The following is a 126,131-nucleotide window of genomic DNA, read 5'->3' as shown; positions in this document are numbered from 1 at the left end:
ATCAGCCAAGATCTCGTAAAAAAATTGTAGACCTCCACAAGTCTGGGTCATTCTGGGGAGCAATTTCCAAACACCTGAAGGTACCACGTTCATCTGTACAATAGTACGCAATTATAAACAGCATGGGACCACACAGCCGTCATACCACTCAGGAAGGAGATGCATTCTGTCTCCTAGAGATTAACATACTTTGGTGCGAAAAGTGCAAATCAATCCCAGAACAACAGGCAAAGGACCTTGTGAAGATGCTGGAGGAAACAGGTACAAAAGTACCTATATCCACAGTAAAACGAGTCCTATATCAACACAACCTGAAAGGCTTCTCAGCTAAGAAGAAGCCACTGCTCCAAAACCGCGATTAAAAAAACCCAGACTACGGTTTGACACTGCACATGGGGACAAAGATCGTACTTTTTGGAGAAATGTCCTCTGGTCTGATGAAACAAAAATAGAATCTGTTGGCCCTAATGACCTTCGTTATGTTTGGAGGAAAAAGGGGGAGGCTTGCAAGCCAAAAAACACCGTACCAACCGTGAAGCACGGGGGTGGCCGCATCATGTTGTGAGGGTGCTTTGCTGCAGGAGGGACTGGTGCACTTCACAAAATAGATGGCATCATGAGGAGGAAAATGATGTAGATATAATGAAGCAACATTTCAAGACCTCAGTCAGGAAGTTAAAGCTTGGTCGCTTATGGGTCTTCCAAATGGACAATGACCCCAAGCATACTTCCAAAGTTGTGGCAAAATGGCTTAAGGACAACAATGTCAAGGTATTAGAGTGGCCATCACAAAGCCTTGACCTCAATCCTATAGAAAATGTGTGGGAAGAACTGAAAAAGCATGTGCGAGCAAGGCCTACAAACCTGACTCAGTTACACCAGCTCTGTCAGGAGGAATGGGCCAAAATTCATCCAACTTATTGTGGGAAGCTTGTGGAAGGCAACCCAAAACGTTTGACCCAAGGTAGCATTTAAATGTAAATTGTTTAACAAGTACTAATTGAGTGCATGTAAACTTATGACCCGCTGGGAATGTGATGAAATAAATAAAAGCTTAAATAAATCATTCTCTCTACTATTATTCTGACATTTCACATTCTTACAATAAAGTGGTGATCCTAACTGACCTAAGACAGGGATATTTTTCTAGGATTGAATGTCAGGAATGGTAAAATATATATATATATATATATATATATATATATAAAAGAGTTTAAATGTCTTTGGCTAAGGTGTATGTACATTTCTGAATTCAACTGTACACCTGTTGTATTCAGCGCATTGGACATTTTATTTATTTATTTGATTTGATGTATGAATATGGTATGGTTCATGTTAGGAATCCATCAAACTCAATTCAATTGTGCAAAAGTGACAAGCACTGAATTTGATCCCAGGCTTCCTGCACATAACAAAACTGTGTAAACCTGAAAGTTAAAACGCAAACATAGCTCGCATTACCTCAGTTACCAAGGCATGTAGCAAAGTGTTAATAGTGGCAGGAGTACACACACTGTACATAGTAACAACAGCACTTCAGACACAAACAGTATCATGCAGAGACGTATCTCTTAGCTCACAATAACCTAGGCCTACATGTATGAGTTAACATTCAATGTTTTCAGCAGTCATACTCCACCACAATGTGTTTCAGATAACCAGTGGTTACCTGAAGAGTAGTCTCGGTCATGAAAATGTGTGACATTTGATGTCAGAGAGAGGGATGTAGGGTCTGAAGTACAAAGTGACCTGATGAATCTGCTCTGATCATGACTAGTCTGAAGCTTTGGGCATCTGGACTTCTCATCACGCTGCAGATACTACTACCAGGTAAAACACACACACACACACACACACACACACACACACACACACACACACACACACACACACACACACACACACACACACACACACACTCTCTCTCTCTCTCTCTCTCTACATACACTGAGTATACCTGACATTAGGAACACTTCCTAAGTTTGAGTAGCACCCCCCACCCCCTTTTGCCCTCAGAACAACCCCAATTCATCAGGGCATGTACACTACAGGATGTCGAAAGCGTTCCGCAGGGATGCTGGCCCATATTGGCTTCAGTGCTACACACAGTTGTGTCAAGTTGGCTTGATGTCCTCTGGGTGGTGGACCACTCTTGATACACACAGGAAACAATTGAGTGTGAAAAATCCAGCAGCATTGCAGTTCTTGACACAAACCGGTGCACCTGGCACCTACTACCATATACCGTTCAAAGGCATTTAAATCTTTTGTCTTGCCCATTCACTCTCTGAGTGGCACACATACACAATCCATGTCTCAATTGTCTCAAGGCTTAAAAATCATTCTTCAACCTGTCTCCTCCCCTTCGTCTACACTGATTGCTTCCTCCTGAATTCATCTGGTCAGTGTATATCATGGAAAGAGCAGGTGTTCCGAATGTTTTGTGTATACAGTGCAGTCCCAAATTATTGATAAAGATTAGCAATAATGACTGTATAAAATAAATAATTCACATACTGTATGCTTAAAAAAGTGGAAATAATACAATTTTATACTAATACAAATATATTAGAAATAGATAGGCAAATAGAAATAGATTTTTTTTAACAAGTAATACTTTTTTTCTCTCAAGAAGGCATGGGTGTGCTTGTCCAATGAAATCTATTTTCATGTCATCCAACAAATCTAAACACCTGGAGTTTGCTAAATGGCATTGGCATTTGAATTGGAACTGGTACTTTGGTCAAATGACATGAAAATAGAGCTCTTTGGCCTCAAAAAAACAGTGGTGGGTTTGGTATCGAAATGAGAATAAAAACTTTTGAGGCGGGGCGCCACCTGGCGTCCTATCTGGGCGCATACCTGGTTGACCGGGGTGCCGGTGTTGGAACTCAGCGATGAGGCCTGGGTCCAGGATATCCCTAGTGGGGACCCAGCACCTCTTCTCTGAGCCATAACCCTCCCAGTCAACCAGGTACTGGAATCCCCGGTGGACAAACATCTGAGCAGAGGGTTTGCCGACCTCCTCCTCTTGCTCCGGGAAGAGTGGGGGCTGATAACCCAGGGAACACTCGAAAGGCGAGAGCCTCGTGGCAGAGTAGGGGAGGGTGTATTCAACCCACACGAGTTGCTGGCTCCAGGTGGTGGGGTTGGCGGAGATGAGGCAGCAAAGAGTCGTCTCCAGATCTTGATTGGCTCACTCCGAATGGCCGTTATACTGATGGTCCAACCCATAGGACAGGCTGGCCAACAACCCGCCTTCCAGAACCTGGGCGAGAACTGAGGACCCAGGCGGAGACCATGTCCACCGGAAGTCCATGGATCCGGAAGACGTACTGCACCATGCTCTGGGCCGTCTTTTTGGCAGAGGGTAGCTTGGGGAGAGGAATGTAGTGGGCGGCTTTGGAAAACCGGTCCACTACTGTCAGGATGGTGGTGTTGCCATCAGATGGGAGAAGACCCGTTATGAAGTCTAGGGACCAGGGACCGTGAGGGACAGGCAGTGGTTGAAGGAGAACACCCGGAGCTTGCCGAGGAGTCTTGTTCTGCACACAGACCATGCAGTTGGCGACGAACGCCGTGATGTATAGCCCATGATGGCACCAGCAGTCCAGTCTATGAGGGGATTGTATCGCTGGAGCCAAAAGAATCCCAATACCACGGGAACCTTAGGAGACTGAATTAGCATAAATTGGATTGCCTCACTTTGGTTCCCTGACACTCGTAGGTTGATGGGAGTGGTATTGTGGGTAACCTGGCCTATAGAGCGCCCGTCCAGCGCTCTAACGTCCATGGGAATGGAGAGGGGCTGAGCGGGGATGAACAGATTCCGACTGGTTCCCCCACAGCAGGATGGCATGGAAAGGGATGCGAGTAAGGGGAGAGGAAAAGTTATCCGTATGACCCACCAGAGTACTCGCCCCTACTGGTGAGCCTGGTCTTTTAGTGGACAGGAGGACACGAATTGACCAGTAGTGCCACAATACAGACAACTCTTCGTGTGAAGCTGGTGTAGACGTTCGGCTGGGGACAGGCTAGCTCTGCCTAGTTGCATCGGCTCTGGAGGAGGTGACTCATCAGACTTCGGAGACACGCGGTGGAACTCGGGTAACCTCGAGTCCTCTCGGTAACTGAGACGTCGGGGATGCCTCGGAGGCGAGATGGAATCCTTTGGCAGGCGAGTGGAGTCGGACCTACTCTCCTTCCTATGTTCTCGTAGCCGCCCATCCATCCAGATGGTCAAGGTAATGAGTGAGTCAAGATCCGTCGGTAGTTCCCGGACTGCTAATTCATCCTTAACTTCCTCCGATAATCCGTGCAGGAATGTGTCAAACAGCGTTTCCGGGTTTCAGTCACTCTCAGCTGCCAACGCGTTTAAATTCACCGCATAGTCTGCTACACTGTGCAGCTGGATTTCCCGTTGTAGTCCGTAATAGTTTTCAATCCCTGTTACATCCGACGAGCATCAGAGCCGCTATAGTAGGATTCAATCTTAGTCCTGTATTGACGCTTTGCCTGTTTAATGATTTGTCTGAGGGCAACTATACAAGGGGTCAAGGCTGGCAAGGAAGACCGGGAAGCCACTCCCCAATTGTATTTTATTTTTTTTTGGGGGGGGGGGTGGCACATGGGGAGGTTGGTGGAGCTAGCTCACGGCAAGGAGTGTGGTACTGGTCAGGCACCGTGTTATGCGGTAAAGCGCACGGTGTCTCCAGTGCGCGTGCACAGCCCGGTGCGCTACATTCCAGCTCCCCGCATTGGACGGGCTAGAGTGGGCATCCAGCCAGGACGGATGGTGCCGGCTCAGCGAGCCCGGTCTCTTCGGCCCAGGATATCCCTAGGCCCAGGATATCCATTAATGAGAAGGGGATTTCCTGTGGTATCATTGTAAGAAATAATACACAAAAAAATAAAAAATACTGCATAGTTTCCGAAGAACGCAAAGCTAGGCAACCATCTCTGTCGGCGCCATGTTGCATTTGGCTGCCGGCCCAAAATAATAGAATATGTTTCCAGTTTGCATAAAGTTCAGTGAAGCTCCTTGATGGCCGTCTTGGTATCCGCTTGTGGGGGGATATACACGGCTGTGACGATAACCAAGGAGAGTTCTCTTGGGAGATAATACGGTCTATTTGATTGTGAGGAATTTTAGGTCAGGTGAACAAAAGGACTTGAGTTCCAGTATGTTGTTACAATTACACCATGAGTTGTTAATCATGAAACATACACCCCCGCCCTTCTTTTTACCGGAGAGATGTTTATTCCTGTCGGCGCAATTCACTGAAAATCCCGTTGGCTGTACTGACTCTGACAGCATGTCCCAAGCTAGCCATGTTTCCGTGAAACAGAGTATGTTCTAATCCCGGATATCACTTCGGAAAGCAACTCTTGCCCTGATTTTGTCAACTTTGTTAACTAGGGACTGGACATTTGCATGTAATATACTCAGAAGCAGTGGGGGAGTGTGTGCGCATCCGAAGCCTCACTAGAAGAAGTCTCCGGCACCCTCTCCTCCAGCAGCATTGTTTTGGGACATCCTCTGGAATTAGTTCAAATGCCTTGGGAGGTGCAGGCAAATGATCCGCTTTGGGAAAGTCGTATTCCTGGTCATAATGCTGGTTGTGCTGGTAAGTTAACGTCTCTCTGATTTCCAATAGTCCTTCCCGGCTGTATGTAACAACACATAACCTCTTACAGAGGCGGCAGGGTAGCCTAGTGGTTAGAGCGTTGGACTAGCCATTGGAATGTTGCAAGTTCAAACCCCTGAGCTGACATTGTACAAATCTGACATTCTGCCCCTGAACAGGCAGTTAACCCACTGTTCCTAGGCCGTCATTGAAAATAAGAATTTGTTCTTAACTGACATGCCTAGTAAAATAAATTACAGCTACCCACCTACTTTTTTCAATTTCCGCCTGAAGACACACCCAAATCTAACTGCCTGTAGCTCAGGCCCAGAACCAAGGATATTCATATTCTTGGATTCATTTGAAAGAAAACACTCTGAAGTTTGTGTAAATGTGAATTGAATGTAGGAGAATATAACACAATAGATCTGGTTTAGATAATACAATGAAAAAAACATACATTTTTTCATTTTATTGTTGTATCATCATCTTTAAAATGAACAAGACAAAACAAACATTCAGAGAGGATGATGGGGACAATTTCAGTGAAAAACACAAGAGGGCAACAGTACTTGTGCAAAGTTTCAGAATGATAACTTCCACAATGAGTGTGCTACATGACATTTATCATGAAGTCACCCAGGTGTCCCACACAAGTAGCCCAAATGTACCCAAGTGGCCAAATTGGTGAAGTGATACATTTTGAATGGAATAACTATATACAAAATACCAAAATGGTATTCTAACACACCCCCCCCCCCCAAAAAAAAATAGAGGAAAAACATGAAAAAATATATATACATTTACAAAATAACACTTTCAATATTTGGAAGACCCTCAGTCCTCTACACAATATTGTACTGCTGATGCCAGGTGCCATAGCAGTCTCTTTCTGCTGTAAAGCAGAGGGTCACCAAGCATGTGGTGCAGGTGATGGGGGGCTTCATTTTGCAAAGAACACAGCAACGCCTCCATGCTGTGCCCTTTTGGCCCTGAGGCACATCCATGCCTGCAGAAATAAATTTCTGCAGATGAACACTACTTGTGGCAGGAGCTAGATGAACCAGCTTCAGTGGGGGATGGACACCTTGGGACTGGGGGCTCCCATTCGGAGTCAGTGTCACTGTGAAAGAAAATGTTCAGTTAGAATAGTTTCACATATGAGCCCTGTATCAACAGGTATAATAAACAGATATATATAGAGTACAGGGAACATAAGGTTGAATATATTATTTTAGACCTGCTAGATCTACTGTCTCATTTATATTACGACAGACCAGCTAGATCTACTGTCTTTATTATATTACAACAGACCAGCTGTATCTACTGTCTCCATTTTCACTTTGGCCATTGTTGTGGGCCTGCCCTCCCCTCAACAGCCTCAAATAGGCTATTTCATGTGGGGGTGGGGTGGAGCGGCAGACACATGCATCTCGGTCATACACCCTCTAATCCACAATATGTATATATACACACTGTCACGCCCTGGTCTAAGTATTTTGTGTTTTTCTTCATGTATTGGGTCAGGCCAGGGTGTGGCATGGGGTTTTTGTTTTGTGGTGTGTTTTGTCTTGGGGTTCTGGTGTGTTTGTATTGGGATTGTAGCTAGGGGGGTTGTCTAGCAAAGTCTATGGCTGTCTGGAGTGGTTCTCAATCAGAGGCAGGTGTTTATCGTTGTCTCTGATTGGGAACCATATTTAGGCAGCCATATTCTTTGAGTTTGTCGTGGGTGATTGTCCTTAGTGTCCTATGTGTACGCTCTGTTAGTTTGCACCAGATAGGCTGTTTCGGTTTCGTTTATTGTTTTTTGTAAGTTCGTGTTTCTTTGTTGTATTAAACATAGATCGCAATCGACACGCTGCAGTTTGGTCCGACTCTCCTTCATCACTATATGAAAACCGTTACAGAATCACCCACCACCAACGGACCAAGCAGCGTGTCAACAGGCAGGAGCAGCAGGAGAGGCAACAGGTGCAGCAGGAGAGGAGGCAACAGGAGCAGCCCAAAGAGGAGTACAGTATGGACTATACTTCTTGGGAGGAGATAGACAGGTGGGCGGTCGACCCAGGGAGAGTGCCGGAGCCCGCCTGGGATTCGATGGAGCAGTGCGCGGAAGGTTATCAGAGAATGAGGTTGGCGAAGCAAGCACGGCGGCGCGGACGGAAGCCCGAGAGTCAGCCCCAAAATTTCTTGGGGGGCTCACAGGGAGTATGGCTATGCCAGGTAGGAGACCTGCACAAACTCCCTGTGATTACCGGGGGCTGGAGAGACCGGGCAGGCACCGTGTTATGCTGTGGAGCGCACGGTGTCTCCAGTGCGGGTGCACAGCCCGGTTCGGTATATTCCAGCTCCTCCTATCGGCCGGGCTAGAGTGGGCATCGAGCCAGGTAAGGTTGGGCAGGCTCGGTGCTCAAGAGCTCCAGTGCGCCTGCACGGTCCGGTCTATCCAGTACCACCTCCACACCCCAGCCCTCCGGTAGCAGCTCCCCGCACCAGGCTTCCTGTGCGTGTCCTCGGTCCAGTACCACCAGTACCAGCACCACGCATCAGGCCTACAGTACGCCTCGCTTCTCCAGCGCTGTCGGAGCCTTTCTCCTCTCCAGCACTGCCGGAGTCTCCCGCCTGTTCAGCGCAGCCAGAGCCTTCCTCCGACACAGCGCTGCAGGAGTCTCCCGCCTGTTCAGCGCAGCCAGAGCTGCCAGTCTGCATGAAGCAGCCAGTCTACATGAAGCAGCCCGAGCTGCCAGTCTGCATGAAGCAGCCAGTCTACATGGAGCAGCCAGAGCTGTCAGTCTGCATAGAGCAGCCAGTCTGCAAGGAGCTGCCAGTCTGCAAGGAGCTGTCAGTCTGTAAGGAGCTGTCAGTCTGTAAGGAGCTGCCAGTCTGCAAGGAGCTGCCAGTCAGCATGGAGCCGCCAGAGCGGTCAGTCTGTAAGAAGCCGCCAGAGCTGTCAGCCTATATGGAGCAGCTAGTGCCGCCAGTCTGCCCAGCGCCACCAGTGCCCCCAGTCTGCCCAGCGTCGCCAGTCTGCCCAGCGCCGTCAGTCTGCCCAGCGCCGTCAGTCTGCCCAGCATCGCCAGTCTGCCCAGCACCGCCAGTCGGCCCAGCACCGCCAGTCTCCCAGCGTCGCCAGTCTGCCCGGCGTCGCCAGTCTGCCCAGCGTCGCCAGTGCCCAGCGTCGCCAGTCTGCCCAGCGCCGCCAGGCTGCCCAGCGCCGCCAGGCTGCCCAGCGCCGCCAGATCTGCCAGTCAGCCAGACTCTTCCAGATCCGCCAGTCAGCCAGACCCTTCCAGATCTGCTAGTCAACCAGACTCTTCCAGATCTGCCAGTCAACCAGACTCTTCCAGATCTGCCAGTCAGCCAGATCTGCCAGTCGGCCAGGATCTGCCAGTCGGCCAGGATCTGCCAGATCCGCCAGTCAGCCAGGATCTGCCAGTCAGCCAGGATCTGCTGAAACCACCAGCCAGCCAGGATCTGGTAGATCTACCTACCTGCCTGGGCTTTCTCTCACTCCCGAGCTTTCTCTCACTCCCGAGCTTTCTCTCACTCCCGAGCTTTCTCTCACTCCCGAGCTTTCTCTCACTCCCGAGCTTTCTCTCACTCCCGAGCTTTCTCTCACTCCCGAGCTTTCTCTCAGTCCCGAGCTGTCCTTCAGTCCCGATCTGCTCCTCAGTCCAGTGGGTTTCTGGGTGAGGACTACTAGGCCATGGTCGGCGGCGAGGGTGGACTATCCAGGGACGCGAGGAGAGGGGACTAAGACATTGACTGAGTGGATTCCACGTCCCGCGCCGGAGCCGCCACCATGGACAGACGCCCACCCGGACCCTCCCTATTGTTTTGAGGTGCGTTCGGGAGTCCGCACCTTAGGGGGTTCTGTCACGCCCTGGTCTAAGTATTTTGTGTTTTTCTTCATGTATTGGGTCAGGCCAGGGTGTGGCATGGGGTTTTTGTATTGTGGTGTGTTTTGTCTTGGGGTTCTGGTGTGTTTTATTGGGATTGTAGCTAGGGGGTTGTCTAGCAAAGTCTATGGCTGTCTGGAGTGGTTCTCAATCAGAGGCAGGTGTTTATCGTTGTCTCTGATTGGGAACCATATTTAGGCAGCCATATTCTTTGAGTTTGTCGTGGGTGATTGTCCTTAGTGTCCTATGTGTACGCTCTGTTAGTTTGCACCAGATAGGCTGTTTCGGTTTCGTTTATTGTTTTTTGTAAACATCGACACGCTGCAGTTTGGTCCGACTCTCCTTCATCACTATATGAAAACCGTTACACACACACAAACAGGCTATGGGTCATAAACATATATGCAAACATACCCACAATATATAGCCAACGTGTACTTTACACATTTCATTACATTTTTATATATTGCTACTAAAATTTTAAAAAATCACAAATAATATTTTACATTATTAATTTCAAACAACGGCATTAGCATGAGAAGAACTTACCAGTCCAAAACGGTGTCCTCTCTGTTCAAAAAATATTCCTCCATTTGGGAATCGCTAAACGAGTCGTCCTCCAACAATCTCTGTCTCATTTTCCTGATCAATTTCTTCTAAAATTGTGTGTACATCTGTATATCTAGACTTAGATTTAGCTTTCCCTGACTTAGTCGCCATACTGATTGATATGTAAACAGCTGAAGATGCGCTTTACCAAAACAATGCTGTGCGTAACATCCGTGGCTCCTTCCGGAATGACCCTCTTTACAACGGAGTTTACTACATGGGTTGGTCTTCCAACACATAAACATTACATATTGCCGTTTACCTCAGCTCATTGGCTATCTAACCAGCTAGATTTCAAGACGATCAGTGGTCATTGGGTTAAAATACAGTCAATTAACGAAACAGCGGTCATATCATTGGTGCACAATGATGTCAATACTTGTTGTCTTCAAATCGATTTCTTTCAGTCAATACATCCCGCAAAATGACCCATCAGGTTTGGTTGTGTTACAAACAAACCAGTTGATTGCAATGAAACCAAACAGGACTGGAAAAGTCACGTTTAGTGTGTGTATTTACATCGAATGTGTCGACTAAAATGGAATGAGACGGAATTCACGACACAAGCTGTTCACAAAATGTTTCGTGTTAGGCTATAAAAATGGATTTTATCAAACAAAAGACCATTCATTGTGTAACAATGAGCATTGGGATTGCAAACAGAGGAAGATCGTCAAAGGTAGACAATTTATTATATTGCAATTTGTGATCTTGTTACGCCTGTGCTGTTTGAAATAGTTGTTTTTTATGGGACTTTGTTCTCAGATAATTGTATTGTAATTCTTTCGCAGTAAATCCTTTTAAAAATCTAACAACGCAGTTGGATTAGCAAGATTCTAGGCTTTCGACCCATGTGAGACACTTGTATTTTCATGAATGTTTAATATGACTATTTATGTAGCGATCACCGTATGTTGTCGAATTTAATCCCGCTAATGGGTTTGGTGCGCAGAGAGGATAAGGTTTTCTGGGCTAACAATGTAAGAAATAATACATAAAAAACAGTTTTATGTTACAGTTTCCTAAGGACTAGAAGCGAAGCTGCCATCTCTATCGGCGCCATCTTTTCCAAATAGCCTACAGTTCTTTGAAATACATTTTTATTTCATATTCTGTTACCTAAGACCTTCATAAACACAACCAAATTTTTATTTTTGTGATAGAATATATTAAATGTATTTATGGTGAGAATGTTGACATTCAAAAGACCATCATTGGCCTGAAGGTGACTGCCCTCCCGAAGCATCTTAAAAGTCGGTGCCAACGGTCAGTTAACAATTCGGCGGTGCATGTAGCAACACTTCAGGCTGAGGAGTAAGTTTCACACACACCATGAGCTCATGTGCTACATTAACAAGACAGAAAAATGGTCCAATTCACGCACTTACAGTGTTTTCATAAAGCATTCATACCACTTGACATATTCCGTATTTTGTTGTGATACTGCCTGAAATTCAAAATTTATTAAATCCATTTTTTTCTCATCCATCGACACACTATACCCAATTATGACAAAGTAAAAACATGTTTTTAGAAATGTTTACACATTTCTTGAAAATTAAATACAGAAACTAAATACAGAAATATCTAATTTACATAAGTATTCACACCCCACACACGCCTTTGGCAGCGATTACAGTTTTAAATCTTTCTGGATAAGGCTCTAAGATTGCACACCTGGATTGTACAACATTTGCCCATTATTCTTTTCAAAATTGTTCAAGCTCTGTCAAATTGGTTGTTGATCATTGCTAGACAACCATTTTCAAGGATTGCCATAGATTTTCAAGCAGATTTAAGTTAAAACTGTAACTTGGCCACTCAGGAACATTCACTGTCTTCTTGGTAATCAACTCCAGTGTAAATTTAGCCTGCTGAAAGGTGAATTAATCTCCTAGTGTCTGTTGGAAAGCAGATTTAACCAAGTTTTCCTCTATGAGTTTGCCTGTGCTCCATTCTGTTTATTTCTTATTTTGAAAAACTCCCCAGCCACTACTATGCTTGAAAATATGAAGAGTGGTACTCAGTAATGTGTTGTATTGGATTTGCCCCAAACATAACACTTTGTTTTCAGGACAAAGTGAATTGCTTTGATTAAAATGTTTTGCAGTATTACTTTAGTGCCTTGTTGCAAACAGAATACATTTTTTTGAATATTTTATTCTGAACAAACTTACTTCTTTTCACTCTGTCAATTCAGTTAGTATTGTGGAGTAACTGCAATGTTGTTGATCTATCCTCAGATTTCTCCTATCACAGCCTTTAAACTCTGTAACTGTTTCAAAGTCACAATTGGCCTCATGGTGAAATCCCTGAGTGGTTTCCTTCCTCTCCGGCAACTGAGTTAGGAAGGATGCCTTTATCTTTGTATTGATAGACCATCCAAAGTGTCTTTATCAATCTACCAATAGGTGTGCCCTGGTCTTTGTGGTTGAATACGTGTTTGAAATGTAATGCTCAATTGAGGGACTTTATAGATAATTGTATGTGTGGGGTACAGAGATGAGGTAGTCATTCAAACATCATGTTACACTATTATTGCACACAGTGAGTCCATGCAACTTATTATGTGAGTTTTTGAGCACATTATTACTTGAGAAGAGTCTGAAGCTTTCAGCATCGGTTACTGCCCATATATTGCCCACTGTTGGCCACAAAATACCAGTGTGATCAATGTCATTCTCATCTGTTGGCATTTTCTAACCAAAGGATGGCGCTGGATGCACAAGTTTTACAACCCAAAGAAGAATATTCACATTACAGTAAAGATGGTGAGTAAATGAAGATTGGTCACTCAGGTCATTAACCATTGAAAAAAAATGGTAAGTTCTGGTCTACTTAATTGGGTGTATCTCCAGTAGACACCAACGCAATAGCAGCTGGGTCTGGTCTACTTAGTTATTAATTGGCTTACATTGACCCCCCCTCCCCCCAAAAAACTATTGCGAGTGGGGTGTCTCGCTTCCTCTTCTATCTCTGATTACAGCTAGATATGTTAGGACCGCCCTCAATGAATGAGGAAGTTAGTTAGCTGCTAGCATTGTATGCTAATAGGGTTCAGATTTTTTGTTATTGTAATTAAAAGGTTTCAGAAGACATACATCACCTTCCATTAGTGCGAGGATACTTTACTTTAGGACGAAATTACTGTTTCAACGGGGAACCCGTTTTCCGAGTATGAAACAACCGAATTTACGAGTTAGCGCGTGGGTATGTTTACAAAACAGGTGAAGCTCCCCATCCGATAGTTCGCTAGGCGATCTAACTCGCTATATCAAGCCAATTAGCTATCCAAATAGCACAACTGGAAGTAAAATGTGTTGGATAATGCCATAGTGAATATATTTTACCAATCTAGATTTACAAATCTGGGTATAGTAAATTTGCTGAAGTTATAGCTAAAAAAGCTAAATTAGCTAAGTTAGCTTGCGAATGTTTTGGCGCAACCCTAAGGTTCCCCACTCGCAGAACTGTGATTACACTGGATATAAAGTATGTAAATGAGTCTATTATTATTAGACTATTATAAATAGCCTCTAAAAAAGACTACGAATAGAATGGGAAAGCACATGATATTCTTGTTATGACGCCATTGTGTGCACCTGTCGACGTCGTCACATTATACCTGTACACTAGCAATAACTAACGCTATAGTCAGTCTAGCTAAACAAATTAAGGGTTTGTCAACATGGCAAGTGCCTTAGCAGCTAAAATGGGACTCAACTCACTGAGAAGAAAACAAGCCAAGAACTTCAATGTCAGGATCACCACAATGGATGCAGACATGGAATTCAGTTGTGAGGTGTGTGCTCCCTTTCTGTATGTGTCAATGTGTAGCCTAGTTGCTACGAACATGAATAATGTCGTTGCTTGCGGGCTCCCAAGTGGAGCAGCGGTCTAAGGCACTGTGTCTCAGTGTTTGAGGCATCACTACAGACATCCTGGATCGAATCAAGGCTGTATCACAACCGGCTGTGATTGGGAGTCCTATTGGGCAGTGCACAATTGGCCCAGTGTCGTCTGGGTTTGGCCGGTGTAGGCCGTCATTGTAAATAAGAATTTGTTCCTAACTGACTTGCCTAGTAAAATAAAATTGTTTTCTTCTATTCACTCAACAGCATGACATCACCCTGAACTTCTTGGCTATCCCTCAGACTATGTCCCAATGGCACTATATTCCTTATGCAGTGCATTCTTTTTGATCAGATGGTCCTGATCAAAAGTAGCACACTACATAAGAAATAGGGTGCCATTTGGGACACACTAGAATCTACAGGTGTCAGTCAGTTTAATCTGTTTCAAACACAGCTGACACTCCTGTTTTACTTTGACCCTATAGGCTACAGCATTGTTTCTCAATTCTGGACAAGCACACCTGATTCAACTTGTAAACTAATAATCAAGCCCTCATTGAGTTGAATCAGGTGAGTTTGTCTTGGCTACAACAAAAATGTGTGCTGTTGTGGTTACTCAAGGACTGGAGTTGGGAAACACTGGGCTACAGTAACTACATCATTTGAAACTACCTGTGTAATAGCAATAACTTAGTAGGCTATGTAATTGAAAAACAATAACCATGTAATGCAAGAATCATTCACAGTGTAAAATCTGCAAGATATTTTCTTCATATTAGGCTCAAGAGGAAACAACAGTATGCAGATAGATAACCTCTGTGTTACTCTTTTTAAGATCACTTCAATACAATCCATTAACCAAAAGAGGGTAATGAAATGTAGATGTTGTTCTCGAATCCAACTAAAGAAGAAATTATAGGCTTTAGGATAATACCTATGCAGATGTACAGTATAGAATAGGCCTAGATTACTTTTAGTCCTTTGCCTTTCAGTCACTGTAGTGCAATTGACTAACATAACAGTCAACTTAACATTGCCTTGGGCCTTAGTCTATGTTAAGAATGCATCATAATAATAACTTGGAAAGGCCATCAGTACTTAACAAGTGAGGGAGCCTGAACGCTACCACTGTTGGAAATTGGTAATAACACAGACCTATAGAACATCAATTGCAGGTTTGCTTAGATTACTGTCTGTGCCTGGATGATAATTTTATAAATGATATGCTTGATAAATAGTAATTATTGAGTGTTTGCATTTTTGAAGTACATTATTAAATTGACCTTGACTGTACTTCAGTTGTCCTTAATTTCTTTCTCATATTGAGCTGATATCCTAGGCACTTTTCTCTCTTGCCCTGAATTGGCGTACTGTTAAAGTTCTATTGGTGCATTTTAAAGTTAAACAATCTGAGATTAAAGCATTTTTAATTGAGAATGAACGTGCATCTGATATGCCTCTTTGAGCTGAATGGTTATAGAAATACTTTTAGCGGCTCCCTGCTTATGAAAGATGGACTGTCTATGTCCAGCCTGAGCAAAGGCATTTGTCGCCTCTCATGACTCTCATCATGACTATTATGACTTATCTTACCCTCTGCTTTATTTCATACTGCCCTCGGCAGATGCTATTTGCTCTGTCAATCATTCACTCCACCCACATCATGAGACTATTCCCATATTTATCCTAATATCAATTCACGCTGCTATCCTGTTTTTCAGGTCAAATGGAAGGGGAAAGATCTTTTTGATCTGGTGTGCCGGGCTCTGGGACTGAGAGAGACGTGGTTCTTCGGGTTCCAGTATGATGTCAAAGACACTGTAGCCTGGATCAAGATGGACAAGAAGGTAAATCTCACCAACAGATGGACTTGCTGAAGTAGATTGATGTGCTGGTTGGTACTCAGTGTCCCTTACATTGTTTGTGAACACTGTGAGTTGAATCGAGATGTAGTCTTCTTCACCAGCCATACATCTTCTAGGGATGTCAGGAGCCTGGCAAGAAACTGTCTGACTAATTGAGTTGTCCATGTTGTTTTGGTCTCTGTTGCAGGTTTTGGACCACGATGTGTCCAAGGAGGAACCAATCACCCTTAATTTCCTGGCCAAGTTTTACCCTGAGAACGCAGAGGAGGAGTTGGTTCAGGACATCACTCAGCATCTCTTCTTCCTACAGGTGACTATGCATGGCACACTCATTCTTTCTCATCAACTCAATCCATATGTTTCACTGTAAAAACTCTAGGCTATTTTTTTAAATGGGAGTTAGCCACCAAGAAAGTAGCTCGTCAGTGTAATTTTCACTGATATTATCATTAATCATTTTGGAGATACATTATGAAAGCCTCTCATTTTCAAAACTTTTCATCTAGGATCTTTGAACAAGCATTTTTCCCTTTTGGACCGCCTCTTAAGAAAATCTGGTTTGGATTCTCAATTGACACCTATCAAGACACTGCTATAAAGTACTGTACTAATTAAGGAATAGGGTGCCATTTGGGACAGACACTTCTTCTTCCAAGTCCTGCATGTACACTTCAAATCCAACTGACATGCCTCTCAGAACATGCTGAACATGCTCATAGATTACAGATGGATTTATGTGTTGGCAATCTTTCCAGTTGCTTGCCTCACCTCGCTAGCAGCTTTTAAAGAATGTTTTAAATTGTTTTTCATCTCAGAAATACCTAGGGGAATTTTGGTCAGTTAACTTATAGAAAGCTCTCAAATGTTTCTGTGAGAATCATACAGTTATATTACAGATCTTGAAACACTATGCACATACATTTATCTCTTTAGGCACTTAGTACATCAATGTAATAATACTCCACTTGTGCGCTCATGTACTTACTTGACCAGTGATCCCATTGAAATGGGCAATATAATACACCTGCAGCTACATTACTGTTCTCTGAAGTTATATCACGCGTCTCTTCAGGCAGACTGCCAATAGAGGGCAAACTTTCACATCTACTTCCTTTGACTGCTATGGTTGGTGAGCACCAGAGCCAAAGCCCTCTCAGTCCAGAGCACTCTCAGTAATACACTTTCCCATTGTCCCTCTCTGATTGTATTCAGCCATGTGGAATCAATGTACTGCATTTTAACAGTGCCCTTTCTCCCCTGCCCTAATACTTTGAAGGGAATTCCTTCCCAGTACTGACACACTGGCACCCTATTCCCTATGTAATGCACTACTTTTGACCAGAGTACTATGGGCCCTGTCAAAAGTAGTGCACTACATAGGGAATCGGATGCCATTTGGGACATATCTCCAATTCCCTTATCCCTTCACGCGAGATGAGATTTGTTACAATGGTCTCCCTGCTATCCAATTCAACTAATCGCATTTATCAATTAGGTTTTAAAGGCCCAGTGCAGTCAAAAACATTGGTTTTCCTGTGTTTTATATATATTTCCACACTATGTGTTTGGAATAATAATGGTGAAAATGAGGATAATGCCCTGTTTGAAAAGTTTTGCCTGTTTTGGTGGGATGGAGCTTTGTTCGCCCCACTGAACCTTGGTGGAGTACATGGGAGAAATGAGAGATCGGATGGCAACCCTGTGGCCCCTGGTACGGGAACACATGCTGGAGGCCCAGGAGGCCCAAGAGACAGATGGGCACAGTGAAGGGACTTTCAGCCAGGAGACAAAGTGTTGGTGTTGGTCCCCACCTCAGAATATACGTTTTTGGCCCGATGAAGTCAACTATAGGGTCAGGACAGCCGGGACGTATGTATCTGACCCAGATTTACCATGTGAACCTGCTAAAGAAATGGAATGCACGTGATGTACTCTATTTCCCCGAAGAAGGCTTCCACAGAGACCGAGCCGGCAGAGGTGACAATGGAGGAGCAGCTGAGCCAAGTCCAGAAGCAGGAGTTGAGGGAGTTGGTCGGCCGAAACCAGGATGTGTTCTCCAGTGAACCAGGACACACCGATCTGGCACAGCATCATCACCGAACCCAGGAAAAATGTGAAGTTGAGACCCATACCGCATACCGGAAGCAAGGAGAGAGGCTGTCAGGACCAAGATAAAAACAATGTTGGAAGCTGATATAATCGAAGAGTCGAATAGTGAGTGGTGCAGCCCCATAGTGTTGGTGCCAAAACCAGACGGCACCATTCGATTCTGTAATGATTTTAGAAAAGTAAATAAAATTTCAAAGTTTGACGCCTACCCCATGCCCCGAATTGATGAATTGATCGAACGCCTAGGGACAGCCCTATTTATCAACACGCTCGACCTGACAAAGGATTATTGGGAAATGCCCTTAGCTCCCGAGGCACGGAAGAACACTCCTTTCGCCACCCCGGATGGACTGTTCCATTATAAGAAGCAGCCCTTTGGCCTGCATGGGGCCCCGGCCACCTTCCAGAGGTTGATGGACCGGGTTCTCTGATCCCATTGGAAGTACGTGGCGGCATACATCGATGATATTGTGGTCCATGGGAGTGAGTGGGAGATCCATCTAAACCAGGTGAGCGCGGTAGTGCAGGCCTTACGTAAGGCGGGGCTAACAACAAATCCAAAGAAATGTTGGCTCGGCCTGCAGGGGATGTGTCAAACCCCAGGTGAAGAAAGTGGAGGCGATTCAGGACTGGCCCCGCCCCCTCACCAAGAAGCAGGTACGCACGTTTGTGGGGTTGACTAGTTACTACCGGAGATTTATTCCCCACTTTGCCTCCGTAGCCAGCCTGACCGATCTGACTAGGAGCCATCTGCCCGCCCAAGTGAAGTGGACCGAGGAGACAGAAAGCCTTTCAGGACCTAAAGGGAGCACTATGTTCTGAAACCGTGCTGGTGACATCGGACTTTTCCAAACCACTGGTGGTTCAGACCGATGCATCCGAAACGGGTGGGTGTCATCCTATCACAGCTCCAAGAAGGTGAGGAACACCCAGTCATGTACATTAGCCAGAAGCTGTTGCCACGGGAACAAAGATATTCCACAGTGGAGAAAGAATGTCTAGCGATCAAGTAGGCGCTATTACTTATTGGGACGGCACTTCACCCTCGTAATGAACCATGCACCACTGGTTTGGATGTCACAGAATAAGGACAGTAACGCCCGGGTCACCCGCTGGTTCCTATCCTTACAGCCCTTTGCTTTCTCTGTCGTCCACAGATCAGGTGCAGCCCATGGAAATGCCGATGCCCTCTCCAGGAGGGATGCTCTAGGGAGCTGGACCGCCCCTCCCTCCTGGTCGGAGCTGGGGGGGGGAGGGGTGGCAGACGGCAGGGAGAGGTGAGGGGAGTGGTAATTGAGGGGAGATATCTTGCAGGTCGCTGGCTCCACCCCCGAGCCTTATATGGACTTTTTGCCCCAACGAGGTGAGGCTGTAGGTCGTTAAGCCAGGGAGTGCTTGGGGATAAAGGAGGAAGCAGCCTGCACAAAGGGGCAGAGTAGGAGAGAGCCAAGCGCGTTATGAATAGTGAGAGAACTATGTGTGATTACCTGTTGTGACCTGGACTGTTGGACCAACCCCCTTGTATACCGGACCGGATTGGCTGAGGACCCGAGTGTGAGGATTACCCCTGGAAAACGGAACGGACACCGAGAACGGCTTGTGGACTGTGAGGTGATTGGTGAATTCCCCAGTGTACCAATATCTCTAATAAACTCCCCATTTCCCTTATTTGTGCTGCTGGTGTTTTGTTATTGAACTTGGTGGCGTGGAACCCCACACCCTTGAGCGTGCTACAATATTTATAAAAGTCACCTTGTCCGAAACAGAACTTCACGCCAGGGTAAGCTAGACCTTATGTGTGTTTGTAAAAGCCCCTATGGGAAAAATAAAAGGTGGAAAACGATTGGAACCATTTTTCTGTTTGACCGCTAGGTTTTATGACACCTCCACTGTGGGGCTGTATTAGGTCAATATTACCAGAATGCTAATAAAATATATTTTTGACGATATTGAAAAACTATCCCGTGGCTTTTTCCAAATACCCCGGTATATATGGTATGAAGTGGTGTTGGAGGGCCAGTAGGAGGCCCCCCTCCTCTGGTCTAAAAAAATAACCCAATGCCCCAGGGCAGTGATTGGGGACACTGCCCTGTGTAGGGTGCCGTCTTTCGGATGGGACGTTAAATGGGTGTCCTGACTCTCTGAGGTCATTAAAGATCCCATGGCACTAATTGTAAGAGTAGGGGTGTTAACCCCGGTGTCCTGGCTAAATTCCCAATCTGGCCCTCAAACCATCACGGTCACCTAATAATCCCCAGTTTGCAATTGGCTCATTCATCCCCCTCCTCTCCCCTGTAACTATTCCCCAGGTCGTTGCTGCAAATGAGAACGTGTTCTCAGTCAACTTACCTGGTAAAATAATGAATAAATAAAATACCCCCCATGCCGATTTGAAAACAAATTCGACAGATCAATGTGATATTTGGAATTGAATGACAGCTTCTAAATTGCTTTCAACACCTCATGCACATTGAATAGCGGTGGGGCAATGTAGCGATAGCAGCCTATATGGAGAGTTGAGGGCGTAGCTTTCAGTTTGTTTGTTTTGGCCACCCGGTGAGAGTGAGTGTCATTCCAGTTAATGTGGTCTATTGTATTCCTTAATGTACAGGATAAACGCAGACCTTCTACATTATCTTGGAAATAATGGATGATGATTTCTAAGTTAATGTACAGAATCCTGCTTATACCACAGTTGCCAAAGAAAACAATATGAAAGCACACATTTACAGGTAGAAATACTTTTCCCCCCCGTTGATATTACATTTTTTCTAAGCAAATAAATACTTTCTCATCTTTTGGTTGCTGGAGATGCGACCCAGTCCTTCATTCGAATAGATTGATATTTACAGACCCACTCCTTCGTTATCTGCTTTTAATGTCCATTCTAGAATGGCCTTCTAGACAATTAGAAATGAGTATTCAATAATGCTGTGGTATAGTCAAACTTAAACTTGTTCACTGCCAGCATCTGTAGTGTTACAAGCTTACTATGTTAAAGTAGCCAATCCATGGTTATAATATTGTGGCTTCTACATGCGAAAGTCTTGTATAAAGAAAATATTTTGAAACATTATCTCAAGTTATTGAACCAATTAAATGTCTTGGATAACAGTGAAGTTATTCAATTGCTTTTAACACGATTGAATACTGTATATTTACATAAGTATTTCTAAATTAAAAAGTGAGTTGGGTTGTACAGTGCATTCGGAAAGTATTCAGACCCCTTGACTTTTTCCACATTTTATGTTACAGCCTTATTCTAAAATGGATTTAATGAAACATTTTCCTCATCAATCTACACACAATACCCCATAATGACAAAGTGAAAACAGGTTTTTAGAAATGTTTGCAAATGTATGAAAAATGTAAAACTGAAAGAACTTAATTACATAAGTATCCAGAACCTTTGCGATGAGACTCGAAATTAAGCTCAGGTGCATCCTGTTTCCATTGATCATCCTTGATTGAAGTCGCACCTGTGGTAAATTCAATTGATTGAACATGATTTGGAAAGGCACACACTCGTCTATATAAGGTCCCACAGTTGACAGTGGATGTCAGAGCAAAAACCAAGCCATGAGGTCAAAGAAATTGTCCCTAGAGCTCCTTAGACAGGATTGTGTCGCGGCACAGATCTGGGGAAGGCGATCAAAAACAATTCTGCATAATTGAAGGTCCCCAAGAACACATTGGCCTCCATCATTCTTAAATGGAAGAAGTTTGGAAACATGGAAGAACCTTCCAGAAGGACAACCATCTCCGCAGCACTCCACCAATCAGGCCTTTATGGTAGAAACCTGGTACGATCCCTACGGTGAAGTATGGTGGTGGCGGCATCATGCTGTGGGGAGATTTTTCAGCGGCATGGAATGGGAGACAATTGAGGAAAAGAGGAACAAAGCAAAGTACAGAGAGATCCAGGATGAAAACCTGCTCCAGAGCATTCAGGACCTCAGACTGGGGCGAAGGTTCACCTTCCAACAGGACAACAAACCTAAGCACACAGCCAAGACAACGCAGGAGTGGCTTCGGGACAAGTCTCTGAATATCCTTGAGTGGCCCATACAGAGCACGAACTTGAACCCGATCAAACATCTCTGGAGAGACTTGACAATAGCTGTGCAGCGACGCTCCCCATCCACCCTGACCGAGCTTGAGTGGATCTGCAGAGAATAATGGGAGAAACTCTCCAAATACAGGTGTGTCAAGCTTGTAGTGTCATACCCAAGAAGACACGAGGCTGTAATTGCTGCCAAAAGTGCATCAAAGTACTGAATTAAAGGGTCTGACTACTTATATAAATGTGATATTTCATAAAAGTGATTTATTTTTATGCATTTGCAAAAATGTCTTTAAAAAAAACTGTTTTTGCTTTATCATTATGGGGTATTGTGTGTGTGTGTGGTAGATTGAGGAAATGTAATGTTTTTCAAATTCAACTAATTTACTGGTAATTAGTTGAAGTAGTTTTTTTGGTTGATCCGAAGAGTAACTTTTTATACTCTAGGTCAGATTTTGTCACTCTTCTGTTTCCATTCAGGTGAAGAATAAGATCCTGGAAGAGGAGATCTACTGCCCTCCTGAAGCCTCGGTGCTGCTGGCCTCCTATGCCGTCCAGGCCAAGGTCTGTATCACTAACTCTGTTTTCTCCTCTTACAATCAATAAACCTGTCTGTCCACACATCCATCTGTCAATTCCATGCACTTGTCTGTTCCTCAGCTCCTCTCCTGTCAGATCATTTGAACTGGACATGGCAGAAACGGTAACATGCTCTCAATGTATCAGAAGTCCACGTTGATGGTCTTTTAGTTTATCTGCTTAACTTTCTTGACTTCACATACATGTGTTGTGTGACACAAATTCACATTTTAGAGTGACCTTGTATTGTCCCAGGCACAAGGTGCAATGTGTAATGATCATGCTGTTTAATCAGTTTCTTGATATGCCATGTAGGACAAGCTACCACTGAATGAAAAATACCTGGCTTTTGGCACAGGTATAGCTGACTAACGCTACCTATCAAAAAACAAACATTGTTCAGGGATGCAAACTAGTCACCTTTTATATTGAATCCGAAATAGTTGACCTACGTGATTTGTTTAGCTCCGATGAGAAGTTTTTTTGAGGGAGTTAAATCTCTACTGGCTGTAAGCGAACGAGTGACCACGGAGACGGGGGGTGAGAAGATGATGAAGCGTACTTCATGAGCTGTAACCGAAAAACTACTGCCGTGTTCTCGGGGTGATGAGAGGTGTTGGGTTTGCGCCAGACATGTCATTTTCCTTGATGGCCAATTTTTTTTGTCTCATCTGAGACAAATATGTTTGGGGAGTCTCCCACATGCCTTGTGGTGAACACCAAATGTGTTTGCTTATTTATTTCTTTAAGCAATGGCTTTTTTTCTTTTTTCCTCTTCTCATTTGCGCAAGAAGAAATGTGGAAATGTTTGGAAATGTTGAGGTGGTGGAACAAGTATTAGCACAGTTTAAGTATCTTGCTAGCTGGCTCGAATTCCCCGTTAGCTAGCCAGAGAAATGTTGAGCAACATTAGCCAACTTATCTGATCAAATAATTGAGTTTATGGTGTGAAAATGAGCTTGCTAATAAGTCAGACAGCTAACATTAGTAACCTAACAAATTCGCTGTAGTATTAACTGGTATACGACAACGAGGTAAAGACACTTTCAAGTTTGATATTTGCGCTTTCAAACCACTTGAGCCACAGATTCCAAATAAGTGTCATGATGTTGGAAAAATTGCACACAACATTGCACAGGTCTTATTTTCACGATGTGGACATTCATTCGCTTTCCAAAGCTAATAAACATGTGGGAAATGCATTTTCTATTCCTAGTTGAATTAGTTAGGGAGCGTAAACAAAGTACAAACTTTTTTCTACATTCGAATTTCAATAGCTCCTTGGTCATGTGACCTACTTAACTCAAACAATGTTCAGAATGTCCACTGACTACGCTCCTTGGTCATGTGACCTGACTTCAAACAAGGTTCAGGATGTACACTCGGCGAGCCTACACATTGCATATCCTTTAGTTTGTCCAATTTCATCTCATGTTTTTACATACATTTTGCAAAATTTACAATTTCAATAGCTCCTTGGTCATGAGACCTAATTACTTCAAACAAGGTTCAGAATGTACACGGACTATCCTTATATATTGCACACCCTTTAGTTTGTCCATTTTCGTCTCACTTGATTTTACATCTTTACATTTTTAAAAACTTCAATAGCTCCGTAGTCATGTGACTTACTGGACTCAAACAAACTTCAGAATGCCCACTGACTAGCCTTATTTATTGCACACCTGTTTGTGTACTGTAAAATCACAGAGTGTAATGTATATTTTTCATAGTTTTAAATTTCAATAGCTCCTTGGTCATGTCAATTACACACCTAAGAAGCATGCAGTGGATATACACCCATATTGCATAACCTCTAGTCATGTATCTTCTATATTTTTGTACAATTGTTAATATTAGTTTGACAATTAGGGGGTTTAGTCCAGTGTTAACACTTTAATATTTATCTATAATAATCAGTTCTAATGACTTATTTTCCCATTTTTTTAAAATAAATTTTGCCACAGTATTTAACAGCGGTACACAATAGGAGAGAGACATATCTCCTTTCATCGTTAATATCAACCATAAAAGAAAAGGGCAAAGTACGAGAGTCATGTTATTAATTGTCCAAAGGCGGGATGGAGAGTGAGCTAGTGAGGTAGGCTGCAGTGGGTTTGCTGGTCAATACATATACTGAACATGTAACCACAGTAATGGTGGCCAGAAAATCAATTAATAAAAATGGAATATTGACAAATTTAAACAAAAATTGTAGACCTTTAATCTTTTCCAACATGTCAACAGACACATTACTTCAAATAAGTACAAAACATTTCAGTGTTAACTTTCTCTTTATCCCTGGTTGATGTACATTTCAGAGCCTCTTCAGTGTGGATAGGGTATAGCATACATTTTCACAGCACTTCCAGTTTGTGTTCTTCACTCTGAACTCTTTTGTCTCCATTCCTAGGCACAGCACATGGAACCACCGTTGGCATGCAAAACATTCAATCTAAAACAAAACGTTATAAATAATATCAAATATCAATTCAGTATGACGAATTAGCCATCCACTGTGTTATATCATAAAATGCCTTACATGCCGTCACTGTTGTCAAAAGATTATAAACATGTTAAATTAAGTTACTAACCCAGTCAGTCCTTGGGCCACATCCAGGTTCTTTCAGTGGCACACAAGAAGCAGTTGTTGGCTTTGTTGAACTCTGAAATCATAGGCATGAACTGAACATATGGTTGTCCCACACAACTACATAAAAATAAAGAATTTACATTTACTTTGAATTAAATGTCATTACATACCAGACATTTTTAGTATATCCTCAGCCATTTCTTTTCGCAGTTGCTCCATGTGTTTTTGTGAAGGTTCTATACCAATTTGGGAGGGGATGTTGGGAAATCCTGTGCAACTTCCTTGGCCATCTACACCAAAAAATAAAATAAGAGTTTTGTCACGTAACCGCTAACCATTCATTATTGAAAATATAACTAATCAAACCTGCATTAAAGACCCCGTAGCTGATGGTGTGTGTTATTTCCCTTCCTTTCCACTTTATGTCCACCCAGTCGTCTTTTCCATGGCAGGATCTTCTCATTTTGAAAGTATTCTCTTTTTTTATGGAAACATAATGGAGTTCTGATTAGTTATAGACAAATGAATACACAGGCCAAAACACTATTCTGATTTCCTTATCACTATAATCTAGTAGTGGTAATTTCCTTTATGTCCCATTCTACACACAGCCTAAATTATAGGTACTGAACCATTTACAGGAGAATAATGAAAGTAGCATATAGGATCCAACCCTATTCAGCTATGATTTTACTACTCAGAATCCAGAATGGATATGACAATGGGGCCAGCACAGAACGTAATACACCCTTACTACAATCTACTTTCTGATCTTCTTGACTTATCTGGTAAACTGCTACTGTGTGTCAAGAAAAGAGCCCCAATTAGGGGTTAGTGTACTCCAGTAAAATAAGGTCTGGTTTAGATTAAAAACTACTGCCCTGCGTCCCTGTTCATAGGGGCATGAGAGCCTAGTCAGTGGTAGAATTGGCACTTTATTGGCCCAAACACCCACAGATCCACAAGGTTAAGCTTACTCTTGGACAGTAATTAGTCATTTTTTTGTTTGTTGCATTGACGCATTGTGTCTTCTAACTGTCCAAGAATAGGATCCAAAGTGGTGACATGACCAAGGAGCAATTGAAATTTGAATGTTTACAAAGAGAGATGAAAATGGACAAACTTAAGGGTGTGCAATGTGTAGGCCCACTGAGTGTACATTCTGAACCTTGTTTGAAGTCACTAGGTCACATGACCAAGGAGCTATTGAAATGTAAAAAATGTAAATAAATAATTTAAAATAGTGCGAGATGTAATTCGACAAAAAAAGTGTGTGCAATGTGTGTCTCTGCCATCGGGTTAGCTACAACCAGTTTTGAACGTTTTAGGAGTAATGGTTAAAGAGCTATTGAAATTTGAAAAATGTGATTTGTCACTATGTTGACGGTCCCTGACTGCTGTTGGTGGACGTAAGGAAAACTATAGGCGAATATTCGTTGAATATCCAACCTGAAACTGTCGTTACCTCGGTGTATACCTCGGTGTAGACTCCTTGCCGTTCCTCAAATTATAACGTGTTAGTTGCTAACTGGACCCTGGCAATCGGTGAAATGTTAATTAGCTAATGATCCAACCACTTTCTGTTAACTAAAGTTTTCCCTCTACAGTATGTGGTTCATTTTGAGGATGAGATAATTAGATGAAAATGAGGCGTTGCATGTTAAACAAGTTGATTCAGGGATCAAGTGTAGCTGCCAGGAGCTGGGCCTGGCTTAAGCTATATGCCACTATTGAGATGAAAGGAACATCACACACTTTCCCTCTTTCTCACTTTTGTTGGCACATTGTAGAACCTATGTCCACAGGCAGAAAGTGTACAGTGTAATAATGTGCAGTGTAGCCCAAAGATATTGTTTTTGTTGTGTTGAACTTGACAGTAATGTGTGTGAGGGGGATTATACTTTTTTTTACACAGTGAACGTTATGTTTGCACACATGTAGACTTGGGCACTTGACCAATGTCAACTATAGTGGCCACTATAATAGAGCAAAAATAGAATGCCTGTTTGTTTCATTTTATTTCTATTTTAAGATTTTTTTTCCCCCTCAAGTGCAATATTTATGTGTGGTCACAAGCGTTCTATTATAAAGGCTGTCATGGCTAATTGCAAATTAGTGTATTGTTTTTTTTCTCAAGACCTAAGTGTCATTTGCAGTAGGTCTAGGCAACGAAGAACATTGGATTGCTTTCTTTACATTTTTTTTTTTAGCTGTGAGTTAACATGAACCACTTTTTATTTTACACACAGAGACTGATCATGTAGATCATATTCTTTGTTGTCTAATTAGTTAAAACATGCATTTCTCCCTAGCAGGGATTTCTTTTTGCATGTTTCAGTGCAAAAAACAAAGTGTCACCTTTTTGGGCCCTCAGCATTTTGTATCCCTGAAATTGTTTAATATTATAATTATTTACAAATCGATACCTGGAGTCAAAATAATATTGCGATATGTAACTACATCGATTTCCCCCACCCCCCACGTGTTTTGTGTGGAATGAGATGTTCTCTATGAAGAAAATGAGGGCGAAGTGAGTGGGGGAAAGACAAGTGATTCTAACTGGCATGGTTTAACCTATAGGCAGGTTGCGTTAAGGGCAATCGTACAGACTTAGATTTAAGATCTGTAGTCTGATTTCAATGACAGCAGATACCACTGAACATCATAAGCAGTGGAAAGCGTAATTGACCTGCAAGAGATGGAGAGCGATTGAAGGAGGGTAGACTGAAAAAGGGTTTATAGGAAGCAGAAAGGTTTGTGTATTTGTTGGTGTGTATGTGCATGCACGTATGTGTGTAGGCTAAAGTATCATCCTGCTAGGCAGTGCAGGATAGACTCGTGTTTGGTATTCAGCGGGGCACCTCGCTCCAGAGACATGTTGACAGGGAGTTTCAAGCAACTGCTGCTTAAAAACAAAACGCAGGAAGTTGCCTGGCCAGGCATCCGCTCACTGGCTGTAGGTAGAGCAGGGGTAGCAGAAGAAGAATAGAGGGAGTGGGGTAGCGAGTGGAGAGAGTGTGACACACCAGGCAGCCTGCAATTTAACCCCACTGTGTGAATAGAATACAATACACAGAATTGGTCTGAGATACGATCGACCAGTTATTACTAGTCTGCTCTGGCAGGTGACATCGATGATTTGATAAATTGGCATATAAAAGGGATTCTTGTCAATTGAATGTCTTGTAATTCAAGGTTTAGAATTGAAATACAGTAACAACACACCCTCCTATACAACTACAACAACCAACAGTATCCAACACACTTCCACTTACTACTGTGTCCTTTTTCTGAATGATGATGAATTTGCCATTAACCATGATTCCCTAGTTACCAGGTAGAAACTCACATTCAGTTCCAACTGATGAAAGCTACATGGTCAGTAGCTGTTATTTAAATTGAACCTTTATTTAACTAGGCAAGTCGGTTAAGAACAAATTCTTATTTACAATGATGGCCTACCGGGGAACTGTTCAGGGGCAGAACGACAGATTTTTACCTTGTCAGCTCGGGGATTCTATCCAGAAACCTTTCGGTTACTGGCCCAACGCTCTAACCACTAGGCTACCTGCCGTTATCATCAGGTCCCATCAGTTTCTGGTCCATACACAAATTTTATACCCATTTCCTTTGGCCTTTTTGTACCAGTCCTGAAACTGTGTTCCTGACACACGCGCGCATACACATAAACAAACACTGCATTATAAAGGAACTACCACAGTTTTCTCTAGACCGGGGGTGGTAATTTTTGTGTCACCACTGAAGGTATTTGACATTCCTTCTCTCGTCCATTGTTATTCCTCTCTCATTTGTGAACCACATCTTAATGACATTATGTAATGTCACCATTTCCTGACGACCAGGAAGGGGTGTGTGTGTGTGCTGCAAGTAAATTAGTCTGTGTGTTGATGGAAGACCTGACCCTGTTCATTTTAACCGATTCATCTCTCATCTTACGACTGTGACTTTATCACATCATAAACTTCATAAAAGGATAGAGATATACTATCATATTATCTCTATTGGCTGTTATCCTGGCCTGACCATTTCCTTTTAACTGCTTTTGCTCTCTTGACTTTGCAGTATGGAGACTATGACCCCAATGTCCACAAACTAGGCTTTCTGGCTCAAGAGGAACTCTTACCAAAGAGGGTGAGTGACTGCCATTAGTCTTTTAGCTGCAGTACATAAGCACCATCGTAGTAACCTTGTAGTTTTAATTTCTGCCAGAAATGGTAAGGACATTATCAATGACGGTAATAACGTTACCGTCATTGGCGCAGTGGCTTAACCACTGGCGCAGTGGTTAAGGGCGCTGTACTGCAGCGCCAGCTGTGCCATCAGAGACTCTGGGTTCGCGCCCAGGCTCTGTCGTAACCGGCCGCGACCGGGAGGTCCGTGGGGCGACGCACAATTGGCCTAGCGTCGTCCGGGTTAGGGAGGGCTTGGCTGGTAGGGATGTCCTTGTCTCATCGCGTACCAGCGACTCCAGTGGCGGGCCGGGCGCAGTGTGCGCTAACCAAGGTTGCCAGGCGCACGGTGTTTCCTCCGACACATTGGTGCGGCTGGCTTCCGGGTTGGATGCGCGCTGTGTTAAGAAGCAGTGCGGCTTGGTTGGGTTGTGTATCGGAGGACGCATGACTTTCAACCTTCGTCTCTCCCGAGCCCGTACGGGAGTTGTAGCGATGAGACAAGATAGTAGCTACTAAAACAATTGGATACCACAAAATTGGGGAGAAAAAGGGGTAAACATTTTTTTTTTTTAAATAACGTTTTCCTTGGATTTCCTGGAACACATGTACAAAACACGTTTCTGTTATTGTACTGCATATATTTTGAATAAATGTTTGAGTGATTGTTGTGATTACCTATCCTCTGTTTTTTAGGTGATCAACCTTTACCAAATGACAGCAGAGATGTGGGAGGAGAGAATCACTTCTTGTTATGCTGAGCATAGAGGGAGGACAAGGTAAGGCTGCAATGTCATATACCTGTCTAGGAATAAAGGGTCTGTCTTCACTGATTCCCTATGACAGTTTCCAGTGCTTAGGAGTTTTTTCCTCCCTTGCTTAGAAAGGCAGACATGAAAATGCACTTGTGGATCTACCCTCTTGCTTGTATTTGCCAGCCACATCAAAAGAACATCAGATAAAAGTGAAACGAGTGTCAACGTTGTGTTTTTTGTCAAAGTATGCAAATGTTGTTTCTTGCTGGAGATGACCCAGAAGAAGAGTCAGGTCTGACAACCTAGAAGGAGAAAAAAGCTAATTAATTAACTTTCATCACGACATTACAATGTGACTGGCTGTTTGAAGTTGCAGCAGAATATGTTTATCTGCCTAAACCACATAGTGTGACTTCAAGTGCATTCAGGGAATTACTCTCTACGTTAGTGTGAAACCCCCTGCTGATGTTGAATCAGGTGTGCTTGTGCGGGGCTACAGTAAAAATGTGTACTGTTAGGGGTACTGGAGTTGGGAACCACTGCTCTATTACACATGATGATGCATGAGTTAGAAAGAGGTCTCTCTCTCATTGACACATGATGTTCTGATCTCGTCTTCTCTTCTCCTGACACAGGGAAGATGCTGAGATGGAGTACTTAAAAATAGCTCAGGACCTGGAGATGTACGGCATCAATTACTTTCCCATCAGGGTGAGCCTGAACATTTTCTGCTTGTTTCCAATCAAAGAGAGAGGTGTTTAAGCCCATACAATAAGCCCATAGAAACGTTAGAAGCGTTAAGCTCATGGAAAGTTATGATCAACATCATCCTGGATGATTCATCCATCAGTAAGCCAATAAAAAGCTATTATCCTCTAATGAAGAAATAAGATTAAAGTTGAATCCTATATTAATTTGTACTTCAGGAGGTTGTAGTATAACATATCTGGATCCTAAAATATAGTGGGATTGATTTATGCTTTATAAAAGTAATCTCAGCACCGAGAACCAAATCTAACAGTCTGTCATGAGTGACTAATATGAAAAGTGACCATGGTTTACTGCAGTATTACTACTTCATCATGATGTTCTTTAAAGGGATAATCCACCCCAAACAGTGTTAAATTACACTTTGGGGGAAAAAATGTGGGAATGTTTAATTTTGTCATAACAAGGTTGGTAGCAACATGTGGAAATCTGTTGTAGCTCAAGTCTACTACAAAACCCACAATGCAATGCTCTATTTGGGCTTGCTAGCTAGCTAGCTAGCAAATGTAGTTACACACAATAATACCAGTCAATATCAGTATATGAAGTACACTGAACAAAAATATAAATGTCATTAGTAAAAATAAGAGCCAGAAATTTTTAAATGTCTTACATTTTTTTGCACAAATTTGTTTACATCCCAGTTAGTGAGCATTTCTCCTTTGCCAAGATAATCCATCCACCTGACAGGTGTGGCATATCAAGAAGCTGATTCAACATGATCTTTACACAGGTGCACCTTGTGCTGGGGACAATAAAACACCACTCTGAAATGTGCATTTTGTCACACACACGTTGCCACAGATGTCTAAAGTTCTGAGGGAATGTGCAATTGGCATGCTGACTGCAGGAATATCCACCAGAGCCGTTGCCAGCGACTTAATGTGAATTTCTCTACCGTAAGCCACCTCCAATATCGTTTTTAGAGAATTACATCCAACCTGTCTCACAATCACAGATCACATGTAACCATACCAGCCCAGGACCTCCACCTCCGGTTCCTTCACCTGTCAGAATGTCTGAAAGCAGCCACTTGATTCAACTGTGGGTTTGCACAGGACACCTACAGCCTGATCAACTCTGTGAAGGAGATGCATGAGGCAAATGGTAGTCACACCAGATTCTGATTAGTTTTCTGATCCATGCCCCTACTTATTTTTTTAAGGTATGTGACCAACAGATCAATCAATCAAATGTATTTATAAAGTCCTTTTTACATCAGCCAATGTCAGAAAATGCTATACAGAAACCCAGCCTAAAATCCCAAACAGCGAGCAATGCAGATGTTGAAGCACGCATATGTGTTCCCATTCATGTGAAATCCATAGATTAGGGCCTCATGAATTTATTTAAATTTACTGATTTCCTTATATGAACTGTAACTCAGTAAAATCTTTGAAATTGTTGTATTTTCAATTTTTTTTCAGTGTAAAAACGTAACATGCAAACAATTTCAAAGATTTTACTGAAACACGGGACCAGCAGTTTACATGTTGCATTTATATTTTTGTTCAGTGTTGCAAGCTAGCTATAAAATCGCTTAAACAAACTGCACTATCAATTTAGGAGTCTATCAGAGTTCAACTTGCAGTTTGCTCTGACCAGAGCGATTGCAGTATGTTGCTATGGCGAGAGGGGCCCTTTCCCACGTTTCCCACAGACACACAGGGTGCATTGCTAGATGGTGCATTGCTAGATGGTGCATTGCTAGATGGTGCATTGCTAGATGGTGCATTGCTAGATGGTGCATTGCTAGATGGTGCATTGCTAGATGGTGCATTGCTAGATGGTACTTGAAGGAGAAACTAAGTTGAATAAATGCATACACTGTTTAGATTGAGCACATCTAAGCAATCTTTTGTATTTTACTCACTAATAGTACATAGGCTTTCATCAAATTGACAGGAGTATCATCATTTTTATTTCTGGGGGTCGATTATCCCATTTAATATGGAATCCATTTCTCTCTTGAAGTGAGATAATATAGCCCACAGCAGTGATCAATGTCTACTCTAAAAGACAACATGAGTAATTCATGTACGTTAAGATGAACGGTACCTTATATCTATCAGAGTACTGAATTAGAGCTGGGAAGATAAACTGAAAATGATCGACACTTATCGCAGGCATTTTGCTGATATTGTTCATTATGATGAGTAGCCTTTGAAATTAAATAAGTTTGCTAATATGGGTGATTGTTAATGGGACAATTTGATGTCTACAACCGTCAAACTAGAAGTAGAAGTAGTAGTTTATAATTAAAAAAAATGATTATCCTTTAAACTTATTAGGGTTTTCCCCGACAAAAAAAAAATCTTGGTCGACTAAAAGTCGTCAGCTTAAAGTTTACAGTTTGATGAAATAAGATAAATGCCTTGAGGGTGCCAGAGATCTAGATAACCAGAAGGAAAAAACCTTAACTTGACTTAACTATTCTCCTGAAGTTGCCGGTAATAGGCTACTCATGTGGAATGCCAATTTATGTGGAATGCCAATTTATCTTACCATTTCTACCGATCTGCGTGCCAATTGTGGTTTTCATATACACATTTTCATGAAACAGTTTAATTTAAAGTAACGTCTTTATATCTATCATTGTCATGTGGTTAATTCAAATTATATCTAAATAAACTATACAAACCTACAAAGTAAATTCTATTGCCTTTGCCCACTATGTAAAAATAGCCTACATATAAAGCCAACAAATAAGAACCATACAGGTTATTATTCAACATTAACAGGAGTGCTCCAAAGACAATGACTAAATTGAGAACTCATCAATCAAATGTATTTAAAGCCCTCTTTACATGAGCTGATGTCACAAAGTGCTGTACAGAAACCCAGCCTAAAACCCCAAACAATGCAGATGTTGAAGCACGGTGGCTAGGAAAAACTCCCTAGTAAGGCAGGAACCAGGCTCTGAGGGGTGGCCTCTTCTGGCTGTGCTGGGTGGAGATCAAATCAAATTATTTAACTAGGCAAGTCAGTTAAGAACAAATTCTTATTTCCAATAACAGCCTAGGAACAGTGCCTGCCTTGTTCAGGGGTAGAACGACAGATTTGTCAGCTCGGGGATTTGTTCTTGCAACCTTTTGGTTACAAGTCCAATGCTCTAACCACTAGGCTACCCTGCCGCCCCAATATACGATGAGTAATATAGGGTATGTAAACATTATATAAAGTGGCATTGTTTAAAGTGGCTAGTGATACATTTATTACATCAATTTTTCCATTATCAAAGTGGCTAGAGTTGAGTCAGTATGTTGGCAGCAGCCACTGAATGTTAGTGATGGCTGTTTAACAGTCTGATGGCCTTGAGATAGAAGCTGTTTTTCAGTCCCTCGGTCCCCGCTTTGATGCACCTGTACTGACCTCACCTTCTGGATGATAGCAGGGTGAACAGGCAGTGGCTCGGGTGGTTGTTGTCCTTCCTTGATCTTTTTGGCCTTCCTGTGACATTGGGTGCTGTAGGTGTCCTGGAGGGCAGGTAGTTTATCCCCGGTGATGCGTTGCGCAGACCTCACTACCCTCTGGAGAGCCTTATGGTTGTGGGCGGAGCAGTTGCCGTACCAGTCGGTGATATAGCCCGACAGGATGCTCTCAATTGTGCATCTGTAAAAGTTTGTGAGTGTTTTTGGTGACTGAATTTCTTCAGCCTTGAAGAGGCGATGCTGCGCCTTCTTCAACACGCTGTCTGTGTGCGTGGACCATTTCAGTTTGTCTGTGATGTGTACGCCGAGGAACTTAAAACTTTCCACCTTCTCCACTACTGTCCCGTCGATGTGGATAGGGGGCTGCTCTCTCTGCTGTTTCCTGAAGTCCACGATCATCTCCTTTGTTTTGTTGACATTGAGTGTGAGGTTATTTTCCTGACACCACACTCCGAGGGCCCTCACCTCCTCCTTGTAGGCCGTCTCGTCGTTGTTGGTAATCAAGCCTACCACTGTAGTGTCGTCTGCAAACTTGATGATTGAGTTGGAGGCGTGCATGGCCACGCAGTTGTGGGTGAACAGGGAGTACAGGAGAGGGCTGAGAACACACCCTTGTGGGGCCCGTGTTGAGGATGAACAGGGTGGAGATGTTGTTACCTACCCTCACCGCCTGGGGGCGGCCCGTCAGGAAGTCCAGGATCCAGTTGCACAGGGCGGGGTCGAGACCCAGGGTCTCGAGCTTAATGACGAGTTTGGAGGGTACTATGGTGTTAAATGCTGAGCTGTAATCGATGAACAGCATTCTTACATAGGTATTCCTCTTGTCCAGATGGGTTAGGGCAGTGTGATTGCGTAAGCAAATTGGAGTGGGTCTAGGGTGTCAGGTAGGGTGGAGGTGATATGGTCCTTGACTTGTCTCTCAAAGCACTTCATGATGATGGAAGTGAGTGCCACGGGGTGGTAGTCATTTAGCTCAGTTACCTTAGCTTTCTTGGGAACAGGAACAATGGTGGTCCTTTTGAAGCATGTGGGAACAGCAGACTGGGATAAGGATTGATTGAATATGTCCGTAAACACACCAGCCAGCTGGTCTGCGCATGCTCTGAGGATGCGGCTGGGGATGCCGTCTGGGCCTGCATCCTTGCGAGGGTTAACACGTTTAAATGTTTCACTCACGTTGGCTGCAGTGAAGCAGAGCCCGCAAGTTTTGGTAGCGGGCGGTGTCAGTGGCACTGTATTGTCCTCAAAGCGAGCAAAGATATTGTTTAGTCTGTCTGGGAGCAAGACATCGTGGTCCGCGACGGGGCTGGTTTTTCTTTTGTAGTCCGTGATTGACTGTAGACCCTGCCACATACCTCTCGTGTCTGAGCCGTTGAATTGCGACTCTACTTTGTCTCTATACTGACGCATAGCTTGTTTGATTGCCTTGTGGAGGGATTAGCTACACTGTTTATATTCGGTCATGTTTCCGGTCACCTTGCCCTGATTAAAAGCAGTGGTTGGTCCTTTCAGTTTTGCGTGAATGCTGCCATCAATCCACGGTTTCTGATTGGGGAAGGTTTTAATAGATGCTGTGGGTACAACATCACCGATGCACTTGCTAATATACTCGCTCACCGAATCAGCGTATTCAGCCATGTTGTTGTTCGACGCTATCCGGAAAATATCCCAGTCCACGTGATCGAAGTAATCTTGAAGCCTGGAATCCGATTGGTCAGACCAGCTTTGAACAGACCTGAGCGCGGGTGCTTCCTGTTTTAGTTTTTGTCTAAAGGCTGGGAGCAACAAAATGGAGTCGTGGTCAGCTTTTCCGAAAGGAGTGCGGGGGTGGGCCTTATATGCGTCGCGGAAGGTAGAATTACAATGATCCATGGTTTTGCCAGCCCGGGTAGAGCAATCGATATGCTGATAGAATTTAGGGAGCCTTGTTTTCAGATTGTCCTTGTTAAGATCCCAAGCTACAATACATGCAGCCTCAGGATATGTGGTTTCCAGTTTACACTGAGTCGAATTAAGTTCTTTCGGGGCCGTCTGTGTCTGCTTGGGGAGGAATATACACTACTGTGATTATGATCGAAGAGAATTCCCTTGGTAGATAATGAGGTCGGCATTTGATTGTGAGGAATAACAGTACATGGCCAAGATGTTCAAACGTTCATAGATGACCAGCATGGTTGGATAATAATAATCAGTGGTTGTAGAGGGTGCAACCTCAGGAGTAAATGTCAGTTGGCTTTTCATAGCCGATCATTCAGAGTTAGAGACAGCAGGTGCGGTAGAGAGAGAGAGTGTCGAAAACAGCAGGTCCGGGACAAGGTAGCATGTCCGGTGAACAGGTCAGGGTTTCATAGCCGCAGGCAGAACAGTTGAAACTGGAGGAGCAGCAGCACAACCAAGTGGACTGGGGACAACAAGGAGTCATCAGGCCAGGTAGTCCTGAGGCATGGTCCTAGGGCTCAGGTCCTCTGAGAAAAAGAGAGAGGGAGCATACTTAAATTCACACAGAACACCGGATAAGACAGGATAAATACTCCAGATATAACAGACTGACCCTAGCCCCCGACACAAATGATTGCAGCATAAATACTGGGGGCTGACCGGAGGGGTCGAGAAACTGTGGCCCCATCTGACAATACCCCCGGACAGGGCCAAACAGGCAGGATATATCCCACCCACTTTGCCAAAGCACAACCCCACACCACTAAAGGGATATCTTCAACCACCAACTTACTACACTACAAATCGGAAGGATAGGTTGGAGAACGTCCATGTAATGCTTCTTAGGTTAGCAGTAAAACCTCAGTGTAGAGGCTAGCACTGGAGTAATATGATCACATTTTTTGGTGCTAGTCAAGATTCTAGCAGCAGTGTTTAGCACCAACTCAAGTTTATTTAGTGCTTTATCCGGGTAGCCGGAAAGTAGAACATTGCAGTAGTCTAACCTAGAAGTGTCAAAAGCATGGATTATTTTTTCTGCATAATTTTTGGACAAAGTTCCTGATTTTTGCAATGTTACGTTAATGCGGAAAAGCTGTCCTTGAAACAGTCTTGATATGTTCATCAAAAGAGAGATTAGGGTCCAGAGTAACGCAGAGGTCCTTCAGTTTTATTTGAGACGAATGTACAAGCATCAAGATTGTCAGATCCAACAGAAGATCTCTTTGTTTCTTAGCATCTCTGTTTTGTCCGAGTTTAAAAGTAAAACATTTACCGCCATCCACTTTCTTATGTCTGAAACACAGGCTTCCAGGGAGGGGCAATTTTGGGGCTTCACCTTGTTTCATCGAAATGTACAGCTGTGTATTGTCCGCATGGCAGTGAAAGTTAACATTATGTTTCCGAATGACATCACCAAGAGGTAAAATATATAGTGAAAACACTAGTGGTCCTTAAACGGAACCTTGAGGAACACTTGACATTTACAGTTGATTTGTCAGAGGACATACCATCCAGAGACAAACATATCTTTCCGATCGATAAGATCTAAACCAGGCCAGAATTTGTCCGTGTAGACCAGTTTGGGTTTCCAATCTCTACATAAGAATGTGGTGATCGATGGTATCAAAAGCAGCAATAAGGTCTAGGAGCATGAGGACAGATGCAGAGACTTGGTCTGACGCCATTTAAAGGTAATTTACCACCTTCACGTGTGCAGTCTCACTGCTATGATGGGGTCTAAAACCAGACAGAAGCATTTCATATACATTGTTTGTTTTCAGGAAGGCAGTGAGTTGCCGTGCAACAGCTTTTTCAAAACCTTCAGAGGAATGGGAGATAGTTTTTTATATTTTCTGGGTTAAGGTTTGGCTTTTTCAAGAGACGCTTTATTACTGCCACTTTTAGTGAGTTTGGTACACATCCAGTGTATATGGAGCCATTTATTATGTTTGACATAGGAGGGCCAAGCACAGGAAGCAGCTCGTTCAGTAGTTTAGTTGGAATAGGGTCCAGTATGCAGCTTGAAGGTTTAGAGGCCATGATTATTTTCATCAATGTGTCAAGGGATATAGTACTAAAAAACTTGAGTGTCTCCCTTGATTCTAGGTCCTGGCAATGTTGTGCAGGCTCAGGACTACTGAGCTTTGGAGAAATACGAGGATATAAGAGGAGTCTGTAATTTGCTTTCTAATGATCATGATCTTTTCGTCAAAGAAGTTCACAAATTTATCACAGCTAAAGTGAAAGCCATACCTCTCTCCGGGAATGCTGCTTTTTTGCTAGCTTTGCGACAGTATCAAAAATACATTTAGGTTCTTATTCTCCTCAATTAAGTTGGAAAAATAGGATGATCGAGCAGCATAAATGGGATGAAATAAGCTTGTTTCTCAGTTTAGCATAGGTTGTGCACTCTGCAAACAATGTGTCCACTCTGACAATGATAACGGGAAGTCTGGAATAATATTGAATGCATTAACAGAAATGACTGTAACCATAGTAACAAACATTGTATATTAGGAATTAACGGTAAATGTACTACTGGGAAATGATATACATTAACAATCAAACGCAAATAACACAATGAAGTTATGAAACAATTTATGTGCACAAATTGGCGGGAGAGAGCGCATTCTGGAGTAAGAAGGGCATTGTGCATCTGAGTGCATGGTCAATCCGACGTCTGCATTGCCCATGCAGCATTTATGGTGATATGGCCTCAGCAGAAGTCAGGGCATTCGTACTTCTTGCACTTCGTTGAGCAGTGCAGAGCTGTTGTCAAGGAAGTGAGTTTGTGTTTCTACCGTCAACCAATCATGTCAATGTGGAGCTATACAGAGTTGTTACAAAATTTGGGAGTCTCGTGGCGATGCGGTACGGAGTTCGATTTGGCTTCTCGAGACTCTGCAATTGCGTCACATGGAGCCAAATTTTCGGATCAAGCATAAATCGGCTTTTAGTCTAGGCCTCCACAATGGATTAGTTCACTGAGATGGGCACAAATAAATACACACATATAGTGTGTTGAGCAGTAACACAATCTCGGTCGACTAACAGACTAACGATCAAACAATCGACCAGTCGACTAATTGGGGTCAACCCTAAACACATCATTCTATTTATCGTTATTGCATCAATTTATTGCAATCTGGATTTTTTTTCCATATTGCCCAGCTCTATAGTTAATTGAGTTGCCAGCAGTGGAGGCTCCTGAGGGGAGGACAGCTCATAATAATAGCTGGAACGGAGCGATTGGAATGGCATCATACACATGGTAACCCTGTGTTTGATGCATTTGATACCGTTCTACTCCAGTCATTACCACAAGCTTTTTCTCCCGAATTATGGTGCCACCAACCTCCTGTGGTTGCCAGGCTGTGCCACTGCCACTACTGCCTGTCGGATAGATAGACACGAGTGTAGAACAGTCAACAAAGAAAGTAGAGCAGTCAACAAAGAGCACTACTTTGTAACGCCACTGGTATTTATTAGCGTAAAGGAGAGTAATGAATTGTCTGTCAGAAAGACAAACACACTAGAGAAGTCTGGTAATCTCACAGCTACTGAGGGCTTTGTTTACTCTTCTCATTCACCACCCAAAACTTCCTGGAAAATACTGGAAAGTGTTACTAAGTCACTGATTTGGACTATCCTGGTTAAATAAATTACATGGAATTAAATGTTCTTTATTAGGGTCATTGTAAGTAATTTGTTCTTAACTGACTTGCCTAGTTAAATAAAAGGATACATAAAAATAGGGTGTGTGGGTAACTTTCTTTGTTTCATCCTCGCTTTCTTCATTCGTCACTCTGTTCTTTTATTTCCCCCAGAACAAGAAGGGAACAGATCTCCTGCTGGGAGTGGATGCCTTGGGTCTACATATCTACGATCCAGACAACAAGTTAACCCCCAAATGTTCCTTCCCCTGGAATGAGATTCGCAACATCTCCTACAGCGACAGAGAGGTACTGGATCGTTACTACTCCTACAGCCTCTGAAATTGGACGAGGATTGGGATCAGTTCCATTTCAATCCAGTCAACTCAGGAATTAAACAGCAATTCAAATTTAATGTAGTTTACTTTCTGAGTTGACTGAATTTAAATGGAATTGACCCCAACCCTGAATCGAACAAGTCTGTTTTTACAGTTTGTGGTTTGAGGTTTTAATGTGTCTTGTCGTCTTTCTGATTAAGTTTGCCATAAAGCCTCTGGACAAGAAAACAGACGTGTTCAAGTTCAACTCCTCCAAGTTGAAGGTTAACAAGTTGGTGAGTACAGTGATGACAACGAAACATGCTTTTTTGTTGTTGTTGACTGTATTATGTGAGAGCTAGATTCTTGCTTTTAAAGGCCCAGTGCTTGATTTTGAAACTTGTTTTCCTGTCTTTTCTACACTGAATGTACAAAACTCTTTCCATGACATAGCTTTCACCTGGATTCACCTGGTCAGTCTATCCCTTATTGATGTCACATGTTAAATACACTTTAATCAGTGTAGATGAAGGGGAGTATTTTTAAGCCTTGAGACATTTGGCAAGCCAAAATATTTAAGTGCCTTTGAACAGGGTATGGTAGTAGGTGTGAGGTGCACTGGTTCGTGTCAAGAACTGCAACGCTGCTGAGTTTCACGCTCAACAGTTTCCTGTGTGTATCAAGAATGATCCACCACCCAAAGGATATCCAGCCAACTTGATATCCAGCCAACTTCTGGGAGGCGTTTTAGTCAATATGGGCCAGCATCCCTGTTAAACGCTTATGACACCTTGTAGAGTCCATGCCCTGATGAATTGAGGCTGTTCTGAGGGCAAAAGGCAGGGTGCAACTCAATATTAGGAAGGTGTTCATAATGCTTTGTACACTCAGTTTATATTTCCACACTATAAGGGTTGGAATAATACTATGACATTCTGAAAATGTTGATACTGCCCTTTTAGTGTAAGAGCTGTTTGAAAAGACGGCCTGAAATATCAGCCTGTTTTGTTGGGATTTAGCTTTGGCCTGCCTGGTGACCTCAAATTAGTTAATAGACCAATACGAAAGAGTTCCCAACCTCTCTGCCAATAACAGACCGTTTTCAGTTTCCCCATCCCCACCCATGCCACTCTCTTGCTTGAGAAATGTATTTTTGCTAAGAAGCATTTAAAACATTTAAAAAAAATTTTTTTTATTCAAAACAATCACAGTAAGGTACTTTGTTGTTACCCAGAAATGATTTGATATTGAGATGAAAATGGCTGCATTGGACCTTGAAGTGTACTTAAACTCACCTAATTGTTCCTCTCTAGATCCTGCAGCTGTGCATGGGGAACCATGACCTGTTCTTGCGGAGGAGGAGGGTGGACTCTCTAGAGGTGCAACAGATGAAGGCCCAGGCCCGAGAGGAGAGGGCCAGGAAACGGGTATGAGCAATGGAGGCTGAGTCGTTGGAAGAGACATGGTGGTTTACCACCCCTACGGTCTCTGTGCTCCTCTTTCTGCCCTTACAGCTGCAGCTTTTGTCCCCCTTGTTCCTCATTACCTTTGTCCTCTGTCTCTTTGTGATCCTGACTATGTCCCTCTCGGTCAAACCTGTAACCTGCTCACGCCCCCGCCTCTCTCTGTCTGTGTCTAGGTGGAGAGGCAGCGGTTAGAGAGGGAGAAGCACCTGAGAGAGGTGGCAGAGAGAGCCAGGGACGATCTGGAAAGGAGACTGATACAGCTACAGGATGAAGCCCACATGGCCAATGACGCTCTGGTAAGAACAGTGGGGTGTTCCTTTTTTTAAACCTAGTGGGGTGTTCCTAGACCCAGACACATCTCATATATAAAATAGATGTTTTACTTGGAAAGGGGATGGTTTACCCAGGAATTTTGGGTCCTGATGCTTAAAGATTGTTAATCAAAATAATGTAGTTTTTGTAATCGTTCTGCTATGGCACAACATGTGGTTAATGATTTGTGTGTCTTACTCTTACCCTCCCTCTTACTGCTTTCAGATGAGACATCAGGCCCACGTAGCTGCTTTATGAATGTTTGTGAACTGCATATGAAATGCTTATGAAGGCCTTGTCTCTTTCCATCCCTCTATGTAGCTGCATAGTGGGGAGACAGCAGACCAGCTGAGGAGGAGGCTAAACCGCTTTACAAATGTTTATTAACTTCTATGAACATGTTATGTCTGTTTCTGTCCCCCTCTCTAGCTTCGTTCTGAGGAGACAGCAGATCTCCTGGCTGAGAAGGCCCAGATAGCTGAGGAGGAAGCGACGCTGCTGTCCCAGAAGGCTAGTGAGGCCGAGGCCGAAATGCAGCGTATCAAGGTGACAGCCATCCGCTCAGAGGAGGAGAGGAGAATGATGGAGCAGAAGATGCTGGAGGCGGAGATGATGGCCCTCAAGATGGCTGATGAGTCAGAGAGGAGGTGAGTCAAATGGATGGTCCCGTGTGCCTCAGTTGGTAGAGAATGGCCCTTGCAATGCCGGAGTTGTGGGTTCAATTCCCATGGGGGACCAGTATGAAAATGTATGCACTCACTACTCTGGATAAGAGCGTCTGCTAAATTACAAAATTGTAAAGTAAAATAAAATGTTTCTCAACTTCAATTTATTTTCTTTGGGTGAAAAATAGCACAACAAGATGTGCATTGGATGTAGAGAACAACCAATATGGGTTTTTAACCTCTAATGACACCCCATCCCGGATCCGGGAGCGTAATCATCGACTGACACTAATTAGCATAACGCAACGGACATAAATATTACTCGAAAATATTCCTATTCATGAAAATCACAAGTAAAATATATTGAGACACAGCTTAGCCTTTTGTTAATCACCCTGTCATCTCAGATTTTCAAAATATGCTTTACAGCCAAAGCAAGACAAGCATTTGTGTAAGTTTATCGATAGCATAGCATAGCATTATGTCCAGCTAGCAGCAGGTAACTTGGTCACGAAAATCAGAAAAGCAATCAAATTAAATTGTTTACCTTTGATGAGCTTCAGATGTTTTCACTCACGAGACTCCCAGTTAGATAGCCAATGTTCCTTTTTTCCAAAAATATTATTTTTGTAGGCGAAATAGCTCCGTTTGTTCTTCACATTTGGCTGAGAAATCGACCGGAAATTGCGGTCACGAAAACGCCGGAAAATATTACAAATTAGCTGCATAATATCTACAGAAACATGGCAAACGTTGTTTAATATCGATCCTCAAGGTGTTTTTCAAATATCTATTCGATAATATATCCACCTGGACAATTGGTTTTTCAGTAGGACCGATTGGAAAAATGGCTACCTCTGTATTTTACGCGAGAATCACTCTGAGAGCGATCAGGTGACCACTTACACAATGTGGCCGCTTACGGGTATTCTTCAACATAAATGCGTAAACTACGTCACAATGCTGTAGACACCTTGGGGAATATGTAGAAAAAGTCATCTGGTTGATAGCCCATTCACTGCTCAATAGGGATGCATTGGAACGCAGAGCTTTCAAAACAGGAGGCACTTCCGGATTGGATTTTTCTTTCGCCTGTAATATCAGTTCTGTTACAGTTTTGGAAACATTAGAGTGTTTTCTATCCTAAGCTGTCAATTATATGCATATTCTAGCATCTTGTCCTGACAGAATATCCCGTTTACTTTGGGTACGTTATTTTTCCAAAAATGAAAATACTGCCCCCTAGTCACAACAGGTTTTAAGGGCAGGTACTGATTTTTGGGGACAAGGGGGCCAAGGGCAGATATTTTATGATGATAATAAATATAATTAAATTTAAACATTTTGATGGTACATTTTTCCAGAGACAGACATGTATGCATTAACAAATCAATAATACAACCAATTTTGGTTGCATTAATAAATCAATAATACAACCCATTTTGACTTTTTTTTAAACAATGTAACAACATATTGGTAAATCTCATGATAAACTGGGTAAATCAAGGTGGCATAGGCCTACTCACAATACAGGTGAATTCATATTCAATAGGACTGTGTGCATGCAGTGAGTTATTGATGTCGTTTTGGCTTATTTCAGTCTATGGGGCTACAGATGACAAATTACAAATAATCGGTGTTCCTTTTAATTTGGGACCATGTTAGGCCTACTGATCAACACTTTAGAGGAAAACTAAGTCACTTCTGTGAAAGAGAAAAGACACCACTTGTTAATCTTGTAGCCAGGCATTTTGGCTCAGCAAGGGAAAGTTGTGGATATTCAGCTTTGAAATTAGTATATTTAGCATTATTAGCTTTCAGTTTTAGGGTAGTGAACTGATGTTAGCGTCATAACAATCAAAGTTAGCTTTATGAATGCTGAATTTTGTTAACCTAGCTAGTTAGCAAGCAAGCTACCGGTATGTTGCTTTGTGAAGTGCTGCAGCCTGTATGGACATTGTTTTGCCTAACAGCAGTGTTGTGTTCGAGATCACCTAAAGACTGATTCAAGACCAGAGCAAATCGGGTCCGTGACCAGAAAAATGCGTCCAATTCAAGAGTGCGCTTGCGATTTAGTAAAATCACCATAAGAGTTCAAAATGTATAGTATTTCTGTGTTCGTATTTCAGAAATTTTTTGTAATGGTTGTTTTTGTATTTTTTGTATTTTTTGTATTACAATTGGGAGCTACTGGCTTATTATGTCAGAGTTTATGGACTGCTTGTCCTTTATCATAAAGTTGTGTGTGACTGCTATCTTTCCATCGCCCATATGTAGTAGTGCCTAGAGAAGTGGGTATACTCAAATTAACAAAGTTCTCAAACGGCCCGCCCAGCGAAGGATTTCAGTGTTTTTCCTTTTTTTTGAAAACCCCTATAGATTTTTCAGATTTTCATTCAAAACAAAACCAATGAGAAAAAAAGTGGGTATATTTGGTTTATACCTGCGTATAGCCTCAACTACACCACTGGCCCTTTGCGTTTTATAAAAAGCACTCCTACATGAGTGCGCTGGTATTAGTTGCTGTCTTCAGAATCGAGAACATGAAGGCCTGTAGGTTCGCCACTGCGCTAACGTGTATAATAGATATAAAGGCTGTTAAGGTAATGTTTCAAGAAAGGAGAGTATATATTTGGCCTGGTAAGTGGTTTTATGCGCTGATTAAATGGAAGCTGATTGAGATTTTTACTCACTGTCCGAGACGGAGTCAAGATCGAGTACAAATGTATCCGACACAGACAAGACCGAGACACTCAATATGTTGTATCGAGACTGGACTCGAGTACAACACTGCCTAACAGTAAATTAATTAATACTTTCTACATTCTATGGGGCATTATTAAAGTGTGCTACATTTATATTCATCATGTGTGGGTAGCTGGGCAAGCAGCCCAGAGGTTCCTCGAGGACAGGCTAACTAGCAATGAGTTGCTCCGGAGGAGCTCTGCAGGAGTTTCACACGAGGCAAGTGCGCTGGCACTATAAAGGGGAGATCAGCTGCGCCAATACTCAACGGCCATAGGCTAATACGGCCATAAATATCGTCCCGACCGATTATTGGTCATCTAATTGGATCCCAAAAAAATGAAAAGAAAAACAAAGTTGAACACATGCTTTCAATGTGGTGCTCAATGGTAAAACAGTTTAAAGTTTAGCCAGACTTTTGTTGTGAAGTTAGATTAAGTTTAAATTTGAGTGTTTTGTTGTGATACGAGCAGGGCTTTCACTCTCATGGGTGCAAGGCATAGCTAGGGCCCCCCTCCTGTATAAAATCTTATTCAGTATGGGCAATCACTACCTGATTTACAGAGTATTGCTTTTTTTGTTGTAATACCGCACCCTCTATTCTTGTGACCATTTTTTTTAGAGTGATATGACATGTTTTTTGGGGGCCCTTTGCATTGGCTGCCATAGGTGAGGCGCACCCATTTAAGTTCCACCCCTGGACACATGCACGCTATTGGTGCGTGGGCCAGATGTTTGTTCACCCACACCCTCCCACAATTGCTAATAACCCATCCAATGGGACTACTGTATGTGATGAAGTTGTTTAAAAAAAAATATTAAAAAAAAAATGTGTTGCCTAATTTAGATATGTTCCTGCTTATCATTTTGGTAGACTGTTAGTTGTAACTTGTCTATAATTAGATAAATGCAGCTTCTCTTCTGTCATAGTCTACAAAACATTAACACCTGCTCTTTCCATGAGACTGACCAGGTGAAAGCTATGGTCTCTTATTGATTTCACTTGTTAAATCCACTTCAAACAGTGTAGATGGATTTTTAAGCTTTGAGACAATTGAGAAATGGATTGTGTGCTATTCAGAGTGTGAGTGGGCAAGACAAAAGATTTAAGTGACTTTGAACGGGCTATGGTTGTAGGTGCCAGGCGCAGCGGTTTGTGTGAAGAACCGCAACGCTGACGGGTATTCACACAACAGCTTCCCATGTGTATCAAGAATGGTCCACCACCCAAAGAACATCTAGCCAACGTGTGGGAAGCATTGGAGTCAACATGGGCCAGCATTCCTATGGAATGCTTTTGAGACCTTGTAGAGTCCATACCCTGACAAATTGAGGCTATTCTTAGGGAATAAGGGGAGTGCAACTCAATATTAAGAATGCATTCTTAATGTTTTGTACACTCAGTGTATGTTGCTTTAGAAGACTAAATAAACCGTTGCTCACCGGAAGGTAATAAATGATCAAATGTCAACTAGATTGAAGCATACATCGATAAAGTTCTGTCAGCTCTCCTTTCGCGGCGCAAAGACATTTAGGGACCGGGGAGAAAATGCAATATCCCAACAACAAAAAATATGGTAAAGATTTTCTGTGCAAAATGTCCAAATGGCATCAGTTGGACCGGTTATGAGTAAATGGAAAGCTGTGAAAACAACGTAACACGTTTCTGATTAGATTTCAGTTCAGTTTGGATGCATATTTGTGGCTCTCGAGTGGCGCAATGGTCTAAGGCACTGCATCTGTGCTAGAGGCGTCATTACAGACCCTGGTTCAATTCTAGGCTGTATCACAACCAGCCGTGATTGGGAGTCCCATAGGGCGGCGCACAATTTTTATTTTATTTCACCTTTATTTAACCAGGTAGGCAAGTTGAGAACAAGTTCTCATTTACAATTGCAACCTGGCCAAGATAAAGCAAAGCAGTTTGACACCTACAACAACACAGAGTTACACATGGAGTAAAACAAACATACAGTCAATAATACAGTAGAAACAAGTCTATGTACGATGTGAGCAAATGAGGTGAGATAAGGTAGGTAAAGGCAAAAAAAGGCCATGGTGGCAAAGTAAATACAATATAGCAAGTAAAACACTGGAATGGTAGATTTGCAGTGGAAGAATGTGCAAAGTAGAAATAAAAATAATGGGGTGCAAAGGAGCTAAATAAATAAAATAAAATAAATACAGTAGGGAAAGAGTTAGTTGTTTGGGCTAAATGATAGATGGGCTGTGTACAGGTGCAGTAATCTGTGAGCTGCTCTGACAGCTGGTGCTTAAACTAGTGAGGGAGATAAGTGTTTCCAGTTTCAGAGATTTTTGTAGTTTGTTCCAGCCATTGGCAGCAGAGAACTGGAAGGAGAGGCGGCCAAAGAAAGAATTGGTTTTGGGGGTGACCAGAGAGATATACCCGCTGGAGCGAGTGCTACTGGTGGGTGATGCTATGGTGACCAGCGAGCTGAGATAAGGGGGGACTTTACCTAGCAGGGTCTTGTAGATGACATGGAGCCATTGGGTTTGGCGACGAGTATGATTCGAGGGCCAGCCAACGAGAGCGTACAAGTCGCAATGGTGGGTAGTATATGTGGCTTTGGTGGCAAAATGGATGGCACTGTGATAGACTGCATCCAATTGGTTGAGTAGGGTATTGGAGGCTATTTTGTAAATGACATCACCGAAGTCGAGGATTGGTAGGATGGTCAGTTTTACAAGGGTATGTTTGGCAGTATGAGTGAAGGATGCTTTGTTGCGAAATAGGAAGCCAATTCTAGATTTAACTTTGGATTGGAGATGTTTGATGTGGGTCTGGAAGGAGAGTTTAGTCTAACCAGACACCTAGGTAGTTGTCCACGTATTCTAAGTCAGAGCCATCCAGAGTAGTGATGTTGGACAGGCGGGCACGTGCAGGCAGCGATCGGTTGAAGAGCATGCATTTAGTTTTGACTTGTATTTAAGAGCAATTGGAGGCCACGGAAGGAGAGTTGTATGGTATTGAAGCTTGCCTGGAGGGTTGTTAACACAGTGTCCAAAGAAGGGCCAGAAGTATACAGAATGGTGTCGTCTGCTTAGAGGTGGATCAGAGACTCACCGGCAGCAAGAGCGACATCATTGATGTATACAGAGAAGAGAGTCGGTCCAAGAATTGAACCCTGTGGCACCCCCATAGAGACTGCCAGAGGTCCGGATAACAGACCCTCCGATTTGACATACTGAACTCTATCAGAGAAGTAGTTGGTGAACAAGGCAAGGCAATCATTTGAGAAACCAAGGCTGTCGAGTCTTTTGATGAGGATGTGGTGATTGACAGAGTCGAAAGCCTCGGCCAGATCAATGAATACGGCTGCACAGTAATGTTTCTTATTGATGGCGGTTAAGATATCATTTAGGACCTTGAGCGTGGCTGAGGTGCACCCATGACCAGCTCTGAAACCAGATTGCATAGCAGAGAGGGTATGGTGAGATTATGTTTGTTGACTTGGCTTTCGAAGACCTTAGAAAGGCAGGGTAGAATAGATATAGGTCTGTAGCAGTTTGGGTCAAGAGTGTGTCCCCCTTTGAAGAGGGGGATGACCGCAGCTGCTTTCCAATCTTTTGGAATCGCAGACGACATGAAAGAGAGGTTGAACAGGCTAGTAATAGGGGTGGCAACAATTTCGGCAGATCATTTTAGAAAGAAAGGGTCCAGATTGTCTAGCCCGGCTGATTTGTAGGGGTCCAGATTTTGCAGCTCTTTCAGAACATCAGCTGAACGGATTTGGGAGAAGGAGAAATGGGGAAGGCTTGGGCGAGTTGCTGTGGGGGGTGCAGTGCTGTTGACCGGGGTAGGGGTAGCCAGGTGGAAAGCATGTCCAGCCGTAGAAAAATGCTTGTTGAAATTCTCAATTATAGTGGATTTATCAGTGGTGACAGTGTTTCCTATCTTCAGTGCAGTGGGCAGCTGGGAGGAGGTGTTCTTATTCTCCATGGACTTCACAGTGTCCCAGAACTTTTTTGAGTTAGTGTTGCAGGAAGCTAGCCTTTGCTTGAAAAAGCTAGCCTTGACTTTTCTAACTGCCTGTGTATATTGTTTTCTAGCTTACCTGAAAAGCTGCATATCACGGGGGCTGTTCGATGCTAATGCAGAATGCCATAGGATGTTTTTGTGTTGGTTAAGGGCAGTCAGGTCTGGGGTGAACCAAGTGCTATATCTGTTCCTGGTTCTACATTTCTTGAATGGGGCATGCTTATTTAAGATGGTTAGGAAGGCATTTAAAAAATAAAAATAACCAGGCATCCTCTACTGACGGGATGAGATCAATATCCTTCCAGGATACCCAGGCCAGGTCGATTAGAAGGGCCTGCTCGCTGAAGTGTTTCAGAGAGCGTTTGACAGTGATGAGTGGAGGTCGTTTGACCGCTGACCCATTACGGATGCAGGCAATGAGGTGGTGATCGCTGAGATCTTGGTTGAAGACAGCAGAGGTGTATTTAGAGGGCAAGTTGGTTAGGATGATATATATGAGGGTGCCCGTGTTTACGGCTTTGGGGAGGTACCTGGTAGGTTCATTGATAATTTGTGTGAGATTGAGGGCATCAAGCTTAGATTGTAGGATGGCTGGGGTGTTAAGCATGTTCTAGTTTAGGTCGCCTAGCAGCACGAGCTCTGAAGATAGATGGGGGGCAATCAGTTCACATATGGTGTCCAGAGCACAGCTGGGGGCAGAGGGTGGTCTATAGCAGGCGGCAACAGTGAGAGACTTGTTTTTAGAGAGGTGGATTTTTAAAAGTAGAAGTTCAAATTGTTTGGGTACAGACCTGGATAGTAGGACAGAACTCTGCAGGCTCTTTGCAGTAGATTGCAACACCGCCCCCTTTGGCAGTTCTATCTTATCTGAAAATGTTGTAGTTAGGGATGAACATTTCAGAATTTTTGGTGGTCTTCCTAAGCCAGGATTCAGACACGGCTAGAACATCCGGGTTGGCAGAGTGTGCTAAAGCAGTGAATAAAACACACTTAGGGAGGAGGCTTCTAATGTTAACATGCATGAAACCAAGGCTATTACGGTTACAGAAGTCATCAAAAGAGAGCGCCTGGGGAATAGGAGTGGAGCTAGGCACTGCAGGGCCTGTATTCACATCTACATCACCAGAGGAAAAGAGGAGGAGTAGTATAAGGGTACGGCTAAAAGCAATGAGAATTGGTCGTCTAGAACGTCTGGAACAGAGAGTAAAAGGAGGCTTCTGTTTCAATTGGCCCAGCGTCGTCCGGGTTAGGTTTTGGCCGGGGTAGGCCGTCATTGTAAATAAGAATTTGTTCTTAACTGACTTGCCTGTTTAAATAAAGGTTTAAAAAAATATCTACAGATATTTTGTGCTTTAACGATGGAACCTCTTCAGACGGTACTTAACTCCGCATTCTCGCAAAATGCCGAAATAATAAATCATATTTCTCCGCTCCTGTTCCTGAATCAATTCACATTGTGTATAATTTTACTGCAAGAAATGCTTAATTCTGCAGGAGTTAATATTAAGACTGTGACAGAAAAGTCTGTCACTGGCCGCAGGCAGCGTTTGGTACACTAACACACACACTCATCGCCCCCTCCCTGCTCAGTTATCAGCTACGTTAGCAATGTGGGTCGACACAGCGAAGTTAACTTCTATCTTAGTACATACATTACACACTTTATTCTTACCTCCAGTAACAGTTTGTTATAGTATAAACAATATACAGACAAGCGTTCATGTTTTATTTAAGCAATGTTCATTGTACTTATCAATGTTATGATGAGCACGCTGTTTGTTTCTGTTCCTCTCTCTCCGTCTCTGTAGCTTCCGGGTATGCTGAGATAAGGATCAGAGCTATGGCAATCAGGTTGGCTTTGTAGTGCCTGTCCCGAATGGCTCGTTTATGGGAATGGGCGTGTTGGAAGACACCGTGTCAGTAGTGATGGGATTTTGTAAATGTGTTATATTGTATCATGATAAACAGATTTCAAAGGTGCAATGTATATAGTTCATGATATGTTTAGCTGAGTGAAAAAAATGTAGGCTTGGATGTTGGTAATTGCTTAATTAATTAAAGTGTTTGGTATGTTCTGATGGGAGGAGTTTCCCCTACAAAAGTAGCCTCAGTTTAAAGGGAGGGCCATTTTGATTGAGCTGTTGTTGGGTCAGCATTGTTTTTAAGCTGTCCCATATTGTATATCTTCGGTGGCAGTTCTGTTTTTCTCTTATGGAATCTCTATGTAAAGAAACACCCTTGCGGCTCTGCAATCGTTTTAATTTGATAGCAGTTCTATTTTTCAGTTTAGCCTTCTGGCCTACTCTACACGACAAAGACGGAGTTTATCGACCTACAGTTGGTTTCCAGATTTCAGTTTCCATTTAACCCGTCTGAACAGTATGCTACTGTTCCCTTGACGTGTAATAGGTGTCACGCCTACTCCTGCTCCCTCCTGGGCTTGATGTCGCCAGTCTACTAGTCCTGGCAACTAGTCCTGGCAACCCACATTGCATACCTGGCAATCATTGCTCACACCTACTCCCCATCGTTAAGCACACCTGGGCTTCATCACCACCCTGATTACTCTCCATTCATATAGCCCTCACCAACCTCAGTCATCAGGCAGTATTATTTCTGTTTTCATGTAACTCTCTATGTTCGTTATTATTAAACTCACCATCTGCTTCCTTACTCCCTGCGTCGTCATTACAAATAGGCCTATTTTGAAGTCCCCGTCTTGTGACTGTCAAATGTGTATTGCGTCTCACAAATTACACAACACTGCTATCATCCTCCTTTTCCACTTCACCAAATTTTCCCGAACTTTTCTCTCTCCATTCTCTTTATTTTTAACTCTCCATTTCGCAGCTTTTCTCTCATTAAATTAAACTCTGACGTTGTCCTTTTTTGTCTCAGTGGATCGACTTAAACTTTCTGCCTGTTCTCAAAAGTGATTGGCGTGTAGGCTATTTGGTGCAGGTAAAGTTAGGCCCTGAAGCATAGACTTAAGCACTAATGCCAGATAGCCTTAAAATAATGAAAGAACCTCAATGTAGCCTATAGATATAAATTGCACAAGAATGATTTATGGATTTAAAAATAAAAAAAAAGATTATCTTTATTCAACCCACCCGCCCTTCACCCACACAGTATTTCATGACCCTAAACCCATCCGTCCCATGGGTACTGTGGGGAATGATTACTTGCATTACTCTCATAAATACAGAGTAAAGAGAATGTGTGTAATGAAGAAATGGTAATTGCATGGTAAAAAAAGTGTACATGCAATGCCTCTATATAAATCGTCGATTTATTTCAGTCTCTTGCTGACCCCCCTCTCCCTCCCTGCCTCCTTTCAGGGCAATGGAGGCTGACCAGCTGAAGCAGGACTTGCAGGAAGCCAGGGACTCTGAAAGGAGGGCCAAACACAAGCTGCTAGAGATCACCAGCAAGTCTACCTACTCGGTAAAAGCCTGGATACACACAGGCACACATGTTTGTGCGCTCGCTCGCGCGCACACACACACACACACACACACACACACACACACACACATTCACAAAAATGTGATTGCATAAGGGCAGGCAACACACATATCCTCCTACACAAGAACAGCTCTTACACTCAGAAATCCATCCACGGAAGGATGCAACCCACACACACCCGCTTACACAACAGCCAACATACACTTACAAACCCGCCTTCACATCAACCCAGCTACACAAGTCTACTCTCTCCCACACACACACATATATATACATGTATATGTATGTATATACATGTATATACAGTGGGGCAAAAAAGTATTTAGTCAGACACTAATTGTGCAAGTTCTCCCACTTAAAAAGATGAGATATGATGAAAATTACAGGCCTAGGTACACTTCAACTATGACAGACAAAATTAAAAGAAAAAAAATCCAGAAAATCACATTGTAGGATTTTTTATGAATTTATTTGCAAATTATGGTGGAAAATAAGTATTGATTAAATACTTTTTTGCCCCACTGTATATTATACACACACATGTATGCATTAGAATAAGACGGACATGTACAATATCCTTGACACATGCTCCAGCTTTTATCTTCATGTTAGCCTACATGTAAAAGCATAAAACAATTGTTGTGTATTGATATTCTAGTTTGTCCCTTTAGGGCACCTGTAACGCTCCCCTGCTTACGTACTTAGGAATGTGTGGAATGTTTTGTCCTATGAAATGCATTAAACAATGCCCACTATAGGTTCTACTGTTCTACTGTGACCTTCTACTGTGAGCTATATAAGTAATACAGTGTGCTATACAACAAAACTGGCGACAAGGAAGAAATGTTCTCACATTTGCATTCATTATTTTTGGCAAAAAGTCAGTTTAATTAGTTTTCTTGCTGTAGAAAGATGCAAAGACAATGTGGAGCTAGCCAGTCGAGTGACGCTAGCTAGCTTCCGATGTCACAGCAACGAGAACCTCGAGAGGGAGAAAGTGGAGTTACTGTGAGTGGAAAAAAAGGGGTCTGGGAGTAAGGGAACCTCTAAAAAGGGTGAAAAAAAATAATAAACTAAAATGTCAGCACTGGTTGGATATATTGGAATATTTAATGTATCTGTGGAACAATGGAGTTCTTACAAAGTTTTGAGTACTTTGTGTTGGCAAATGGAATTAAAGCAGAAGTAATTGTGCCAACATTTGACTATTATGGGAGGAAAAACATTAAATCTACTGCGCAGCCAGCCTACTTGCGCCTAAAAAACCTGGTGATAAATCATATGATGAAATTGTGTCTACCTTAAAAGGACATTACTCTCCCAAACCACTGATCATTGCAGAGAGATTCAGGTTTCATAAGAGAAATCAAGAGGAAGGGGAGTCAATCTCAGTTTGTGGCTATATTGAAACAGTTATCTGAACACTGTGAATTTGGGCACTGAGTGACACTACGTGATAGGTTAGTGTGTTACATGCGCAGCGAAGCAATTCAGAATAAAGCTAATTCCGTGGCTGACGTGAGTAAAATATTTAAACGCGTTAACCCTCGCAAGGCTGCTGGCCCAGACGGCATCCTTAGCCGCCCCCAGGTGAGAAAGGTAAGAATCAACACCTTCGCTGACCCTCAACACTGGGGCCCCACAAGGGTGCATTCTCAGCCCTCTCCTGTACTCCCTGTTCACCCACGACTGCGTGGCCACGCACACCTCAACTCAATCATCAAATTTTCAGACGACACAACAGTAATGGGCTTGATTACCAACAACAACAAGACAGCCTACAGGGAGATGGTGAGGGAACTCGGGGTGTGGTGTTAGGAAAACAACCTCAACAAAACAAAAATGATCATGGACTTCAGCAAAGGGAGCGCCCCCTATTCACATCGCAGGGACAGCAGTGAACAAGGTTGAACGTTTTAAGTTCCTCGGCGTACACGTCACAGACATACTGAAATGGTCCACCCACACAGACAGCGTGGTGAAGAAACCGCAGCTGTGTGATGAAGAAGGCACAACAGCGCTTCTTCAACCTCAGGAGGCTGAAGAAATTTAGTTTGTCACCCAAAACACTGACAGAACTTTTACAGATGCACTATCGAGAGCATCCTGTCGGGCTGGTACGGCAACTGCACCACCCTCAACCGCAAGGCTCTCCAGAAGGTGGTGCGGCCTTCACAATGCATCACCAGGGGCAAACTACCTGCCCTCCATGACACCTACAGCACCCGATATCACAGGAAGGCCATAAAGATCAAGGACATCATCCACCCGAGCCACTCCCTGTTCACACCGCTACCATCCAGAAGACTGAAACAGCTTCTATGTCAAGGCCATCAGACTGCTAAACAGCAATCACTAACTCCGATGCTGCTGCTTACATTGAGACCCAATCACTGGCCACCTTAATAAAGGGATCACCAGTCACTGTATACAATGCCACTCTAAATAATGGCACTTTAATAATGTTTACATATCTTACATTACTCATATGACGTGTATATACTGTATTTTATACCATCTATTGCACCTTGCCTATGCCACTAGGCCATTGCTCGTCCATATACTTACATGTACATATTCTCATTCACCCTCAGATGTGTGTATTATGTAGTTGTTGGGGATTGTTAGATTTTACTGCCGGAACTGGAAGCACAAGCATTTAGCTACACTCGCATTAACATCTGCTAACCATGTGTATGTGACAAATAAGATTTGATTTGAAACGCCTTTTGACGGAAAGTAACTTAACATTGCAGAGAGCAATATAATTGAGTACAATGGAATTTCAATGGAAATAGCAAACTAAGACACACCAGCTAAGTGCATCGACCCAAGTGCATACGTTGTCTACGGATTTACAAAATGGTGGGAAACCAGGCCATCAAGCAAAGGAGTGTTGGTACCCACAAGGGTGCGTTCTCAGCCCTCTCCTGTACTCCCTGTTCACCCATGACTGCGTGGCTATGCACGCCTCCAACTCAATCATCAAGTTTGCAGACGACACTACAGTGGTAGGCTTAATTACCAACAATGACGAGACGGCCTACAGGGAGGAGGTGAGGGCCCTCGGAGTGTGGTGTCAGGAAAATAACCTCACACTCAGCGTCAACAAAACAAAGGAGATGATCGTGGACGTCAGGAAACAGCAGATCCACATCGACAGGACAGTAGTGGAGAAGGTGGAAAGTTTTAAGTTCCTCGGCGTACACATCATGGACAAACTGAAATGGTCCACCCACACAGACAGCGTGGTGAAGAAACCGCAGCAGTGCCTCTACAACCTCAGGAGGCTGAAGAAATTTGTCTTGTCACCAAAAACACTCAAACTTTCACAGATGCACAATCGAGAGCATCCTGTCGGGCTGTATCACCGCCTGGTACGGCAACTGCTCTGCCCACAACCGTAAGGCTCTCCATAGGGTAGTGAGGTCTGCACAACACGTCACCGGGGGCAAACTACCTGCCCTCGTGGACACCTACACCACCCGATGTCACAGGAAGGCCAAAAAGATCATCAAGTACAGGTGCATCAAAGCTGGGACTGAGAGACTGAAAAACAGCTTCCATCTCAAGGCCATCAGACTGTTAAACAGCCATCACTAACATTGAGTGGCTGCTGCCAACATACTGATTCAAATCTCTAGCCATTTAATAATAAAACATTGGATGTAATAAATGTATCACTAGTCACTTTAAACAATGCCACTTTATATAATGTTTACATTCCCTACATTACTCATCTCATATGTATATACTGTACTCTATACCATCTACAGAATCTTGCCTATGCCGTTCAGCCATCACTCATCCATATTTTTATATGTACATATTCTTATTCATTCCTTTACACTTGTGTGTATAAGGTAGTTGTTGTGAAATTGTTAGATTACTTGTTAGATATTACTGCATGGTTGGAACTAGAAGCACAAGCATTTCGCTACATTCGCATTAACGTCTGCTAACCATGTGTATGTGACCAATATAATTTGATTTGACTGCTGAAAAATAACCACTACCCCTCATTGATTATCTCTTTTCTGGTTTACCTGGAGGACAGAAATTCAGTAAGAAAGGTCTGTCTACAGATGCATGTGGATTAAGATTTACAAGAACTGTAGACCATAGTGACTCACAAAGGACTGTACAGGTACCGGAGGCTTCCTTTTGGAATCACCTCAGCTCTGGCCTAAGGACCAGATACTGAGCGGGCTCACCAGGGTCCAATGTTACCTTGATCTATTCATCACCAGGCAAAGATGAGCATGAGCACCTGAGAAACCTGGACGCTACACTACAGAGACTGGAGGAGTATGGTCTGAGGGTCCAGAAGGACAAATTCACGTTTTTCCGGCCTTCTGTTGAGTACCTGGGCCACGTCAGACAGTTCAGCGCTCCACAAAGTGACATCAAAGGTGAAGGTCGTTGCAGAAACTCCATTCCCACAGAATGGGAGCTTTCGCATCACGGACCTTAAATAAAGCCTAGAGCAATTATGCATAGATGGAGCGTGAAGCACTCGCCATCGTGTTTGGTGTTAAGAAATGTAATCAGTTTCTGTTTAGCCGACGGTTCACACTGCTGACGGACCATAGACCCCTCATCTCCATCTTTGGTCCCCACACCGGTATTCCGTTGCTCGCAGCTCGCAGGCATTACTGTTATCTGCTCAACGGTACAATATCAGCAGACGGCCTCTCAAGGCTTCCCTTACCTATCACACACACTGAGCACTCCCAGGCTCATATCTTCTACTTCAAGGAAGTGACGCACACCCCAGTTACATCTGTCCAAGTGAAAAAGTTCACCCACACTGATCCAGTGATGTCTGAGGTTGTGTACATTGTCACTCGTGGGAAAGGAGGAGAGCTGTTGGGCAGCCTAAAGCCTTACCTGGTGAGGAGAAACGAGCTCACACTTCAGTCTGGATGCTTGCTATGGGGCTTTCGAGTCATCATACCGCTACTCTGAGAAGGCATGTGCTTGAACTTCATTCAAGGCACTGTGGCATGGTGCGAATGAAGGAGATTGCACACAGCTACTTTTGGTGGCCAGGTTTGGACGCTGCTAACAAAGACAAGGCCAAGTGATGTTCTGCATGTCAAAAGATGAGCAACATGCCTCAGCTATGGGACTTCTCAGAGGAGCCTTGGCAGGGAGTCCACATAGACTATGCAGGCCCACTGGAGGATAATATGTTCTTAGTTGTAGTCGACGCACACAGCAAATGGCCTGACGTTGCAGTGATGAAGAGATGAAAGTTTTGTCCAGACAAAAGGAGCAAGCTTTAAAAACATCACAAGAGAACAGGGCCCTCAATAGACCCCTAAACACCTTCCTGTTGACCTACAGAAACACCCCCCATGCTAAAAAAAATGGGCACCTGTGTCATTTTTCCATATAGACACAACCTATGTGTTTTTTAATAAAATCAACAATATACATTGTGCTTGTCTGATGCTTTAAGCTTACGGTTTTATGAAATAAGACAAATGCCTTGAGTGCGCCAGAGATCTAGATAACCTGACCCAACTATTCTCCTCCTGCTCCTGCTCTCTTTCGCAGATTCTGCCATTGCTCTCCTGAAGTTGCCGGTAATAGGCTACACGAATGTGGAATGCCCATTTATCTTACCATTTCTACCTATCTGGGTGCCAGTTTTGGTTTTCGTGAATCAGTTTGTTTTACTTTATAATAACTTCACATCTAAATCATTGTCATGTGGTTAATCTAAATTATATCTAAATGAAAATGATACAAACCTAAAAAGTAACTCCCATTGCCAACTATGTAAAAATAGCCAACAAATAAAAACATTGCAGGCTGCAGGTAGAAAATATCCTGAATTTAAAAAGAAATATCCTATAAATCACACAGGCCATGTGTAGTGTAGCCAATCTGCAAGGAACTTGAAACATTGTAACTATTAACTTGGGTCCTGCTTGAAGCTTGCCTATAAAATATTCTGGGCCCTCAGAGTTTCCAGTGCCAGTGAGCTTGGGACAGACACAGCTGTAGGCTATTTGCGCAAGGGATAAGAAGCATTGCTTGACTTGGCAGGAGCTCACCGGGGCTGAGTACCGGCACCTAAAATGTTCTGCTGCTTGAGTTCCAGTTCCTTTTTATAGAATATTAGCTCACATATTGTGGAGCTCCTGCACCTAAATATAAACAGTACCAGCAATCAAAATGAGTACCAGAATTGATTTCAGTCCAAGCACTGATAAGTAATCAGGTAGGCTTATTTTATGACGTTTCTACTCGAACAGAGCATGACATTTTTCCCTTTCACACTGATTATCGAAACAGAGAGAGCTAGAAAGGTTTTTCAAATACATTGAGGAACTATTGTAATTCTCAATGGGTGTAAAAACATACTTTGTTTGCTTGCTATTTGAGGTGAAGAAAACATTACTTTGAGAAGCTCCACAGGTCATTAGTGGTAGTGTGTTAAGCCAATCAGAAATACAATCAGATCCCCAAATGGGCACATTTATATGCCTACATTTGCACGCAGGCCAGGAAGCCTATCGCCCTACTTAAATGCTTGTGCGTCTCAACATTGACTCAACATTGACAGGAGCTCTCCAAACAAAAAGCCAATGACTATATTGACACCTCGTAAATGGAATGAAATTAACCAAAACGTGTTTCTCACAAGTGTTGTGTACTCTGCAAATAATGTGTCCACTCCGACAACGATAACGGGAATAATAATAATATTGCATGCATTAACAGAAATGACAGAGATTAGAAATTACTGGTGAAATATGTAATGTGGAATTGATATATGCTAAAAATCTAGCGCAAACAATTAACAGAATTAAGCTTTGATACAATAAATGTGCACAAATTGGCGGGAGAGAGCGCATTCTGGAGTAAGAAGGGCATTGTGCATCTGAGTGCATGGTCAATCCGACGTCTGCATTGCCCATGCAGCATTTACGGTGATATGGCCTCAGCAGAAGTCAGGGCATTCGTACTTCTTGCACTTCGCGGAGCAGTGCAGAGCTGTTGTCAAGGAAGTGAGTTTGTGTTTTTTTACAGGATATAGAAAACCGTCAACCAGTCATGTCAATGTGGAGCTATACAAGAGCCCTACAAAATTTGGGAGGAGCATGGTGATGTTGTATGGAGCTCGATTTGGCCTCTGGAGGCTCCGCAATTGCGTTACACCATCCATATGGAGCCTCGGACCACATTTTGGGATCAAGCATAAATTGACTTTTAGTCTAGGCCTCCAATGGACTAGTTCACTGAGATGAGCGCAAATATATATACTACCGTTCAAAAGTTTGGGGTCACTTCGAAATGTCCTTGTTTTCCATGAAAACACACATGAAATGAGTTGCAAAATGTTTATTTTATTTTTTATTTTTACCCACTTATTTAACTAGGCAAGTCAGTTAAGAACAAATTCTTATTTTCAATGACGGCCAAGGAACAGTGGGTTAACTGCCTGTTCAGGGGCAGAACGACAGATTTGAATAGGAAATATCGTCAAGACGGCTAAGGTTATAAAGGTTTTTTAATTTAAATAATAATTGTATGTCAAAGAATCCTCCATTTGCAGCAATTACAGCCTTGCAGACCTTTGGCATTCTAGATAATTTAGAGAGATTTCACCCCATGCTTCCTGAAGCACCTACCACAAGTTGGATTGGCTTGATGGACACTTTACGTACCATATGGTCAAGCTGCTCCCACATCAGCTCAATAGGGTTGAGAATCCAGTGACTGTGCTGGCCACTCCATTATAGACAGAATACCAGCTGACTGCTTCTTCCCTAAATAGTTCTTGCATAGTTTGGTGCTGTGGGTCATTGTCCTGTTGTAGGAGGAAATTGGCTCCAATTAAGAGCCGTCCACAGGGCATGGAGTGATAGCCTTCCTCCTTCAAGATCCCTTTTACCCTGTACAAATCTCCCACTTTACCACCACCAAAGCAAACCCATGCCATCACATTGCCTCCACCATGCTTGACAGATGGCGTCAAGCACACCTTAAGCATCTTTTCATTTTTTATGTGTCTCACAAATGTTATTCTTTGTGATCCGAACACCTCAAACTTATATTCGTCTGTCCGTAACACCTTTTTCCAATCTTCCTCTGTCCAGTGTCTGTGTTCTTCTGCCCATCTTAATCTTTTATTTTTATTGGCCAGTCTGAGATATTGCTTTTTCTTTGCAACTCTGCCTAGAAGGCCAGCATCCTGGAGTCGCCTCTTCACTGTTGAAGTTGAGACTGGTGTTTTGCGGGTAGTATTTAATGAAGCTGCCAGTTGAGGACATGTGAGGCGTCTGTTTCTCAATCTAGACACACTAATGTACTTGTCCTCTTGCTCAGTTGTGCACCAGGGCCTCCCACTCTATTCTGGATAGAGACAGTTTGTGCTGTCCTGTGAAGGGAGTAGTACACAGCGTTGTATGAGATCTTCAGTTTCTTGGCAATTTGTTGTTTCTGGCCATTTTGAGCCTGTAATCAAATCTACAAATACTGATACTCCAGACACACAACTAGTCTAAAGAAGGCCAGTTGTATTGCTTCTTTAATCAGAAAAACAGTTTTCAGCTGTGCTAACATAAATGCAAAAGGGTTTTCTAATGATCAATTAGCCTTTTAAAATTCTAAACTTGGGTTAGCTAACACAACGTGCCATTGGAACACAGGAGTGATGGTAATAATAATGGGCCAAAAAAACAAGGACATTTCAAAAACAAGGACATTTCGATGTGACCCCAAACTTTTGAACGGTAGTGTATATGTGTTACTGCTTGACTAAAACATTCTCGGTCGACCAGTCGACTAATAACGAGAGAGAAAGATGACTTCCTTAAAAGATTGAACATTTAGTTCTGACTAACCTCCGACATTGGGGCAGAATTACACCCAGGGTTAATTCTGGGAACTGAGGCCATCTACCTTCTTTGCCTAGTTCAGAAAAGGTTATTCTGAAAAGTTCCTTTATTTACATTAAGAGAACTGTTATGTTAAAAAGAAAATAATATGCAAAACAGTGGATATTAACTTTTTCCTTATGAGGCATCAAAAGTAAAGGGAGAGGAATATGTTGTGCATTGATATTCTAGTATGTTCCTTTATTCCACCTGTAACGCCCACCCGATTGAATACATTGGAATGCTTGGGATGTTTTGTCTTGTGAAACGCATTAAACAATGCCCACGTTAATTTTTACTCATGTCCTGTACTTACAGTATATTAGTTGTATAAGTAATACAGTGTGCTATACAGCAAATTCTGTCATTGATGCAGCGGCATTCACATCCAAATCTCTTTACATTAAATGACTGACTTGTGTAGATGAACTCATCACCCTTCCACCACTTAGATGTACAGTAGCTAGTCCACCTCCAGCACAGTAGCCTTTACACTCTGCCTGCCTGCCCGCCCACAAGAGAATTGTGTTCATATATTACATCACTTCTCAGTATTACAGAGTACAGTACATAACATACAGTACAGGGCCTGTATTCAAAGAGTGTCTCAGAGTAGGAGTGCTGATCTAGGTTCAGGTCGTTCCTCTTATTAATTATAATCTAAAGGTTAAGCTTATCCTAGATCATCACTCTTACTCTGAGACACTTTATACAGTGACTTGCGAAAGTATTCACCCCCTTTGGCATTTTTCCTATTTTTTTGCCTTACAACCTGGAATTAAAATAGATTTGCCATAAGTCAAACAGACAATTAGACTACAGCTGTCATTGTAATTTTACCTCAAGAATCCTCAGGAATAGACAGGCTATTTATCTTGACCCCGTAACAACACACACACAAACGTTGTCAATCCTTGAGATTCAACATTAATTCCAACACTTTGGCTGTTGTTCAATCGCCTGCCATATCACACAAGCTCTTTATCACTTGATTGTCATTCAGAAAAATCTCTCCTGAATCAGCTGATGTAGTGTGAGAATGTTCTCTCGTAACTTAACAGCTAGACCTCAAATACGCATCAAACAACTATTATGGATAATTATTGAAGAACCCTGTTTATGACAGAATGGATTTGAGTTTTGTTAATCATCTTTGAGTTGCTCTTTCGGTTAGAAGCATTAGATTTTGCAATCTCCAACATTATTTTGGATATGTGTGCCCATGAAAACTGTTTTTACACCGTAACATAGAAAGATACGAAATATTACGAGGTTACAGTGCACTTCCGAGATCTCCATTCAAACAGTGTCCGACAGCTAAATCCAGTTATTTTACAGGCTCAAGTTCAATGTGTAATTACATTTTTAAATGCTTGGAATATGATATAATGACAAACAGTATCATAAATGCAAGGAAAGATAGGAAGTGTTTTATGTAACACGATTAATTAACATCCAATCACATTAACCGTTACTCTCTCACGGGAAACTTTCACTCTTTCGCAGACATTTAGAAACCAAACATGACCATTTGAAAAATAAGCCACGGGAGTTGTTTGAGCGAGAATAAAGACGACTGTTGAGTCGTAAGACATGTATAAAAGCAACAGACACCATTAATAAGAAGGGGCTATAAGCATCTTATATGGTGAGCTATCGACTGACTAGGACAGGCAAGCACCATAATATTGTTGAGTATTTCATTCTTCCTGCTGCCGTGGATATGACTGGGACAATGCTGGGGGAAAAGGCCCAAAAAACTATACAGACAATTACTTCATCAAACAACACTGTTTCACGACGCATCAATGACATGGCAGGAGATATTTTGAAACAATTACTGCTTTGCGTACAAGCCAGTGAATTCTACAGCTGGATGAGTCAACAGACGTGACTGGCCTGGCACAGTTCCTGGTATATGGCTGGCCTGGCACAGCCCCCGGTACATGTCCGTTACGTTTATGGGGGGTTAGTTAAGGAAGACATCCTCTTCTGGAAACCAGGACAACATGAGAGGATATTTTTAAAGTACTGGACAGCTTTGTGACATCAAATGGACTTTGGTGGTCAAGATGTGTTGGTATCTGTGGTGCAAAAGCCATGACAGGGAGACCTAGTGGAGTGGTAACACACGTGCAAGCAGTTGCTCCCGATGACCACTTGGATATGCTGCAGTATTCACCGAGAGGCTCTTGCTCCCAAGGGAATGCCTGATAGCATGAAAGATGTTTTGGACACTACAGTGAAAATGGATCACTTTGTTAAAGCAAAGCCCCTGAACTCTTGTGTATTTTCTGCACTATGCACTGATATGGGCAGCGACCATGTAATGCTTTTACAACATACAGAAGTGCGCTGGTTGTCAAGGGGCAACGTTTTTAGGGTCACGTTTTTTTAAATTGAGAGACGAGGTTAAAGTTTTCTTTACAGACCATCATTTTCACTTGTCTGACCGCATGCATGATGACGAGTTTATCACACGACTGGCCAATCTGGGTGGTGTTTTTTCTCACCTGAATGACCTCAATCTAGATTTACAGGAACTATTCGCAACTATATTCGATGTGCGGGACAAAATTGAGGCTATGATTAAGAAGTTGGAGCTCTTTTCTGTCTGCATTAACAAGGACAACTCACAGGTCTTTTCATCATTGAATGTTTTTGTGTGTTCAATTGAACTCATGCTTACAGACCATGTCAAATGTGATATAGCAAAGCACCTGGGTGAGCTGGGTACGCAATTACGCAGGTACTTTCCCGAAATGGACGACACAAACAACTGGATTAACGAATCCTTTCATGCCATGCCTCCAGTCCACTTACCAATATCTAAACAAGAGCGCCTCATCGAAATTGCAACGAGTAGTTCTGTGAAAATGTAATTTAATCAGAAGCCACTGCCAGATTTCTGGATAGGGCTGCGCTCAGAGTTTCTTGCCTTGGCAAATTGTGCTGTTAAGTCACTGATGCCCTTTGCAACCATGTACCTATGTGAGAGTGGATTTTCGGCCCTCACTAGCATGAAAAGAAAAGGAAAGGAAAGACTGACGCATTACTTCTTGTTTTTATAAGAAACATTGTAGTGGAGATTTCAAATTGTTGGTAGAGTCTTCTTAAACACAGCACTGACACACACACACTTACCACTAGACAAGCCACCTGGGGTCTTTTCACAGTCCCCAGGTCCAGAACAAATTCAAGAAGACGTACAGTATTATACAGAGCCATGATTGTATGGAACTCCCTTCCATCTCGTATAGCTCAAGTGAACAGCAAACCTGGTTCAAAAAAACAAATAAAGCAACACCTCACGTCACAACGCCTCTCCCCAATGTGACCTACTTGTGTGTACTAGGCTGACCTCATTTAGTCGACTGGTCAAATGTTTGGTCAATAGGCTGATGGTCGACCAAGATTTCTTTAGTCGAGCAAGTAGCAAAAATAAGTTTAAAAACCATGTACAAAACACCTGTCTGAGTCGCACCTGTCTGAGTGGACTGATCCATTGTAGAGGCTGTGGGGATGGCACAGTCATAAGTCTAAGACACATGCTACTGAAATTGCATATGGTTATATGGTTATGTAATAACAAAAACATTTTTTTTTTTATAACATGCACTTTCTCCCGCGTTGGATAGTGGTCTCTGTCCATGGTTCTGAAAGACATCAGTGCGGGTTGAATTGGTGACTTTTCCTAGACCATGTTGCTGTGTGCATAATAGCAAAGTTAACCAGCATATTGGTGTTGAGAACAATGCGACAGAGGCAGCAGCAGAGTTAGGAGACGAGAAAACAGCCCTTGCTTTAATTGCCTATTGAAAAGTGATTATTAACTTTATTAGGTTTATAATCAATAGCATAACTGTTATATATGGATGATTTATAAAGCCAGGCACATATCTAAAAAAAAAATTTTTTAAAAGACAGATTCTGTTGCCTGTTTGAGTGTATGTTTAATATCTTACTGACTCCGTGAGCACCAAGCCTCACGCAACCACATGTCGGATTAACAAATTCTGCTGTTTTTATTCTTTGCTATGCTGTAATAAAGGCTTTACACTTTTGTTAGATTAGCCTCTCTTTTATTATTTATAATTTAGTTATTGCTGTTTACACTTCCAAATTATATTTATTATAATAATAACCCAATTCTTTTCCTTGATATCCTTCTTATTGTTATTATTATGATCATTATTAGGCTAAGTATAACAGCCTGGTATCACCACCATCGAAATGCAGGCCTAAGAGCACATCCTGTTTGGTCTTAATACTGTATTTCAATACTTACAGTAACTTTTCAGTCAGAAATGGCTGTAATTATGTTGCAGCTTCAGCAACACGGACAGCGGACACACTGTTGATGTTATGTGGCGCTGCAGCAGGGAGTAGAGAGCGACAATGGGTGCTAGTCACTCGCCGTCTTTTTTTTTTAACACAGAGCAGCAAGTCTGAGCCAGGCCCTGCACAATCAAATCAATTGCTGTCGGACCTGCTCTCGTAATTTATGTCTTAATTATTTCATCAAACATTTAGCTTAAAGCATCAGACAAGCTCAGGGCATATAGTTGATTTGACTAATGCATTCTAGGGTATTTTGCCTCCGTCACCATTCCGAAGTGTGTTACGTGTGTCTGCGTTCATATCAAAGTATTCATCTGAATCTGTCACTCCATCCCTCTCTCTGTCATCCTATTCTTCCATCTATCTTCTCTCGTCTACTTCTTTCTCTCTGTCACTCTCTTCTGCTGCTACTCACTATCCCCCTCTCTCATTTTATATTTTCTCTCTCTTTTCCCTCCCCACCCCTCTACCTCTCTTTCTCTCCTCCTCCCAGCCCTCGACCGTCCCAGGTGATGCGATGCCTCCAGACCTGAGCTTCAGCAGAGAGAACCTGAGCTTCGACTTCAAAGACACAGACATGAAGCGCCTCTCCATGGAGATCGAGAAGGAGAAGTGCGTGACTGACCACTTCGCTCTCTCTGTCTTCTCATCCTTCTCTTTCTCTCTCTATTGCTCTCTCTCTCTCTTCTCTCCTCTTTCGAGAAGGATAAGTGAGTGACTGACCACCACGCTCCATCCTGCAGCATTAACAATCAGATGTACACCACTATTACAGACTTGTCCCTCTTTCTTTTTTGTCCCTCTTGTCTCTGTTCTATTCGTCCCCCTCTCTCTTTCTCTCTTGCTCTCTATCTCGAGGAGCTGGCTCTCTTTCTACCTGACTTCATTACTGCCTTTCTTTCTGCCTGACTTCATCCAATCAGATGTACTTACTCTACAGTAACCTTCCCTCTCTGTCCTGTATTCACCTGTCACTTTCTTCTCTCTGTCCCTCATCTTTCTCCATAGCTCTCTTTCTCTCACTCTTTCTCTCCCTCCTTCTCGGACTGCCTGTCTTCGTCTTTGTCAACCGCATCTCCTGCTCTTGCTCTGTCACTCTCTCCGACTCCCTGTCTAATTCTCTCCATCTTTTAATCCCTCTTCTCCCATCTCTCAAGACGGAAAAGTGAGTCACTCACTGGCCACTCTCTCTGTCCTGCCACCTGACTTCATCCATTTAGATACTGATTGATTGTACACATGTACAGTACACCACAGAATGAGACATGTCCCGTGTGCTCTATCAGGCGTTGAGCACAGAAATGTCATGGACCGTGACTCAAGGGGGTACAATGTTGACGCATTCCAGTCAGAAGCACTCATTTCATAATTAATGGATATTATAGTGTACGGAAATGTCACAATACATTGATATTTGTTTGTAAAGATGTGGCACACATAGTTCATGATGTTTATGTTCTGAAAATAATGATGTAGACATGTTGTTTTATCACTCGCCTTGTTCGTATATCTATAACTTCATGTTAATCAATGAAATTCAAGCAGCTATTCAAGATTTTACAACCGTTTTTTTTGTCATATTCATGAATCAAAATGACAGATTGTCACATGGGAAGACTAATAACTCAACAATTTTCATCTGTGGAGGTCTTGATCAGGATTCTATTCATTAGGGCAGAACTAATTCAAAACATTGTGGAACAGAGAACGGGGGGGAAAAAATCTTATTCTTAAGTTTGGATAATATTTTCTTGTTTCGGCCTGTATGACCCAGGTGGAGGATTGTCATTCTTATTTCTGTGGTCCTCTCAGGGTGGAGTATATGGAGAAGAGTAAGCACCTTCAAGAGCAGCTGAATGAGCTGAAGACAGAGATAGAGTCTCTGAAGCTGAAGGAGCGAGAAACGCCTCTGGATATACTCCACAACGAGAACACTGAGAAGGGCACCAGCAAGCACAGCAACTTCAAAAAGGTAAGCCCTATAACTCCTCAGACAGACACACACGCGCACACACATACATAGGATTACGTTCTACACAATCATCATAAACACCTAACACTAAGAGAGGCACCAGCTAGCACAGCAACTTCAAAAAGCTACAGTGATGTCTGTCGCTAACATATCCAGTGTCAATGACACATGCATTGGTGTATCTCACACAAACAATTGTCATACAGACTTCTCACATCACTCCTTACAGACTGCTCCCACACACCTCATATAGCCTACCACTCAAACACCACACACTTGCATATCAAACATAACCGTTAGATAACCGTCTAACTACTTTCACATAGAGATTTATTCTGCTATCATCAAGAGGAATTAACAAATTAAGCTCACAACCTGAACCGTTATCTGCAACCCTCAGATTCTTCGCTAAATCTGTAAAACCATTGAGGTGAAATGTGAGCTTTGGCACATCCATACAAAATGCGTCTCCCTCCCCCTGCCACCCCTTCTGTCTCCGTGTGTAAAATAAACTTGTTTGAGTAGCACTAATTGATTTTAGCACTGCGATCAGTCATTGGAATAGATGGGAACACCTTGGGTGTTCTGAGCTTTAGCTGGGCTTAGTCACTGCTTGTTTAATTGAACTGGGGCCAGTGAGCAATACTCTTTGTGTTGGGGACTGACACTGCACTGCCATTGCAGTGTGGCTCTCTGGTATGTCTGTGTGTTTACCCTGAGAAAAATAAAGGGGAGGCTGCGAAGGGGTGAGGAGAAGAGAGGAAAGGAGGCAGAGAGGGTAATGGAGTAAAGGGAGGGAGGGGGCCCTGGTTTAGAGGACCTATAAAATCAATAATTTTTTTGCCTGATTAAGTTTTTTCTCAAATTCTGTTTTCTCCGTTTTGTTTTTCCAAGTTTCAATTTCCCCGTTTTTTAAAATGATTTTCGCTCTCAAAATCACACTTATTTAATAGAAAAGCAACTCAATTGGATGTTCTAAGTTCACAACAATGCTTAAACCACACCAAGAGACCACTTTTTAGGTCTGGGAATAATTTTGGACAATGTTATTTTTGGGTGTAGATACCATTTAACTCCAGTGCAGCACCTAGCAAGAGGCTGTTGTTTAGCAGTGTTTTGGTGATGGTAGAAAACAAAAACAAATACCCACTGGATTAATGCAAATAATCCTGATATCATTCTGCCAGGTAAGCATGGTCTACCCTGTAGTTAACATTTCATTGAGAGTTTTTTGCAAAAGCCTTTCCATCTACCAGAAGAAATGTCATTAGCATCATCGCTAACGGCTACACAAAGTACTGCACATTCACAGACACAGGGAATTTTCGTTGCCTCTTCAGAAAGTTGCAGGAAATAACTATCACTAACCACGTTTCCTTCCACAGTTTTTATGCAATTAACAGCATACTATATAAAAAAAAAATCTCGACAGCTGTGATGGAAACATTTTTATGAATGCCGCCAGACAATTTTTTTGTTCGACACGGTGGGATCTTTTTGTGTCGGTAAAATTAATCATACGAGAAATGGTGGTGGAAACACCTTTATGCGCAAATATTCATATAATAACACTAATAATACCTGACTGAATTAGGTTTTAGTTTGTAGAGGTTTTAGGGGGGTTGTTAAAATTCTTGTCCATCAAGAATTCCAACAGACTTAAGATAAGGTGATATAACTCATAATCACGCATTGATATCAATGGGATATTTGTTTGGAGAATTGAGTTAAAGTACATGCACAAATCTCAACTTTGGATTCATCCAAATGCTTCAAACCTCCACCACTTGCTGCTCCCTCTGATATTTTTTATTAGGCTCCCCATTAGCCGACTCCAATGGCGACAGCTCGTCTTACTGGGGTCCGACACACAACGAAAAAGACATAACAGACAAAATACTTTACAATTTACAGTACACACACACACAAAAAGTAGGTCACATGGGGGAGAGGCGTTGTGCCGTGTGGTACTCTCCCAAACTTCTGAGATGGTTTCAAAGTATATAGCAGAGGTAGACTAGAAAGACATGTCAGTCATCGTGACTCCCTTAGATCACAGTCAGAGCTGTGTATTTGACAGGACAAGAAAATCATGCCCATTAAGTGTCCGGCAAGACGACAACGCTCTCTTCGATTTGTTCTCCCCATAACGTCTTCAAACGTTGAAACTTGTGTTCAACTAAGGGAACCAGGAGTAAACAAGTGTCTAGATTAAGTCAGGATTCTAAACGTGGCAGCGTTCCATAAAGATATGGTCGGGGTTCAATCAAAATAACAAACAAACAATGACTTCAACATCAACGTGTTCTGTCAGAATGCTGGATGTAAACACAGACTGTCAAGAAGGTGAGGTGGTACATGCAAAAGCATTATCCTAGGTGGATCATGTCACCTCACAAACAGCCACATTGCCAGCTAACAAGTCACTTCTAGTATCGAAAAACCTGTCCAAGTCTGTTTTTGTCAATGGATATGGCACCTTTACAGTCTTTGCCACTTTGAAACTAACTCCAGCTGCTATTTCATGTGTGACGTAGCACTGTTGTACAGCAGTAGAACTGATCCTGTTCAGATGTTTATGGTGTTTTGGAGATCTAATGAATGTATTTTTCTCTTACAGCTAACTCTACAGAGCACCAAGACCAGAGTGGCTTACTTTGAAGAACTATAGATGTCACCAGGGACGTGTGTGTGCGTGCTTGACTGTGTGTGTGCATGCTTGACTGTGTGTGTGCGTGCTTGACTGTGTGTGTGTGTGTGTGCGTGCTTGACTGTGTGCGTGCGTGCTTGACTGTGTGTGTGCGTGTGTGTCTGTTTGCGTGCGAGTGCGTCTGTTTGCGCCCACGTCCGTGTGCGTGCACGCGTGTTTGTGTGGACATGTCTCTGGAAAAACTTTATCACTACAGTACATTCCATACTACGTGGCCTTTGGCTCCATTTGCTGGGAGATACTCACCACAACTGTGGTCAAACGATGGACCACTGCCTAGGTCAAAACTAATTTCAGAACTGGAGTTTACATACGGTATAGGCCAAGAGAGACAAATCATGAGTTACACTTTAATTTACATTCCACTACTTCTTACCTGATATTTACCTTAAAATAACCAAACAATACTTACAATAACTATAGTTTGTGTTATTTGTGATACATTGAAACAAACATACTATTCACCATTCACTAGCAGGTAGGTAAAGTATGTTTAATTATGTATCAGTATCCTTACCACTCAAATAAGTGCATAATGAGTATTAACAGGTAAATACCACTGAAAAATTACAGTAAAATATTATCAACTCGTATCACGTCACCTCAAGCCTCTGGCTGCCGTAAGTGAATTTCTGTATAGGTGTTCTCTAGTACGAAGGTACCAAGTGCACTATATTCTGTTCTACCCTTTAAAAGCAGAGTGGAATAGCCTTTGAACTCAGACTGGGTGAAGATGAAGGAATGGTAAGAGTATTACAGTACAATAATCCGGTGTACTTCTAGCACAGTTTTCCTGAATCCTGATACTGGGGACCCACAGCGATGCACATTTTTGTTGTTTTGCCCTAGCATTAACACACTTCATTCAACTAATCAGCTCCTCATCAATGCTTCGATTAGTTTATTCAGTTGGGATGGGGCAAAAACGAAAATGTGTGGGGTGAACATTTTGAATCCCCATGACCAGGATTGGGAAACACTGATCTAGCCTATCGTTGGTACTTTTGGGAAAAATGTTAGGGTTATGTTTATTTTTTAGCTCTTTGAACAAACTTGAGTTTGCATTCCATTCCATTGTATTGATCTAATACAGTGCACTCTGAAACAGTTTGCATATTTTGTTACATTACAGACTTATTCTAAAATATATTAAATCATTTTTTTTGCCTCATCAGTCTACACACAATAGCCCATAATGACAGAGAAAACAGGTTTGTATAAATGTTTGCTAATGTAAATAAGGTATTTCTGTGTTTTTATTTGTAAAAGTATTCAGCCTGTTTGCTATGAGACTTGAAATTGAGCTCAGGTGCATCCTGTTTCCGTTGATCAACCTTGAGATGTTTCTACAACTTGATTGGAGTCCACCTGTAGTAAATTCAATTGACTGGACATGATTTGGAAAGGCACACACCTGTCTATATAAGGTCCCTCAGTTGACATTGCATGTCGGAGCAAAAATCAAGCCATGAGGTTGAAGGAATTGTCCGTAGAGCTCAGACACGATTTTGTCGAGGCACCGATCTGGGGAAGGGTACCAAAAAATGTCTGCAGCATTTAAAGTCCCACAGAACACAGTGCCCTCCATCATTCTTAAATGGAAGAAGTTTGGAACCAACAAGACTTCCTAGAGCTGGCCACCTGGCCAAACTGCGCAATCAGGAGAGAAGGGCCTTGGTCAGGGAGGTGACCAAGAACCTGATGGTCACTCTGACAGAGCTCTAGAGTTCCTCAGTGGAGATGGTAAAACCTTCCAGAAGGACAACCATCTCTGGTGAAACTAAGATTAAACTCTTTGGCCCGAATGCCAAGCGTCACGTCTGCAGGAAACCTGGTAGGTTCCCTATGGTGAAGCATGGTGGTGGCAGCATCATGCTGTGGGGATGCTTTTCAGGGACTGGAAGACTAGTCAGGATCGAGGAGAAACATGAACGGAGCAAAGTACAGAGATCCTTGATGAGAACCTACTCCAGAGCGCTCAGGAACTCAGACTGGGGCGGCGATTCACCTTCCAGCAGGACAATGACCCTAAGAACACAACCCAGACTACGCAGGAGTGGCTTCAGGACAAGCCTCTGAATGTCCTTGAGTGGCCCAGCCACAGCCCGGAATTGAACCTGATCTAACATCTCTGGAGAGACCTGAAAATAGCTGTGCAGTGACGTTCCCCATCCAACCTGACCGAGCTTGAGAGGATCTGCAGAGAAGAATGGGAGAAACTCCCCAAATACAGCTGTGCCAAGCTTGTAACGTCATACCCAAGAATATTTGAGGCTGTAATCGCTGCCAAAGGTGCTTCAACAAAGTACTGAGTAAATGGTCTGAATACGTAGTTCAGTTTTCAAAATTAAATTAATTTAAAAAACATTTGTCAGCATGGGGTATTGTGAGTCGATAGTTTTTTTTCCCCTGAACAATTTCAGCCATTTTAGAATGAGGCTGTAACATAACAAAATGTGGAAAAGTCAAGGGGTCTGAATACTTTCTGAATGCATTGTTATGTGTCTTATCTGTGAAAACAGTTTATTTTCTTGTTGGCATTAAATGAGGACAGTGTTTTTATTTTTGAAATACTATTATTTTGCGTGTGTTGTAAGGTGCCTTTTTTAAACACTATACTATTTTATAGAAAAACTGTATGTTTGAACTGATCATTTGTGAAAAATAATTAAAATGTAAGCAAACATTTTTTTCAAGAATGACCAAGGTTGTATGAAGCCTTATTTTGTCAATGACTAACAACCGTAACCTGCTAAAACTGTCTTCTTCCCCTCTGCACACAATGGAGAAAATGTTATCCACGCCACTCTGAAAATAACATTATACTTTTGGAATGAATAAAATGTTATGTAACAACCTCCCACACACCCAGTTAGACATATTTTAAAAAGAAACAGATTCTCCAAATATGTAGTTAGTAGCAGTCAGCTCAGATCACATAATGAGGACAAGGTCTGAAGTGTGTGTGTGTTTGCACCAGTGGTGGAAGAACTACTAAATTGTCATATCTTAGTAGAAATGACTCAAGTAAAAGTTACCCAGTAAAATACTACTTGAGTAATAGTATCAGGTTTTACTTAAGTACAGTGGTGAAAAAAGTACTCTGCTGTCAAACTTGAGTAAAAGTGAAAAGTTCAAGTAATTGCTATACATCAAATGGCTTGTATTAAGCAAACAAGACATCTTTTTGCCAGGGGCACACTCGATGTAATTAACAAATGCAGTGTTTGTGTTTAGTGACTCCGCCAGATCATTGGCTGATATATTGATAGGCCCATGAATTGTACCATACTACTGTCCTGCCTGAGCATTCAACATTAACCAGTGCTTTTGGGTGTCAGGGAAAATGTATGGGAGTAAAAAAGTATATATTTTCTTTTGAAATGTAGTGGAGTAAAAGTTGTATAAAGTAATTATGTTAAAGTAAAGACTTAAGTATTTTTACTTAGTTACTTTACACCACTGGTGTGCACGTGCCTGTGGGATGTAGGTTTTTGTGTGTGTACGCATGTGTTTGTGCATCTCTGTGTGTGTGAGTGTCTCCACGCACGTGTGCGAGCTGAATGCACACTGAGGGTGAGTGTGATGTCCTGTAACTGTTCCATAATTCCATCCTACTGTCACAAACTATGTATTCAGCCAGCCTGTGTTCAAGCCTGCTGACTGCAGGGTGTGCAAAGTTGGGCCACCTGATGCAGAGCACAAGCAGATCAGTTGAAGATCTGGGAGAGGGATCCAGTCACCCTGCCTGCTGAAGCAGAAGGTAACAGAGGTCTATGAGTCCTTGCCAGCAACCTATCAAGCTTTTGTGTCCAACAGCATGCATTCTCACAAGTGGACTGAGGGCCAAGAATACATCCTCCCCACCCTGAATGTCACTGATGCGGGCGAGGTGCCGGAGGACAGGGGCTGCTGTTGTCATACAAGACCCCAGAATTGAAGGAGTTCAAGGCAGTTGGAAAGAAGGCGATGTGCACAACGGGTGTGAAATTGTCAGATGTGCGTTCTCTGGAGGGTGTGAAGTCGTCATGGTGTAGAGTTGTTTTATATCACTCACTTATACAGTTCAAGTCGGAAGTTTACATACACCTTATCCAAATACATTTAAACTCAGTTTTTCTGAAACTTCGTTTCTCTTTAAGACATGAAGGTCAGTCAATACAGAAAAGTTCAAGAACTTTGAAAGTTTCTTCAAGCGCTATGATGAAACTGGCTCTCATGAGGACCGCCACAGGAAAGGAAAACCTAGAGTTACTTCTGCTGCAGAGGATAAGTTCGTTAGAGTTACCAGCCTCAGAAATTCCAGCCAAAATAAACGCTTCACAGATTTAAAGTAACAGACACATCTCAACATCAACTGTTCAGAGGAGACTGCGTTAATCAGGCCTTCATGGTTGAATTGCTGCAAAGAAACCACCACTAAAGGATAGCAATAATAAGAAGAGACTTGCTTGGGCCAAGGAACATGAGCAATGGAAATTAGACCCGTGGAAATCTGGCCTTTGGTCTGATTTTGGGTTCCAGCTGCCGTGTCTTTGTGAGACGCAGAGTACATGAACGAATGATCTCTGCATGTGTGGTTCCCACTGTGAAGCATGGAGGAGGAGGTGTGATGGTATGGCGTTGCTTTGCTGGTGACACTATCAATGATTTCTTTAGAATTCAAGGCAAACTTAACCAGTATGGCTACCACAGGATGACATATCGCTGCAGAATTCTATCTGGTTTGCGCTTAGTAGCACTATAATTTGTTTTTCAACAGGACAATGACCAAACACCTCCAGGCTGTGTAATGGCTATTTGACCAAGAAGGAGAGTGATGGAGTTCTACATCAGATGACCTGGCCTCCAAAATCACCCGAACCTCAACCCAATTGAGATGGTTTGGGATAAGTTGGACCGCAGAGTGAGCGAAAAGCAGCCAACAAGTGCTCCGCATATGTGGGAACTCCTTCAAGACTGTTAGAAAAGCATTACAGGGGAAGCTGGTTGAGAGAATTCCAAGAGTGTGCATAGCTGTCATCAAGGAAAAGGGTGGCTGCTTTGAAGAATCTGAAATATTTGTTTGACACTTTTTGGTTACTACATGATTCCATATGTGTTATTTCATAGTTTTAATGGCTTCACTGTTATTTTACAATGTAGAAAAGTTTTTTTTTAAATAATCTAAATTTGCAAAAAATGTGCTTTGTCATTATGGGGTGTGTAGATAGCTGAGGAAAAAATAATTTTTGAATACATTTTTGAATAAGCCTGTAATGTAACAACATTTGGAAAAAGTCAAGTGGTCTGAATACTTTCCGAAGGCACTGTATCTATTTAATGCCTCTCTTTCTCTGTCTTACTTTCTGTTCCTCTTTCTCTTCTCTCTCTCTCTGTTTGCAATTACAGACGGCTGTTGCAGCTGTGCTGTGTAGTGAGCAAACTCATCATTATCATTATCTATCAGCCATCATCTCCCTCTCTCTATCCCTGTCATCTTCTCTCCCCCCAGCCCCATAAAATGTGCAGCTGTTGCTAGAAAGCTGTTTATGGGTTTCCACTGTGTTAGAATGCTAATGAGCGCTCAACGTTGAGAGTCACTAACGAGAAGCCAATAGTAAATTATTAACGATGAGATTATTATTTGGGACAGGGTGGGTGAGGGAGGCTGGACATAATGATGTTCTTACAATTCTTTATCCCATCATAATAAATCATTATCTATACAGATCTTTGGGCTCTGCCCGTGTACTGATGCATTTCTTGTTTGTTACCTGCAAATTAGTTCCTTTTCTTTACACATCCTCCTCTCTCTCTCTGCAGTAATCTCCATCTCAGAGTGTCGTGACAGATTGCTGTTGCCTGAATGTCGTCTATTAGTCAGACTAACGAAGTCGTCCAGTGGGCCCCAGGGGGATTTCAGTCTGTTTTTAAACCCAAATAATAGTAGGATAAAAAAGTACCTCAAAACGAACTGCATGTCCGGAGGGCATTAATTAGATGGCAAGACAAATCTTTTTATTTTCTACTCTTGCCCTGTTTTACTGACCCAGTTTTAAGCTTACTAGTCTGTTGTGTTGAGGCGCAATTGAGAGACTGTGAAGGGACATGGAGGAGGAGGGAGATTTGCATAGTTTATCTGCCAGAAGCAGCCTCCTCTCCTGGGGTGCATCTAAATAGTATCAGGGTCTTCCTCTTCTCGTCTTCTATCCTCCATCTGATTCTGCACTGACTGGACAGGTAAAAGACATGTCCTGATACACCAATGCCATGGTTACTGTATACAGTGGGGCAAAAAAGTATTTAGTCAGCCACCAATTGTGCAAGTTCTCCCACTTAAAAAGATGAGAGAGGCCTGCAATTTTCATCATAGGTACACTTCAACTATGACAGACAAAATGAGGGAAAAAATCCAGAAAATCACATTGTAGGATTTTTTATGAATTTATTTGCAAATTATGGTGGAAAAAAAGTATTTGGTCACCTACAAACAAGCAAGATTTCTGGCTCTCACAGACCTGTAACTTCTTCTTTAAGAGGCTCCTCTGTCCTCCACTCGTTACCTGTATTAATAGCACCTGTTTGAACTTGTTATCAGTACAAAAGACACCTGTCCACAACCTCAAACAGTCACACTCCAACCTCCACTATGGCCAAGACCAAAGAGCTGTCAAAGGACACCATAAACAAAATTGTAGACCTGCACCAGGCTGGGAAGACTGCATCTGCAATAGGTAAGAAGCTTGGTTTGAATAAATAAATTGTGGGAGCAATTATTAGGAAATGGAAGACATACAAGACCACTGATAATTTCCCTCGATCTGGGGCTCCACGCAAGATCTCACCCCGTGGGGTCAAAATGATCACAAGAACAGTGATCAAAAATCCCAGAACCACACGAGGGGACCTAGTGAATGACCTGCAGAGAGCTGGGACCAAAGTAACAAAGCCTACCATCAGTAACACACTACGCTGCCAGGGACTCAAATCCTGCAGTGCCAGACGTGTCCCCTTGCTTAAGCCAGTACATGTCCAGGCCCGTCTGAGATTTGCTAGAGAGCATTTATATGATCCAGAAGAAGATTGGGAGAATGTCATGGTCAGATGAAACCAAAATAGAACTTTTTGGTAAAAACTCAACTCGTCGTGTTTGGAGGACGAAGAATGCTGAGTTGCATCCAAAGAACACCATACCTACTGTGAAGCATGGGGGTGGAAACATCATGCTTTGGGTCTGTTTTTCTGCAAAGGGACCAGGACGACTGATCCGTGTAAAGGAAAGAATGAATGGGGCCATGTATCGTGAGATTTTGAGTGAAAACCTCCTTCCATCAGCAAGGGCATTGAAGATGAAACGTGGCTGGGTCTTTCAGCATGACAATGATCTCAAACACACCGCCCGGGCAACGAAGGAGTGGCTTCGTAAGAAGCATTTCAAGGTCCTGGAGTGGCCTAGCCAGTCTCCAGATTTCAACCCCATAGAAAATCTTTGGAGGGAGTTGAAAGTCCGTGTTGCCCAGCAACAACCACAAAACATCATTGCTCTAGAGGAGATCTGCATGGAGGAATGGGCCAAAATACCAGCAACAGTGTGTGAAAACCTTGAAGACTTACAGAAAACGTTTGACCTTTGTCATTGCCAACAAAGGTTATATAACAAAGTATTGAGATAAACTTTTGTTATTGACCAAATACTTATTTTCCACCATAATTTAAAAATAAATTCATTAAAAAATCCTACAATGTGATTTTCTGGATTTTTTTTCTCATTTTGTCTGTCATAGTTGAAGTGTACCTGTGATGAAAATTACAGGCCCCTCTCATCTTTTTAAGTGGGAGAACTTGCACAATTGGTGGCTGACTAAATACTTTTTTGCCCCACTGTATGCTGTAATAGAAATATGGCCATGGTTATGAATAAATGGCACTGATCGCCACTGATTCACACCAAAGTAAACAAGACAAAACAGTACAGATAAACTGGTAAAAATGGTGAGCAAGTGAGGTTGGAAAATATACAAATATAAGTACAAACAGTACAATCAGTTAAACAGAGCTCCAAGGCCCATCCATGGCTGCGCCCCTGCCCAGTCATGTGAAATCCATAGATTAGGGCCTAATACATTTAATTAAATTGACTGATTTCATTCAACTCAACAAAATATTTGATATTGTTACATGTTGTGTATACATTTTTGTTCAGTATACATGATATACTCAGTATACAATAAAAAAACATGTTGAGATACACCCAAAAGAGGGGAGGCCCATAGTTGAGCTCTCTGGACCATGGCTCTGTTGGCGAGTCAGGACCGGGACCCAGCAGCTGTAAAGTGGTACACAAGGGAGCAGAGGTAGTACCGGAGAGGTAGGAGGAGCAGGACAGGGAAGTAATTGGTACCTCTGTTGTTTGTATTCTGTACACCAGAGCTGTGAGACACGCCAGATGCTCTCTTTGCTCTGCTTTCCTTTCTATTGATTGTATCCCAAAAGACATGGCTTTGTCTGTTTGGATACGGTGACAGACATGGTCAATCCTCAAGAAACAGGGAACCACATCCTCAAGTTCTGCGCGACACACACATCCCAGCAATTTGGCTTCAGTCTCTGATGCAGAGAGTTCATTTAAAGTGCTATGATGGAAATCTTTAGAGATGATTTGTTTGATACATTTTGGAATTATGTCAGGAAACATAGAACATCCGAAGAAGTCCTCATCCATGTGAACCAGCTTGTTGTATTTGTAGTGTTTGTGATTTGGGTACAGTGTAGTACTATCTACATAACTGCCGGATATAGTTGCAGAATGCACTACAGAAGGCAGTGCTGGTCCAGTAATATAATTTTTTCTGTTCAGTGTTCATTCACTGGCCCATGCCTCCTTCCATACGGCTCTCCCTATAACAATAAAATGATGGCACGCTTCCTGTTTAACATTAATAACACAAACACATACATATAGAGAAGGGGTTCTTCCTCACATGTGCTCTGAACAGCTGAGGAAACAGAACTCAAATTCAGCTAAAAGCTACATGTTGCTTCTTTTCCATGCAGTTTCCTGTCCAAAAATCCATATTTTCAAGCCTGGACTATTTCTCCAACTACACTCACTCGCTCGCTCGCTCGCTCACTCACAACATTTCACTGTCTCTCTCTCATTCCCCCTCTCGAATCTCCTTCCACCTCTCCATTTTTTTGCTCTTGTTCCCTCTATTCTTCTCTCTCCCCCAGTCTGTTGTGGATTAGTGACCTATTTATCATTCAAGGCTCTAACTTTCTCTGCCTCGTCACACTGCTTTCTTCTTTCTTTTCTCTGCTGATGCCATTCGCTGGCTCGTCCCCGCTGCTGAGTCAATGTAGCCACTTCATTATCCACAGTCTTTCTGCCTTGCAGAGTCCCGTCTTTTATTGTGCTTAGGCAGAGTTGAATAGCTAGAGGTTATGCATGTGTCTGGGACATTGCTGGGTTTCTTTTATTAATCACACACCCTGTCATCGTGGAGTATTACATACACACATGAAAGACCAATGAGACTACATAACCCAGCTAGGTATGGAGGGGTGTAGCATTGTGCAGTTAAACAAACTGTATGAAAGTAACCATGGACTACATGTTTGGCTGTTTATACAATTCACACTTAGTTGGTAGTGTGGTTGTTTGGTTGGTTTTAGTTTGTTGGTTGAGGACAGTTTGTTAGTCTAGTTTGTGCATGGACTATAGATCTGATGTTGTTTGTGTGTTTGCATTGACTAAGTTTTTGTTAGTCCTTTCATGTCTCAAGCCACTGGCTCCCTCCATGGCCTGTAATAACATGTTTGCCTGTTTGTGAGTGTGTTTATTTATTGTGTATGTGTGTGTATCTGCAGCCCTGTCAAAGCATCACAAAACACAGCAACACACTCTGAAGTAAAACACTGAATTCCAGTACACAGTCATCTCCACTGCTTTGATGTGTGTGTGTGTGTATCAGTGTATGATGTGTATATTGAGGACAGGACTCTGTTACTATGCATTAGGGTGATTATGGACATTCTGATTTTTGTATCTACCAGACCTGGGTTCAAATAGTATTAGATCAAATCGTATTATTTCATTTAGCTGTGCTATAGTTCAGTTCACTTTTTACTAACAACCGTTTTGCTGTTAGGGAAGATTTATCTGTTTTTGTGCGGCAGCCGATAATCATAATTGTCATTTGACATCAGATGTGTTAGGTGAAAGCAGAACAAATCTCAAGGTCGAAGAATGGTCAGAATGCCATCTCCCTTTTGTGACACCTTTGATTTCCTGTGGGAGCAACCAGCACTTTTTAAAAGAGACAGGCTTCACCCTATCTGTAAGGGATCAAGGATTGTGTCCAGCAACATCGTGAACTATTTTAGAAACTGACAGATAGGGACTGGTAGTGCTCCAGTTCTCCCTGCCAGAATAAGCAACAGAGGACTTGGGAAGCATATCAACTCCTGTAGAAATGGCACTATGGTTATTGTGAGTAATCTAATTTATTTTCCTCTAACTTCGCCTTCAAGTGAGTTTATACAAACTGTCATACCCTACCATTCTGATAGATTAGAGAATGTGAGAAAACGAGGTTGTAACATTAATAACTTGGTTGTTATTCCATTGTTTACCTGAAGGCAGATGCCCCAGGGGCAGAGTGGCCCACACTCATTGAATATGGCGCTTTTAAATGACCTCATTACTGAGTGCAAAGTTGATTGCATGTTTCTCATTGAAACATGGCTGTCTTCAGTCTGTAGTGTCGCTCTTATGTAAGCCACCCTCCCTGACTACAGCTTTTCATACTCGATAAGCAAAGGGGAAAAGGGTGTGGGTACAGCCTCTATTTTTACTAGTGCTCTCAGCTGTAAGGACATTTATTTTGACACCTTTGGGTCTTTTGAGCATCATGCTATACTGTTTAAATGTCAGACACCAGTGTTGGCTATAACCATTGTATAGTGGTTTCATGGTGGGTTGTATGGTGGATGGACGGTATGTGCCTGCAAGGTTTCTTTGTTTTCTGGCTGCCAGCACCACAGACAACAATGTGACATATTCTCCAGAGGCAGGACCATGGACAGCTCAGGGAAAAATGTCTAGACTGCAGCAGAACAGCCACACCTGTCTCCAGTTGTAATCAGAGCCAAACTGCAGAAACCAATCAGGGCCTCTTCTTAACCCAGGAGCAGGTTTTCTTTTTTTGTCTTTTATTTGACCCCGGCAGGTGAAGAAGTATGGGGTTATTGGGGAGACTGAGCATATGGTGGAGAAGGAGTTTTAACGTAAGAAAGGAACTTATGATTTCAACAAGGATTGAACCTTCAAATACCAAGATTGGAGGACCTTCCACTGGTGATGAAGTGTTTGATTTGAGTTTTGTATATCAGGAACGCTGATGAAACCTGATAGTAATAAACCGGTTTAACCCTTCACATGGACTGGTCATGGGTGTTTTGTATGTGTAAATGCTGCCTTACAAAGATCTTGGGCCCGAAACCACCACATAGGTGGAGAATGTGGGCAAGACAGTGAGGATACACAATTTTGGGGGGGGTTGTTTTAAGGACAGACAACCATGGAAGATCTGTTGAAGCAATTAGTGACTTCCAATAACATGCAACAAGAAGCCAATCGTCAGCAAGTGTCACGATCGTCACAAGGAGTGGACCAAAATGCAGCGTGGTATGTTTCCATCCTTTTTATTTGGAAGAGAACTCAAGTAACAAAAACAATAAAGCGAACAAACGAAACGTGAAGCTCAGAGTAGTGCTCACAGGCAACTATGCCTAGACATAGTCAAGATCCCACAAATCACAATGGGGAAATGGCTACCTAAATATGATCCCCAATCAGAGACAACGATAAACAGCTGCCTCTGATTGGGAACCATACCAGGCCAACATAGACATATAATTCCCCTAGATAACCCACCCTTAATCACACCCTGATCTAACCAACATAGAGAATAAACAGCTCTCTATGGTCAGGGTGTGACAGTAAGCAGAAACCAATTGCTTGTTAGTAGAGGAACAAAGGAAGTGTCAAATGCAGGTGAATATGGACGTGCAAAAGTTAACTGCTGAAATCACTGCAGTGAAAATTGCTCAACAGACCGCTGGTCTACCTATCGTGGCCACTCGGTATCTGCAGAAAATGACGCCGAATGATGATGTTGAGGCTTTCCTAAAGACATTTTGGCGCACGGCAGAACGTGAGGCATGGCCACAGATAAAATGGGCAGAAATACTGGCTCCATTTCTTTGTGGGGATGCACAACAGGTGTGGTCTGATCTGGAGGCAACAGAAGCCAATGACTATGACACACTGAAGAAGGAAATATTAGCATGGTTGGGAGTCATTGTCTCTTTGAGGGTCCAGCGGTTCCATACTTGGATGTATCAACACGAGAAGGCACCCAGTTCACAGACGTTTGACCTGGTTCCCCTAGCAAAAAAATGGCTAGAGCCCAGAAGCCTCAGTACTGGGGACATTGTGGAAAGAATATTGATTGACCACTACATCCGGGCCTTACCTTACGAGCTAAAGAAGGTTGTCAGCCAGGGCAGTCCCAAAAAACAGGGGATGGAGTGGTAGACCTTGTTCAGCGATGTCGAGCAACTGACAAACTGCTCAAATCCAGTCGTCTGGACAGAACCACACAGGAAAAGGGAGGCCTCAAAGAAGGAGGACGCATGACATCTCAACTGCAGACTCCCCGGGTTTGGAAAGGAAGAATCCAAAGAGTGGATGGGGAACATGGGCGCCAGGATCAGGGTTTCCAACCTGAAGCAAAGATGAGGAATAGAGGGGTTGATACTGACACCCGGGTGTGCTACCGCTGTGGCGAACTAGGACACATCGCATGGCACTGTCACAAGAAGGAGGAACCCATGCAGGTCGACATTTCCAATCTACACCACTGCCATATCATTTCGGTCCAAGCCCCCCGCCACCCACCACACCTCAGTCTGGTACAGGTGTCGAGGGAAAGAAGTATATACTCTGCTAGACTCCGGGGGCATGGTCTCCCTCATCAGGCCATCACTATTAACCCAGCAGCAGAGGACTGCCGCTGCAACCAGGGACATCGCCTGTGTACACGGGGACATCAAAACTTACCCAACCGCAGATGTAGAGGTTAACACCACCAGAGGGCGGTTCAGAGGTAACCTAGGGTTGATTGAGACCCTACCATATCCCGTGCTACTGGGTTGCGACTGCCCATATTTTTAAGAATTGTGGAAAGAATTACAGTACAAAGGAGATGGCTGTTCCAATAATAGGGCAAGCCAGGTATCATTTACATTTTCCAGTGAAAAGAAAATGAAACCACTACAAAAGAACTCCCTGACCTATGAAAGGAAAATTAACGAATTAGTACTTACCTTCCTGACTCCCGTAGCCGACACTCGAGTTCTCCTGGGAGAAGAAGGGGAAGGAGACCCAGTGGGGATATATGGGTCAGAAATGGGAGAAGAGGAGGAACGGGAAGTGAGGGGCCTTTTCCTCCCGAGTTAACACAGTTTAAGGGAAGGTTTGGTACTGCTCAGCTAGAAGACTCCACACTACAGAACGGCAGACAGAATGTCAAGGTAATAGATGGTGTACCTATAAATCCTGCTAATGTATTCACCTTCTCCATTTTTCCATGAGGAACAATCTCTTATACCAGGTGGAGAGTTTGGAAAGTAAAGGAGATATTTGTTTCTCATGGGCTAGAATGCACCCTTATCTCCTTTAGGAAGTAAGGTAGTCTACCCTTGCTTCCAATAAACAAAAGTGAAAAGACAATGCACACATTGAATCAGTTCTTCAGTTGATATAAGAAACATACTGTAAGGTTATGTTATTGATGCTAAGTGAAGAGATTTACTTACCAGTTACAATGAGAATGGCTACTGTTATTGTTGTTGGAATACTCATACAGTCGGTGTTAAATCTGAAAATGTTAAACTAACTGAGAGTTAGTTCAGATTTATGGGGGGAGGAGTGTTATAGAGTGATAAATTATGCTGGGTTATCTAACCAATGGGTGGCGCTATCACCGGTCAGAGGTTGGTAACTGTTCTGTGAGCAATAGAGAGAGTTAGTTGAGTATTGGTCTCCATGATAGATAGTGATGTAAATCAGTTCCTAATAAATGACAAGTAAAGATTACATCCTGTGTCCATCCTGTGCAATAAAATGCAAATGAATTACTTAAAAATCATACAATGTGATTATATGGATTTTTGTTTTAGATTCCGTTTCACACAGTTGAAGTGTACTTATGATAAAAATTACAGACCTCTACATGCTTTGTAAGTGGGAAAACCTGCAAAATCGGCAGTGTATCAAATACTTGTTCTCTCCACTGTATATGTTGGTCTATTCAAGATACTACAGTTTCCATCCAATCCAGGCCACTAGAAGTAGTTTTGTGCGATTTCCTTCATGTGAACTATTCCACAACGACAACAAGGAAATCCACCTAAGATCTGGTCCATCGCCGTCTACAACAGCGCTGGCGCACTTGTGATTCCAGACAGACAACCATACTTAAAGAGCCCTTTGTGCATCACGACAGATCAGCAGCTCCTTTGACTGTTTATCCTGTTTATCCACGTGCATGTGCAAGTAGGCTAGGCTGAGGTCGATTTTGCTGAACCCGCAAAAAGGTTGTCGATGTGTGGTAGTAGATACTGCTCAGTGAATGACACAGGGTTAATTGTAACTTTAAAGTTTCCACATATCCTGATTCCACCATCCTTCTTAAGGACTTGTACGATGGGTGTTGCCCATTAACTCATGCTGACCAGCTCCATTACTTTGTTCTTGACTAAAGTGTCAGCTTCGATTTGGTCTGATAGCATAAGGTACGGGTCGTGCTTTCAGAAATGTTGGTTTACTGTCTGGCTTAATGCTAAGCTTCATTGTAATGTTTTTCATGCTACCCAGCTCTCTATTAATAACCCCATAAGGTCAATGTCCTTACCCTGCGGAAATCTAATTAGCAAATAATTTTTAAAAATCCCCATAAAAATGTATCCGTTTAAGCTAGAGATATCTATTTATTTATATTGGATGCGTCTCAATTCACCCCATCCGCCTATGTAACACTTCTGCATTTGCGGTGAAAGATGACAGCACCAGAGCAGAGCTTGTCAGACCATGAGACATCCCAAAAGTTGGTCTTCTCAATAAATCGTCTGTAGCGTCCGAATGGTTTGGCCTGCAAAGTATTATGACCCCTTTATGGAAAGATGAGACTCTCACGAGCATGATGGTGTTCTCCATTTTGACATAAAAGACTGTAAAAACACTAGATAATTTTGGAAATCTGTACACAAGTATTTCCACACATAACAGAGATATACAAAACATTAAGAACACCTGCTCTTTCCATGACATAGACTGACCGGGTGAAACCAGATGAAAGCTTTGATCCCTTATTGATGTCAGCTGTTATTAAATCCACTTCAGTCAGTCTAGATCAGCCAAACTCAACTGGCGGTCCGGGTCTGGACCCAGAGAAGGGTGAATCCGGACTGGACAACATCGCATTGTGTTACATTAAAGTCCAAGCATTATTTTTAGACAGCTTTAAAAAATCTCCCGGGTGTAGCGGCTTCTTTAACTCTGCAACCTCTCTTCTCGCTCTCGAAGCAACGCCCACTTCTACTAATGCCCTGTCTAATCCAATCGTGTGGTTATTTGCAAATACAAGAGGCCGAGGTCTTACCCAATCACATTAATCCAAATATCCTCCACGGAATTATAAATTATATGAAGAGTGCCTTGATCCTCCTTTCTTTCTGATAACCAGTTTACCACTTTTACCGAAGAGCACCTTCTGTCTACCAAAATCTACTATTGTGTACCTGTATCTAGCAGGTCTATAATAATATATTCAACCTTATGTTCCCTGTACTCTATATATATCTGTTTATTATACCTGTTGATACAGGGCTCATATGTGAAACTATTCTAACTGAACATTGTCTTTCACAGTGACACTGACTCCGAATGGGAGCCTTCAGTGCCCTGGTGTCCATCCCCCACTGAAGCTGGTTCATCCAGCTCCTGCCACAAGTGGTGTTCATCTGCCCAAATTTATTACTGCAGGCATGGATGTGCCTCAGGGCCAAAAGGGCACAGCATGGAGGCATCGCTGTGTTCTTTGCAAAATGAAGCCCCCCATCACCTGCACCACATGCTTGGTGACCCTCTGCTTTACAGCAGAAAGAGACTGCTATGGCACCTGGCATCAGCAGCACAATATTGTGTAGAGGACTGAGGGTCTTCCAAATATTGAAAGTGTTATTTTGTAAATGTATACAGTGCCTTGCGAAAGTATTCGGCCCCCTTGAACTTTGCGACCTTTTGCCACATTTCAGGCTTCAAACATAAAGATATAAAACTGTATTTTTTTGTGAAGAATCAACAACAAGTGGGACACAATCATGAAGTGGAACGACATTTATTGGATATTTCAAACTTTTTTAACAAATCAAAAACTGAAAAATTGGGCGTGCAAAATTATTCAGCCCCCTTAAGTTAATACTTTGTAGTTTTCAGTTCTTTCCACAGATTCTCGATTGGATTCAGGTCTGGACTTTGACTTGGCCATTCTAACAACTGGATATGTTTATTTTTGAACCATTCCATTGTAGATTTTGCTTTATGTTTTGGATCATTGTCTTGTTGGAAGACAAATCTCCGTCCCAGTCTCAGGTCTTTTGCAGACTCCATCAGGTTTTCTTCCAGAATGGTCCTGTATTTGGCTCCATCCATCTTCCCATCAATTTTAACCATCTTCCCTGTCCCTGCTGAAGAAAAGCAGGCCCAAACCATGATGCTGCCACCACCATGTTTGACAGTGGGGATGGTAAATTCAGGGTGATGCGCTGTGTTGCTTTTACGCCAAACATAACGTTTTGCATTGTTGCCAAAAAGTTCAATTTTGGTTTCATCTGACCAGAGCACCTTCTTCCACATGTTTGGTGTGTCTCCCAGGTGGCTTGTGGTAAACTTTAAACAACACTTTTTATGGATATCTTTAAGAAATGGCTTTCTTCTTGCCACTCTTCCATAAAGGCCAGATTTGTGCAATATACGACTGATTGTTGTCCTATGGACAGAGTCTCCCACCTCAGCTGTAGATCTCTGCAGTTCATCCAGAGTGATCATGGGCTCTTGGCTGCATCTCTGATCAGTCTTCTCCTTGTATGAGCTGAAAGTTTAGAGGGACAGCCAGGTCTTGGTAGATTTGCAGTGGTCTGATACTCCTTCCATTTCAATATTATCGCTTGCACAGTGCTCCTTGGGATGTTTAAAGCTTGGGAAATCTTTTTGTATCCAAATCCGGCTTTAAACTTCTTCACAACAGTATCTCGGACCTGCCTGGTGTGTTCCTTGTTCTTCATGATGCTCTCTGCGCTTTTAACGGACCTCTGAGACTATCACAGTGCAGGTGCATTTATACGGAGACTTGATTACACACAGGTGGATTGTATTTATCATCATTAGTCATTTAGGTCAACATTGGATCATTCAGAGATCCTCACTGAATTTCTGGAGAGAGTTTGCTGCACTGAAAGTAAAGGGGCTGAATAATTTTGCACGCCCAATTTCAGTTTTTGATTTATTAAAACATTTTGAAATATCCAATAAATGTCGTTCCACTTCATGATTGTGTCCCACTTGTTGTTGATTCTTCACAAAAAAATACAGTTTTATATCTTTATGTTTGAAGCCTGAAATGTGTCAAAAGGTCGCAAAGTTCAAGGGGGCCGAATACTTTCGCAAGGCACTGTATATATATTTTTCATGTTTTTTCTCCATTTTTCGGGGGGGGGTGTTAGAGATCCATTTTGGTATTTTGTACATAGTTATTCCATTCAAAATGTATAACTTCACCAATTTGGCCACTTGGGACATTTGGGCTACTTGTGTGGGACACCTGGGTGACTTCATGATAAATGTCATGTAGCACACTCATTTTGGAAGTTATCATTCTGAACCTTTGCACAAGTAATGTTGCCCTCTTATGTTTTTCACTGGAATTGTCCCCATCATCCTATCTGAATGTTTGTTTTGTCTTGTTCATTTTAAAGATGATGATACAACAATAAAAATTGTATTATCTAAACCAGATCTATTTTGTTATATTCTCCTACATTCAATTCACATTTACACAAACTTCAACTTCAAGAATATGCATATCCTTGGTTCTGAGCCTGAGCTACAGGCAGGTAGATTTGGATATGTCTTCAGGCGGAAATTGAAAAAAGTAGGGGGTAGCTGTGAGAGGTTAAACAAGGCGTACAGAGACTTGCAACACCTTATGAAGAAAGACACCCAACTTGACCTCAATTAGATCACCTTGTCTGACTATTGGAGGAAAGGCCTAATCCCCAGAGGACTCCATATTATGAAGTTTCCAGCTAACGGAGCACAAGGTAAAACTGAATTTAGAGATAAATGCGAAGCTATTCTCAACAAGTGTTCTTTTGACCTAATGCTACTTCTAATAGAATAATCTAAAAAGGACAGACAAGGTAGTCCAAACAGAAATTGAAGAAGTAGAAAGGAAAATCACAGAACACAGTGACAATTCAAACAAAACACAATGTGATGAGATCTTGAAAGAGAAAGTAGACACGTTCACTCTGACATTAAAGCAAGACAAGCTAAGAACATTTAGAAGAGATGAAGTAGACTATAGAGATGGCAAGGTCTTTGCCTGGAGAAAACCAACCTGCAAGAATTCAGAATCACATCCACAGAGGATGAAGCCTAGATCTGTTTCTTTCAACTTAAATGAGCAGTGATGATGAGGATAATCCCAGACACTCGGAGGCCAGCTCCTCCCAAGATTTTTTAGACCAGGAAGAGGAGTCACACAGGTTCCTCAACAAGAGAGGGAGAGGACGCGGAAGAGGCCAACACAGAGGGGGAAGAAGAAATCAAGACTATCCAACCACATGGAGCAGGACCAGAACAAGGCTGTGATCAACATTTCTGGAAAACCCCTTTCTGATTATTGTTTACGGGTCTTATCTAAAGCACTGTCCTTTGCCCCCCCCACCCCACATACTCAACTAATGAATTCAATACAAATGTTGACCTATTTAGTTTCTACAGGAATCTATATCTGAAGGCCTGGTACAAGCAAAACATCTCTCCAACTACAGCCACCGGTGTCTCGGATCAGGCATTTTCTGTACCCTCAAAAAACACCTTTTAAGCCCAGGTCTACCTTTGTCCCATCGTCCAGAATGCCACACTAAATTAAGTTACCAAGTAGGTGAATGTTGATGTGGAGAATCTGTTTAAGGGTAAAATTGACTCTAACCAAGACAGAGAGGGATGCTGTTCAATCATTGTCCAAAAATGTACGGGTTGTGGTTAAAAAAGCTGGCGCTAAAGTAGTGTGGCACACATCAATCTTTAGGAAACATACAGACGGGAAAACCATTCTGAGGGCAGACAGCTTTCACCCCAAAAGGCTAAAAGAGAACATTCCATATGGCCAATTCCAAAGAGACTGCAGAATTTGCTATCGAGAAACTACAGTGTTAAATCTGCTGAATTGGAGAATCGCTTCTTGAATCGGGGCTACAGCGCTCAGGTCCTGAAAGATGCAGGTACAAGGGCCGGATGACTTGACAGAGAGAACTTGTTTGCAAAGAGTGCCTTGTGATACATCAGAGAGAGTTTACTTTGTTACAAAATACAGCACTGTAGCAGAGAACATTATAAAAATAATTTTAAATAATTGGGGAATCATCAAAGCGATACGCTGGTACGCAAAGTCTCCAGTCATAAGCTTTAAGAGATGTCCTACCCTAAGTGACAAATTAGTCCACAGCTATATTCCTGGTGACTCTCAAAGAACTTGGCCAGACCACAAACCCAGGGGCTCTTTTAAATGCAACCAGTGCAGAAATATTGCACAGAAAAAGTATTTTGTAGACACAGCTTCTAAAATGGAGTATCAAGTCAAGCATTTCATTAACTACAAAACCACTCATGTCATCTACAGATTGGAATGTCCACGGTGCAAGGTGTTCTACATTGGATGGACAAAGAGACTCTGTCAAGACCGCTTAGCGGAATACAAGTAGGCCTTACGGGTAGGCAATGAAGACTACCCCATGGCAAGGCACTACAAGTCCTTACACCATGGCAACCCTGCCTCCCTACAAGCTATGGATATTGATCATGTTCCGGCCTCAATTAGAAAAGGGGGCCGTCTTATACAGCTAAACCAATGGGAAAGTTTTTGGATTTACAAACTACAGGCAACTAAGTACCCTGGTTTAAATTAAGATATGGATTTCTCACCTTTGGTGATAGAAGCATTCTGATGCTACTAGCTTGGAGTTGAATTTTTTTGATAACATATCTACAGTATTTCACTTTTTAATGTGTATAGTTTTGCTTACTAGGTGTTGTCCAATCAATTTTGCAACCACTCCCTCTTCAAATTAGGGATGATTGTAAAAAAAGCTGTTCAAAAGAGGACATTGTATTATCATTTCTTTGTACTCTCTGACAAAGACCATGCAGCCAAAACGTGTCGGATTTTTAAAACTTTGTTTCCTTTGAACATGCTATACAAATAAAGATATTTTTATTAATTATGTGAAGAGTGCCTTCGTCCTCCTTTCTTTTTGATAGCCAATGTATCCCTTTACCAAAGAGCACCTTCTGTCTACCAAAATCTACTATTGTGTACCTTAGCAGCTCTTCCCTTCCTTTGTTTCTTCTTCTTCTACAAATCCTCCATGGAAAATTGGGACAAGCAGGCAGAAAGAAACGGTAAGATTTGACCACGGTTCACTGTAAATACCACAGATATAAGGAGCTTACTTACCAGTATCTTTGTTAATATGGCTTGTTAAAAAAAATACAAGTTTACTCTGGCACTTTTCACGAGAGCTATGGACTCACTGCACATCAGGCACATTGGTTTTGTGCTAGTTGCAGGGAGAATGACTAAATCCTGTTTTGTCCACTCGTCTTTGAATGTAATGTTTTCAATGTTAAGCTCCATTATGACACCAGGCATAATAAATTCGATCATCCCCTGAACACGGAGGTGAGAACAAACAAGATTAACCAACTCAAATCCCAATATGAGAGGTCCATTAAAGTACATGTCAATTCCCTGACAGGCCAACAACGTGCAATGGTGTGTTCACTGAGGATAGCTTGGGTTTTGGGAAAACACAAAAATACATTTGCAGATGCTGAAATGGTAAACGAATGCATGTCTGATGTTTCTGACACCTTGCTTGAAGATGAACTCAGGGTTGAAAATGTGGCTTTGAAGGAGCAGGCTGGTGATTGTGACCCTGTCACTTTCTGGGGAAAGATGCACACGATGTAGGTGATGTCCCTGTTCTCTACTGGCACTATACATCCTGACCATGTTTGGCTCCACACACTGCTGTGAATCAGCCTTCTCAACAATGAACTTAATTCAACACAAATACTGTACCAGGCTCACCAATGAACACCTGCACCAGTATCTCAGAGTTACTCTCACACCATTTGTGTCAAAGTTCAAAGCATTGGCAGGAGACAGAAAGTGTAATTTCTCTCATTAATGCAGGGCAAGACCCAGAGTGACTTCTAAATTAATATTGCATGGTCAACAGTGACGTTCTGTGGATTCAGATTATTATTTTTGTTCAACTCTCCTATTCTCCAGAAAACATGTACTTTTATTTTATTTAAATATATATTTTTTAATTCAAGGCCCATGTACAATGGTTCACAGTGCACTTTTTGCATAGACAATTATGCAACCACTTTTGTTATTCAGCAATGTTGATGCAATGTTGCACATGTTAACATTTGAAAGAAGTTGTAATTAATTCAAATTCTTAGTCTCATTTAAATGTATTTAGTGTACATTTTATATAAAAAACATCGTAGACGACTATGTTTGTTACTACGTTGTACCACAGCGCCGATAAAGGACGATATCCATCCGGACCTTAGACACCTAGGAAATTTGTGTCACTGGACCTTCTCAAATAGTTGAGTACCCCTGGTCTAGATGAACGGGAGGAGACAGTTTAAAGAAGGATTTTTAAGCCTTGAGACAATTGAGACGCTTGCATTTTAGTCAGCAGATGCTCTTATCCAGAGTGACTTGAGGACAATCATTTTCCACATGGATTGTGCCACGCAGAGGGTGAATGGGCAAGACAAAATATTTAAGTGCCTTTTGAATGGGGTATGGTAGTAGGCGCCGGTTTGAGTCTGTCAAGAACTGTAACGCTGCTGGGTTTTTCATCCTCAACAGTTTCCCATGTGCACCAAGAATGGTCCACCACCCAAAGGACATCCAACCAACTTGACACAACTGTGGGAAGCATTGGAGTCATCATGGGCCAGCATCCCTCAGGAATGCTTTTGACACCTTGTAGATTCCATGCTCGGCAAAAGGGGGTGCAACTCAATAGTAGGAAGGTGTTCCTAATGTTTATACACTCAATGATTCCACGTGTTACATACAGCCTGAATTTAAAATGGATGAAATATATATTTTGTTTTACCTCATAATGACAAAGTAAAAATGTGTTTGTAGAATTTTTTGCACATTTATTGAAAATGTACATAAGTATTTACACCCCTGATTCAATACATATTACAATCACCTTAGTCAGTGATGCTATTTTAACCCATTTTAAATTCAGGCTGTAACACAACAAAATGTGGTGTGAATACTTTCAGAAGGCACTGAATACTTTCTGAAGGCACTGAATACTTTCAGAAGGCACTGAATACTTTCTGAAGGCACTGTAATCAAGGTTTGAAATTATTTTTAGTCTACAAATGATTTGTAATTATGTTCCGGCACCCTGACGATCTGCTCAAGAAAAAATCTGCCCACGGCTGAATCTAGTTGATGATCCCTGGCCTAGACTGTACCACCAAAAATAACAGTTTTAAACTTGTAAAAATGGACTTCTTCTGGACAGAATAGTCACTGTAGGTTTAGACTTACTTACTATGTGATGTGGGGTTTCATAACCACATCTGTATAACGAGTCATTGATGAAGAGACGGGAGACGGGAATCAGGTTCAACCATTTATCTGGAATGTGCTCGGTCTCAACACATACAATTCCCATGATGCTCTGCGGCACAACCCCAATACACAACAATAATCTTTACAGTAAAGTTCTGTGTCAGACATCTGACAGAAATTGCTGCTACATGCACAAAGTAATAGTTCCAGAATGATTGACAGCTCAGACTTTCTTGTCTTGTTTAAACAGGAGCAGGCGGTTGCAGCAAGGACTTCAACTGTTTACACAGAAGCAACAAACCCTTTGCCTGTAAGACAGGTTCTGCCCTTCCTCTACTTTGGTAGGCTACTGCAAGGACACTAATTATTATGGAGGGCAAGGCAGAAGCCTCAGAAAAGTCAATTATCCCTACTTGCCTTTTGGGTAGAAATCGAGGAAAAATGGGTGACATTTCCCTTTGCAGCCTCCCCTTGCTGGTGTGGGTGACTAAAGGGAAGGCATTAGTGCACATTTGTTTTTAACACCTGAGTGAGTTTAATTGGTCAGCTGTTTCATTGGAGACTATCAATACCAGGACTAGTCAGCCTGAGAGAGAGCCGGATCCCAGAGTCCAGAAGTGCTTCCCAAATGGCACCCTATTGCCTTTAGAGTGCACTACTTTTGAGTAGAGCCTTATGGGCCCTGGTCAAACGTTATGCACTATATAGGGGATAGGATTATATTTGGGATGCAAACTAGCTTGTTCTGCTGGGTAAATTGCATTGGGATGGTCTGCTCTGCAATTGCATCCTCTGCCTCTTTCAATTAGAATCAATAAGACCTGTGGAGAATAAACCAGAAAAGATTGATAAAAAGAAAAAGGGGGTAAAAAAAAGACAATTAAAAAAAGAACAGTGAATTGGTGTTAGGGACATTTCCTGGGTTCGAATACGACTAACTATGTTAAGAGACAGTAATACGTTTGTTGTAGTTCAGGATCAAGGCAAGTAGAGTTTGTGTGTATGTATGTTGTATGTAAGTGTATGCATGCTCTGACCTCAGGGTAAGGAATAAATAAAACTGTGGATTCTCAAATGCTAAGAACTTAAAGCGATACAATATAAAATAGACAAATCAAACACTTGAATATAGTGCTGTATATCCACTTCTAAAATCCACAATACATATTTTTCTTTGGTGAAAAACATACACCAGAAAACAGAATATTATTCTGTATAGATGAGGCCCCCTGCAGATTGTGCTCTTTACTGTCATTGAACAAATGTAGTCAGTATCCTCCACCATCACACCATCTGGGGAGACTTAAATACGTTTCTCTCTTCAGCCTCTGTCTCATACTAGGGCTGGGGAGTCCATTACATGTAACTGATTACTGTAATCTATTACGTTACCAGCAACAATATTTTTTATTTTGTAAGTACAGGTACTTTTGAAAAACTAGATGATTACTTCTAGGATTACTTTTCAAAAAGGATGTTTGGGGAAAAGATATTTGACACCTTTCTGTTTTCTCAATGACATTCTGCCTGAGCGAGTCTGACCACAAGTCAGCGATCACAATGATGACACACTAAATACGTTTGATGGATCGCGGGAAAATATCAGGAATATGCTTTTGTAGTCCATCATATGTCATTCAATGGTGTGACTCCCGTCGGCATCCAAATATTATCCAACTTGAATAAAAGCCTGTAAGAACACATGCTCAAACTAGCACACTTTTTATAGACTTCAACAGCTGCAAATTATCGAGATATCAAAGCGTCACCAACATACACGTAAACAATAGGCCTATAATAAATGCAGCATATGTCATACATTTTTCACATGAAAATAGCTCTTTTTGGTAGAACTCAAAACATGCCATTCCATGAGAGCAGCATTTCCAAAACCATATACAATAAAGTAGGCTAATAAGTACTTCGTTTTTGGGTTATGCTGAGGCTAATATATATTTCCAAGTCTTATTCTTGAAGATTAAATTAATTGGAATGACTGGAAATCTGACAGACTTTGGTTGTTAATGTACAGATATAGGCTAATGGTATGTAGTAGAAAGCAATGAGTTAATAGAAGATAAACAACCCATAAAGTAAAATGTAACATCCACTTATGGCCAGCTATATAAACACTAATATTGATTTATCCTGCAATAGATGTCTTTTAATTGGTAATATACATTGTTGTCTTCTTCTAGTGCCTCTTAAGGGGAAATTAATCTAAAAGTAACTGAAAGTAATCAGATTACGTTACTGAGTATGGGTAATCCAAAAGCTACTGTAACGGATTACATTTAGAAGGTAACCTACCCAACCTTGCTCATGACAATGGGAGCCGGCCATTAAAGCCTCAACGAAATAGCCGTCCAATTCCCTATAGTGCACTACTTTTGACTAGGGCCCAATGCACGAAATAGTGTAAAAAAAAATAAAAAAAACGGGAATCGAATATAGTATATTTTGAGGCTCTGAGAAATTGAGCTTACTCTTTTTAGGTACTGTGTTTGAGTGCAGGCACTTTCACAAAATTGTATTGTATAGGATGAGAATAGTGTAGTGGGAAAGGGAGAGAGAAACTCTACAGCTAGACCACAGGTAATTAATGAATCTATGTGTCTATTACACACTACATCAGTCTGTCCTTGTAGAGAGCTGAATATAATTACTTTAACACAATTAATGAGGCTTTATTATCGTAATTTTCATGCAACACTCATCAATATTTTCCCTCTGTTGTTGTGTTCAACTTGACAACATGCTGGTTATGTTTTCCTCATAGCAAGGGTATATATTCATACTCCCTATCGTATACAACTCAGGTGCTTTGTGGCAAAAAGGAATATATCACGGAAAGTTTTACAAACACAAAATCCAAAGTAACCGAGGTTGACGGGGCTACAGTACTTAGTGGATTTAAATGTCTCAAATGTTTTTATTGTTATTGGTATAAGGTTCACATGGACAAAGAAACAAGTGACAAGACCGAGCAATGGTGAACATGGTATATTTCTACAAATTATATCAGAGACAGGAAAAAATATACCTCCATTCCCAAACCATATAAAAAAATGTGCCAGGAGACTCCTGAGGGCACAGTAATGTCCGAGATAACATAAATCCCTCTTCAGACCATTGACGAAAAGAGATGGGACATCCACCCAGGTGGAGAGCAATGGTTCTGAAATAAGGGAAGGTGAGGATGGTATTTGAGATTGGTTTTGGTATGTTTTTCAACCTGGCACCACACTGAAATTAAGTTTACAGTGTTTGAGTTTACAGTTTTTTACTAGTCCAGGTCCAAAACCTGTGCCATGCTATATTTGAAAATACAAAATGTCACTAGTCAGCGGGCTAGTTGGGCATATTTTCTACTAACCCTGACATAAAAGTACTAGTCGCGGGCTAACTTAATTTCCATCCCTAAAAAATATCAGATGGGAGGGGCACTTTTTATATACAACACAGCATGGATGATCTAATTGGAACGATACAGGGGTAACTTTTATTTTTTTTAAATTGATTTATTTAACCTTTATCTAACGAGGCAAGTCAGTTAAGAACAAATTCTTATTTACAATGACAGCCTACCCCAGCCAAACCCGGACGACGCTGGGCCAATTGTGCTCCGCCCTATGGGACACCCAATCACGGCCAGATGTGGTACAGCCTGGTTCTAACCAGGGACTGTGGTGATGCCTCTTGCACTGAGATGCAATAACTTAGACCACTACACCACTTTAGCCAGCTAGATGTGGCCTTGGGGGTGTGTTCGCCTATTAATTCAGAGTCAACAACAGAAGGAATATCTAAGTGGTAGCAGATTGGCCCATTTACTGATGCTGTTGTGATGTATAAATGTGCATCTCGCTCGAAATCTAATCTGCTGTTATCTCTTGCACACACACACACACACACACACACACACACACACACACACACCTGGTCTCCCCTTAGCCTCAGCCTCATGCTCTTTAGATTGGGGGAAATGAATTGAGAGCTTTTTTCTCTACAAAGGTTAGCCTGAGTGAAACGAACAGCCTTCATAACAATAATGTTATCTCTCTTTAGTGGCTCAGTTTGTAAGGTATCTCTAGTGGATAACTGGCTTATAGAGTCATAGAGACAGTACTAACAGTGCTAAGCAGTTGAGGATACCAAGGGGCAACCTATTAAAGTCTCGTAAATACTTTACAGCCCGTAGAGATATTACACTACACACCTCCAAATATTCTATAACATATTAATCTGTGTCTGTTAACTAACTAGATCAGTGGTTCCAAAACCTTTATAGTCCTGTACCCTTTCAAACATTCAACCTTCAGCTGCGTACACCCTCTAGCACCAGGGTCAGCGCACTCTTAAATGTTGTTTTTTGCCATCATTGTATTCCTGCCACACGCACACTATACGATACATTTATTAAACATAAGAATGAGTGTGAGTTTTTGTCACAACCCGGTTTGTGGGAAGTGACAAAGAGCTCTTATAGGACCAGGGCACAAATAATAATATCATAAAAATCAATACTTTTGCTCTTTATTTAGCCATCTTACATATAAAACCTTATTTGTTCATCGAAAATTGTGAATAACTCACCACAGGTTAATGAGAAGGGTGTGCTTGAAAGGATGCACATGTTGGGTTGTATTGGAGAGAGTCTCAGTCTTAAATCAATTTCCACACAGTCTATGCCTGTATTTAGTTTTCATGCTAGTGAGAGCCGAGAATCCACTCTCACGTAGGTACGTGGTTGCAAATGTTATCAGTGTCTTAACAGCGCGATTTGCCAAGGCAAGAAACTCTGAGCGCAGGCCTATCCAGAAATCTGGCAGTGGCTTCTGATTAAATTACATTTTCACAGAACTGCTTGTTGCAATTTCGATGAGGCTCTCTTGTTCAGATATCGGTAAGTGGACTGGAGGCAGGGCATGAAAGGGATAACAAATCCAGTAGCTTGTGTTGTCCGTTTTGGGAAAGTACCTGCGTAATTGCGCACCCAGCTCACTCAGCTGCTTCGCTATATCACATTTGACATTTTCTGTAAGCTTGAGTTAATTTGCACACAAAAAAATCATAAAATTATGGAAAGACCTGTGTGTTGTCCTTGTTAATGTAGACAGAAAAGAGCTCCAACTTCTTAATCATAGCTTCAAGTTTGTCCCGCACATTGAATATAGTTGCGGAGAGTCCCTGTAATCCAAGATTCAGATCATTCAGGCCAGTCGTGTGAGAAACTCGTCATCATGCAAGCGGTCAGCCAAGTGAAAATTATGGTCAGTAAAGAAAACTTTAAGCTCGTCTCTCAATTAAAAAAAACTTGTCAATACTTTTCCCCTTGATAACCAGTGCACATCTGTATGTTGTAAAAGCCTTACATGGTCACTGCCCATATCATTGCATAATGCAGAAAATACACAAGAGTTTAGGGGCCTTGCTGTAATAAATTTAACCATTTTCATTGTGGTGTCCAAACCGTCTTTCAAGCTATCAGGCATTCCCTTGGCAGCAAGAGTCTCTCGGTGGATGCTGCAGCGTACCCAAGTGGCGTCGGGAGCAACTGCTTGCACGTGTGTTACCACTCCACTAGGTCTCCCTGTCATGGCTTTTGCGCCACAGATATCAACACATCTTGACCACCAAAGTCCATTTGATGTCACAAAGCTGTCCAGTACTTTAAAAATATCCTCTCATGTGGTCCTGGTTTCCAGTGGTTTGCAGAAGAGGATGTCTTCCTTAATTGAGCCCCCCTAAATGTAACAGACATATACCAGGAGCTGTGCCAGGCCCGCCACATCTGTTGACTCATCCAGCTTTAAAGCATAGAATTCATTGGCTTGTATGCGAAGCAGTAATTGTTTCAAAACATCTCCTGCCATGTCAATGATGAGTCGTGAAACAGTGTTGTTTGATGAAGCCATTGTCTGTATAGTTTTTTGGGCCTTTTCCCCCAGCGTTGTCCCAGTCATATCCGTGGCAGCAGAAAGAATGAAGTCCTCCAGAATAGTATGGGGATTGCCTGTCCTAACCACTTGGTAGCTCACCATATTAGATGCTTCTAAACAGGTCAAGGCAGGGGTTGGTAATCAAGAGGTGGGGCAAAGGTACAGGATGGCAGGCAGGCTCAGGGTCGGGTCAGGCAGAGGTTGGTAATCAAGAGGTGGGGCAAAGGTACAGGGCAGCATGCAGGCTTAGGGTCAGGGGCAGGCAGAGTGGTCTGGCAGGCGGGCTCAGAGACAAGACAGGCAAGGCTCAAAAATAGAAGAGTGAGAAAAGGAGAGACTGGGGAAAAGCAAGAGCTGAGACAAAAACGCCCTTTGACTTGACAAACAAGACAAACTGACAACAGACAAACAGAGAACACAGGTATAAATACACAGGTATAAATACACAGGGGATAATGGGGAAGAGGGGTGACACCTGAAGGGGGCTGGAGACAATCATAAAGACAGGTGAAACAGATCGGGGTGCGACAGTAAATCGTAAAAATAGTAAAAATAATGAAAAACTCTTGAATGAGTAGGTGTGTCCAAACTTTTGACTGGTACTTTATATATATATTACTCGCAATACCCCTTAATGACAAAGCGAAAACATGTTTTTATACATTTTTGCAAATGTACATCTGATGCTGCCACCACCTTACGGATGTATTGGCCAGGTGATGAGCGGTGCCTGGTTTCCTCCAGACGTGACGCTGGCATTCAGGCCAAAGAGTTTGCATTTTGGCAAACTCCAAGCTGGCTGCATAGTACCTTTTTACTGAGGAGTGGCTTCCGTCTGGCCACTCTAACATAAAGGCTTGATTGGTGGAGTGTTGCAAGGATGGTTGTCCTTCTGAAAGTTTCTCCCGTCTCCACCAAGGAACTCTGAAGCTCTGTCAAAGTGATCGGGTTCTTGGTCACCTCCCTTCCCAAGGCCCTTCTCCCACAATTGCTCAGTTTGGCCAGGTGGCCAGCTGTAGGAAGAGCCTTGGTGGTTACAAACTTCTTCCATATAAGAATGATGGAGGCCACTGTGTTCTTGGGGACCTTCAATGCTCCAGACATTTTTTGGTACCCTTTCCCAGATCTGTGCCTCAACACAATCCTGTCTCGGAGCTCTACGGACAATTCCTTCGACCTCATGGCTTGGTATTTGCTTTGACATGCACTGTCAACTGTGGGACCTTATATAGACAGGTGTGTGTCTTTTGAAATCATGTCCAGTCAATTGAATTTACCACAGGTGGACTCCAATCAAGTTGTAGAAACAGCTCAAGGATGATCAATGGAAACAGGATGTACCTGAGCCCCATTTCGAGTCACATAGCAAACAGTCTGAATACTGTAAATAAGGTATTTCTGTTTTTTTATTTTTAATAAATGTCGCAAAATCTCTAAAAACCTGTTTTGCTTTGTCGTTATGGGGTATTGTGTGTAGATTGATGAGGATTTGTTTTATTTAATTCCTTTTATTAAAAGGCTGAAATGTAACAACATTTGTAAAAAGTGAAGGGGTCTGAATACTTTCCGAATGCACTGTAGTTGTAAGGGTTTCTCTTGAAATGCCTGTGCTGGTAAAACGCAAGCAAATTATTGATTAGCATTTTATTTTGATAAGGAAGATACCTAATTTGTGAGTCGTGACACATGCAGCAATAAGCAAAATAGAGTGTTAATTAAATTAATCAATTAATCATGTAACAATTAACTCATTAGGATCTGGGTGTCACGACTCCCACCGAAGGTGGCTCCCCTGCCTGTCCAGGCGGCGCTCTGCGGTCGTCGTCGCGAGTCTACTAGCCGCCACCGATCCCTTTTCCCTTTTCTGTTGGTTTAGTCTTATTAGTTGCACCTGTTTCTTTTGTGTTTCTTGATTTCTGGTCTATTTAAGCCTGTTAGGCCCGTTTAGGTTTATGCAGGATTATTTTGTGTTCGCTGTCGGTTGTGGATGTATTTTGTTCTCTGGATTGTTTTGCCCTGTGTGTTTGGGCTGGACAGTGTTTCTGCGCCCTGTGTTTGGCGTTTTTGTGCCGGAGAAATAAATAATCTATTATTGAACCCTCTGCTCTCTGCGCCTGACTCCTACCTTACACTCCTAGTAACTTGTGACACCGGGGCACCACTAGAGCAGTTCTTTACCATCTCCTGAATTAAACTCTAACAGTTCTTTACCTATCACATCTATAAAGAGTCAACTTATTAATCACAACCTCGTATCATATCACCATTCTGAACAGTTGTAACCTCCTTGCATCTGCAAAAACCCAAGCCGTACTTACGATTCAGTACTACACAAATTGGTTTAATTATTTATTTACAAGCTAATTAAATGGGAACATAAGATAAACACACACACTCTGCACCTGTTATTGATTGGAGACGTAATATGCTGAATACAACAACATGGATGCTTGTTAAAGAGGAGAGGCAGAGAGAGAGAAGGACAGAGACACTTAACATTCAGAAACTACTCTCATCTACAATAACCATATACTTTGTACATGAACTGCTGCCCCTCTTTGTGTAAGAAATCATGAATGTACAGTATTTACCTGAAATGCCTGGGTTCACCGGGGATCTCTTGGTGAACGTGGCAGCCTTGGAAAAGGGGTTGGGCCTTTTCGCAGCACGCTTGTGTTGATGGCTGATGGTTTGAAATGGTTTCAACAACTCTTCTTCTGTTGTCCTTCTTTGTAGTTGTCTGGTATCTGGTGACTTGTCGTGTAGTCCTGAACAGCACTACAGTCGATTTTCATTTCATTCGGTCTGGAAAATACTTCTTTGAAGATAGGCTAGCCAGCAGTATCGATGGTTCCCCAGTGGGGTGATGAGAGTAGCGTAATACGATGGTTTGAGCAGAGTAACAGGATGGTCCTACTTAAATTCGCTTTCGAAGATACTTTACTTAGGACAGCTAATCAGCAGTACCAGTGATTGTCCGGGAAGTGAGTTTATCGTCTCCACCTCGTGTTGAGATTCAAAGTTCAAGTTCATAAGTTCATTATTTTTTATGTAATTTGCATTATTTTTTTCACACTTTTTTTCTCCCCCATTGGTAGTATTTACAGTCTTGTCTCATCGCTGCAACTCCCGTACGGACTCGGGAGAGGCAAAAGTCGAGAGCCATGCATCCTCTGAAACACAACCCAACCAAGCCGCACTGCTTCTTGACACAATGCCCATCCAACCTGGAAGCCAGCCGCACCAATGTGTCGGAGGAAACACAGTACACCTGGCGACCGTGTCAGCATGTACTGCGCCCGGCCCGCCACATGAGTCGCTAGTGCGCGATGAGACAAGGATATCCCTGCCGGCCAAACCTTCCCCTAATCTGGACAATGCTGGGCCAATTGTACGCCGCCCCATGGGCCTCCAGGTTGCGGCCGGCTGCGACATAGCCTGGACTTGAACCCAGAATCTCTAGTGGCACAGCTAGCACTGAGATGCAGTGCCTTAGAACACTGCACCACTCGGGAGGCACTTCAAACCATTTTAAACACGTGGCTGAAGCTTCACACTTTTCTGGTCTAATGTGTTAATTTCTTAATACCTTTTGCTCGAAAGGGGCGGCCTCACTTTGGGGTGGTGACTACTCACTGTGCAAAGTTATGGAAAACAGTTATATCATATAACTTCTCAAATCACATCCCTCTCTTAACAGAAACACTTTCATACTTTTTCAGATTACATGCACAACCCATAGTATGGAAACTTCACCTATGTAGTGGGTATATTTTCCAAGTTACAGTTTCCTTTCTAACATTTTTAATGACATCACATCGATCTATAGTGTTCTATAGATCACCTCTGACCATTCCCCACGTTCTACGTTATAAATACTGTTCCAGTATTCACTTTTGAACGTGTTGGAGTTTTAGCGGGAAAAGGTCTGTTGGTGAATTTGGAGAGAACAGGTCTGAATCTTCTCCCTTGATTTACAACAGGATGTGAGTGTAGTTAGTTCTTTCCTCCTCCCTCTACAGGTGAAAGGGGGTCTGATTGAAGTTATTAATTGAAAACTTGATCTGACCTATTTGGATTCTCGTGGTCAGTCATGACATTACTTATCATGCAGTCTTATAAAAAAGGGTTCCAAAAGGGTTCTTCGACTCTCCCCATAGAACACTTAGGTTTGAGGTAGAACCCTTTTTGGTTCCATGTAGAACCCTTTTGGTTTCTATGTAAAACCCTCAGCGGAAAGGGTTCTACATGGAACCCAAAATATTTCTACCGGGAACAAAAAGGGTTCTACTTGTAACCCAAAAGGGTTCTTCATGGGGTTTTCCTTTTGTGACAACCGAAGAAGTTTCTAGATTACACCTTTTTTAAAGAATGTGCCTCGACATCACAGAGAGACAGGAGCTGATAATACCTAAAGTGTGACTGCTGCTGCTTTACGACTGCAGTAACTCCCACCAGAGCCTCAGTAAAGTGCAGAGAAAGAGAGGGAAAGAAAGAGACAGAAGGAAAGTGAGTGAGAAAGGGAAGTAAAGAGGGGGGGCAGAAAAAGTGAGAAAGGGATAGAAAGAATGACCTACAGACAACAAAGAGACAGAGCGAGAAGGGAGCAAGAGAGTGATTTCTCAGCTGAGGTGGTGTTCAGAATCTTAATGACTCAGCAGTCAGATATGGGGATTTTCCACAGAACTCCCCAGAGAGAGAGAGAGAGAGAGAGAGAGAGAGAGAGAGAGAGAGAGAGAGAGAGAGAGAGAGAGAGAGTGATCTGCACTCCTGTTTACCTGTGATTTGAGTGGATATTCAGAGTCAGCTGACGGAAGGAAATATGATGACTAGAGCCATTTTATCAATAGATAGCATATTATCTTTTTTTGATAGTTCATTTTCTTTCTATCATATTTGTGCCACAACTTCTGTAGACAACAATATCAGTTAGTACGAGAAATATTTTTAATTACAGAGTTTATTATACAGTAGCCCACTCAGTGTACTATTTGTGAATGAGTCACCATGTATGCATATATGGACACCCACGCCTCTTGTAGACACAATCCAAACAGTCGTTTTCAGATGCACAATTCAAATATTTGCTGACAGAAAGTGGTACAGTGGGTGTACACAGACTTACTGGCTGACAAACACACACACACAAATGCACAAACGCAAAAGAGGTATGTGTATGTGTGTGTTTGTGTGCGTGGGTGTGTGTTTATGTGACAGGTAGGCTATAGGCAAAACAAACAGGGAGTGAGTGGTGTTTCTGCGCCTTCACTGTTTATGGCAATTAAAGCAAGAGATTGGGGACAAGGCTGAGGTGTTGTATATCTGCAGGCGGAACTCATATGAGAGGGAACTCATATGCCCTAAAACACCTGTCTCCATAAGCCACACATTTAGCAGGCAGGGCTGACACATTGGCTTTTTTCCAATGCTACTTTCCTTGTTTCCTCGCAGCCTCTCTCCTTGCCTCCTTCTCAGAAAACACATTGAAGAATAAGGTAGAAGAAAGTGACTTTCAATCTTCTACTCTGGTTTGAGAAGGACATGTGGAAAGAGGATGCAGGGAAAGAATAATTGAGATGGAGCCAGGGACATCTTATGTGAAAGATGCTTCATTATTTGGGGTCTTTGAGACATTTTGTCAACCTTCCCTTACTGTAGGTTGTAGTGGCTCTAGTTTACCCTCCATGTTGATCTTTTAATTACCCCTTATACATAATCACAATATAAATAATCCTGATTTTGACCAAAATCATTATAATACCTGATGTTATAATGAGGATGAAATTAATAAACTGATGTGCATTTGGTGGTGCATATTCAAGGTTAATGAAGGTCTTTCATGTTGTCTGTGTTCCATTCAGTTGCAAATTACCCTTAGAGAGGTGATTAACTCTGTTTGAATGATATTATGTCTTTCATGTAATCCATTTATGCCCAGGTATCATTTTAATTTGGGGTTTCCCTTATCAAAGGGGCTGAAACTGAAGTTGATCATTGGAGTGTGTGTGGGTGTGTATGCATATATGCATATGCACATGCATTCGTGTGTGTATGCCATACAGCTGAAAAACATTAAAATGAGATCTATCATCTTGGCCTGCTTGGTACAAGGGGTGAAACAAAGAGATAAATCAAGTTTAATCCCTAGGGGGTGAAATACTGTCATACCCCAATCACACCGATGGGAAATGTCAAATGTTGACATTGACAGTTCTGCTCCATCTTGTGAAATAGCTTTAGCATCCTAGCACTTATAAATACATGATAATGAATTTCCTGACATTTTCTCGTTGACAGTGTTGATTTGTGAGCTTGTGACACACAGTGTTGTAGGACAAACACATCCATAAGTAGACATTAGCAAATGACAGGTTAGGTTGTTTACCTGATGGAAAGGGCAATTAGTGACTGACTGGGATGAATGAGATGTGTCAGCCATGGCGATGGATGGGAGGAGGGGGGTGGGGGATGACACCTGTTGAGCTGTAAGACTCTCTAAGTGAGTTTCTGTTCTGAAGGGGATGACACACACACACACAGAGACAGCTGTGCATGCTCACACACACACTCACACACACACACACACACACACACACACACACACCCCTTCTCTTTCCACTTCCACACTTTACTCTCTTCATCATCACCACTTCAGAGACACCAGACATGGCTGGCTGTCTGCCTCAATAGCCAGCCCCCTTTCCCCCCTCAATGTCTACTAGCCAGGATGTGACATCTGCACCATAAGTCTAGGCTGGTCTGAGCTGGGTTGTGCTGGTTTGATGCTGGGCTGGTCAAAGCAAGGCCTGGTGAAGTTTGGGCAGGGGCCAGTCAGAGGTAGTGAACAGCTGCTTGGCAGAAACTCCAGCAGCTCTCCCTCTTGTCTCTCTCATCCCTCTGCTGCCTGTTAGTGAGCTCACAGACCAGACACAGACTAGAGCAGACTCTATCAGGATTCCTTAATGAACAGGAATAAACTAGGGAGTCAGATAATAGAGTCAATCAGGGCTCAGTATACCAATACTACTATTATAAACAGTTTGGCCACGGAATACCAACACTACTATGCGAAAGTAAAGATGGAATATAATGCAAGCTAACCTGAGCCAAACATTAATTAGCATAGTGGGCCATCTACGCATTGTAATCGGTTAAACAATGTGTTCCAGCGATGCATAATTCACAATAAAACAGTAATAGGCAGAACTTGGCTATAAAATAAAAAAATGTATTTAAACTCTAATTAGCTAAATATTTATGTAGCTTGAAGTATGTTCTGTAATTGCAACTGAAACAGTCTAGTTAACTACATGCAGTGTTGGAATAATACTAATAATCTATGGCAGAAGCTGACTCACTCCAAGTTCACTATCCTGTAACATCTGTCAGTGAGTGTCCAAGGCAAGCAGTGATTGTTGATTCTGGGGCGGTTCCATGACAACAGCTGTCAAATCATATGGTGTCTGTTTGTGTGCATATGCATGTGTGTGCATGTGTATTTGAGTGTCTCACTCATTCACCTCACTGCACTCTGAAATCTACTAGCGCTCACAGACTCACGTCAGAATTAGACATTCATCCATATTTCTCAAGCGTCAAATTTGGAAGTTGTTCCAAACATCAAATTTCAAAGTGTTTAAGGATAAATTTAGGCATCAACTCCGAATTGTTAAGGTTAGGGTTGATCTCAGACATTAACTCCAAATTCTTAAGCTTAGGCATTAACTGAGTGGTTAAGGTAAGGGTTAAGGTTTGGGATAGTATTAAAATAAAAATATCAAAAACAACTTTATATTGCTGGATTCAAACTTGCAATCATCTCCCGACGTCCTCAGACATGGATGAACGTCAAATACTGACTTGTATCACGGGTGACCTGGCTGCTGAAATGATACAGTATGGCCTATATTCAATCAGATCAAGTGTTAACCGGTGAATGCAGACACCTGCAAAGCGGATGTATTGGAGGGGGAACTGCATTGGAGCATCAAATCAGTGAGCAACTGCTGGAACTGAGTTGGAGCGGTCAAATCGGTGAGCAGCTGCTCTCGCACCATTGTCACAAAGCCACACTCTCCCCCGTACTAATATTATAAGTTCCTAACGAGAAAGTGTAGGCTATACAGAAATAAGTACGCTGCATTTGAAAAAACATTCAACTAAATAATGAGAATTTCTATCATCCGAGGTGACAGAACTTGTAAACAAGGCTGCATAGGATTCATATTGATGCGTCTCCGTGCAGCCAATGGCAATGTCCGCTTAAGGTATAAATTCCAGGAGAGACTTGTAGATTATACAGCTCTAATGCAGTTCTAACTTTGACACCATCAAAACAACCGCTGTGCGGATGTAAGGCTAATGCAGATCTGATACCCCTACAGATGCACAATCGAGAGCATCCTGGCGGGCTGTATCACCGCCTGGTACGGCAACTGCTCCGCCCTCAACCGTAAGGCTCTCCAGAGGGTAGTGAGGTCTGCACAACGCATCACCGGGGGGGCAAACTACCTGCCCTCCAGGACACCTACACCACCCGATGTTACAGGAAGGCCATAAAGATCATCAAGGACATCAACCACCCGAGCCACTGCCTGTTCACCCCGCTATCATCCAGAAGGCGAGGTCAGTACTGGTGCATCAAAGCTGGGACCGAGAGACTGTAAAACAGCTTCTATCTCAAGGCCATCAGACTGTTAAACAGCCACCACTAACATTGAGTGGCTGCTGCCAAACACACTGACACTGACACTGACTCAACTCCAGCCACTTTAATAATGGGAATTGATGGGAAATGATGTAAATATATCACTAGCCACTTTAAACAATGCTACCTTATATAATGTTTACATACCCTACATTATTCATCTCATATGCATACGTATATACTGTACTCTATATCATCGACTGCATCCTTATGTAATACATGTATCACTAGGCACTTTATCTATGCCACTTTGTTTACATACTCATCTCATATGTACATACTGTACTCGATATCAGCTACTGTATCTTGCCTATGCTGCTCTGTACCATCACTCATTCATATATCCTTATGTACATATTCTTTATCCCCTTACACTGTGTATAAGACAGTAGTTTTGGAATTGTTAGTTAGATTACTTGTTGGTTATTACTGCGTTGTCGGAACTAGAAGCACAAGCATTTCGCTACACTCGCATTAACATCTGCTAACCATGTGTATGTGACAAATAAAATTTGATTTGATTTGATTTGATTTGATTGATTGAGCCCTTAGTGTGTAAATGGTTCTGAAAGGTGATCAAACACCACGTTCTTGCCTTTCCCCATAGTGTTGGATGACAAATGGATATTTAGATGCGTGTTAAATCATTTCTATTCCCCAAAGGAACCATAAGCCATATGCTTCCATATCGATCCTTAAACTGTTAATGTTAATGCATATTCACCTTGCCCTCTACCACACGATATAAAAACAACACCACACATTACAATAACCAAAAACCTCACCACCTCTACAACCATATATCCAACCCATCTTCCCCAGCTGTACAGACAGCCCCCAACACACCATATTTCCTGAAACATCTCCACACTTTTTATAATTTTATAGAACTCAAATTCCACCCTAAGGCGCACAGAGACTAACCCATTAAATAATAGTGAAGGGTCTGTTATCCCCTCACCTTTGACCCTTCCTTGTTTGACCCTTCCCCACATTTGACCCTTCTGTTCCTCCTTGTTAGCCAAATAGCCAACTTTCCTTGAGCAAACAGAAAATTCAACAACACACATTTGGCCTTCTCCTTATTTGAATACCTGTACCACATTATAAACATCCCGACAGTAAAACCCACCCCCAACCTCTCACACAGACATTCCAACATAGACATTTAAAGGCATTAACCTGGTACACATAGAAAATACATGAATCATAGTTTCACTCATGACACAGAAAGGACACCCCTGTCTGACTCCCGGGTCGACTTGTGCCAACCAGCAGTTGTAGAACCCTCCACTGGAGGTCCCCTGACCTCTTTGGTACTGGGAGTTTGTAGAGCCCCCTCCATCTAAAACCCACCATACTCTCCTCCCTAAATACCCCCTGCCACTGATGTGCCTTCACTCCTGTTAGGCTCCTAATGTTCTTTACCTCAGTACAGAGGTTGTAGAGGCCTTTACCTCCCACCCCCTCAAACTCCCCCAGGCTCGGAGTGTTAAAGTCCTCCAGACCCCCTTGCCAGTCCCCAGACTCTGCCGACACCTGCAGTGGTGGAAACATTGGTGGCGCCTCCCCCTTTGGCCGCTCAAACACCCCCCCTTACCGGCTCAGACAGTGCCACCTGGACCTCATCCAGGAATCTCTCCAGCAGTTAGTCCTGTTTGTTGTGCCAGGACTTCCAGGGTTTTCCATCCCTCCTCTCCTAGCAGTCGCAGGTTACCCAGCCTTACTAAACCCGCTGTCATCAGTCGCCTCTGCAGGGCGGACGACTGAATCGATCTCAAAAGGATGACTAGGTTGTGGAAGATAGGCTCCTCTCACAGCCCAGGCTCCACACCCCTTTCTTGTGTGGGCCTTAGCAGCTGCCAGGCCCTCAGCACTGCAGAGTAAAAATCAGAGAGACATGCTATACTTAGCCCGTCCAGCCTCACGAGGAATAGCTGCCGGTCCAATCCTAATCTGCCAGCGTGCATGCTGGTTCCCTCCAGCTGACATCAGTATGGTACAGCAGTCTCTGTGCCGCCTTTAATCGGAAAGCAGCCATCCTGCTCTCCAGTTCCACCAGGCCTTGTCCTCCTTCGTTTACGGACATATACAACACTGCCGCCCTCAGCCAGTGATTGCCACATGGAAGATGCCACCAGGTTGTTGATTATCAGCACCCTCCCTCTATATGACACTTGGGACAGGAGCCACCTCCACCTGGCCAGTCTTGACACCACTGCCTGTGACAGCCCCTCCCACTTCTTCCTGAGACAGCCCCTCCCAGTTCTTCCTGACCCACCTCTCTGACCCACCTGCCCTTCATACACATGTATAAAGACAAAATCCCTGTTGTTCAGCTTTCACCACAAGCAGTCTACTCCTACACACCTCCTTTGAGAAGCACATTTGTTTTACAGACAGACCTGGTACAAAAAGGACTGCCACCCCTGCAATAAAGTTTGTCCCATGGCTCAGCACACTTTCCCCTTTCCACCAGATCCCCCAATCGACTTCATTCACCACATCACTATGCGTCTCCTGCAGAAATAAAACCTGTACTTTTTGTTTTGTTTTACATATTCACCCAACACACTCCTCTTTAATGCATGTGACCCACTTCCTCAACCATTTCCTGGGTGAGAGGACACCATGCCCCTAATTTTTCATAGCGTGTTATACTGATCTTACACTTTCCCAGATTGTAAAAAAAAAGCCTCAAGATAAACTTTTCCCCCCTTAGTCTCATTCAGGAACCTTTACCTCACCATGTACTTTGACCCCTGTGCTTGACCGGCTGTCAGCATTGAGGAGTCGTCCCCAATTTCAGCATTGAGGAGGTAGCTTCCTCATCATCCTCCTCCTCAGACTCACCTTCTTCCTCCTCATCTCCCATCCTGACCTTTTTCCCTAGTCGGGGCCTCTCAGGCAAAGGTTCCTTGGTGCCTTTGACCACACCCTCATCTCCCCTCCCACCTCCTTTCTTCTCCCCCTTTTCCTCTTCTGCCTGACACCCTCCTCCAACCCCCCCTAGTTACTTCCCCTTCCCCACAATACTCTCCTCATCCACTAGCGTAACCTGACCATGCCCAGCCTCATCTATACCACCATCCATGACATGACTAGTGGTGTGCGCCATCGCGCCACCACACCTTCCAAACCCCAGGAAACTAAACTCTGTCCTCTTCCTCCCTAACTTTGAAAAAAAAACATAGGGTGCCTGACACTAACAGTGTGTTTATCCCTCCACCATAGAAAAGAAAAAATGGAAAGAAAACACCAAGAAAAAATGCAAGAAAATGGCCTCTCAACTACCAAACACTCCCAGCATGCACTGAGAGAGAGAGAGACGTTGGGTCAGTAGTTCCCGATGTAAAACTCATGGCGGTAGCACATGGTGTTACCTGGACCCACGGGGAAGCTGTGGGGCCTTCCTAATCTCCTCTGAGTTGGAGAGGGGAACAGGAGAAGCCATTTCCACTTTGAGACGCAGGCAGGGGGTGCAACTTCATTTTAACGAAGAGGCAGCAGCGTGATATCCCCCGACAGGCAGAGATATTCTAGCCTCTGACTGTCCCTCTGTTTCCCATTGCACAAAGCAGCAAAACCAGACAAAGCCTCAAGGAGATGGAATTTCCCTGCAGACAGTTTGACTTGATTTCCTCTTGCGCTATCTGGAAAGCCTTGAGTTTCTTTGATAATTTATTAACTTGTCTTTTTCCTATATACAAATGTTTTTCTACATACAAATGGTTCCTATATGAGCATGGAAACAGAGTGAATACAACCACAACAAGAACTGAAGAGAAACACCTACCAAGTTTTAGCTGAACCTTTTTTGTCATTTTACTAAAAGAAATGTTAAGGAAATGTAAATTACATGCACCGATATGATGCTTTCCCCATTAAATACAACATCTTAAATGCTGACATCACTTGATATTATGTGTTTTTGCCTGATTGGTTCTAATAAAATCATAAGTATGATTGTTTTAGTGATGACTGTGATGCAGGGGAGATCCTTTCCTTTCAGCTATTCACCTCACACTCAGGGTAGCCCGTTGTATGTAGGGTAGCCCGTTGTATGTACGGTAGCCCGTTGTATGTAGCCGATTCCCTCTCCTTTCACTGTGAGACAAAACAGAGCTCTGAATCATACAGCACTGCACTTTATAGAACCAAAAGGGTGGAAACAACCTCTAACCCACACACTCTCTTACCGGTGTGGGGATCTTGTGGATGAAAAATGATAAGCAGAACATGAATACAGTTTTTTCACTTGGAGCTGAGTTATTTCCAGCTTGATGGACAATTTTGTGTACTGTATTTGTGTATTTGTTACCATGTTGCATGCTATGGTAAAACAACAGACAGTTGTTGGCTGAGTCATTGCAGCTTCTTTGTATTGGGATAAAAATACAATGTGAAGATATTCTCATACAATTGAAATTATACTAGACCGAGTACTAGACCAAGGCTATTATTTTTTTAATGTGCTCATTTCACATGCGCATCCAAATATATGTACATACCTCAACCAGAAGCCATGGATTACAGGCAACATTCGCACTGAGCTAAAGGGTAGAGCTGCTGCTTTCAAGGAGCGGGACTCTAACCCGGAAGCTTATAAGAAATCCCACTATGCCATCCGACGAACCATCAAACAGGCAAAGCGTCAATACAGGACTAAGACTGAATCATACTACACCGGCACAGACACTCGTTGGATGTGGCAGGGCTTGCAAACTACTACAGACTACAAAAGGAAGCACCGAGAGCCGAGAGCTGCCCAGTGACACGAGCCTACCAGACGAGCTAAATAACTTCTATGCTCGCTTCGAGGCAAGCAAAACTGAAACATGCATGAGAGCATCAGCTGTTCCATACAACTGTGTGATCACGCTCTCCGCAGCCGATGTGAGTAACACCTTTAAACAGGTCAACATTCACAAGGCCACTGGGCCAGACGGATTACCAGGACGTGTACTCCGAGCATGCGCTGACCAACTGGCAAGTGTCTTCACTGACATTTTCAACCTCTCCACGTCTGAGTCTGTAATACCAACATGTTTCAAGCAGACCACCATAGTCCCTGTTCCCAAAAACACTAAGGTAACCTGCCTAAATGACTACCAACCCGTAGCACTCACAGCCGTGAAGTGCTTTGAAAGGCTGGTAATGGCTCACATCAACACCATTATCCCAGAAGCCTTATACCCACTCCAATTTGAATAACGCCCCAACAGACCCACAGATGATGCAATCTCTATTGCACTCCACACTGCTCTTTCCCACCCGGACAAAAGGAAGACCAATGTGAGAATGTTATTCATTGACTACAGCTCAGCGTTCAACACCATAGTGCCCACAAAGCTCATCACTAAGCTAAGGACCCTGGGACTAAACACCTCCGTCTGCAACTGGATCCTGGAATTCCTGAAGGGCCGTCCCTAGGTGGTGAGGGTAGGTAACAACACATCCGTCACGCTGATCACCAACACGGGGCCCCTCAGGGATACGTGCTCAGTCCTCTCCTGTACTCCCTGTTCACTCATGACTGCATGGCCAGGCACGACTCCAACATCATCATTAAGTGTTCTGATGACACAACAGTGGTAGGCCTGATCACCGACAACGATGAGACAGCCTATAGGGAGGAGGTCAGAGACCTGGCCTTGTGGTGCACACCCCTATTCTCATCGACAGGGCTGTAATGGAGCAGATTGAGAGCTTCAGGTTCCTTGGCGTCCACATCACCAACAAGCTAACATGGTCCAAGCACACCAAGACAGTCGTGAAGAGGGAACGACAAAACATATTTTCCCTCATGAGACTGAAAAGATTTGCCATGTGTGCTTAGATACTCAAAAGGTTTTACAGCTGCACCATCGAGAGCATCCTGACGGGTTGCATCGCTGCCTGGTATGGCAACTGCTCGACCGCAAGGCACTACAGAGAGTAGTGCGTGTGGCCCAGTACATCACCGGGGCCAAGCTTTCTGCCATCCAGGACCTCTATACCAGACTATTTGCATTGCCCCTCCCCCATCCTTCTATGCTGCTGCTGCTCTCTGACATTATCTATTCATAGTCACTTTAATAACTCTACCTACATGTACATATTACCTTGAATACCTCAACACCGGTGCCCCCACACATTGACTCTGTACCGGTACCCCCTCTATATAGCCCCGCTATTGTTATTTACTGCTGCTCTTTAATTATTTGTTATTCTTATCTCTTACTTTTTTGTAGGTATTTTCTTAAAACTGCATTGTTGGTTAAGGGCTTGTAAGTAAGCATTCCACTGTAAGGTTGTATTCAGCGTATGTGACAAATAACATTTGTTTTAATTTGATTTGAGTATATATATTTTTTAAACCATTATTTGATGAACATGTGTATTTAGCTTTACTGCTATTAGCCCATACAAAGGCATTGAATAACAGATTCACTACATTGAACAACATATTGTCACCCCCCAAAAAATCTAAAAGAAGTTTGTTCCGTCCAATATTTGAGAGATATAAGAAAGATCAGGAAAAAAGTAAATATATTTCTACATGTATTTAACCCTTTATGCTTGGAACTACACAATATCCATATATACAGTACCAGTCAAAAGTTTGGACACACTCACATGCTCATTCAATGGCTTTTCTTTATTATTTAAATGTTCTACATTTTAGAATAGTAGTGAAAACATCCAAATTATGAAATAGCACATATGGAGTCATGTTGTAACCAAAAAGGTGTTAAACAAATCCAAATATATTTCATATTTGAGATTCTTCAAAATAGCCAACCTTTTCCTTTATTACAGCTTTGCACACTCTTGGCATTCTCTCAACCAGCTTCATGAGGTAGTCACCTGGAATGCATTTAAATTAACAGGTGTGGCTTGTTAAAAGTTCATTTGTGAAATTTATTTCCTTATTAATGTGTTTGAGCTAATCAGTTGTGCTGTGACAAGGTAGGGGTGTGATGGGTTCAGATTTCTAAACTTTGAATAATAATGAGTTATATCAGAGACTTTTTTTTATTTATTTCACCTTTATTTAACCAGGTAGGCTAGTTGAGAACAAGTTCTCATTTGCAACTGCGACCTGGCCAAGATAAAGCATAGCAGTGTGAACAGACAACACAGAGTTACACATGGAGTAAACAATTAACAAGTCAATAACACAGTAGAAAAAAGGGGAGTCTATATACATTGTGTGCAAAAGGCATGAGGAGGTAGGCGAATAATTACAATTTTGCTGATTAACACTGGAGTGATAAATGATCAGATGGTCATGTACAGGTAGAGATATTGGTGTGCAAAAGAGCAGAAAAGTAAATAAATAAAAACAGTATGGGGATGAGGTAGGTGAAAATGGGTGGCTATTTACCAATAGACTATGTACAGCTGCAGCGATCGGTTAGCTGCTCAGATAGCAGATGTTTGAAGTTGGTGAGGGAGGTAAAAGTCTCCAACTTCAGCGATTTTTGCAATTCGTTCCAGTCACAGGCAGAGACATGAGGGGTGCCATAGTCTAGGGTATTGTCTAGTCTAAGCTTGGAATGTACTGAGTGAAGGAAAGACGATCATATATTGGCACGCACTGATAAAGGGTGGAGAGCTGTGGATTAGTGAGGAATGGGGCCGAGGTCAGGTCACGTTAAGGGAGAAGGAACAGTTTATTTCCTGTGTCACTTAACTTCCTGCCTAGCAACAGAGATGTAATGTTTAGAGTGAAGGTGGAGATTCCACCCCAAAGCGGGGTATATATACTACCACTGGTGAAACCTTTGTCTGTTCAGCTGTTCAATCCTTTGGGGTGAATTAACTTGGTTGAAGCTTTTATAGTGTCCGTCGATTTCTTACTCTGATATTTAGATCCTAACAAGTGGTATACAGACTGCTGGCATTACCATCTGGCTAAAAGACTACTGTATCTCTGCTGGAGTCATTTTTATTGATACCTTTGACTGCTTCTGGAAACAGAAGATACTCTACAGGAATGACGGGGTCCATCCAAATCCTCTTAGCTCCTGGACTCTGTCCACGCATTTCAAGGCTGCGTTGACACAATGACTGGTAAATGATCCAAGACCAGCTCAGTTAATCCCTACCATTGTGACAATGAGACATTATAATGCTGCATCAAATGTACATGATTTTAGGGTCATTGGCAAACATGTAATGTAAGTAATTTGACTTATGTACCCCTAATTGCACTGAATACATCTGTTTATCCTACAGTTATTGTAAGCAGTATTCATGAGCCTATTAACCAGAGTTACACTGTTAGCACTGAGGCGGTGTACAATAGTAGGAAGACCACTTTATGCAGCTCACCCTGCACTATCATCTCCAATGTAAATAACATGAGTAAGTCTACCTCTGATAAGCTTCCCAATAAAGCATTAAAAACAATCAAGCATCCCAGAAAAGTGCTAAAAAATTGCCCATATTAACATATGTAGCCTAAGAAACAAGGTCCATGAAGTCAACAACTTGCTTGTAACAGATGACATTCATATTCTGACTATCTCTGAAACTCACTTAGATAACACCTTTAATGATACAGTGGTAGCAATACATGGTTATAACATCTACCGAAAAGACAGAAATGCCAACGGAGGCGGTGTTGCAGTCTATATTCAGAACAACATTCCTGTAAAGATTAGATACAATCTAATGTTAAATAATGTTGAAGTAATATGGCTACAGGTTCAACTGCCTCACCTAAAGCCCATTATTGTGGGAAGCTGCTATAGTCCATCAAGTGCCAACAGTCAGGATCTTAAATGCTTGATAATGTACAGTTGAAATGAGAAGTTTACATACACCTTAGCTGTAAAGGATTCTTCTTCCGAAGAGGAGAGGCGAAACGGATCAGAGGACCAATATGCGGCGTGGTAAGTGTCCATGGTTCTTTTAATATGTAAACTTACACATGAACAACTGATACAACAAAACAAGAAACGTGTGAAACCCTAAACAGCCCTATCTGGTGCAAAACACAAAGACAGGAACAAACACCCACAAACACACAGTGAAACCCAGGCTACCTAAGTATGATTCTCAATCAGAGACAACTAATGACACCTGCCTCTGATTGAGAACCATACTAGGCCGAAACATAGAAATAACCAAATTATAGAAAAACAAACATAGACTGCCCACCCAACTCACGCCCTGACCATACTAAATAAATATAAAACAAAGGAAATAAAGGTCAGAACGTGACATTAGCCTAATACATTTAAACTCAGTTCTTCACAATTCCTGACATTTAATCCTAAAAAGTCACTGTATTAGGTCAGTTAGGATCACCACTTTATTTTAAGAATGTGAAATTTCAGAATAATAGTGGAGAGAATGATTTCTTTCAGCTATAATTTCTTTCATTACTTTCCCAGTGGGTCAGAAGTTTACATACACTCAATTAGTATTTGGTAGCTTTGCCTTTGTTTTACTTAGGTAAAACATTTCAGGTAGCCTTCCACAAGCTTCCCACAATAAATTGGGTGAATATTGGCCCATTCCTCCTGACAGAGCTGATGTAACTGAGTCAGGTTTGTCGGCATCTTTGCTCGCACATGCCTTTTCAGTTCTGCCAACAAATATATATTCTATAGGATTGAGGTCAGGGCTTTGTGATGGCCACTCATTGAGGTCAGGGCTTTGTTGTCCTTAAGCCATTTTGCCACAAATTTGGATGTATTCTTGGGGTCATTGTCCATTTGGAACACCCATTTGCGACCAAGCTTTAACTTCCTGACTGAAGTCTTGAGATGTTGCTTCAATATATCAACATACTGTTCCTGCTTGATAATGTACAGTTGAAATGAGAAGTTTACATACACCTTAGCCTAATACATTTAAACTCAGTTCTTCACAATTCCTGACATTTAATCCTAAAAAGTCACTGTATTAGGTCAGTTAGGATCACCACTTTATTTTAAGAATGTGGAATGTCAGAATAATAGTGGAGAGAATGATTTCTTTCAGCTATAATTTCTTTCATTACTTTCCCAGTGGGTCAGAAGTTTACATACACTCAATTAGTATTTGGTAGCATTGCCTTTGTTTTACTTAGGTAAAACATTTCAGGTAGCCTTCCACAAGCTTCCCACAATAAATTGGGTGAATATTGGCCCATTCCTCCTGACAGAGCTGATGTAACTGAGTCAGGTTTGTCGGCATCTTTGCTCGCACATGCCTTTTCAGTTCTGCCAACAAATATATATTCTATAGGATTGAGGTCAGGGCTTTGTGATGGCCACTCATTGAGGTCAGGGCTTTGTTGTCCTTAAGCCATTTTGCCACAAATTTGGATGTATGTTTGGGGTCATTGTCCATTTGGAACACCCATTTGCGACCAAGCTTTAACTTCCTGACTGAAGTCTTGAGATGTTGCTTCAATATATCAACATACTGTTCCTGCCTCATGACACTATCTATTTTGCGAAGTGCACCAGTCCCTCCTGCAGCAAAGCATCCCCACAACATGATGCTGCCACCCCCGTGCTTCACGGTTGGGATGGTGTTCTTCGGCTTGCAAGCCTCCCCTTTTTCCTCCAAACATAACAACGGTCATTATGGCCAAACAGTTCTATTTTTGTTTCATCAGACCAGAGGACATTTCTCCAAAAAGTACAATACTTTTCCCCATGTGCAGTTGCAAACCGTAATCTGGCTTTTTTATGGTGGTTTTAGAGCAATGGCTTCTTCCTTAGCGGCCTTTCAGGTTATGTCGATATAGGATTCGTTTTACTGTGGATATAGATACTTTTGTACCTGTTTCCTCCAGCATCTTCAGAAGGTCCTTTGCTGTTGTTCTGGGATTGATTTGCACTTTTTGCACCAGAGCACATTCATCTCTAGGAGACAGAACTCGTCTCCTCCCTTAGTGGTATGACGGCTGCGTGGTCCCATGGTGTTTATACTTGCGTACTATTGTTTGTACAGATGAACGTGGTACCTTCAGGCATTTGGAAATTGCTCCCAAGGATGAACAAGACTTGTGGAGGTCTACCATTTTTTTCTGAGGTCTTGTCTGATGTCTTTTGATTTTCCGACTGTTGTCAAGCAAAGAGGCACTGAGTTTGAAGGTAGGCCTTGAAATACATCCACAGGTACACCTCCAATTGACTCAAATGATGTAAATTAGCCTATCTTAGCCTACCTTCTAAAGCCATGATGTCATTTTCTGGAATTTTCCAAGCTGTTTAAAGGCACAGTCAACTTAGTGTATGTAAACTTCTGACCCACTGGAATTGTGATACAGTGAATTATAAATTAAATAATCTGTTTGTAAATAATTGTTGGATTACTTGTGGTCATGCACAAAGTAGATGTCTTAACCAACTTGCCAAAACTATAGTTTGTTAACAAGAAGTTTGTGGAGTGGTTGAAAAACAAGTTTTAATGACTCCAACCTAAGTGTATGTAAACTTCCGAATTCAACTGTATTTGCTTTAAAGCAATATCCAAATCCATAGGATGTAGTGATCACAATATAACTGCCATATCTAGGAAAACCAGAGTTCCAAAGACAGGGCCTAATATAGTGTATAAGAGGTCATACAATACGTTTTGTGGTGATTCATATGTCGCTACATATTCGTCGCCAGACCCACTCGCCAGACCCACTGGCTCCAGGTCATCTACAAGTCCATGCTAGGTAGCTCCGCCTTATCTGTTCACTGGTCACGATGGCAACACCCACCCGCGTGCACCCACGTGCTCCAGCAGGTGTATCTCACTGATCATCCCTAAAGCCAACACCTCATTTGGCCGCCTTTCGTTCCAGTTCTCTGCTGCCTGTGACTGGAACGAATTGCAAAAATTGCTGAAGTTAGAGACTTTTATCCCCCTCACCAACTTCAAACATCTGCTATCTGAGCAGCTAACCGATCGCTGCAGCTGTACATAGTCTATCGGTAAATAGCCCACCCATTTTTACCTACCTCATCCCCATACTGACCAAAATGCAGCGTGGTTATTTGTAAACATCTTTAATAAAGATAAAAAATACAAACAGTATACAAAAACAATAACCGTGAAACAGCCCTATCTAGTGCAAACAAACACAGAGACAGGAACAATCACCCACCAAACACTCAAAGAATATGGTTCAATCACCCACCAAACATATATGGTTCCCAATCAGAGACAACGTTAAACACCTGCCTCTGATTGAGAACCACTCCAGGCAACCATAGACTTTTCTAGACAACCCCACTAACCACAATCCCATTACCTACAAAAAAAACCTAGACAAAACACACCACAATAAATAACCCATGTCACACCCTGGCCTGACCAAAATAATAAAGAAAAACACAAAATAATAAGACCAGGGTGTGACAGATAGTAAAAAGCTTTGGGGCACCTTAAATGAAATGTTGGGGAAAAAAGCCAACTCGGCTCTTTCATTTATTGAATTAGATGGCTCATTCATCACAAAACCCACTGATATTGCAAACTAATCTAATGACTTTTTCATTGACAAGATAAGCAAACTTAGGGATGACATTCCAGCAACAAACGCTGACACTACACATCCAAGTAAATCAGACCAAATTATGAAAGACAAGAATTGTACTTTTGAATTCCGTAAAGTCAGCGTGGAAGAGGTGAAAAAATGATTGTTATCTATCAACAATGACAAGCTACCAGGGCCTGACAATCTAGATGGAAAATTACTGAGGATAATAGCAGACGATATTGCTACTCCTTTTTGCCACATCTTCAATTTAAGCCTGCTAGAGAGTGTGTGACCTGGAGGGAAGCTAAAGTCATTCCGCTACCCAAGAATAGTAAAACCCCCTTTACTGGCTCAAATAACGGACCAGATACAATGCTATTTTACAGTAAACAAATTGACAATATAATTTCAGCATGCTTATAGGGAAGGACACTCAACAAGCACAGCACTTACACAAATGACTGATGATTGGCTGAGAGAAATTGATGATACAATGATTGTGGGGGCTGTCTTGTTAGACTTCAGTGCAGCTGTTGACATTCTTGATCATAGTCTGCTGCCAGAAAAACGTATGTGTTATGGCTTTACACCCCCTACTATAATGTGGATAAAGAGTTACTTGTCTAACAGGACACAGAGGGTGTACTTTAATGGAAGACTATCAAATATAATCCAGTTAGAATCAGGAATTCCCCAGGGTAGCTGTTTAGGCCCCTTGATTTTTTTCAACGACATGCCACTGACTTTGAGTAAAGCCAGAGTTTCTATGTATACGGATGATCAACACTATACACTTCAGCTACTACAGTGACTGAAATTACTGCAACACTCAACAAAGAGCTGCAGTTAGTTTCAGAGTGGTGGCAAGAAATAAGTTAGCCCTAAATATTTATAAAACTAAAAGCATTGTATTTGGAACAAAACACTCACTAAACCCTAAACCTCAACTAAATCTTGTAGTAAATAATATGGAAATTGAGCAAGTTGAGATCACTAAACTGCTTGGAGTAGATTGTAAACTGTCATGGTCAAAACATATTGACGCAGTAGTAGCTAAAATGGGGAGAAGTCTGTCTTGAATAAAGCACGACACTGCCTTCTTAACAACAAAATCAACAAGGCAGGTACTACATGCCCTAGTTTTGTTGCACCTTGACTATTGTTCAGTCGTGTGGTCAGGTGCCATAAAAAAAGGACTTAGGAAAATTGCAATTGGCTCAGAACAGGGCAGCATGGCTGGCCCTTGGATGTATACAGAGAGCTAATATTAATAATATGCATGTCAATCTCTCTGAAAGTGGAGGAGAAAGTGGAGGAGAGATTGACTTAATTACTACTTTTATTTATGAGAGCTATTGACATGTTGAATGCATCGAGCTGTCTGTCTAAACTGCTGGCACAAAGCTCGGCCACACATGCACCACACAAGACATGTCCCAAGAGGTCTCTTCACAGGCCCCATGTCCAGAACAGACTATGGGAGGCACACAGTACTACATAGAGCCATGACTACATGGAACTCTATTCCACATCAAGTAACTGACACAAGGAGGAAAATTAGATTTAAAAAACAGATAAAAAAACACCTTATGAAACAGCGGAGACTGTGAAAGAACACAAACATTGGCTAAGAAACACACACACACACACACACACACACACACACACACACACACACACACACACACACACACACACACACACACACACACACACACACACACACACACACACACACACATTGATTTAGTAATGTAGATATGTGGTAGTTGCGGAATAGGGGCCATGAGGGCACACAGTGTAAAATCTGTGAATGTATTGTAATGTTTTAAAACTGTTTTAAAATTGTATAAAATGCCTTAATTTTGCTGGACCCCAGGAAGAGTGGGGATCCATAATATAAATACAAATACAAAAATGCAGAAGATAGCCCTATTTGGTAAAATACCCAGTTCATATTATGGCAAGAACCGTTCAAATAGCATAGAGAAACAACAGTCCATCATTACTTTAAGACATGAAGGTCAGTCAATACGGAACATTTCAAGATCTTTGAAAGTTTCTTTAAGTGCACTTCACCAGGCTAGGCCCCTTTTTTCCCACTTCCTGTGTGAATGACGTGCCCCCCAAAAACAGCCTGTTACTCAGACCCTGACTCCAGGATATGCATATAATTGGTACCATTGGAAAGAAAACACTTTGAAGTTTGTAGAAATTTTAAAATAATGTAGGAGAGTATAACACAATAGATATGGTAGGAGAAAACCCAAAGAAAAACCACAATTTTCTTTGGTTTATGATAGACCATGCTCTTCCTATGGCCAGAATAAGGGCATACTCAATTCTACCTCCCAGGATGCAATTCCTATGGCTTCCACTGGGTGTCAGCAGTCTATGTTCAAGATTTCATGTTTGTAACTTGAATAATAAGTAATAACAGTTTTAGTACAATGACACAGTCTTGGAAATTCGTGTTTGCACGTGCCAAGAAGACAAGACACACCTGCTTTAATTGATTTCCTATTAAACATACTTCTTTCCTTAAGAAATATTATAGTTTGATTACATTTTAGGGTATCTGAGGATTAAATAGAAATGTATTTTGACTTGTTGAAGCAATGTTTAAGGGTAGATTTTCTGACTCGATGGCGAGTCGATGGCGCCAACTAAACTGACTTTTTGGGATATAACGAAGGATTATATCTGTCAAAACGACACTACATGTTATAGCTTGGACCCTTTGGATGACAAATCAGAGGAAGATTTTCAAAAACTAAGTGAATGTTTAATCGCTATTTGTGAATTTATGAAACCTGTGCCGGTGGAAAAATATTTTGATGTGGGGCGCCATCCTCAAACAATCGCATAGCATGTTTTCTCTGTAATAGCTACTGTAAATTGGACAGTGCAGTTAGATTAACAAGAATTTAAGCTTCAAGCCGATATAAGACACTTATATGTACCTAAATGCTTAATATTTATAATTTTTTATTTGAATTGCGCGTCCTCCAGTTTTATAGGTAGTTGTCTTACTAGCGGGATGCCTAGGCTTAAGAAGTTTTTAAGTGTATTTGCAAAAAATGTAAAGCGCTGGCTTTCATGAGGACCGCCACAGGAAAGGAAGACCTAGAGTTACCTCTGCTGCAGAGGATAAGTTCATTAGAGATAGCTACACCTCAGATTGCAGCCCAAATAAATGCTTCACAGAGTTCAAGTAACAGACACATCTCAACACCAACTGTTTTTTATTTTTTATTTTATTTCACCTTTATTTAACCAGGTAGGCAAGTTGAGAACACGTTTTCATTTACAATTGCGACCTGGCCAAGATAAAGCAAAGCAGTTCGACACAAACAACGACACAGTTACACATGGAGTAAAACAAACATACAGTCAATAATACAGTATAAACAAGTCTATATACGATGTGAGCAAATGAGGTGAGATAAGGGAGGTAAAGGCAAAAAAAAGGCCATGGTGGCAAAGTAAATACAAAATAGCAAGTAAAACACTGGAATGGTAGATTTGCAGTGGAAGAATGTGCAAAGTAGAAATAAAAATAATGGGGTGCAAAGGAGCAAAATAAATAAATTAATTAATTAAATACAGTAGGGAAAGAGGTAGTTGTTTGGGCTAAATTATAGGTGGGCTATGTACAGGTGCAGTAATCTTAGAGCTGCTCTGACAGTTGTTGCTTAAAGCTAGTGAGGGAGATAAGTGTTTCCAGTTTCAGAGATTTTTGTAGTTCGTTCCAATCATTGGCAGCAGAGAACTGGAAGGAGAGGCGGCCAAAGAAAGAATTGGTTTTGGGGGTGACCAGAGAGATATACCTGCTGGAGCGTGTGCTACAGGTGGGAGATGCTATGGTGACCAGCGAGCTGAGATAAGGGGGGACTTTACCTAGCAGGGTCTTGTAGATGACATGGAGCCAGTGGGTTTGGCGACGAGTATGAAGTGAGGGCCAGTCAACGAGAGCGTACAGGTCGCAATGGTGGGTAGCATATGGGGCTTTGGTGACAAAACGGATTGCACTGTGATAGACTGCATCCAATTTGTTGAGTAGGGTATTGGAGGCTATTTTGTAAATGACATCGCCGAAGTCGAGGATTGGTAGGATGGTCAGTTTTACAAGGGTATGTTTGGCAGCATGAGTGAAGGATGCTTTGTTGCGAAAAAGGAAGCCAATTCTAGATTTAACTTTGGATTGGAGATGTTTGATATGGGTCTGGAAGGAGAGTTTACAGTCTAACCAGACACCTAAGTATTTGTAGTTGTCCACGTATTCTAAGTCAGAGCCGTCCAGAGTAGTGATGTTGGACAGGCGGGCAGGTGCAGGTAGCGATCGATTGAAGAGCATGCATTTAGTTTTACTTGTATTTAAGAGCAATTGGAGGCCACGGAAGGAGAGTTGTATGGCATTGAAGCTTGCCTGGAGGGTTGTTAACACAGTGTCCAAAGAAGGGCCAGAAGTATACAGAATGGTGTCGTCTGCGTAGAGGTGGATCAGAGACTCACCAGCAGCAAGAGCGACATCATTGATGTATACAGAGAAGAGAGTCGGTCCAAGAATTGAACCCTGTGGCACCCCCATAGAGACTGCCAGAGGTCCGGACAGCAGACCCTCCGATTTGACACACTGAACTCTATCAGAGAAGTAGTTGGTGAACCAGGCGAGGCAATCATTTGAGAAACCAAGGCTGTCGAGTCTGCCGATGAGGATGTGGTGATTGACAGAGTCGAAAGCCTTGGCCAGATCAATGAATATGGCTGCACAGTAATGTTTCTTATCGATGGCGGTTAAGATATCGTTTAGGACTTTGAGCGTGGCTGAGGTGCACCCATGACCAGCTCTGAAACCAGATTGCATAGCAGAGAAGGTATGGCGAGATTCGAAATGGTCGGTAATCTGTTTGTTGACTTGGCTTTCGAAGACCTTAGAAAGGCATGGAAGGATAGATATAGGTCTGTAACAGTTTGGGTCAAGAGTGTCCCCCCTTTGAAGAAGGGGATGACCGCAGCTGCTTTCCAATCTTTGGGAATCTCAGACGACACGAAAGAGAGGTTGAACAGGTTAGTAATAGGGGTGGCAACAATTTCGGCAGATAATTTTAGAAAGAAAGGGTCCAGAATTTGCAGCTCTTTCAGAACATCAGCTGAACGGATTTGGGAGAAGGAGAAATGGGG

The 126,131-nt window shown here is 42.4% G+C and overlaps 1 protein-coding gene across 1 annotated transcript; it reads left to right on the top strand.

Annotated features, from left to right (window-relative positions):
• The first annotated feature begins 13,117 nt into the window (after positions 1 to 13,117).
• On the top strand, positions 13,118 to 72,036 carry nf2a (neurofibromin 2a (merlin)). The gene is made up of 16 exons (XM_024418210.2): positions 13,118 to 13,937; positions 15,711 to 15,836; positions 16,042 to 16,164; positions 22,507 to 22,590; positions 29,282 to 29,350; positions 30,085 to 30,167; positions 30,779 to 30,854; positions 40,108 to 40,242; positions 40,472 to 40,546; positions 41,564 to 41,677; positions 41,890 to 42,012; positions 42,458 to 42,675; positions 52,780 to 52,885; positions 66,635 to 66,753; positions 67,954 to 68,113; positions 70,734 to 72,036. The coding sequence occupies exons 1-16, from the start codon at positions 13,824 to 13,826 to the stop codon at positions 70,782 to 70,784; spliced, it is 1,776 nt and encodes a 591-aa protein (XP_024273978.1). The 5' UTR covers positions 13,118 to 13,823; the 3' UTR covers positions 70,785 to 72,036.
• The last annotated feature ends 54,095 nt before the right edge of the window (positions 72,037 to 126,131 follow it).

The sequence above is a fragment of the Oncorhynchus tshawytscha genome, linkage group LG04 (assembly GCF_018296145.1).
Source record: "Oncorhynchus tshawytscha isolate Ot180627B linkage group LG04, Otsh_v2.0, whole genome shotgun sequence".
In the NCBI taxonomy this organism is placed as follows: domain Eukaryota; kingdom Metazoa; phylum Chordata; class Actinopteri; order Salmoniformes; family Salmonidae; genus Oncorhynchus; species Oncorhynchus tshawytscha.
The sequence above is the reverse complement of the archived record's forward strand: the minus strand, read 5'-3'. Positions and strand labels throughout refer to the sequence as shown.

Excerpts from the sequence above, each read along its gene's own strand:
- nf2a (XM_024418210.2), top strand. The coding sequence starts at position 13,824 with ATGGCAAGTGCCTTAGCAGCTAAAATGGGACTCAACTCACTGAGAAGA. Across the intron at positions 15,837-16,041 it reads GGATCAAGATGGACAAGAAG|GTTTTGGACCACGATGTGTC; the intron begins GTAAATCTCACC and ends TCTCTGTTGCAG. Across the intron at positions 42,676-52,779 it reads GCTGATGAGTCAGAGAGGAG|GGCAATGGAGGCTGACCAGC; the intron begins GTGAGTCAAATG and ends GCCTCCTTTCAG.